Genomic DNA, 144,179 nt, shown 5'->3' with positions numbered 1-144,179 from the left:
AGTTACTTAAAACATTGTTTTAGACGAAAAATAACGGTTTATATTTTTTGAAACGATATTTTTGACTATCGTTTAGACCCCCGCGCCCTTTTTTCCCAGCACCCTTTTTTAACGTACGCCAGTGGGAGTGTCTGAAGACTCTGAGAGGAGTGGTGATGGGTCGTTCGCGAACGAGCCGGCTCTAAAGGTGGCCACACACGATACAATAAAATGATCCGATTTTACAGTAATTCGATAAAAACGATCGTATCTCTCGAAAAAATCGGAAGCTATTTTTTCATTCGACTGAAAAATCTGATCGGATTTCCCGTTTTTTTCAATTTAAATTGATCCGGAATGCCAGATATTTCTCTTCAATTTCTACTAAAGATTGTATGGTGTGTGTTGGATTGTTAATTTATTAATATACACACCCTAGCAATTTTCTCTGAGTTTCCAATCATTTTTATCATAATTTAGGAAAAAATTGAACATATGTGTGTGGTACATTGGTCATATTTTTGAAATGTTACAATCAGTCAGAAAAATTGATTGCAATTCTTAAATTGAACAGATATTTAAAAAATTGTATGGTGTGTGGCCACCTTAAGAGCCGGCTCTTTGCTGCGAACGACAAGAGCCGGTTCTCAGTTTTGAAAGAGCCGATGCCTCAGCCGCCCCACCAGTGGCGGCTCCAGCTTCAGATTTTTGGGGGGGCTGAAAGGGGGCACGAGGGCTGGTAGGCCGGGCTTGGGGGGGGGGGCAGCGCGCCGCGGCAAAAATTTGGGCATGGTCATGATGTCATGTGGGCGGGGCTAACTTTAATGTAGTTGTACCCGCTAACGTAGTTACATGAAAAAAAAAATGAAGTAAACGCACATAATGACAGGTAGCCTTTCACCAATAAATGTGCCAGGGCAGCTCAGGCCTGGTGGGAAGGCCTCAGGCCTGGCTGGTGGTGGTGGGATGGAGGGCCCAGGGCACCTCAGGCCTGGCTGGTGGTGGTGGGATGGGGGGCCCAGGGCAGCTCAGGCTTGGTGGGAAGGCCTCAGGCCTGCCTGGTGGTGGTGGGATGGGGGGCCCAGGTCACCTCAGGCCTGGCTGGTGGTGGTGGGATGGGGGTCCCAGGGCAGCTCAGGCCTGGTGGGAAGGCCTCAGGCCTGGCTAGTGGTGGTGGGATGGGGGGCCCAGGGCACCTCAGGCCTGGCTGGTGGTGGTGGGATGGGGGTCCCAGGGCAGCTCAGGCCTGGTGGGAAGGCCTCAGGCCTGGCTGGTGGGATGGGAGGCCCCAGCCCCCAGGGCAGCTCAGGCCTGGCTGGTGGTGGTGGGATGGGGGGCCCCAGGGCAGCTCAGGCCTGGCTGGTGATGGTGGGAGGGGGGGCCCAAGGGCAGCTCAGCCAGGCCTGGCTGGTGGACTGGGGCCCCAGAGTCAGGCCTGGGGCCTGGGGGTTGTTGTTGGTGGTGGTGCTGCTGGTGCTAGGCTCAGGACTCAGGAGGCCCTGGGGGGCTGCGGCAGAAAGAGACAATTTGGCAGTTGACTGGGACTCTGGGAGAGGACAGCCACCGCCCACCGCACCCACCTTGAGTTGTCGCGGAGTTCCGACTTGAACGACTTCAAGTCCTCCTGCTCCTGCTGCTGCCTGGCTGTGTCAGTGTGTCAGGTAAGGTCCAGAGAGTCCAGCCCCGCTGCCGCTGTCCGTGTGTCGGTGCCATGTCTGTGTCACACACAGGCAGCGTGACTAGCCCGGCCGCCCCGCAGAGAGAGTCTGACTGTGACGCAGTCACACTTATAACGCCGCTATATGCGGCGCCGGCGAGTCGCCACCCACCACTTATACTCTTATGCTCTTATACTGTACACAGTTAGCTAGTCAGTGAGTGATTGCTGTAGTTAGTTGTAGTCAGTGTAGTGTAGTGGGAGTGTGGGAGTCTAGTGATTATTTAACTGTGTGTAGTGCAGGCAGGTTCAGTGCTGCAGTGTAGTCAGTGTAGTGGGAGTGGGGATTATCTGTGTGTAGTGCAGGCAGGCAGGTTAGTGCAGCTGCAGTATTCACTTGTATATTCCAGTGACAGTTATACACTTGTACTATTTGCAGGCAGCCAGTCACACCGCCGGCGCCGCCACTCTCTGCCAGCGCTGTTCATTCATTCTGTCAGTGACCTTGTGCCGTGCCCAGTGCCCACTGTTCGCTCGCTGGCATATGAGCATCTCATTACACAGTGTGACATCCTTGTGTGCCCACTGCATCCTTCAGTGACCTAGTTGTATATCCAGTGCCCACTGCTGTGCCCACTGCATCCTTCAGTGACCTTGTACTGTGCCCACTGCATCCTTCAGTGACCTTGTACTGTGCCCACTGCATCCTTCAGTGACCTAGTTGTATATCCAGTGCCCACTGCTGTGCCCACTGCATCCTTCAGTGACCTTGGACTGTGCCCACTGCATCCTTCAGTGACCTAGTTGTATATCCAGTGCCCACTGCTGTGCCCACTGCATCCTTCAGTGACCTTGTGCTGTGCCCACTGCATCCTTCAGTGACCTAGTTGTATATCCAGTGCCCACTGCTGTGCCCACTGCATCCTTCAGTGACCTTGTACTGTGCCCACTGCATCCTTCAGTGACCTTGTACTGTGCCCACTGCATCCTTCAGTGACCTAGTTGTATATCCAGTACCCACTACTGTGCCCACTGCATCCTTCAGTGACCTTGTACTGTGCCCACTGCATCCTTCAGTGACCTAGGTGTATATCCAGTGCCCACTGCTGTGCCCACTGCATCCTTCAGCGACCTTGTACTGTGCCCACTGCATCCTTCAGCGACCTTGTACTGTGCCCACTGCATCCTTCAGTGACCTTGTACTGTGCCCACTGCATCCTTCAGTGACCTAGTTGTATATCCAGTGCCCACTGCTGTGCCCACTGCATCCTTCAGTGACCTTGTACTGTGCCCACTGCATCCTTCAGTGACCTAGTTGTATATCCAGTGCCCACTGCTGTGCCCACTGCATCCTTCAGTGACCTTGTACTGTGCCCACTGCATCCTTCAGTGACCTTGTACTGTGCCCACTGCATCCTTCAGTGACCTAGTTGTATATCCAGTGCCCACTGCTGTGCCCACTGCATCCTTCAGTGACCTTGTACTGTGCCCACTGCATCCTTCAGTGACCTAGTTGTATATCCAGTGCCCACTGCTGTGCCCACTGCATCCTTCAGTGACCTTGTGCTGTGCCCACTGCATCCTTCAGTGACCTAGTTGTATATCCAGTGCCCACTGCTGTGCCCACTGCATCCTTCAGTGACCTTGTACTGTGCCCACTGCATCCTTCAGTGACCTTGTACTGTGCCCACTGCATCCTTCAGTGACCTAGTTGTATATCCAGTACCCACTACTGTGCCCACTGCATCCTTCAGTGACCTTGTACTGTGCCCACTGCATCCTTCAGTGACCTAGGTGTATATCCAGTGCCCACTGCTGTGCCCACTGCATCCTTCAGCGACCTTGTACTGTGCCCACTGCATCCTTCAGCGACCTTGTACTGTGCCCACTGCATCCTTCAGTGACCTTGTACTGTGCCCACTGCATCCTTCAGTGACCTAGTTGTATATCCAGTGCCCACTGCTGTGCCCACTGCATCCTTCAGTGACCTTGTACTGTGCCCACTGCATCCTTCAGTGACCTAGTTGTATATCCAGTGCCCACTGCTGTGCCCACTGCATCCTTCAGTGACCTTGTACTGTGCCCACTGCATCCTTCAGTGACCTTGTACTGTGCCCACTGCATCCTTCAGTGACCTAGTTGTATATCCAGTGCCCACTGCTGTGCCCACTGCATCCTTCAGTGACCTTGTACTGTGCCCACTGCATCCTTCAGTGACCTAGGTGTATATCCAGTGCCCACTGCTGTGCCCACTGCATCCTTCAGTGACCTTGTACTGTGCCCACTGCATCCTTCAGTGACCTAGTTGTATATCCAGTGCCCACTGCTGTGCCCACTGCATCCTTCAGTGACCTTGTACTGTGCCCACTGCATCCTTCAGTGACCTAGTTGTATATCCAGTGCCCACTGCTGTGCCCACTGCATCCTTCAGTGACCTTGTACTGTGCCCACTGCATCCTTCAGTGACCTTGTACTGTGCCCACTGCATCCTTCAGTGACCTAGTTGTATATCCAGTGCCCACTGCTGTGCCCACTGCATCCTTCAGTGACCTTGTACTGTGCCCACTGCATCCTTCAGTGACCTAGGTGTATATCCAGTGCCCACTGCTGTGCCCACTGCATCCTTCAGCGACCTTGTACTGTGCCCACTGCATCCCTCAGTGACCTTGTACTGTGCCCACTGCATCCTTCAGTGACCTAGTTGTATATCCAGTGCCCACTGCTGTGCCCACTGCATCCTTCAGTGACCTTGTACTGTGCCCACTGCATCCTTCAGTGACCTAGTTGTATATCCAGTGCCCACTGCTGTGCCCACTGCATCCTTCAGTGACCTTGTACTGTGCCCACTGCATCCTTCAGTGACCTTGTACTGTGCCCACTGCATCCTTCAGTGACCTAGTTGTATATCCAGTGCCCACTGCTGTGCCCACTGCATCCTTCAGTGACCTTGTACTGTGCCCACTGCATCCTTCAGTGACCTAGGTGTATATCCAGTGCCCACTGCTGTGCCCACTGCATCCTTCAGTGACCTTGTACTGTGCCCACTGCATCCTTCAGTGACCTTGTACTGTGCCCACTGCATCCTTCAGTGACCTAGTTGTATATCCAGTGCCCACTGCTGTGCCCACTGCATCCTTCAGTGACCTTGTACTGTGCCCACTGCATCCTTCAGTGACCTAGTTGTATATCCAGTGCCCACTGCTGTGCCCACTGCATCCTTCAGTGACCTTGTACTGTGCCCACTGCATCCTTCAGTGACCTAGTTGTATATCCAGTGCCCACTGCTGTGCCCACTGCATCCTTCAGTGACCTTGTACTGTGCCCACTGCATCCTTCAGTGACCTTGTACTGTGCCCACTGCATCCTTCAGTGACCTAGTTTTATATCCAGTGCCCACTGCTGTGCCCACTGCATCCTTCAGTGACCTTGTACTGTGCCCACTGCATCCTTCAGTGACCTAGTTGTATATCCAGTGCCCACTGCTGTGCCCACTGCATCCTTCAGTGACCTTGTACTGTGCCCACTGCATCCTTCAGTGACCTAGTTGTATATCCAGTGCCCACTGCTGTGCCCACTGCATCCTTCAGTAACCTTGTACTGTGCCCACTGCATCCTTCAGTGACCTAGTTGTATATCCAGTGCCCACTGCTGTGCCCACTGCATCCTTCAGTGACCTTGTACTGTGCCCACTGCATCCTTCAGTGACCTAGTTGTATATCCAGTGCCCACTGCTGTGCCCACTGCATCCTTCAGTGACCTTGTACTGTGCCCACTGCATCCTTCAGTGGCCTTGTACTGTGCCCACTGCATCCTTCAGTGACCTAGGTGTATATCCAGTGCCCACTGCTGTGCCCACTGCATCCTTCAGTGACCTTGTACTGTGCCCACTGCATCCTTCAGTGCCGTTGTACTGTGCCTGGTGCATCCTTCAGTGACCTTGTACTGTGCCCACTGCATCCAGTGATTCATTACTATCAACATGTCTGGCAGGGTTTCGCGGGGTGAGAGGAAAGGGAGTTCAATTGCCTCAGCCACTTCTGGGACTGCTCCAGTCCAGGGAGAGGACGCCCAGCTGTACGTGGTCGTGATGCAGCAGAAAGGGGGGCAGCAAAGCCTGGGCCGAGTCAGCGGATGCCATTGTCCAAATATTTTACAGTTTCTGGTCCCCGTGTGGTGGTTGAGCAAATGGAACCTGACGTACTCATGGACATCATGACTTCCTCCCAGACCTCTACTGTGAGCACCACTCCAAGCAGCAGCAGCAGCAGCAGCAGCTAACGTCCCACGCTTGTTGTGACATCCACCCCAGCACCCACTGTTCAGCAGCCCTCCCAGGATGACAGCGTTCTGTCCCTCAGTCCGGCTTCTGGGAACCTGCTGATGCAAGAAGCTCAGGACTTACTGGGGACTGATGTGGCAGAGATTGAGATCGGGCCACAATCACAAGCGTTGTTGAGTTCTGGTGATGAAGAAGAGGGGTCTGTGTCTGGGGATGTAGGGACAGAAGAGGAGGTGGTGGAGTCAGAGGAAGAGCTGGATTATGAAGATGCTGCTGATGATGACGACGTTGTGGACCCTAACTATGTGCAGCCTGCTGAGTCCGTGGAAGAATGGTCAGAGGCAGAGCAGGATGACGAGTCACCTCGGCCTAGGCAAGGATATCGCCATATGTCAGGCAGGGGCAGGGGCATCGGCAGCAGTGGGCGTGGAGGAAGTAGACAGGACACTGCTTCAGCCGGCACCACCACCATGCAACCCCCAGCAACTACTACCACACATTGTTCCGCTGCACCCTCTGCTAGTGGGGGCCGCAGTAAATTAAAGTCACCAGTGTGGGATTGCTTTGAGGAATGTACTGATGACAAAAGGTATGCGGTGTGCAGGTTATGCAGCAAAAGATTGAGCCGTGGGAAAAGTCTGAGCAAGATGGGTACCTCATCCCTCCAGGGCCACCTGAGAAGCCGCCACTGCCGCGAGTATGCGGACTTTAAGAGGAAGCAGGCACTGCTGGCAGGGGTTCCTGAGAGCAGAAGGCCCACCAGCACAGCAGCATCATCCCTCCCTCAGGGTCGTGAATCCCCCACAGCAGCAGCAGTAGTAGCACGCAAGCGCTCTTCCACCTCGGCTACTCAGGACACAGACATTGAGGCTGGCAGCCAGTGTTCGTCTCTCTCCTCTGTCTCCCCTGCATCCCAGTGTCGTCAGACCCTGCTGAGCGACACCTTTCAGGGTCTGACCAAGCCTCTGCCTCCAAGCCACAGGCGGATCCGCAAACTAAATGGCTTGCTGGCCCGGGCCATGGCATCACAGCTGCTTCCCTACTCCCTGGTGCAGGAGGGGAGCGCCATGCGGACGCTGCTCCAATTTGGCATCCCTGAGTGGCAAGTCCCCAGTCGCCACTATTTCAGCAGGAGCGCGATCCCAGCACTCCACAAGTTTGCGGTGGAAAACGTGGCCCGTTCCCTGGACTACTCTGTGGGCAAGCGGGTCCACGTGACCATGGACTCGTGGAGTAGCAGATTTGGGACAGTTCGCTACCTGTGCTTTACGGCCCACTGGGTGACACTGATGGAAGGGAGGGAGGACAAGAGCGCATCAGCCCAGCTAGTGGTGCCACCACGCGGGATCAGGGGGGATGCAGAAGGGTCCTGTCACGACACTCCCTCTGCACCGCCTCGGCAGCAGCAGCGCCAAGCCTCGACACTGCCAAGCCCTTTTAAAATTGGTGACCCTGGGGAAGGAGAGGCTTACGGCCACCAACGTCCTGGCCGCCCTCAGGAAGCAGGAGCGGAGGTGGCTGACCCCCAGAGGCCTGGAAGTGGGGTATGTGGCAGCCGATAACGGGGCCAACCTGGTGGCAGCAGTGCAGCAGGGAAACCTCCAGCACATCCCCTGCTTGGCCCACGTGCTCAATCTTGTGGTGCAGCGCTTCTTGCGCACCTACCAGGGGATGAGCGAGCTGCTGCAGGATGCCCGGGCGGTGGTACGCTTTTTCCGCCTGTCAGCCACTGCCTCTGCACTCTTGTCCACCTTACAGCAGCAGTATGGAAGGCCACAACACCGGATGATCATCGACATGCCAGTTCGCTGGAATTCGACTCTGGCCATGTTGGAGCGGCTGTGTCAGCACAGGCTGGCTCTTAGGGCCTACATGCTAGACCCAAGTGTCCCCAGCAACCAACAAGTCCCCATGATTACTGCCACTCAGTGGACACTGATGCAGCAAGTATGCCTGGTGCTGAGTCCCTTCCTGGAGGCAACCAAGATGGTCAGTGAGGAGCGGGCCTCTGTGTGCCAGTGGGTGCCCTTGGTTTGTCTACTGGAGCAGGCAATGGACAATTTAATTGAGCGTGGGGATGAAGCCCTGAGGCAGTTGGAAGAACAGGAGCAGATGGCAGCACAGTCCAGCTCAGAGGAGGGCTCACAGCAGGTAGTGGAAGAGTTGGAGGTCCCTAACCTGAATGAGGAGGAGGAGGAGGAGCAGAGTGCAGCAGGCGTTGTACGTGGATGGCGGTTTGAGGAGGACAACGACATGGCACAGGAAGAGGACAGGCATGCGTTATGGGACAATGGCGAGGACGAGGAAGATCTTGCTGGCAGGGCCCACTTGTTTCCCATGGCTGTGCACATGTTGCGCTGCCTTCGCAGGGACCCCCGGGTGATCCAGATGCATTCAAGGGAGAACATCTGGATTACCTTGATGCTTGATCCCCGTCTGAAGGGGAAGCTGGGAGACTTAATGACGCCATCCACCACCGAGCAACGCACAAGGGAGTTGAAGGAGGCCCTTGTGCGCAGACTACTGGAAGCATTCCCCCAGCCTTCCACCCCCACTGTAACTGCTCTGCCAAGCCAGCAAGAGGTGCCTGCCATTGCCACTAGCAGCACAACAACAACCACCACCAGCAGCAGCAGCAGCAGCAACTGGCGCCCCGGAGACCTGAAGAGCCTAAGCAAGAGCCTGTATGCAGTGCAGCAGCCCAGAACAGAGGTGCCCGCCACAGCATCCACCACCAACCAGCACAAGCAACGACTGACCACCATGGTGTGTCTGACTATATGGGGTCATCCAGCGGGCTCAATGACACCGACAGCCCCGTGGACCCCTTGGAGTACTGGGTCAAGAGACTGGACATCTGGAGCGAGCTTTCCCAGTACGCCCTGGAACTCCTATCCTGCCCTCCTTTCAGTGTCCTCTCAGAGAGATGCTTTAGTGCGGCCGGTGGCGTGGTCACAGAGAAGCGCTCTCGGCTCTCCCATGCCTCTGTGGACAAACTCACCTTCCTGAAAATCAACCAGGCTTGGGTGGAAGGTGAGTTCCTGGCCCCTATTGTCGGACACAGGGGGACATGAAGTGGCTGCTGCATGTGCTGTTGTTAACTATGCCTGCCTTTATAAAGACAGTTACTACCTGCCTAGTGCCTACCTTGGTTAATTTTTTGGTGTTATGGTACTACTACCAGTAAGTTGCCATGGTCCTCCTTCTGAGCTGCTGAACTGACCACCCGCTTTGTCCTCCTGACTCAGTCACTACTACACTCTGCGTTCACACTGCCCGGGTCACCGGGTGCATTTAATTTTTTGGCCAGCACTATGACGCTGTGCTGCTACTACTAGCACCAGTATGTTGCCATGGTCCTCCTGTGCTGCTGCTGCTGAACTGAACGCCCGCTTTGTCCTCCTCCTCCTCCTCCTGACTCAGTCGCTACCACGGTACCACCAATGTACTCTGTCTGCGTTATCACTGCCCGGGTCACCGGGTGCATTTAATTTTTTGGCCAGCACTATGACGCTGTGCTGCTACTGCTAGCACCAGTATGTTGCCATGGTCCTTCTGTGCTGCTGCTGCTGCGGCTGAACTGAACGCCCGCTTTGTCCTCCTCCTCCTCCTGACTCAGTCGCTACCACGGTACCACCAATGTACTCTGTCTGCGTTATCACTGCCCGGGTCACCGGGTGCATTTAATTTTTTGGCCAGCACTATGACGCTGTGCTGCTACTGCTAGCACCAGTATGTTGCCATGGTCCTTCTGTGCTGCTGCTGCTGCTGCTGCTGCTGAACTGAACGCCCGCTTTGTCCTCCTCCTCCTCCTGACTCAGTCGCTACCACGGTACCACCAATGTACTCTGTCTGCGTTATCACTGCCCGGGTCACCGGGTGCATTTAATTTTTTGGCCAGCACTATGACGCTGTGCTGCTACTGCTACTACTACCACCAGTATGTTGGCATGGTCCTTCTGTGCTGCTGCTGCTGAACTGACCGCCCGCATTGTCCTCCTCCTCCTGACTCAGTCGCTTCCCGCTGCTGCACTCTGCGTTCACACTGCCCGGGTCACCGGGTGCATTTAATTTTTTGGCCAGCACTATGACGCTGTGCTGCTACTACTAGCACCAGTATGTTGCCATGGTCCTTCTGTGCTGCTGCTGCTGATCTGACCGCCCGCATTGTCCTCCTCCTCCTGACTCAGTCGCTTCCACCAATGTACTCTGTCTGCGTTCACACTGCCCGGGTCACCGGGTGCATTTAATTTTTTGGCCAGCACTATGACGCTGTGCTGCTACTACTAGCACCAGTATGTTGCCATGGTCCTTCTGTGCTGCTGAATTGACCGCCGGCATTGTCCTCCTCCTCCTGACTCACTCGCTTCCACCAATGTACTCTGTCTGCGTTCACACTGCCCGGGTCACCGGGTGCATTTAATTTTTTGGCCAGCACTATGACGCTGTGCTGCTACTACTACTACCAGTATGTTGCCGTGGTCCTTCTGTGCTGCTGAACTGACCGCCCGCATAGTCCTTCTCCTGACTCAGTCGCTACCACCACTGCACTCTGCGTTCACACTGCCCGTGTCCACTGACAACTCTGCTGCGATGTCATTGCTAATTGCTGCAAAAAAAAACAAAAACAAAAATTACAAAAACCTCTCTGGGGCCTTTTTGGCGTCAGCCACTCATCCTCCTCCAGCGGTACCTTCGCCGCCAAGTGCCATTGGAACTCGCCTTCACCTCTTTGACTGCTTAACGCGTATATCCCTTTTTAAAACCACTTATTACCAATTAATAGCCCCATTTAAAGTGTTGATTTCACTTTACAATCCATTTTCTCTAGAAAAAAAAAATTTGGGGGAATTTTTTATGTTAAAGTTATGTTGCCCCTTATCACCTCGATAATCCATGCAATTTGGGGGATTGTAGCATGTATGGGGGCTTTGTTATTAACGTTAAAAGAAAATCCGCCTCCGGGCGGGAATCCACGCGTGATTACGCCATTCACGGCAGAAAATCCGTGTGGTTGCGTGGACGCGAACGAAAATCTGCATGCGGCGGGGCCGAATGCGGATTTTTTTTTGCAACCACGCGGATTGCCGAATTCGTGGATGAGGCACATCCGAGCATCCCTGCTTGCCACAAAGCGGAGAGTCACACTGGAGCAGCTCTCCTGGCTGCTCTTAACAAACAGGTGGTGCAATGGCTGACCCCGCACAAGCTTGAGATCGGCAACGTGTTGTGTGACAACGGCAGCAATCTCATTTCCGCGTTGAATTTGGGAAAGCTGACACATGTACCCTGCATGGCACATGTGCTGAATCTGGTCGTGCAAAGATTTGTGTCCAAGTACCGGGGCTTAGAGGACGTCCTGAAGCAGGCCAGGAAGTTGTTTGGGCATTTCAGGCGCTCTTACACGGCCATGGCACGCTTTGCGGACATTCAGCGTAGAAACAACTTGCCGGTGAGACGCCTGATTTGCAATAGCCCGACTCCCTGGAATTCCACCCTGCTCATGTTCTCTCGCCTGCTAGACCAGGAGAAAGCCGTCACCCAGTACCTGTATAATTACAGTACAAGGACACAATCTGGGAAGATGGGGATGTTGTGGCCCAACAACTGGACACTGATGCGAAATGCATGTAGGGTCATGGAGCCCTTTGAGGAGGTGACCAAAGTGGTGAGTCGCGGTGAGGTCACCATCAGCGACTTGATCCCCTACGCTTACTTCCTGGAGCGTGCCATGCGTAGAGTGGTGGATACAGCTGTGGAAGAGCGTGAACGAGAACAGTTACCGCAGCTGGAGTCAAGGGAGCGATTTACATCCGAACCCGATGTTTCCACAACACCTGCAGCAGCACAGAGGGGGGGGGGGGGGGGAGGAGGAGGAAGAAGAGGAGTCGTGTGGGGAAGGAGAGGTATCAGACTCTGATGATGATGATGAGGAAGGTGTTTCTGTGGAGGAGGAAGAGGCGGCGGAAGAAGAACAACCGCGGCAGCCATCACAGGGGGCTTCTGCTTCTCCACGTTCCCGTGGTATTGTTCGTGGCTGGGGGGAGAAAGAGGAGTTGCGTCCCGTCACTGAGGAAGAGCAAGAGGAGATGGAGAGTACATCTGCATCCAGCTTTGTGCAGATGGCCTCTTTCATGTTGTCCAGCCTGTTGAGGGACCCCCGTATCAAAAAACTCAAGGCGAATGACCTGTACTGGGTGGCCACGCTACTAGACCCTCGGTACAGGCACAAAGTTGCGGACCTGTTACCAACTCAACAGAAGGCGGAAAGGATGCAGCACTTGCAGAACAAGCTGTCGATGATGATTTACAATACGTTTAAGGGTGATGTGTCTGCACAACGCAATCAAGGTACCACTCCTCCTCCCAAGTCCACGCAGGCAAGGACAGTACGCTCCAGCGATCTCAGGGTGATGTCGGACATGCAGACATTCTTTAGTCCAACTCCTCGCCATAGTCTTTCCGGATCCACCCTTCACCAACGCCTGGACCGGCAGGTAGCCGACTACCTGGCCTTGAGTGTGGATGTAGACACTGCGAGCAGCGACGATGAACCCTTGGACTACTGGTTGCGCAGGCTTGACCTGTGGCCAGAGCTGTCCCAATTTGCCATACAACTTCCCTCTTGCCCTGCCGCAAGCGTCCTGTCAGAAAGGATCTTCAGTGCAGCTGGAGGCATTGTCACTGAGAAGAGAAATCGCCTAAGTCACGGCAGTGTTCAGTACCTGACCTTTATCAAAATGAATGAGGAATAGATCACGGAGGGCTACTGCACGACCGAAGACTAAGTCAGTCCCCACACACAGCATCTCTGCCTGCAGGCCACTTGCCTTCTCCGCCACCACCAACAGGGTCCAGGACTCTAGGCGGATTCCTGAATTTTTAAGGCCGCTGCTAGCAGCAGCCGCTACACTAATTTTTCTGGTGCGTGTACATGCCTGCCTAATTTTTCTGGCTGCACTGCGGGCAGCTGCAACAAAAGAACAGAAGGCATGTACATGTGCCCATCCTCCTTCGTGATCATTACCTTGCCACGGTGAAGGGGCTTGCGTATCACAATGAAGCAATGACCGCCGGCTATTTGAGTGTCTCGGGTGGGGGTGGGACACAAAAGATAATAAGGTCGTTGCTTCATTGTGGTCAGACCAAATTTGATCAGCTAGACAATCACTGTTGTTCTATCATTGAGCTACCACACAGCCCAACGACCATATGGGCTTGAAAACTGCCACGGCCTACACTCACGCCACAGTGCGCACCAGTCCAGCATGGCCGTCACTACGCAAACAGCTGTTTGCGGTGCGTTACACAGTGAGTTTGGTGTGTCAGTGTGAAGCAGAACTCTAATTACACTCCCTGATTGATGTATACACATGCAAGATGTTTTAAAGTACTTTAGGCCTTAGCATTCAATGTGATTTCTGCCCTTTAAACGCTGCTTTGCGTCAGATTTTTCCCCGGGACTTTGGGCATGTATCCCACTCCGCCATGCCCCCCTCCAGGTGTTACCCCTTGAAACATCTTTTCCATCACTTTTGTGGCCAGCATAATTTTTTCTATTTTTCAAAGTTCGCATCCCCGTTAGAGTCTATTGCGGTTCGCAAACTTTTCCGCGAACCGAACCTTCCACGAAGGTTCGCGAACGGGGTTCGCTTACCGAAAATCGGAGGTTCGCGACATCACTATCTCTCACAACTGCTTGCTGCTGCCTGGTAACTGCTTGCTGCTGCCTGGTAACTGCTTGCTGCTGCCTGGTAACTGCTTGCTGCTGCCTGGCAACTGCTTGCCTAGCATACAGCTCAACAGTTAGTGGAAAAGAGGCCTAACACCTTGTCCACACATGCAGTCAAATCAAATCAAATATAGCTTTAATGTAGGGATGGGACGAATCCACAATTTCTTCGAATCCGAATCCGGATCCGAATCTAAAAAGGTTCTCGAATATCTCGAACCTTTCGAATCCCGAATCTAACGAATCCTGCACATAAGAATTGTGCGATCCATGGAACAGTTGCCCGCACTATAGGTAGCGAGGTAAAGGTGTCTTCAGTATAGCTAGGAAGGTATAGGGGCCTTCACTATAGGTTGCAAGGTATAGGGACCTTCAGTATAGGCAGCAGGTTATAGGGGCCTTCAGTATAGGTTGCAGGGTATAGTGGCCTTCAGTATAGGCAGCAGGGTATAGGGGGCCTTCATTATAGGCACTAGGCAGCAAGGTATAGGGGCCTTCAGTATAGACAGCAGGGTATAGGGGCCTTCAGTATAGGCAGCAGGGTATAGTGGCCTTCAGTATAGGCAGCTGGGTATAGTGGCCTTCAGTATAGGCAGCAGGGTATAGGGGCCTTCAGTATAGGTAGCAGGGTATAGGGGCCTTCAGTATAGGCAGCAGGGTATAGTGGCCTTCAGTATAGGCAGCAGGGTATAGGGGCCTTCAGTATAGGTAGCTAGGTAAAGGTGTCTTCAGTATAGGCAGCAGGGTATAGGGGCCTTCAGTGTAGGTAGCAGAGTATAGGGGGTTTCAGTATAGGTAGCAGGGTATAGGGGCCTTCAGTATAGGTAGCAGAGTATAGGGCCTTCAGTATAGGCAGCAGGGTATAGGGGCCTTCAGTATAGGTAGCTAGGTAAAGGTGTCTTCAGTATAGGCAGCAGGGTATAGGGGCCTTCAGTATAGGTAGCAGAGTATAGGGGGTTTCAGTATAGGTAGCAAGGTATAGGGGCCTTCAGTATAGGTAGCAGGGTATAGGGGCCTTCAGTATAGGTAGCAGGGTATAGGGGCCTTCAGTATAGGCAGCAGGGTATAGGGGCCTTCAGTATAGGTAGCTAGGTAAAGGTGTCTTCAGTATAGGCAGCAGGGTATAGTGGCCTTCAGTATAGGCAGCAGGGTATAGGGGTCTTCAGTATAGGCAGCAGGGTATAGTGGCCTTCAGTATAGGTAGCAGGGTATAGGGGCCTTCAGTATAGGTAGCAGGGTATAGGGGCCTTCAGTATAGGTAGCAGAGTATAGGGGGCTTCAGTATAGGTAGCAGAGTATAGGGGGCTTCAGTATAGGTAGCAGAGTATAGGGGGCTTCAGTATAGGTAGCAGAGTATAGGGGGCTTCAGTATAGGTAGCAGAGTATAGGGGGCTTCAGTATAGGTAGCAGGGTATAGGGGCCTTCAGTATAAGCAGCAGGGTATAGGGGTCTTCAGTATAGGTAGCAGGGTATAGGGGCCTTCAGTATAGGTAGCAGGGTATAGGGGCCTTCAGTATAGGTAGCAAGCTATGGGGGGGCTTCAGTATAGGTAACAGGCTATGGGGGGCTTCAGTATAGGTAGCAGGCTATGGGGGTTCTTCAGTATAGGTAACAGGCTATGGGGGGCTTCAGTATAGGTAGCAGGCTATGGGGGGCTTCAGTATAGTTAGCAGGCTATGGGGGCTTTAGTATAGGTAACAGGCTATGGGGGCTTTAGTTTAGGTAGCAGGCTATGGGGGGCTTCAGCATAGTTAGCAGGCTATGGGGGGCTTTAGTATAGGTAGCAGGCTATGGGGGGCTTCAGTATGGGGGGCTTCAGTATAGATAGCAGGCTATGGGGGTTCTTCAGTATAGGTAACAGGCTATGGGGGGCTTCAGTATAGGTAGCAGGCTATGGGGGGCTTCAGTATAGTTAGCAGGCTATGGGGGTGCTTCAGTATAGGTAGCAGGCTATGGGGGGCTTTAGTATAGGTAGCAGGCTATGGGGGGCTTCAGTATGGGGGGCTTCAGTATAGTTAGCAGGCTATGGGGGCTTTAGTATAGGTAACAGGCTATGGGGGCTTCAGTATAGGTAGCAGGCTATGGGGGGCTTCAGCATAGTTAGCAGGCTATGGGGGGCTTTAGTATAGGTAGCAGGCTATGGGGGGCTTCAGTATGGGGGGCTTCAGTATAGATAGCAGGCTATGGGGGCTTTAGTATAGGTAGCAGGCTATGGGGGGCTTCAGTATAGATAGCAGGCTATGGGGGGCTTTAGTATAGGTAGCAGGCTATGAGGGGCTTCAGTATAGATAGCAGGCTATGGGGGCTTTAGTATAGGTAGCAGGCTATGGGGGGCTTCAGTATGGGGGGCTTCAGTATAGTTAGCAGGCTATGGGGGCTTTAGTATAGGTAGCAGGCTATGGGGGGCTTCAGTATAGATAGCAGGCTATGGGGGGCTTCGTATGGGGGCTTCAGTATAGATAGCAGGCTATGGGGGCTTCTTATGGGTGGCACATATCCTCCTCCCTCCCCCCGCAGCCTCCTCCGCTCGTCCCCCTGCATACATAAGGAGAAGCAGCCTCTCACCTCCAGCATCAGCGTGGAGCCCGGAGCGGCAGCCTTCTCCTTTCACTTCCTAGTTCCCCCTAGTGGCCACTGGACCGGCTCTTACTGATGACGCGTAGTAAGAGCCGGTCACTAGGGGGAATGAGAAAGTCTGCAGGAGGTCTGCCGCTCCGGGCTCCACGCTGGAGGTGAGAGGCTGCTTCCTCTTATTTATGCGGGGGGCGAGCGGAGGAGGCTGCGGGGAGCGGGAGGAGGACAATTGCGAGCGGGGGAAGCGGCGGATGCGCGGTGATGCAGCGTCGGGATTCGGCGGATTCGGCGAACGAAAAATGGCGTCGGGATTCGAGTCCACGAATCTCGAATATTTCCTAATATTCGAGGGATTCGTGGATTCGCCGGATTCGTCGTCCCATCCCTACTTTAATGGCATGACCAAGCTTCAATACAGGCTTTGCCAAAGCAGGGGGAATGAGGGACGTGGGATGGGGGTGCAGTGAGTTAACAATTCGTGGACATTTGGGGGGGGCGGGGCGGGAGAGTTTACAGTTCATTTATGCTCCTCTCAGTCTGTGGCATGCTGTGACATAGTGTGCAGCGATTGTCACTGTGGATTTCTCTTCTCGTAGTAGAATGCAGTGTTTTCTCTCATCCTCTGTTTAAAAGTCTGGAAATAGTTCCATCAGTTTCTTATGGCCTCTTTTTCACGAACTGTTGAACTGTGTGCTCAGCAAGCAGTTACCAGGCAGCAACAAGCAGTTACCAAGCAGCAGTCAGCAGTTGTGAGAGTTTGAGAGGCATTTCACTGCCTGTCAACAGTTTGTGGAAAAGAGGTCTAAAGAAGGTTTTCTCTCATCATCCAGAAACCCCCAGAGCAAGGCGGAGCTGGGCGAGGAGGGGGCATGACCTAGCCTGGGGCCTGGTGACCTCACTGCAGGACAAGATAGGGCAGTGGGGGTCAAGGTGTGAGATTAGGGTGGGCAAGGGAGCTGGCCATACAACAAAAGACAGGGAGAAGAAATTGTACTTCCTCTTGGGATCCAGCAAGGAAGGAACAAGGAGACAAGGAAAGAACGACAGCAAACCTACTACGCAAGAAAAAGGGCTGGTAAGTGATTGCTAATTTTCTACTATAGCAGAATCCTTTTATTTTAAAGGATTTCCAAGGCCAAAACGAAGAAAATTACACTTTACCTTTTTCTTAGCAGAATCCACGGAGGACGCCCTGCGCGTCCTCCGCTCCGTTCTGCCGTCAGTGTAGGCCTTTTCGTTCCCCTAGGGCTTGACCCGACCCCACCGAACGGGTCGCATCGATGTCACCCCTAAGATGGCCGCCGCCTTGATCCGCGGCTGCGCAGTACGCTTTGCCGTGACTGCGCAGCCTTTAGCCCGCCTCCCGCCGCGTATGGGTCCCGGCATCCTCCTGAAGCGTGCGGCGGGAGGCGGGCTAAAGGCTGCGCAGTCGCAATCGCGGCAAAGCGTACTGCGCAGCCACGGATCAAGGCGGCGGCCATCTTAGGGGTGGCATCGATGCGACCCGTTCGGTGGGGTCGGGGCAAGCCCTGGGGGAACGAAAAGGCCTACACTGACGGCGGAACGGAGCGGAGGACGCGCAGGGCGTCCTCCGTGGATTCTGCTGAGAAAAAGGTAAAGTGTAATTTTCTTCGTTTTGGCCTCGGAAGTCCTTTAAACTTCTAGGGACCCGGCCACGCACTTTACTAAGCCAGATGCTTACTTCAGCTCTCCTGGTCATGAATTGCATATTTGCATGGCCACATGGCCAGGACCTGATGACTGGGTTCCTCCAGCCAGTGGTTTGCATCCCAGAGTTTATTATAACAAGATTCTACTGTATTTTCCCAGCATTTAACAGCTAAACCCCTGCACATTAAACAAAAAACACTTCCAGTACTGTGGAGAGAGTAGAGATTAGATGGATGTGTTAGGGGGAAGGGCAGCCTTTTGTCCTGTTTGGATATAACAAAGCCACACAGCAGGCAAAGAATCACTTGCTGTTACAAAGAGCAGGACCCAGGGCCAATTGTTTAAATTCCTAGAGTGATTATCAGCTATGTAAGGATAAGGTGAAAGGTTTTTAAAGAGGAACTGAACTCAGAAAATGTAAAAAGAGCATTGAAATCCATGTAAGAAATTTCAGGCAAAAACAGTATAATAAATGTACAAAAATATGTTAATAAACTGGGGTCCGTTAAAAATGGCGCCAGTTATCGTAGTTAAAAAACGGCGCCCCATAGAGAACCACTATCGCTAGTTATTTTTTGTTTTTGACAGCTAAAAAATGGCGCTGGCTTTAAAAACCCTTAACCCTTGCTTTGCTGCCGTTTGGAAATTATCTGCCCGCCGGCTTTAATGTTTAATAGCAAAGCCCCCTGAAAAGCTAAAAACACCAAATTTGCAGGGAATGTTAAGAAGAAAATTGTGAACAAGAGGAAAAAATGTTTTTCAAAAAGACCTTATAGTTTTTGAGAAAATCGATTTTGAATATTCTTCTTCTGACCGTGGGAAAATTAAACGCCCGCCGACTTTAGCGGTTAATAGCAAAGCCCCTTTAAATGCCAGAAACACCAAATGTGTAGGGAATGTTAAGAAGAATAGTGGGAACATGAAGAAAAAAAATTGTTCAAAAAGACCTTACAGTTTTTGAGAAAATCGATTTTAAATCTTCAAAGAGGAAATGTATCTATTTAAATCGCGTACTGACATTTCCGTGGAAACTTTTTCCGCCGACTTTAGCAGTTAATAGCAAAGTCCCCTTAAATCCTAGCAACACCAAATTTGCAGGATATGTTAAAAAGATACTGGGAATTGGGAAACAATATTTAAAAAAAAAATTGAAACATTTTTTTTTTTTTTTAACCACTTGAGGACTCAGCCTTTACCCCCCCTTAAGGACCAGCGCTGTTTTTTCCATTCAGACCACTGCAGCTTTAACGGTTTACTGCTCGGTCATACAACCTACCACCTAAATGAATTTTGGCTCCTTTTCTTCTCACTAATACAGCTTTCTTTTGATGCTATTTGATTGCTGCTGCGAGTTTTACTTTTTATTATATTCATCAAAAAAGACATGAATTTTGGCAAAAAAATGATTTTTTTAACTTTCTGTGCTGACATTTTTCAAATAAAGTAAAATTTCTGTATACATGCAGCGCGAAAAATGTGGACAAACATGTTTTTGATGAAAAAAAACCCATTCAGTGTATATTTATTGGTTTGGGTAAAAGTTATAGCGTTTACAAACTATGGTGCAAAAAGTGAATTTTCCCATTTTTAAGCATCTCTGACTTTCCTGACTACCTGTCATGTTCCATGAGGTGCTAAAATTCCAGGATAGTATAAATACCCCACAAATAACCCCATTTTGGAAAGAAGACATCCCAAAGTATTCACTGAGAGGCATAGTGAGTTCATAGAAGATTTTATTTTTTGTCACAAGTTAGCGGAAAATGACAGTTTGTCACAAAAAAAAAAAAAAAAAAAGGTTTCCATTTCTGCTAACTTGTAACAAAAAAAAATGAAATCTGCCATGGACTCAACATGCCCCTCAATGAATACCTTGAAGTGTCTATTTTTCAAAATGGGGTCATTTATGGGGTGTGTTTACTGTCCTGGCATTTTGGGGGATGCGGAATTGTAAGCACCCCTGTAAAGCCTAAAAGTAGTCATTGCACTGTGGGCCTCTTAGCGCAGTTTGGCTGCAAAAAAGTGTCACACATATGGTATCGCCATACTCGGGAGAAGTAGTACAATGTGTTTTGGGGTGTATTTTTACACATACCCATGCTGGGTGGGAGAAATATCTCTGCAAATGACAATTTTTTGATTTTTTTTACACACAATTGTCAATTTACAGAGTTATTTCTCCCACTCAGCATGGGTATGTATAAAAATACACCCCAAAACACATTGTACTACTTCTCCTGAGTACGGCGATACCACATGTGTGGCACTTTTTTGCACCCTAACTGCGCTAAGGGGCCCAAAGTCCAATGAGTACCTTTAGGATTTCACAGGTCATTTTGAGAAATTTGGTTTCAAGACTACTCCTCACGGTTTAGGGCCCCTAAAATGCCAGGGCAGTATAGGAAGCCCACAAATGACCCCATTTTAGAAAGAAGACACCCCAAGGTATTCCGTTAGGAGTATGGTGAGTTCATAGAAGTTTTTTTTTTGTCACAAGTTAGTGGAAAATGACACTTGGTAAAAAAAACCCAATAAAAATCATTTTCCGCTAACTTGTGACAAAAAGCTAAATCTTCTATGAACTCACCATACTCCTAATTGAGTACCTTGGGGTGTCTTCTTTCTAAAATGGGGTCATTTGTGGGGTTCCTATACTGCTCTGGCATTTTAGGGGCCCTAAACCGTGAGGAGTAGTCTTGAAACCAAATGTTTCAAAATGACCTGTGAAATGCTAAAGGTACTCATTGGACTCTGGGCCCCTTAGTGCAGTTAGGGTGCAAAAAAGGGCCACACATGTGGTATCGCCGTACTCGGGAGAAGTAGTACAATGTGTTTTGGGGTGTATTTTTACACATACCCATATTGGGTGGGAGAAATATCTCTGTAAATGACAATTTTTTGATTTCTTTACACACAATTGTCAATTTACAGAGATATTTCTCCCACCCAATATGGGTATGTGTAAAAATACACCCCAAAACACATTGTACTACTTCTCCTGAGTACGGCGATACCACATGTGTGGCACTTTTTTGCACCCTAACTGCGCTAAGGGGCCCAAAGTCCAATGAGTACCTTTAGGATTTCACAGGTCATTTTGAGAAATTTGGTTTCAAGACTACTCCTCACGGTTTAGGGCCCCTAAAATGCCAGGGCAGTATAGGAACCCCACAAATGACCCCATTTTACAAAGAAGACACCCCAAGGTACTCAATTAGGAGTATGGTGAGTTCATAGAAGATTTTACTTTTTGTTACAAGTTAGCGGAAAATGATTGTTATTGGGTTTTTTTACCAAGTGTCATTTTCCGCTAACTTGTGACAAAAAATAAAATCTTCTATGAACTCACCATACTCCTAACGGAATACCTTGGGATGTCCTCTTTGTAAAATGGGGTCATTTGTGGGGTTCCTATACTGCTCTGGCATTTTAGGGGCCCTAAACCGTGAGGAGTAGTCTTGAAACCAAATTTCTCAAAATGACCTGTGAAATGCTAACGGTACTCATTGGACTCTGGGCCCCTTAGCGCAGTTAGGGTGCAAAAAAGTGCCACACATGTGGTATCGCCGTACTCGGGAGAAGTAGTACAATGTGTTTTGGGGTGTATTTTTACACATACCCATATTGGGTGGGAGAAATATCTCTGTAAATGACAATTTTTTGATTTCTTTACACACAATTGTCAATTTACAGAGATATTTCTCCCACCCAATATGGGTATGTGTAAAAATACACCCCAAAACACATAATACTACTTCTCCTGAGTACGGCGGTACCACATGTGTGGCACTATTTTGCATCCTAACTGCGCTAAGGGGCCCAGAGTCCAATGAGTACCGTTAGCATTTCACAGGTCATTTTGAGAAATTTGGTTTCAAGACTACTCCTCACGGTTTAGGGCCCCTAAAATGCCAGGACAGTATAGGAACCCCACAAATGACCCCATTTTACAAAGAGGACATCCTAAGGTATTCCGTTAGGAGTATGGTGAGTTCATAGAAGTTTTTTTTTTGTCACAAGTTAGTGGAAAATGACACTTGGTAAAAAAAACCCAATAAAAATCATTTTCCGCTAACTTGTGACAAAAAGCTAAATCTTCTATGAACTCACCATACTCCTAATTGAGTACCTTGGGGTGTCTTCTTTCTAAAATGGGGTCATTTGTGGGGTTCCTATACTGCTCTGGCATTTTAGGGGCCCTAAACCGTGAGGAGTAGTCTTGAAACCAAATGTTTCAAAATGACCTGTGAAATGCTAAAGGTACTCATTGGACTCTGGGCCCCTTAGCGCAGTTAGGGTGCAAAAAAGGGCCACACATGTGGTATCGCCGTACTCGGGAGAAGTAGTACAATGTGTTTTGGGGTGTATTTTTACACATACCCATATTGGGTGGGAGAAATATCTCTGTAAATGACAATTTTTTGATTTCTTTACACACAATTGTCAATTTACAGAGATATTTCTCCCACCCAATATGGGTATGTGTAAAAATACACCCCAAAACACATAATACTACTTCTCCTGAGTACGGCGGTACCACATGTGTGGCACTTTTTTGCACCCTAACTGCGCTAAGGGGCCCAGAGTCCAATGAGTACCGTTAGCATTTCACAGGTCATTTTGAGAAATTTGGTTTCAAGACTACTCCTCACGGTTTAGGGCCCCTAAAATGCCAGGACAGTATAGGAACCCCACAAATGACCCCATTTTACAAAGAGGACATCCTAAGGTATTCCGTTAGGAGTATGGTGAGTTCATAGAAGATTTTTTTTTTGTCACAAGTTAGTGGAAAATGACACTTGGTAAAAAAAAACCAATAAAAATCATTTTCCGCTAACTTGTGACAAAAAGCTAAATCTTCTATGAACTCACCATACTCCTAATTGAGTACCTTGGGGTGTCTTCTTTCTAAAATGGGGTCATTTGTGGGGTTCCTATACTGCTCTGGCATTTTAGGGGCCCTAAACCGTGAGGAGTAGTCTTGAAACCAAATGTTTCAAAATGACCTGTGAAATGCTAAAGGTACTCATTGGACTCTGGGCCCCTTAGCGCAGTTAGGGTGCAAAAAAGGGCCACACATGTGGTATCGCCGTACTCGGGAGAAGTAGTACAATGTGTTTTGGGGTGTATTTTTACACATACCCATATTGGGTGGGAGAAATATCTCTGTAAATGACAATTTTTTGATTTCTTTACACACAATTGTCCATTTACAGAGATATTTCTCCCACCCAATATGGGTATGTGTAAAAATACACCCCAAAACACATTGTACTACTTCTCCCGAGTACAGCGATACCACATATGTGGCACTTTTTTGCACCCTAACTGCGCTAAGGGGCCCAGAGTCCAATGAGTACCGTTACCATTTCACAGGTCATTTTGAGAAATTTGGTTTCAAGACTACTCCTCACGGTTTAGGGCCCCTAAAATGCCAGAGCAGTATAGGAACCCTACAAATGACCCCATTTTACAAAGAGGACATCCCAAGGTATTCCGTTAGGAGTATGGTGAGTTCATAGAAGATTTTATTTTTTGTCACAAGTTAGCGGAAAATGACACTTGGTAAAAAAAATCAATAACAATCATTTTCCGCTAACTTGTGACAAAAAGTAAAATCTTCTATGAACTCACCATACTCCTAATTGAGTACCTTGGGGTGTCTTCTTTCTAAAATGGGGTCATTTGTGGGGTTCCTATACTGCTCTGGCATTTTAGGGGCCCTAAACCGTGAGGAGTAGTCTTGAAACCAAATTTCTCAAAATGACCTGTGAAATGCTAACGGTACTCATTGGACTCTGGGCCCCTTAGCGCAGTTAGGGTGCAAAAAAGTGCCACACATGTGGTATTGCCGTACTCGGGAGAAGTAGTACAATGTGTTTTGGGGTGTATTTTTACACATACCCATATTGGGTGGGAGAAATATCTCTGTAAATGGACAAATGTGTGTAAAAAAAATCAAAAAATTGTCATTTACAGAGTGATTTCTTCTACCCATCATGGGTATGTGTAAAAATACACCCTAAAACACATTGGTCTACTTCTCCCGGGTACGGCGATAGCACGTGTGGCACTTTTTTGCAGCCTAACTGCGCTAAGGGGCCCAACGTGCAATGACTACCTTTGGGCTTTACAGGGGTGCTCACAATTTAGCCCCCCCCCCCACATGACAGGACAGTTAACAAACCCCACAAATGACCCCATTTTAAAAATAAGACACCACAAAGTATTCCATGAGGGGCATGGTGAGTTTATAAAAAAAATTCTTTTTTGTCACAAGTTAGCAGAAAAGGATACTTTGTGAAAAAAAACAAAAAACAACAATTTATGCTAACTTGTGACAAAAAACTAAATCTTCTATGAACTCACCATGCACCTCACGGAATACTTTGGGGTGTCCTCTTTCCAAAATGGGGTCATTTGTGGGGTCTGTCCTGGCATTTTAGGGCCTCTGCAATCATTACATGTATGGCCAGTATTTCTGCTATACTCCTTATATTGGGCATACAGGTAGTGCATTCTGGGCTGAAAGGAAAAATGAACGGCAAACATCCCTTCATTCGCATCGATCAATGTGGATGAACAAATATCTGCCAAAAAATGTGAAACAAAAAGAAAAGAAAGAGGGACATAGGAGCTGCCACCCCAAAAATCCAAACCCACCAGCTCGTATGCCCAGGCAATCCTGATTTATTCATCCACATTGATCGATGTGAATGGAGAAATCATTGCTTGAGTTCTTTTTTGATACAAAGTGCTTGCCAAAGCATATGAATCCCCAACACCACACCTTGGCCCATATGCCTCGGCAAACGTATCTTTTTTACTGTGGAGGAGAAATCTCGTCCTACAGCGCTGCATGCACTGATTTTGTGTAACCTGACAGAAGCGCAATGCTTCTGTCAGGATGCACCATCAGTGCTGCAGCTGATTGGTCGGTCTGGATAGAAAAAAGAGAGAAGAAAAACGAAAAAAACAAAACAAAAAGGAGGGGAAGGCGTCCGCCTGGACATAGGAGCTGCCACCCCAAAAATCCAAACCCACCAGCTCGTATGCCCAGGCAATCCTGATTTATTCATCCACATTGATCGATGTGAATGGAGAAATCATTGCTTGAGTTCTTTTTTGATACAAAGTGCTTGCCAAAGCATATGAATCCCCAACACCACACCTTGGCCCATATGCCTCGGCAAACGTATCTTTTTTACTGTGGAGGAGAAATCTCGTCCTACAGCGCTGCATGCACTGATTTTGTGTAACCTGACAGAAGCGCAATGCTTCTGTCAGGATGCACCATCAGTGCTGCAGCTGATTGGTCGGTCGGTCGGTCTGGATAGAAAAAAGAGAGAAGAAAAACGAAAAAAACAAAAAGGAGGGGAAGGCGTCCGCCTGGACATAGGAGCTGCCACCCCAAAAATCCAAACCCACCAGCTCGTATGCCCAGGCAATCCTGATTTATTCATCCACATTGATCGATGTGAATGGAGAAATCATTGCTTGAGTTCTTTTTTGATACAAAGTGCTTGCCAAAGCATATGAATCCCCAACACCACACCTTGGCCCATATGCCTCGGCAAACGTATCTTTTTTACTGTGGAGGAGAAATCTCGTCCTACAGCGCTGCATGCACCGATTTTGTGTAACCTGACAGAAGCGCAATGCTTCTGTCAGGATGCATCATCAGTGCTGCAGCTGATTGGTCGGTTGGAAAAAAAGAGAGAAGAAGAAGAAAAAAAAAAAAAAAAAAAAAAAGCAAGCAAGCAGCAAAGCACTTCAATAACATTAACTTTTTAAACTTTATTAAATATGTTCAAACCAAACAATAACATTGGTAACCAAATATTAACTTTTTTGCTTACCTGTTTTTTTTGTTTTGTTTTTTTTTTACCTGCGAGCTGAGGATAAACTTCTCCTCCCCCATGGGTCAATGTGCAAAGTGCAAATCGCACAGATATGTGGCGAAGTACATTATGCATTCTGTCCCAAGTGAAAGGAGAGGTTTCTGGCAGGCCAGTGTATTTGGATCTCTCAAAACCTGATGTTTGGGTTCACACTGCATACTGGCCTATCCGGTCGGTCGAGCCCGCCGCACCGTCTCGCCCAAAATAGATCTTCAGGGAATACCACAAGAGTAGCATTCGGCCTAGTAATTAACTGCGTCGCCGTAGACTAACATGACTTCCGGGCCGACCCAAATTGCCGCAGAAGCCACGCAGTAACGTAGGCATGCACTAGCGTTAAGTCAAGCACTTCCGGCGTAGGGGGGGACCGCAAAGTGTGACTTTTGCTAGGCAATTTGCCCTAACGCATCGCGCCAGTGTGAAATAGCACTGAGAGACCCTTGTGTGCCTACTGCTGTGTCTGTAGTTCCCTAGGTTCTAAAAGTGTGCCTTCTCGTGGTACCTCTCATAACACTCCCCTAGGCATAGGCCAGGCTGGTCAGGACAGCGGGGACAGTAAACGGGGGTGTCACGCCTTATTCCAGCCTTGCTGCAGACACGACATCTTTTTCTGGGGTTGCGTTGAGTTGGGGTACTGGGAATCGGGTAGGCGTAATGCCTTCCATGCAGCCGGCTAGTTGCATTTGGGGGTTGGGCTCTGTCACCTTCTGGATAGAGGAGTGCCGAAACAATGTCTTCCTGGAATTGAAGGAAAGATCCAGTTCTCCCAGCCTTACTGTAGAGAACAAAGCTGTTGTACATCGCCAATTGAATTAAATACACAGACACTTTCTTATACCAGCGTCTGGTTTTCCGGGAAATTAAATAGGGCCCTAACATCTGGTCATTGAAGTCCACCCCTCCCATGTTGGCATTATAGCTGTGGACGGCGAGGGGCTTTTCAATGACCTCTGTTGCCCGTGTAATTTGTACTGTCGTGTCTGTGTGAATGGTAGACAGAAGGTAAACGTCCCTCTTGTCCTTCCATTTCACCGAGAGCAAGTCATCGGTACACAAGGCGGCCCTCTCCCCCCGTTGAAGTCTGGTGTTAACGAGCTGTTGGGGGAAGCCCCGGCGACTAGGCCGCACGGTGCCACAGCATCGGATTCCTTCTAACTTTAAGTGCTGAAAGAGGGCCACACTTGTGTAAAAGTTGTCCACATAAAGATGGTACCCCTTCTGGAACAAGGGTGACACCAAGTCCCACACAATCTTTCCACTGCTCCCCAGGTAGTCAGGACATCCGACCGGCTCCAATTTTGAGTCTTTTCCCTCATAGACCCTAAAACGAGATGTATAGCCTGTGGCCCTATCACAGAGCTTATACAGTTTCACCCCATACCGGGCGCGCTTGCTTGGGATGTACTGTTTGATGCCAAGGCGCCCGGTAAAATGTACGAGGGACTCATCTACACAGATGTTCTGTTCAGGGGTATAAGCATCTGCAAATGTGGATGACAGGTGGTCTATGAGGGGCCGAATTTTGTGGAGCCGGTCATAAGCTGGGTGGTCTCTTTCATGACAGGTGTCGTTGTCATTGAAATGCAGGAAGCGCAGGATGATCTCAAATCGCGTCCTGGACATGGCAGCAGAGAACACGGGCATGTTATGTATTTGGCGTGTAGACCAATAAGAGCGCAATACATTTTTTTTAGTAATACCCATGTTGAGGAGAAGGCCCAAAAAAATTTTAAGTTCGGAAACTTGGAGTGGTTTCCACCGAAAAGGCTGGGCGTGGCAGCTTTCCGGATGGGCGGTTATAAATTGTGTGGCATATAGGTTGGTCTCAGCCACAATTAAGTCAAGGAGATCCTGGGTGAGGAACAGTTCAAAAAAGTCTAGGGCCGATCCTAGTTCAACTGTCTCCACCTGGACTCCAGACTGGGCGGTGAAAGGGGGCAGTATGGGTGCGGCGGGATCAGGGGAATGCCAATCAGGGTTTGCCAGCACCTCTGGAAAACCAATGGGAGTACGGGCCCGTCTACTTGGTGGCTGCGGATCGGATCTTAATTCACGTACCACCGAACCAGTTTCTACTTCCAGGATGGTGTCCGCCACTTCATCAGGGTCTTCTGCGGAAGTACTGGTGTTGATAGGTCCAGGAGATGCTGCGCTGCTGGTGCATGCCTCACCAAGAAAAATCAGATCAACGCCACTCTGCTGCCCTTGAGACTGATCTTCCGCCACCTGCAGTCCAGTGACATGGGGTGTGGTACGCCTGGCTCTAGCCGGGACCTCAACCTCGTCATCGGAACTATCGGTCAGAGAGCCACTGCTGTCTACAGGATCGTACTCTGAACCCGAAGATTCGTCGAATAAGTCGACCCAATCATCCTCATCCGACTGGTCCATGTACCTGTAGATGTCTTCATTGGAAAACCTCTTTTTTGCCATGGTGGCCTGCTAAATTTAGGAGGTATTCCTCTGAGACTACCCAGGAAAAGAGCACCTACCTAGCGAAAGGGAGTACTTGAGAGGTAGAAAGCTGTGGTCACTGAGTTTAGATAAAAAAAATCAAAACTGATGTTTACAGTGCCACAGCTTGTGTACAGTGTTTTTTGCAGTGATCAGAAAAAAGAAATTTCTGTCACTGCGGTGGGGCGGGCTGAACGCAGTGCAGGCGAACGATCAGGTCTGATCGGGCAAACACTGCGCTTTTTTGTGGATCCTAGAGACCCTAATATAGATCTGACTGTGATCACTAATAATCACTTACAGATACTATATAGTACCAATGCTGATTAGCGACAGTGATGACGCTAATTAGTGACTGTGGTGCAGTGGGCTGAGCACTAACTGACACTAACAACCCTTTTGCTTAGCTAACTGCCCTAACTGTTTGTTACCACTAGTGATACTAAAAAGTTTTTAGATCACTAGGATAGTGATAGTGATGGTGAGGGGGGGGGGGGGGGGGTTGGGGATCAGAGAGCAATCACAAATAATCAAAAACAATCACGAGACAATTACAACACAATTACAGCAATCGGCGCAATCAAAGCCAATCACGGACCAATTGAATCCAATAACGTGACAATCAAAAACCAATTACGTGACAATTGAAGCCAATCACACGACAATCGATGCTAATCACAGGGCAAAACAGCCAATCAGTGGGCAATTGGCACAATCAAAACCAATTACGGGCAATTGAAGCCAATCACGCGACAATCGAAGCCCAATTACGTGACAATCGAAGCCAATCACACGACAATCGATGCCAATCACAGTGCAATTGAGACAATTGTAGCCAAACAAAGCACAATCAAGCCTTACAGACAGGAGATAAGATACACAATGGCAGGGGGGAGAATATACGCAATCAATGAACTAGGACGGTGTGGGGAGGATCGGAAGGGGTGGGGGGGTGATCAGATACCCCTAAGGGGTAGTTGGGGGTCTAATCTGATGGATAGGAGTGACAGGTGGTGACAGGGGGTGATAGATGGGTTATTTACAGGTGATAAGTGGGTGTTTACAGGGAAAAACAGATGTAAACAATGGACTGCTGATGTGATCAGGGGGGGTGTCTCGGAGGGATCTGAAAGGGTGGGTGGGTGATCAGAAGCCCCTAATGGGCAGTTGGGGGTCTGATCTGATGGGGGGCAGTGGCAGGTGGTGACAAGGGATGATTGACAGGTGACGGATAGGTGATTGACAGCTGATCAGCGGGCAATTACAGGGAAGATAGATAGATGCAGTATACGGGGGGGGGGGGGGGGAGATCTGAAGGGGTGGGGGGTGATCAGATACCCCTAAGGGGCAGTTGGGGGGTCTGATCTAATGGGGGGCAGTGACAGGTGGTGACAAGGGATGATTGACAGGTGACTGATAGGTGATTGGCAGCTGATCACTGGGGAGATAGACAGATGCAGGGGAGATAGATAGGTTCAGTATACAGGGGGGGGTCGGGGGGGAGATCTGAAGGGGTGGGGGGTGATCAGATAACCCTAAGGGGTAGTTAGGGGTCTGATCTGATCAATAGGAGTGACAGGTGGTGACAGGGATTGATTGATGGGTGATATGGGGGTTGGTTAGGTCTGATCTGCGTGCTGCAGGGGGGTACAGGGGGGTGTCTGATGGGTGCTGCGGGTGATCGGGGGGTCTGTGGGGCTCCTAATGTGTGTGTGTGTGTGCTGATACTATGCCTGCACTCCTCGCTGGTGGTCGATCGCTAAGTGTGACCACCAGCGGGAGGCAGGCAGTATAATACAGTTTGTTACCTAAACAAACTGTATTATACGCGTTCTATTGGTGGTTTTGAATTTTTACAGCCCGCCGGCGCTGCTGATTGGCCGGCGGGCTGAAGTCACATGGGGGCCGAATAGTATGACGTAGCGATCGCGCGGCTACAGCCGCGCGATCGCTCGTTAATTAGGCTGCAGCCGGCGACGCAAGTCTGCGTCGCTGGTCCTGCAGCTGCCACCTTGCCGACGCGCGTTATGAGTGCGCGGTCGGCAAGTGGTTAAAATTAAAATTTGTGGGTTGTGTTCAGAGTGTGGGAATTTTTTTGAAAAAAATGACGTGGGGTCCCCCCCTCCCGAGCCTCTGTAACCCCTTGTTTCCCATGCAGGCTGGGATAGCCAGAATGCGGAGCCCCGGCCGACTGGGGCTTCGCACCCTGAGCTATACTAGCCCGCATGGTCCATGGTATAGGGGGGCTTCGGGGGGGGAGGGTGGCCAAGCCTTCCCCTCCCCCCGGAGCCCTTGTCCAATCCATGGACAAGGGGCTCTTCCCCACCTCCGGTGCCAGAGGAGGAGGTGGGGGCGACGACTACCTGTGGGGGGGTTCATGGTGGCATCTGGGAGTCCCCTTTAAGAAGGGGACCCCCAGATGCCCACCCCCTCCCAGGAGAAATGAGTATAGGGGTACTTTGTACCCCTTACCCATTTCAACAAAGGGTTAAATGAAATAAAAACACAACAACGAGAAAAGTCCTTTAATGTTCTAAATTAACCAGAAATACTTACCTGTACCTTAAAGAAAAAAATCCCACCTCAATTAGGTCCCACGACAGTATCCTCTATCTTGCGACCTTCTGTTACATGTTGATTGAAGATCTCCGCCGCCCCGACGCCACACACGCCGCCTTCGCCGCACTGCTCTTAGCTATACTTAGTATAGCTAAGAGCAAAAAGCATCTTTAAATTTTAGCGCCAATGGTCCCCATTGGTTCCTTAACAGACCAATGGGGATCAGGAGGATCCCCATTGGTCGATAAGGAACCAATGGGGAGCCTTGGAGCCAAAATTTAAAGATGCTTTTTGTTCTCAGCTATACTCAGTATAGCTGAGAGTTGCGTCTATGCATCTATATAGACGCATTAGCGCTAGCTGCCGCTGCCCTCCCTGCCTCCCCCTACCTGTCACCCTCACCCATGCTGGCACCCATGGGTGCATTGGGTGCCAGCATGGGTGAGGGTGACAGGTGGGGGGAGGCAGGGAGGGCAGCGGCAGCTAGCGCTAATGCGTCTTTATAGACGCAACTCTCAGCTATACTTAGTATAGCTAAGAGCAGTGCGGCGGAGGTGGCGTGTGTGGCGTCGGGGCGGTGGAGATCTTCAATCAAGATGTATCAGAAGATCGCAAGATGGAGGATAAGGGGCTCTTCCCCGCCTCCCTTGCCCCAGGTGGAGGCAGGGGCGACGACTCCCTGGGGGGGTTCATGGTGGCATCTGGGAGTCCCCTTTAAGAAGGGGACCCCCAGATGCCCACCCCCCTCCCAGGAGAAATGAGTATAGGGGTACTTTTTACCCCTTACCCATTTCCACAAAGGGTTAAATGAAATAAAAACACAACCACGAGAAAAGTCCTTTAATGTTCTAAATTAACCACAAATACTTACCTGTACCTTTAAGAAAAAAATCCCACGCCAATCAGGTCCCACGACAGTATCCTCCATCTTGCGATCTTCTGATACATCTTGATTGGGTGCCAGCATGGGTGAGGGTGACAGGTAGGGGGAGGCAGGGAGGGCAGCGGCAGCTAGCGCTAATGCGTCTATATAGATGCCTAGACGCAACTCTCAGCTATACTAAGTATAGCTGAGAACAAAAAACATCTTTAAATTTTGGCTCCAAGGCTCCCCATTGGTTCCTTATCGACCAATGGGGATCCTCCTGATCCCCATTGGTCTGTTAAGGAACCAATGGGGACCATTGGAGCTAAAATTTAAAGATGATTTTTGCTCTTAGCTATATTAAGTATAGCTAAGAGCAGTGCGGCGGAGGCGGCGTGTGTGGCGTCGGGGCGGCGGAGATCTTCAATCAACATGTAACAGAAGGTCGCAAGATAGAGGATACTGTCATGGGACCTAATTGACGTGGGCTTTTTCTCTTAAAGGTACAGGTAAGTATTTCTGGTTAATTTAGAACATTAAAGGACTTTTCTCATTGTTGTGTTTTTATTTCATTTAACCCTTTGTGGAAATGGGTAAGGGGTACAAAGTACCCCTATACTCATTTCTCCTGGGAGGGGGGTGGGCATCTGGGGGTCCCCTTCTTAAAGGGGACTCCCAGATCCCACCATGAACCCCCCCCAAGGGAGTCGTCGCCCCCACCTCCTCCTGGGGCACCGGAGGTGGGGAAGAGCCCCTTGTCCATGGATTGGACAAGGGCTCCGGGGGGGAGAGGAAGGCTTGGCCGCCATACCATGGACCATGCGGGCTGGTATAGCTCAGGGTGCGAAGCCCCAGTCGGTCGGGGCTCCGCATTCTGGCTATCCCAGCCTGCATGGGAGACAAGGGGTTACAGAGGCTCGGGAGGGGGGACCCCACGTCATTTTTTTCAAAAAATTTCCCACACTCTGAACATAACCCACAAATTTTAATTTAAAAAAATAAATAAATAAAATTTTTCAATTTTTTTTTTAAATATTGTTTCCCAGTATCTTTTTAACATATCCTGCAAATTTGGTGTTGCTAGGATTTAAGGGGACTTTGCTATTAACTGCTAAAGTCGGCGGAAAAAGTTTCCACGGAAATGTCAGTACGCGATTTAAATAGATACATTTCCTCTTTGAAGATTTAAAATCGATTTTCTCAAAAACTATAAGGTCTTTTTGAACAATTTTTTTTCTTCGTGTTCCCACTATTCTTCTTAACATTCCCTACACATTTGGTGTTTCTGGCATTTAAAGGGGCTTTGCTATTAACCGCTAAAGTCGGCGGGCGTTTAATTTTCCCACGGTCAGAAGAAGAATATTCAAAATCGATTTTCTCAAAAACTATAAGGTCTTTTTGAAAAAAAAATGTTTCCACTTGTTCACAATTTTCTTCTTAACATTCCCTGCAAATTTGGTGTTTTTAGCTTTTAAGGGGGCTTTGCTATTAAACATTAAAGCCGGCGGGCAGATATTTTCCAAACGGCAGCAAAGCAAGGGTTAAAACGATAAATATCGTTCAGGCAGGACAAAAAAAAAAGTTTTAAAATGATAAATTTCGTTCAAAAGGTCTGCACTATTTTAACCTTTAAAACGATAAATATAGTTTTAAACATATATCGGGCGAAGGGGGCGCCATTTTTTTGCCAGCGCCATTTTTAACTAGACACAATAAACTATATAATATACAATTAATCCATAAACTCAACCCCCTGTGACGTTTGCTGCCGCGGCAGCCCTGCTAGCTCGCAAAGGTCACTGGGAGACCTTCTGCTTATGCAAATTCTGCCTTCCAAGTCAATACCTCATGAGAGGTCCTGCTGCTATTGTTGACAGTGCACATCATCAGCAGGCGTTTCCTGTGAAGATCGACATCACAGCTACAGCGTACACATGTCTGCCCCGTTCTGTGCTGCTGTCTGTCCCCACTGTCTCCCCATTGCAGATCAGCGCTGACCGCTGACTTCCTGTCAGAAGTCTTTGGCCAGTGCAGTAGTGATGGGTCGTTCGCGAACGAGCCGGCTCTAAGAGCCGGCTCTTTGCTGCGAACAACAACAGCTGGTTCTCGGTTTTGAAAGAGCCGATGCCTCAGCCGCCCCACACAGCTCTGATTTGCTGTGTACTATAGGGCGGTGAGGCATGCTGGGAGATGTAGTCCTCCTCTTGCAGCTTGTAGGAGTGTATGGAGAGGAGCAGAGCAGTAGGGATTGCCCCAGTCAGAGAAGCAGTCTGGAGTTGTCATGGAGACGGGGGCGGGGCTTTTACTCCGATTCTGAGTGGTGTCTAGTGATATTTAATGAAGAGCCGATTCAGAGCCGTAAGAGCAGGCTCTTTAATGGGAGCCGATTCAGAAGAGCCGATTCTCCGAGAAGAGACGGAATTCCCATCACTACAGTGCAGTGTGTGCAGGGACAAACCACTTTTACCAGAGGGGAAGGGGTTTGCAACAAGCTGCTAGCTGTAAAAATAAATAGACTTAGATCAGGCTGGAGCCTGATATACATTTCCCATTCCTTCCTGCTCCGGCATTTACAGCTTTGTGGACTAACAAGCTGATAACAGAACTGCAGAGTCCTGGAATGTAAGCAGGTCCAGCTCCCCCCTCCCCTCCCCCGGGAAAGTGAAGACTAGAAATAGAAGAGATACACAGACACACGTGCAGGGGAGACAGCGTGTCAGAGTGCTGTGAGCTGGAGGCAGGGCCGGCCCGCCCATGAGGCGGGGTGAGGCGGGTTCCTCAGGCGGCAGGAAGTGGAGGGGCAGCACCAGATGACGTGGCTGTGATAGCGGGGAGAGCCAGAGCCGCGGTGAGGGCAGCCCGACCTCTCCCTCCCTCTCCCCGTGCCGCCCTCCATGCTCCCCCCTCGGACTGCAGGCAGCAGAGTTAGCGCGCAGGGAAGCGCTGCTGTACACAGCTGTTACTCACCTCCCTGGATCCGATCGCCGCTCCCGCCCTGCTGGTCTCCTCTCTGCCTAGCCGGCTGATACACACGCGGCTGCTTCCTGTGTAAACAGGAAGCAGCCGCGTGTGTATCAGCAGCGGCTACATTGCCTAGCCGGCTGATACACACGCGGCTGCTTCCTGTGTAAACAGGAAGCAGCCGCGTGTGTATCAGCAGCGGCTACATTGCAGAGAGGAGACCAGCAGGGCGGGAGCGGCGATCGGATCCAGGGAGCTGAGTAACAGCTGTGTACAGCAGCGCTTCCCTGCGCGCTAACTCTGCTGCCTGCAGTCCGAGGGGGGAGCATGGAGGGCGGCCCGGGGAGAGGGAGGGAGAGGTCGGGCTGCCCTCACCGCGGCTCCGGCTCCCCCCTCGGCCATTATGAGGGGGCACCTACCTACTTAACCTATACTGGGGGCCACTACCTATCTATCCTATACTGGGGGGCACCTACCTAATCTAACCTGTTTTGGGGGCAGCTACCTATCTATCCTATACTGGGGGGCACCTACCTAATCTAACTTGTTTTGGGGGCAGCTACCTATCTATCCTATACTGGGGGGCAGCTACCTAATCTAACCTGTACTGGGGGCAGCTACCTATCTATCCAATACTGGAGGGCACCTACCTAATCTAACCTGTACTGGGGGCAGCTACCTATCTATCCTATACTGGGGGCACCTACCTAATCTAACCTATACTGGGGGCCAGCTACCTATCTATCCTATACTGGGGGCCAGCTACCTATCTATCCTATACTGGGGGGCAGCTACCTATCTAACCTATACTGGGGGGCAGCTACCTATCTAACCTATACTGGGGGGCAGCTACCTATCTAACCTATACTGGGGGGCAGCTACCTATCTAACCTATGCTGGGGGGCAGCTACCTATCTAACCTATGCTGGGGGGCAGCTACCTATCTATCCTATACTGGGGGGCAGCTACCTATCTAACCTATACTGGGGGGCAGCTACCTATCTAACCTACACTGGGGGGCAGCTACCTATCTAACCTATACTGGGGGCAGCTACCTATCTAACCTATACTGGGGGCAGCTACCTATCTATCCTATACTGGGGGGCACCTACCTAATCTAACCTGTACTGGGGGCAGCTACCTATCTATCCTATACTGGGGGGCACCTACCTAATCTAACCTGTACTGGGGGGCAGCTACCTATCTAACCTATACTGGGGGGCAGCTACCTATCTAACCTATACTGGGAGCAGCTACCTATCTATCCTATACTGGGGGGCACCTACCTAATCTAACCTGTACTGGGGGCAGCTACCTATCTATCCTATACTGGGGGGCACCTACCTAATCTAACCTGTACTGGGGGGCAGCTACCTATCTAACCTGTACTGGGGGGCAGCTACCTATCTAACCTATACTGGGGGGCAGCTACCTATCTAACCTATGCTGGAGGGCAGCTACCTGTCTAACCTATGCTGGGGGCAGCTACCTATCTAATCTATATTGGGGGCACCTACCTAATTTAACCTGTACTGGGGGCACCTACCTAATCTAACATATACTGAAGGGCAGCGACCTAATCTAACCTATACTGGGGGCACTTATCTAACTTGTATTGGGGGCACCTACCTACCTAGCTAGCCTATACAGGTGGCAACTATACTGGCTACGTATACTGGGGGCACCTACCTAACTAACCTATACTGGGGGTACCTACCTATCTAACCTATGCTGGGGGCAACTATACTGGCTACCTATATTGGAGGCACCTACCTAGCTAACCTGTACTGGGGGCACCTACTTATCTAACTTATACCGGGGGGGGGGGGCGCCTGCCTATCTAACATACTGGGGGCAACTATACTGGCTACCTATACTGGAGGCAACTACCTGGCTAACCTATACTGGGGGCAACTTTACTGGCTCACCCATGCCTGGCCACCTATACTCGGGGGGGACCTATAGCTGGCTACCTATACCGGGGGGGGGGGGCGCAATTTTTACACCCTCGCCCTGGGTTCATTTTAGCCTAGAAACTGCACTGTTGCTGCCGGCCTCCGAGTCCGACGACTCCGAGCTCTGCAGCCTCTCCTGTCTCCTCCAAGGCTGCACGCTGGTGACGCTGCCTAGTGCCTAAGCCTGCTGATTTGATGGCGGCGGCTGCCGCCCACTCTGCTGCCCTGGCTGCGGCTGATTGTCACGGTCAGTCACTGAGCAGCGAGCGCCGCCGACGTGACCGTGACGATGATGATGATGAGGCTGGCTGGCTGCCGCCGGCCGCCGCTCACTGGCCCAGCGCGAGATCCCTCAGATCCGAGATGGAGCATGCCCGCCGCAGACCGAAGCCGTCTGTCTCCTGCCAGTGCAGGATGCATGCTGGAAGCGGATGCCCGCCCTTCGCCGCCGCCAGACCCGGAGGGAGACCCAATCCCTGGTGAGTCAGTCACTCACTTTGCTGCGTCACTCAGGCTTTCCTTCACGGACACGGTCGGTTGTGTGGGGGATGTAATGTTATGTAGAAATATTGGGGGGGGGGGGGGGGCGCCTTTACGATCTTTGCCTCAGGCAGCAGAATGTCCAGGACCGGCCCTGGCTGGAGGTGCTGCTGTATGTATGCAATATGTATGTGTGCATGTGTATGGACCTGTGTATGAATGGCTGCTTGTGTGTATGCACTGTGTGCTGTGAGTGTTGTCTGGATCATGAATGATTCAGATCTCTTTTGTGAGTCAAATCATCAAAATGAGTGATTTGGATCACAAAGGGGGCAGGGCCAGAAGCGGCACGCCCCCCCTCTAAGCAGGCAGGGGGGTCCTGGAAGCAGAGCAGAGATGGATCGCTCTGTTGGAGTGGAGCCAGCCTTGCAGGAACAGGTAGATGGGAGAGGAGACATGGGTGCCACTGCCAGATATGTGTACAGCACACGTACTGGCTGGGATGTGCTGCTCATTTTAGGCTGTCTGTTCCGTAGTTTTAGTGAACAAATGGGAAAGTTTTGGCTCAGAAGCACAGCTCAGTAACTTTGTGCTGGGCTAGGACAGGGCAGGCACTGTGATTGCTGTGCAAAATGATCCTCCTGCACTGCTTTTTTATGTGTGCATATATCTGGATCCACGTATAAATCGCTGCTTGTATGTATGCATTGCGTGCTGTATGTGTGGCATATCTGTGCACAGTATAAATGTGTGTGTGTCGTACAGTATGTGTGTCTGTGTGTGAATGTATGTGTGCCTTTGTGATGTGCATGTACACATATATATAGTACTTATATAGAGAATGTTTCACCCTCCCTCCTCCCTTGTGTCCAATGTAGCACCGCTCTTTCAGCCCCATATAATAGAGCATGGCCAATAACCACCCCCCCCCCCCCCTTCCCCCCTTCCGATATTAAAGTGTGGTTGATATAATCACAGAAGTGGGTCCCCCCTTTATCCACTCCTCCATCCCCATCCCATAGTCGGTGACACCAAGAAACCGTTTATCTTGGCACCTGAAGCGTAGCTCATGAGTTGGGCACTGCTATAGTCCACGGCATGTACACAGGGTAATTCCTCGGCGGACCCCAAATTACTTTTCCCTCCAACAGGGCCGGCCCGCCCATGAGGCGGGGTGAGGCGGGTTCCTCAGGCGGCAGGAAGTGGAGGGGCAGCACCAGATGACGTGGCTGTGATAGCGGGGAGAGCCAGAGCCGCGGTGAGGGCAGCCCGACCTCTCCCTCCCTCTCCCCGTGCCGCCCTCCATGCTCCCCCCTCGGACTGCAGGCAGCAGAGTTAGCGCGCAGGGAAGCGCTGCTGTACACAGCTGTTACTCACCTCCCTGGATCCGATCGCCGCTCCCGCCCTGCTGGTCTCCTCTCTGCCTAGCCGGCTGATACACACGCGGCTGCTTCCTGTGTAAACAGGAAGCAGCCGCGTGTGTATCAGCAGCGGCTACATTGCCTAGCCGGCTGATACACACGCGGCTGCTTCCTGTGTAAACAGGAAGCAGCCGCGTGTGTATCAGCAGCGGCTACATTGCAGAGAGGAGACCAGCAGGGCGGGAGCGGCGATCGGATCCAGGGAGCTGAGTAACAGCTGTGTACAGCAGCGCTTCCCTGCGCGCTAACTCTGCTGCCTGCAGTCCGAGGGGGGAGCATGGAGGGCGGCCCGGGGAGAGGGAGGGAGAGGTCGGGCTGCCCTCACCGCGGCTCCGGCTCCCCCCTCGGCCATTATGAGGGGGCACCTACCTACTTAACCTATACTGGGGGCCACTACCTATCTATCCTATACTGGGGGGCACCTACCTAATCTAACCTGTTTTGGGGGCAGCTACCTATCTATCCTATACTGGGGGGCACCTACCTAATCTAACTTGTTTTGGGGGCAGCTACCTATCTATCCTATACTGGGGGGCAGCTACCTAATCTAACCTGTACTGGGGGCAGCTACCTATCTATCCAATACTGGAGGGCACCTACCTAATCTAACCTGTACTGGGGGCAGCTACCTATCTATCCTATACTGGGGGCACCTACCTAATCTAACCTATACTGGGGGCCAGCTACCTATCTATCCTATACTGGGGGCCAGCTACCTATCTATCCTATACTGGGGGGCAGCTACCTATCTAACCTATACTGGGGGGCAGCTACCTATCTAACCTATACTGGGGGGCAGCTACCTATCTAACCTATACTGGGGGGCAGCTACCTATCTAACCTATGCTGGGGGGCAGCTACCTATCTAACCTATGCTGGGGGGCAGCTACCTATCTATCCTATACTGGGGGGCAGCTACCTATCTAACCTATACTGGGGGGCAGCTACCTATCTAACCTACACTGGGGGGCAGCTACCTATCTAACCTATACTGGGGGCAGCTACCTATCTAACCTATACTGGGGGCAGCTACCTATCTATCCTATACTGGGGGGCACCTACCTAATCTAACCTGTACTGGGGGCAGCTACCTATCTATCCTATACTGGGGGGCACCTACCTAATCTAACCTGTACTGGGGGGCAGCTACCTATCTAACCTATACTGGGGGGCAGCTACCTATCTAACCTATACTGGGAGCAGCTACCTATCTATCCTATACTGGGGGGCACCTACCTAATCTAACCTGTACTGGGGGCAGCTACCTATCTATCCTATACTGGGGGGCACCTACCTAATCTAACCTGTACTGGGGGGCAGCTACCTATCTAACCTGTACTGGGGGGCAGCTACCTATCTAACCTATACTGGGGGGCAGCTACCTATCTAACCTATGCTGGAGGGCAGCTACCTGTCTAACCTATGCTGGGGGCAGCTACCTATCTAATCTATATTGGGGGCACCTACCTAATTTAACCTGTACTGGGGGCACCTACCTAATCTAACATATACTGAAGGGCAGCGACCTAATCTAACCTATACTGGGGGCACTTATCTAACTTGTATTGGGGGCACCTACCTACCTAGCTAGCCTATACAGGTGGCAACTATACTGGCTACGTATACTGGGGGCACCTACCTAACTAACCTATACTGGGGGTACCTACCTATCTAACCTATGCTGGGGGCAACTATACTGGCTACCTATATTGGAGGCACCTACCTAGCTAACCTGTACTGGGGGCACCTACTTATCTAACTTATACCGGGGGGGGGGGGCGCCTGCCTATCTAACATACTGGGGGCAACTATACTGGCTACCTATACTGGAGGCAACTACCTGGCTAACCTATACTGGGGGCAACTTTACTGGCTCACCCATGCCTGGCCACCTATACTCGGGGGGGACCTATAGCTGGCTACCTATACCGGGGGGGGGGGGGCGCAATTTTTACACCCTCGCCCTGGGTTCATTTTAGCCTAGAAACTGCACTGTTGCTGCCGGCCTCCGAGTCCGACGACTCCGAGCTCTGCAGCCTCTCCTGTCTCCTCCAAGGCTGCACGCTGGTGACGCTGCCTAGTGCCTAAGCCTGCTGATTTGATGGCGGCGGCTGCCGCCCACTCTGCTGCCCTGGCTGCGGCTGATTGTCACGGTCAGTCACTGAGCAGCGAGCGCCGCCGACGTGACCGTGACGATGATGATGATGAGGCTGGCTGGCTGCCGCCGGCCGCCGCTCACTGGCCCAGCGCGAGATCCCTCAGATCCGAGATGGAGCATGCCCGCCGCAGACCGAAGCCGTCTGTCTCCTGCCAGTGCAGGATGCATGCTGGAAGCGGATGCCCGCCCTTCGCCGCCGCCAGACCCGGAGGGAGACCCAATCCCTGGTGAGTCAGTCACTCACTTTGCTGCGTCACTCAGGCTTTCCTTCACGGACACGGTCGGTTGTGTGGGGGATGTAATGTTATGTAGAAATATTGGGGGGGGGGGGGGGGGCGCCTTTACGATCTTTGCCTCAGGCAGCAGAATGTCCAGGACCGGCCCTGCCCTCCAAGTTGCCATGACTTGGAGGTGAGATCATATTTAGTGGCTCACCCTGCGCCCAACTCACCGCCATAGATGGTGAACTAACCGCAATGTGTGCTGATCTGTTACCTCAATTATATACAGTATAAGCTGTTACTTGTGCCTGTACTGATAGTAATCTAGCTGCATTGTGTGCTGATCGCTAATACCTCTAATGTGTACAGTATAAGCTGTTACTCTGTGGCTGTACTGATGGTAAACTAGCTGCAGTGTGTGCTGATCTCTGCTACCCCCAGTATGTACAGTATAAGGTGTTACTCTGTGGTTGTACTGATGGTAAACTAGCTGCAGTGCGTGCTGATATCTGCTACCTCCAGTCGGATCTGCGGTCGATCTATTGGTGTGGGTGGGTGATCAGATTGCCCGCATGGGGCAGGTTAGGGGCTGATTAATGGGTGGCAGTGACAGGGGGTGATTGATGGGTGATTGACAGGTGATTGATAGGTGATTGACAGGTGATCAGGGGGATAGATGCATACAGTACACAGGGGGGGGTCTGGGGCGGGGGGTCTGGGGAGAATCTGAGGGGTGGGGGGGTGATCAGGAGGGAGCAGGGGGCAGTTTAGGGCTTAAAAAAAATAGCGTTGACAGATAGTGACAGGGAGTGATTGATGGGTGATTAGGGGGTCATTGGGTGCAAACAGTGGTCTGGGGGTTGGGCAGGGGGGGGGGTCTGAGGGGTGCTGTGGGCGATCAGGGGACAGGGGGGGGGGGGAAATCAGTGTGCTTGGGTGCAGACTAGGGTGGCTGCAGCCTGCCCTGGTGGTCCCTCGGACACTGGGACCACCAGGGCAGGAGGCAGCCTGTATAATACACTTTGTATACATTACAAAGTGTATTATACACTTTGTATGCGGCGACCTGGGTGCTAGTAACCTGCCGCCGCTTCCGAACGGCCGGCGGGTTACAGCGTGAGGGGGCGGAGCCAGGCGCCGGCGGCCGATCGCGTCACGGATGACGCGATCGCGCCGCCCATGCCCCTACAAGGACCGCCGCCATTTGTCTATACGGCGGTCCTTGCGGGGTCCACTTCCCGGCTGCCAATTGTATATACGGCGGTCGGGAAGTGGTTAATAAACTATATAATATACAATTAATCCATAAACTCCACCCCCTGCAGGGACGGATCTAGGGGGGGGGGGGCAGACCGATCTCTTGCCCCAGGCGCAGTTTGTTGAATTCTTAAAAAGGTGGCAAAATTTGGATGGGGAATGGCAGTTTAGGTGCCAAAACCTGATCTTTAGGCACCAAAACTGGATGGGGAATGGCAGTTTAGGCGCCAAAACCTGACCTTGCCCCAGGCGCAGCTTGGTTTAGATCCGTCCCTGACCCCCTGTGGCATTTGCTGCCGCGGCAACCCTGCTAGCTCGCAAAGGTCACTGGGAGACCTTCTGCTTATGCAAATTCTGCCTTCCAAGTCAATACCTTGTGAGAGGTCCTGCTGCTATTGTTGACAGTGCACATCATCAGCAGGCGCTTCCTGTGAAGTTCGACATCACAGCTACAGGGTACACATGTCTGCCCCGTTTTGTGCTGCTCTCTGTCCCCGCTGCCTCCCCATCAGGGCCGGCCCGCCCATGAGGCGTGGTGAAACGTTTGCCTCAGGCGGAATTTCTGGGGGGGCGGCACCCGCCTGTCCGTGGGTGTGGAGGGCCGCCCGAGCTGGAGGGGATAGCGGGCAGGAAGGGGGTATTGGGCCTAGCGGCGGGGAGGGGGGTCGGACCCCCCCTCCCTCGACCTGGGTCCCCCGTCCTCCGCTCCCCTCCAGCTTGTTAGGTCGCTGGCTGGCTGCAGCTATAAGAGGCAACAGGCGGGGATCACTCACCTGCGGCGTAGCAGGAAGTGACGTCAGTGGAGCGCAGGCTGGAACGAGGAAGAGGTGAGTGATCCCTGCCTGTTGCCTCTTATAGCTGCAGCCAGCCAGCGACCTAACAAGCTGGAGGGGAGCGGAGGACGGGGGACCCAGGCGAGGGAGGGGGGGTCCGACCTACCTCCCCGCCGCTAGGCCCAATACCCCCTTCCTGCCCGCTATCCCCTCCAGCTCGGGCGGCCCCCCCCACACCCACGGCTTGGGGGGGGGGGCCGCGGCGGCAATTTCTTTAAAGTTTGCCTCAGGCAGCAAATGGTCTAGGGCCGGGCCTGCTCCCCATTGCAGATCAGCGCTGCCCGCTGACTTCCTGTTAGAAGTCTTTGGCCAGTGCAGTAGTGATGGGTCGTTCGCGAACGAGCCGGCTCTTTGCTGCGAACAACAACAGCCGGTTCTCGGTTTTCAAAGAGCCGATGCCTCAGCCGCCCCACACAGCTCTGATTTGCTGTGTAATAAAGGGCGCTAAGGCATGCTGGGAGATGTAGTCCTCCTCTTGCAGCAAAAATAAATAGACTTAGATCAGGCTGGAGCCTGATATACATTTCCCATTCCTTCCTGCTCCGGCATTTACAGCTTTGTGGACTAACAAGCTGATAACAGAACTGCAGAGTCCTGGAATGTAAGCAGGTCCAGCTCCCCCCTCCCCTCCCCCGGGAAAGTGAAGACTAGAAAGAGAAGAGATACACAGACACACGTGCAGGGGAGACAGCGTGTCAGAGTGCTGTGAGCTGGAGGTGCTGCTGTATGTATGCAATATGTATGTGTGCATGTGTATGGACCTGTGTATGAATGGCTGCTTGTGTGTATGCACTGTGTGCTGTGAGTGTTGTCTGGATCATGAACGATTCAGATCTCTTTTGTGAGTCGAATCATCCAAATCATCAAAATGAGTGATTTGGATCACAAAGGGGGCGGGGCCAGAAGCGGCACGCCCCCCCTCTAAGCAGGCAGGGGGGGGGGGGGGGGGGTCCTGGAAGCAGAGCAGAGATGGATCGCTCTGTTGGAGTGGAGCCAGCCTTGCAGGAACAGGTAGATGGGAGAGGGGACATGGGTGCCACTGCCAGATATGTGTAGAGCACACATACTGGCTGGGATGTGCTGCTCATTTTAGGCTGTCTGTTCAGTAGTTTTAGTGAACAAATGGGAAAGTTTTGGCTCAGAAGCACAGCTCAGTAACTTTGTGCTGGGCTAGGACAGGGCAGGCACTGTGATTGCTGTGCAAAATGATCCTCCTGCACTGCTTTTTTATGTGTGCATATATCTGGATCCACGTATAAATCGCTGCTTGTATGTATGCATTGCGTGCTTTATGTGTGGCATATCTGTGCACAGTATAAATGTGTGTGTGTCGTACAGTATGTGTGTCTGTGTGTGAATGTATGTGTGCCTTTGCGATGTGCACGTACACATATATATAGTACTTATATAGAGAATGTTTCACCCTCCCTCCTCCTTTGTGTCCAATGTAGCACCGCTCTTTCAGCCCCATATAGAGCATGGACAATAACCCCCCCCCCCCCCCTTCCAATATTAAAGTGTGGTTGATATAATCACAGAAGTGGGTCCCCCCTTTATCTACTCCTCCATCCCCATCCCATAGTCGGTGACACGAGGAAACAGTTTATCTTGGCACCTGAAGCGTAGCTCATGAGTTGGGCACTGCTATAGTCCACGGCATGTACACAGGGTAATTCCTTGGCGGACCCCAAATTACTTTTCCCTCCAAGTTGCCATGACTTGGAGGTTAAATCATATTTAGCGGCTCACCCTGCGCCCAACTCACCGCCATAGATGGTGAACTAACCGCAATGTGTGCTGATCTGTTACCTCAATTATATACAGTATAAGCTGTTACTCTGTGCCTGTACTGATAGTAATCTAGCTGCATTGTGTGCTGATCGCTAATACCTCTAATGTGTACAGTATAAGCTGTTACTCTATGGCTGTACTGATGGTAAACTAGCTGCAGTGTGTGCTGATCTCTGCTACCCCCAGTATGTACAGTATAAGGTGTTACTCTGTGGCTGTACTGATGGTAAACTAGCTGCAGTGCGTGCTGATATCTGCTACCTCCAGTATGTACAGTATAGGGTGTTACTCTGTGGCTGTACTGATAGTAAACTAGCTGCAGTGCCAGTGTGTGCTGATCTCTGCTACCTCCAGAATGTACCGTATAAGCTGGTACTCTGGCCCTTTACTGATAGTAATCTAGCTGCAGCATGTGCTGATCTCAGATAACTCCACTATGTACAGTGTAAGCCGTTACTCCTGTTACTCTGTGCCTGTACTAATAGTAATCTAGCTGCACTGTGTGCTGATCTCTAATACCTCTAATGTGTACAGTATCATCTGTGACTATGTGCCTGTACTGATAGTAAACTAGCTACAGTGTGTGCTGATCTTTGCTACCTCCAGAATTTACAGTATAAGCTGGTACTCTGGGCCTGTACTAATAGTAAACTAGCTGCAGTGTGTGATGATTCCTGCCACCCCCGGTATGTACATTATGAGACAAGACACATTTGTATCATGCTTTTTTTCCTGGCAGACTCAAAAGCACCAGAATTTCAGCCACTAGGACGCGCACTATAGGCACTAGCAGTGTTAGGGAGTGTTTGCCCAAGGTCTGCTACTGAGTAAAACAAGCTTACTGAACTTGAAGAGCCAAGATTCTAACACAGGTCTTCTGTGTCAGAGGCAGAGCCCTTGACAAGTACACTATCCAGCCACTACAAGCTGCTACCCTGTGCCTGTACTAATAGTAAACTAGCTGAAGTGTGTGTTGGGGGGAGGGGAGGGGGCGCAATTTCAGTGTTTGCCATAGGTGCTATATTGCCCAGATACGCCTCTGGAAGCGAGCACCCGCAGTGGAGAGAGGCTAGATAAGCCAGGAGACTGTAGGGTGGACATGGGGGTGTGAGTGGTGGGAAGGAGGAGGAACATCAAGAGGTAACGCTGGGCATACACTATTCGTTTTTTCCTTATCAATCGAGCCGCTGATGGCTCGATTGATAATATCCGACAGGTCCGATGACCCGCCGGATCGATTCCCCGCGGGCAGACAATACCGGGAATCGAGTGGAAGATAAGGAAGCGCCCGCGGGGACACGGCGGGAGTCGATCCGGCGGCTAATCGAGCCGCCAGGTCGACTTGTGTATGCCCAGGGAGGATAGATAAGCAAGGAGACCAGTGGAGTGGACAGGAGGGAGAGGGGCATGGTGGATCAAGGAGGGACATCAGATTAGACAGTGGAGGGAAGAGAGAGCAGAGCAGATTTTTGCAGAGAGACAGGACAGGTAAGAAGAGTAAACAGAAAGCCCAGCAGATGCTCCTGACAGATATGCCTGGGTGCACAGAGGAGAGATTTCCCTCCCCCTGCACAGTACAGAGACCAGCAGAGATAGGAAAGGGGAGAAGGTGCCTGGAGAACCCAGCAAAATGCATCCATCTGAAAATGGCGCCTGCGAATAATGGCGCACGGTGTTGCCGCTAATCCGTTTGCCGCTTATCGCTATTTAACGTTAAAGCCTTATTGTTATTTACCGTTAACACACAGAACCCTCTCTGTACCTATCCCTAACCCCTAAACCCCCTGGTGGTGCCTAACCCTAACCACCCCCTGGTGGTGCCTAACCCTAACCACCCCCTGGTGGTGCCTTACCCTAACCACCTCCTGGTGGTGCCTAACCCTAACCACCCCCTGGTGGTGCCTAACCCTAACCACCCCCCTGGTGGTGCCTAACCCTAACCACCCCCTGGTGGTGCCTAACCCTAAGACCCCCCTGGTGGTGCCTAACCCTAAGACCCCCCTGGTGGTGCCTAACCCTAAGACCCCCCTGGTGGTGCCTAACCCTAAGACCCCCCTGGTGGTGCCTAACCCTAAGACCCCCCTGGTGTTGCCTAACCCTAAGACCCCCCTGGTGGTGCCTAACCTTAAGACCCCCCAGTGGTGCCTAACCCTAACCTTGACAGTGTTACATTAAATCCATTCACCGTTTTGCAGTTACATAACGTCTGCAGTTTGGCTTATGTAGGGCGCTATTGATAAATAACGTTTGTGTGTGCCACTATTGATAAATAACGTTAGTGTGTGCCACTATTGATAAATAATGTTAGTGTGTGCCACTATTGATAAATAACGTTAGTGTGTGCCATTTTTCTTCTTTTTTCCCTGTGCGCCATTATTATGCAGTACTAACGATAAATAGCGATAAGCGTATCTTTTTAATGCAGCGCCATTTTAATGCATAGGCGCTGTGCGCCATTATTCACTGATCCCCAGCAAAATAGCCGTGCTGACAGCACTACAGGGAGCCTAACAGATATGAGACCCAAGGAGAGAGAACAGGAGTCCGATATAGGCAACCGATATTGGAACGAGTGTCACACGCGATAAAAACCCCTGGAGCTGTTCCCACAATGTGTATGTATGTAATGAGCATTACCTGTCCTGTGCCGCATTGGTTCGTCTGTCTTGCAATGCTCTTCTATGAGCCACAGACATGCTGCCAGCAGGGGGCGTGTGTGACATCAAGCACCAGTGGGCTATGCGTTGGCAGCGTGTATGCAGGTAATAGAAGAGAGACGGAAGATGGACAGGCACCGCAACACAGGACAGGTTATGTATAAACGCACATAACAGCACATGTACACATTACAAACACACACAGATATGGCAGCCTCGGCCAATACCTGAGAAGATTTTAGGCTAAACTCAATCGGGAATCGCCCTGCAGTGTATGGGCAACATACCGAAATCTCTGTAATCCGATTTCATTAGCGAGAGATTTGTCTGTTGGTTCAATCTGCCTGTTATCACTCAGTGTATGTCTACCTTTTGGGTGTCTCATAGTATATAAGTATGGACCCCCTCCACCAATCCAGCAGGGGAGGGGAGCCTGTGGTAATGGGTGCAGCGGGTGGGCAGACCTGGGAACTCCGGAACACAGAGATCTCGCCACCAGATCCCCTGAGAGATAGGAGAATCCAGCAGGGGAGGAGCCTCTGGTAATGGGTGGAGCAGGTGTGCAGAGCTGGGAACTCAGGTGCACAGAGATCTCACCACCAGAGCCCCTGAGGGCCCGTTTCCACTATCGCGAATCCGTATGCGTTGTCTGCATGTGGATTCGCATAGCCAATACAAGTGGATGGGCTTGTTTCCACTTGTCCGAAGTGCTGAGCGTTTTTTCTGTGCAGGAAAAATCTGCACGGCAGAGCCGTCAGAATTCGCTCCCCGCACACCACTTTGCGAATCGCAGGCAATGCATTGAATAGGGAAATCGCATGCGTATTTTCCTGCGATTTCACGTATGATTTGGCATAGAAACTAATGTAAATGAGGCAGTAACATGGTTAACATCGCATATATCCTAACCTATGCAAAATCGTGGCAAAATACGCATGCGGAATCGCATCCGCATGCGATTTTGTCAGCGGTCAATTACTGGCGATTCCGCACTGCAATAGTGGAAATGGGCCCTGAGTGATAGAAGAATCCAGGAGGAGGAGGAGGGGGGGTGCCTCTGGTAATGGGTACAGCAGGTGGGCAGGGCTGGGATGATCCTCATACACACTCAGGCCTGGTGCACACCAAAACACGCTAGCAGATCCGCAAAATGCTAGCAGATTTTGAAACGCTTTTTCTTATTTTTCTGTAGCGGTTCACCTAGCATTTTGCGGTTTTGGGAAGCGTTTTTGGTGTAGTAGATTTCAGATATTGTTACATTAAAGCTGTTACTGAACAGCTTCTGTAACAAAAATGCCTGCAAAACCGCTCTGAACTGCCGTTTTTCAGGGCGGTTTGCGTTTTTCCTATACTTAACATTGAGGCAGAAACGCATCCGCAATCCAAAAAATGCCTCACCCCGGGAGTATGCGTTTCTGCAAAACGCCTCCCGCTCTGGTGTGACCCACCCCATTGAGATACATTGACCAAGCGTATCTGTAGCCGCAAGCACCTGAAACGCTGAAAAAGCCGCTCGGTGCCCTAAGGCCTGGTGCACACCAGAGAAGTTTTTCTGAGCGTTTTGAGTTTTTAAATCTGCTGCTAATGTTATCCTATGTGTCTGTGCACACTGGAGCAATGAGGTTTTGTAAAAAAAAAAAAACATAGCATTACATTGGGAAGAGCTTTTGAAACCTCTAAAAGCTCTTCCCAATGTAATGCTATGGTTTTTTTTTTTACAAACACCTTGTATATTCTGATGCAAAAAAAGTCTGTATTGAAAATACTGACAAGACATACAAAAGACATGTAAAGTGAGCTGTGCAGGCTGTATTAACATTAGTGCACAGCCAAATGCATAATATACATCCAAGTACAATGATTCAACATGTATGCTATAACACCAGGGGTCGAGTCCTGCGTGAACGCGGGGGGACGGCGTCCACTTACTTTTTTTGGACAGTGAACGCCGTCCCCCCTAGCACCCTGGAGGGGAGCAGCGCAGCAGAGAGGAGCATTGTGCGCAGCGTGGGGAAGGGCGGACGTTTCCCCCCCCCATCCCTCACCTTGGGGCTCCTCTCCCTGGCTCTCCCCTCCATAAAGATGTGGCGGCGGCATCGGTGGGCGGGACTTGCCTCCTCCAGTGTTCCGGGTGGACGCTGTGCGTGCCGCTGCTCTGGTCTAGTGAAGACCAGAGCAGCGGCACGCACAGCGTCCACCCGGAACACTGGAGGAGGCAAGTCCCGCCCACCGATGCCGCTGCCAGTCACCGCCGCCGCCGCATCTTTATGGAGGGGAGAGCCAGGGAGAGGAGCCCCAAGGTGAGGGGGGGACGTCCGCCCTTCCCCACGCTGCGCACAATGCTCCTCTCTGCTGCGCTGCTCCCCTCCAGCAGGGGGGGGGGGGGGGGAACAACTGGCTACATATACTGGGGGCCACTATATACCTGGCTACATATACTGGGGGCCACTATATACCTGGCTACATATACTGGGGGCCACTATATACCTGGCTACATATACTGGGGGCCACTATATACCTGGCTACATATACTGGGGGCCACTATATACCTGGCTACATATACTGGGGGCCACTATACACCTGGCTACATATACTGGGGGCCACTAAACACCTGGCTACATATACTGGGGGCCACTAAACACCTGGCTACATATACTGGGGGCCACTATACACCTGGCTACATATACTGGGGGCCACTAAACACCTGGCTACATATACTGGGGGCCACTAAACACCTGGCTACATATACTGGGGGCCACTAAACACCTGGCTACATATACTGGGGGCCACTAAACACCTGGCTACATATCCTGCGGGCCACTATACACCTGGCTACATATACTGGGGGCCGCTAAACACCTGGCTACATATACTGGGGGCCACTAAACACCTGGCTACATACACTGGGGGCCACTAAACACCTGGCTACATATACTGGGGGCCACTAAACACCTGGCTACATATACTGGGGGCCACTAAACACCTGGCTACATATACTGGGGGCCACTAAACACCTGGCTACATATACTGGGGGCCACTAAACACCTGACTACATATACTGGGGGCCACTAAACACCTGGCTACATATATTGGGGGCCACTATACACCTGACTACATATACTGGGGGCCACTATACACCTGGCTACATGTACTGGGGGCCACTATACGCCTGGCTACATATACTAGTGGCCACTAAACACCTGGCTACATATACTGGGGGCCACTAAACACCTGGCTACATATATTGGGGGCCACTATACACCTGACTACATATACTGGGGGCCACTATACGCCTGGCTACATATACTGGGGGCCACTATACGCCTGGCTACATATACTAGTGGCCACTAAACACCTGGCTACATATACTGGGGGCCACTATACACCTGGCTACATATAGTGGGCACATATACCCCTGGCTACATATACTGGGCACATATACACCTGGCTACATATACTGGGGACACCTATACACCTGGCTACATACACTGCGGACACCTACACACCTGGCTATACTAGGGACACCTACACACCTGGCTATACTGGGGACACCTATACACCTGGCTATACTGGGGGCACCTATACACCTGGCTATACTGGGGACACCTGAACACCTGGTTAGATATACTGGGGACACCTGGCTATACTGGGGACACCTATAGACCTGGCTACCTATTCTGGGGACATCTATACACTTGGCCACCTATTCTGGGAATATCTTTACACCTGACCACCTATTCTAAGGACATCTATACACCTGGCTACCTATTCTGGTGACATCTCTACATCTGGCCACCTATTCTGGGGACAACTATACACATGGCTACTTATACTGGAAACACTTATAGACCTGGCTAGCTATACTGGGGGTACCTATTTTGGCAGAACTGCTGTCAGATCTGTATTTTTGGGGAACCGCTGATGCCAGATTACGTGTATTTTGGGGAACCGCTGCCAGATTGTGTATGTTGGGGACCACTACTGCCAGATTACATGTATTTTGGGTGTTACATGTATTTTGGGTGATCCACTACTAGGTTTCACGTATTTGGGGGAACTGCTTCCAGATTATGTGTATGTTGGGGGAACTGCTGCTGCCAGATTGTCTATTTTGGGGGAACCACTGCCATATTATCTGTATTTTGGAGGAACCTCTGCCAGATTGTGTATTTTTGGTGAAATGCTGTCAGATTACATCTACTTTTGGGGATACTCTACGACAGAGCTCAAACTTCCCCTGGCAGACCTTTTATACCACTGCTAAGGCCATGTATATTTGGCCCCACCCATGACTACGCCCACGCGCGCGGCGCAGAGGTTTTTGGGGTGAGTCCACTCACTTCTTTTTCCAGGACTAGACCCCTGTATAACACTATACTGCTAGCTGGTGCATCAGAGGAATGAAAACAGTACCATGCACTGGCTGAACAACACTGAAGAAATAAACAGCAACATATGACAAAACAAGAGTCCATGTAAATCACAGTGATGAGAACGAACACCGCTGTATTACCCAGACGGCGTGGCGTTTCGGAAATAGATTCCTTTCGTAATGGGATTTGGCGGACACCGCCGCTCTGCACAACTTTGCTGTTGCCTCCAGCTACCTACAGCCAAATCCCATTGAGAAAGGAATCTATTTCCGAAACGCCGCGCCATCTGGGTAATACAGCGGTGTTCGTTCTCATCACTGTGATTTACATGGACTCTTGTTTTGTCATATGTTGCTGTTTATTTCTTCAGTGTTGTTCAGCCCCTGCAGGGCGTACTTTAAAAAGGGGCGCTGGGAAAAAAGGGCGCGGGGTTTTAAACGATAAGCATGGATAACGTTTAAAAATGTATTGTACTGTATTTCGTTTAAAATTAATGTTTTATAAAGTTATAAATCATTAAATAATGTGCATTAAATCGGCAATTGTAAAAACGTTAATCTTTCGTTTAAATAGTGAAACGTATAATAACGTTTAAAAAAAAAATTAAGTGACCCTCCCTGTACCTACCCCTAACCCCTAGACCCCCCTGTTAGTGCCTAAACCTAAGACCCCCCTGTTGGTGCCTAAACCTAGGACCCACTTGTTGGTGCCTAAACCTAAGACCCCCCTGTTGGTGCCTAAACCTAAGACCCCCCTGTTGGTGCCTAAACCTAAGACCCCCCTGTTAGTGCCTAAACCTAAGACCCCCTGTTGGTGCCTAAACCTAAGACCCCCCTGGTGGTGCCTAAACCTAAGACCCCCCTGTTGGTGCCTAAACCTAAGACCCCCCTGTTGGTGCCTAAACCTAAGACCCCCCTGTTGGTGCCTAAACCTAAGACCCCCCTGTTGGTGCCTAAACCTAAGACCCCCCTGTTGGTGCTTAAACCTAAGACCCCCCTGTGATAAGCATTAATAAAGTTTCAAAAACATATTACCGTATATACTCGCATATAAGCCGAATTTTTGACCCCAAAAAATGTGCTCAAAAGTCCCCCCTTCGGCTTATATGCGAGTCATGTACTTGGTCCACACATCCCAGCTGTTTCCGCGCCCCTCAGATGGTGTCTGCGGTAATAACTGTCCCGCGGGCATGCTGTTGTTACACTAGAGCAGAGTGGAGAGAGAAGCATGTTGTGCTCACTGGGGATCCCCGCTGTGCCCTGTGTCTGTGCCTGCCCCCCCTCGCAACATGGTGTTGAGTGTGCAGCTATAGGATAACTGACCTGTGTCCCCGTTGCGGCAGAAGCAGGGATTGAAGCAAACCGTGCGCACTACGGAACCCCGCTGTGTTGGGTGTCTGTGCTTGCCCCCTCGTGATATGATGTGGAGCATGTAGCAATAGGACGGCTGACCAGTGTCCCCCCATTGTCGCAGGAGCGGAGCGGAGAGCAACAACATCACGTGTTTCGCCAGGGATTCCCGTACCTCTCTCTGATGGGCTGGCCGTGTCTCTTATCTATGACGCCATCTAGTGGCGCCTTGAGGCACAATAACACAGACGCATGGAGAAACTAAAGAGGGATTCTCGGCACTCCATTGCTCTCTCCACTGCAACCATCACAACGGGGACACAGGTCAGTCATCTTATTGCCCCACACGCCGAACACAGTGGGGATCCCCAGTACACACGGTATGCTTCTATCTCAGCTTCTGTCACAATGGGGACACGGGTCAGTTATCCTATTGTCACATGCCACACATCATGTTGCAAGGGCAGACACAGGGCACGGGATCCACAGCACCGCATGGCATGCTTCTCTTCCCACTCTGCTCCACTGTAGCCACACGGGACACAGGTCAGTTGTCTGACGCGCTCCACACCCCACACCATGTTGCAAGGGGGGATGGGGGGCTGCCTGGCATAGACACTGACACAGAACACAGCAGGGGTACCAGTGCTGCAAGGCATGCTTCTCTCACTAGTTACACTGTCCTGATGAATTAAGGTGAAGAGCTGCAGAAAGATTAGCTATGAGTTCAAAATAAATACTTCCCCAAACAGACAATGACTGATTAAAAGCTGCTGCCCTCTCTATGTATCAGGAGGATCTTTACTACCTGAGCCTGCATCATAACTTTGCCTTATGACATCTGTTCCCCTGCTATTTACATCATCTGGCTATTTATGCTGTGCCCCCTGACTATTTACCCTATACTGGTGAGGGGGCTATACTGGGGAGGAGGCTTATATGCGAGTCAATGCCTTATTCCTGATTTCTGAGGTAAAAGTTGGGGGGTCGGCTTATATGCGGGTCGGCTTATATGCGAGTATATACGGTATGCGGTTTTTTCGTTTAAAAATAATGTTAAAAAAAAATTGTACTGTTTTTCGTTTAAAAATAATGTTTGAAAAAATATTGTACTGTTTTTCGTTTAAAAATAATATTAAAAAATGTATAAATCATTAAATAATGTGTAATCATGAGAAGCAGTAATAAAACATTAAGTCTCCGGGCGCCGCTTTTAAAACGTTATTTTTCTCCGGCGTCCTTTTTTCCTATCGGGCGCCCATTAAACGATATTTATTATGGGAGTGAATGGCGGCGCCCGATTTGTCCACTAGCCTCCTGCGCCCTTTTTTACTGTTACCAGTGCATGGTACTGTTTTCATTCCTCTGATGCACCAGCTAGCAGTATGGTGTTATAGCATACATGTTGAATCATTGTACTTGGATGTATATCATGCATTTGGCTGTGCACTAATGTTAATACAGCCTGCACAGCTCACTTTACATGTCTTTTGTATGTCTTGTCAGTATTTTCAATACAGACTTTTTTTTGCATCAGAATATACAAGGTGTGCGTGTCCTTTCACTTTATACTAGTACTGTCTTTTAGACATAGCACCCAAATGCATTGTAACTCAAGTTGAATTCTGTTTACTCCCAGGTGTGCATCCTCAAGTTGTATTTTTTTTTATTTTTACAAAACCTCATTGCTCCAGTGTGCACAGACACATAGGATAACATTAGCAGCAGATTTAAAAACTCAAAACGCTCAGAAAAACTCCTCTGGTGTGCACCAGGCCTAAGGCCCAAAATCTGCAGCAGCCCGGGAGTATGCGTTTCTGCAAAACGCCTCCCGCTCTGGTGTGCACTAGCCCATTGAAATACATTACCCTAGTGGATCCGCACCCGCAAGCGGATCGCAAACCGCAGCAGAACCGCTCTGGTGTGCACTAGGCCTCTGAGAGGTTTGGCGTTTCACAGTGTAAAAAAGACTGAACATGTTTTTCCCCCCAAAAAATCATAAATATATATGCTTCACTGTTAATAAATTATAAAACTGACCAAATGTCCCCAAAAAAAAAAAGACAGGCACGCATATATACACTGATATTACTTCACTCTTGCTAATTTCAGGAAAAATGTTTTTTGACAGAAATCAACCCTTTTAGATACACAATCCCCCCTCTCGTTATCAGTTCACCTATACATTTAGGCCCCATTCATACTAGAGCGGTTTGCCGCGATGTCGGCTAAACGCTGAAGCGCTAGTGCTTTTTAAAAGTGCTAGCATAATGAAACCCTATGGGAACGTTCTAACTTGGGCAATTTGCGCTAATCGCCGCAAATCGCCCACAAACGCCAAATGCAAAAGCGTAACCTGCACCATTTTCAGGCGATTTCCAGGCGATCACGTTTCAGTGCTATAGAAGTGCAAAACGCGATCGCGCCAAAATCGCAGCACTGTTCAGTGATTTTTTTCCCACGTGAAATCGCGGAAAAATCACTCCTGCAAAATGCAGAGCCTAAGAGAGGTTTGGCGCTTCACAGTGTAAAAAGGACTGAACAAGTTTTTCCCTGAAAAAAACATGAATACATATATATGCTTCACTGTTAATGCTTCACTCTATATAAAACTAAACAAATGTCCACTCAGGCCTGGTGCACACCAAAAACCGCTAGCAGATCCGCAAAATGCTAGCAGATTTTGAAACGCTTTTTCTGTAGCGTTTCAGCTAGCATTTTGCGGTTTTGTGAAGCGTTTTTGGTGTAGTAGATTTTTTACGTATTGTTACAGTAAAGCTGTTACTGAACAGCTACTGTAACAAAAAACACCTGGCAAACCGCTCTAAAGTGCCGTTTTTCAGAGCGGTTTGCATTTTTCCTATACTTAACATTGAGGCAAAAACGCATCCGCAATCCAAAATCTGCAGCAGCCCGGGAGTATGCGTTTCTGCAAAACGCCTCCCGCTCTGGTGTGCACCAGCCCATTGAAATACATTACCCTAGCGGATCCGCACCCGCAAGCGGATCGCAAACCGCAGCAGAACCGCTCTGGTGTGCACTAGGCCTAAGTGTGTATGAACTGATAATGAGAGGGGGAGAGTGTGTATCTAAAAGGGTTGCTTTTTGGCATAAAACGTTTTTCCTGAAATTAGCAAGAGTGAAGTAATATCAGTGAAGCATATGCATGCCTGTCATTTTTTTTAGTGGACATTTGGTCAGTTTTATAAAGAGTGAAGCATTAACAGTGAAGTATATATATATATATATATATATATATATATATATATATATATATATGATTTTTTGGGAAAAACCTGTTCAGTCTTTTTTACACTGTGAAGCGCCAAACCTCTCTGAGGCCTGGTGCACACCAAAAACCGCTAGCAGATCCACAAAATGCCAGCAGATTTTGAAACGCTTTTTCTTATTTTTCTGTAGCGTTTCAGCTAGCATTTTGCGGTTTTGTGAAGCGTTTTTGGTGTAGTAGATTTCATGTATTGTTACAGTAAAGCTGTTACTGAACAGCTTCTGTAACAAAAACGCCTGCAAAACCGCTCTGAACTGCCGTTTTTCAGAGCGGTTTGCGTTTTTCCAATACTTACCATTGAGGCAGAAACGCATCCGCAATCCAAAACATGCCTCACCCCGGGAGTATGCGTTTCTGCAAAACGCCTCCCGCTCTGGTGTGCACCAGCCCATTGAAATACATTACCCAAGCGTATCCGCAGCCGCAAGCGGATCGCAAAACGCAGCCGAACCGCTCTGGTGTGCACTAGGCCTTAGTGTGTATGTGAATTGATAACGAGAGGGGGCCATCGTGTATCTAAAAGGGTTGTTTTTTGGCATAAAACTTTTTTCCTGAAATTAGCAAGAGTGAAGTAATATCAGTGAAGCATATGCATGCCTGTCATATTTTTTTTAGTGGACATTTGGTCAGTTTTATAAAGAGTGAAGCATATATATTAATAATTTTTTGGGGGAAAAAAACCTGTTCAGTCTTTTACACTGTGATGTGCCAAACCTCTCAGTGTGTATGAGAGCTGGGATGATCACCGACCTGAATCATGAGTGATTCAAATGAGTCTTAATTAGCCAATGCGCTATGCACTGGTAGGAGAAGGGGGACAGCTGTCACTTTCCTGTAACAGGGCGACTGATGATGACCTCATGACACTGGGCTGCAAATCTCATTCTGTGGGCGTGAATGGGCATGTCTAAAGGTGCGTACACACATGCGACTATAGTCGTTTGTAACGATCGTTCCCCGATCTTTACCAACGACGATCGTTACAAAAAACGAACCACCGACTATTAAGGCAAACGACGAACGAGCCAAATCGCTACAAAAGAAAGTTCTGTCTCGGCGGATTTTAACCAACGACGATCGTTTGCAAAAGTAGTACATCGTTGGAAACGGTCGTTCGTACTAGGCTTGACATGCGCATTTCACTATTTCTCTGTGAAACTTCTAATTTTTATGCGCAGGCGCAATAGTTGCTTTACGTGATGTAACGTTCGTTCTAACGATCAGATCGTTACACACCTTTTAAAACTATCTTTACTTAGGTCGTTCTTTTATCAATTAAAAGTTTGTTCGTCGTTCTCAACGAACGATCGTTGTCACACGTGTGTACGTAGCATAACTCCAAAAGACCTGAACAACTCAGACTGTGTGCGCAGCCTGGGAGTACTGATTGATGGGAAATTAAGCTTCAGGAATCAAATCTCAGCTGTTGTGAAACATTCCTTCTTTCACCTAAGGAATATTGCAAGGATTAAACACCTAATTCCTTCAGAGGATCTTCCAACCCTAGTTCATGCCTTCGTCACATCAAGGTTAGACTACTGCAACGTCCTCTACACAGGCCTGCATAAGAAAGACTTACGCCGCCTGCAATTAGTACAGAATGCCGCCGCAAGGCTGTTAACGAGCCAACCCCGCCATTGCCACATAACACCAACCCTGAGCTCACTCCACTGGCTACCGATAAAATGGAAAATTCTGTTTAAGATTGGCTTACTGACATTCAAATCCTTGCACAATCTGGGCCCTGGATACCTGAAGGACTTGTTGCAACTACATCACACCCCCCACAATCTTAGATCAAAAGGACGTAACACCTTGGTCACCACCAGAGTCCACCTCAAAACCTTTGGAGACAGAGCCTTTTGTCATGCTGCCCCTACACTTTGGAACTCCCTGCCACACCCAATCAGGACAGCCCCATCCCTGGAAACATTTAAAGAGTAACTGTCAGGCTGCAGAAGCTAATTTAAACCTCTATTCTCCTGTGTTAAACAGTTTAGAAGGAAGCCCAAAAGCCATTAGTGAAGATAAAAATCTCAGTTACCTTTGATGTGTGCTTATTAGCAAGGCTGTTAAAACCCAAGAGGACGCAAGCCGCATACTATACTGCAAAGCATTCTGGGGCCCTCCCCTCGCCTGCTAATGAGACGTTACAGCAGCTTGTAATCAGTCCAGCGCGTAGCACTGATAAATCTCCGGGCAGAGTACACTGCAGGAGTCAGCTATTGTTCCTAGCCACATGGCTCATTAATATTCATTGCACACTGTGTTGTTCAAGTACGAGCTTTTCTGTGATCAGGAAGCAGGCAGGACATGACGACACATTTGACAGAAAAACATGGAGCCTGCCATGAGCTGTCAGGAGCATCTATCTCTGCATATACTATATACAAATTCTGTGAAATCCAAACGTGGACAGTGAAATGCATATGTAATGTAAGTACAGCCAATCTTTAGCTACTGATATATGTGTTTATTTTCTCTGAGACCTTATACCTAACATCTCCTCTTTAAGTCTAAACTGAAAACCTACCTTTTCAGTCTGGCATTCATGAACATCTGACTATCTCCTCTGTAACACAACCCAGCCTGAAACCCTGTATTAATCTGAGACACAGCTATGCGCTTTGAGTCCTATGGGAGAAAAGCGCTTTACAAATGTTATTGTATTGTATTATTGTAACTGTAACACCGCCCACAGAATCAGACTCTGAACCTCCCATGGAGTGAGAGCTGCAAAATGGAGGGATAGAGCTGCAAGATGGAGCCTGCCATTCTCTTTTATTCATAGTTGTATTGCACAAATATATCTACTTTTATATTGCCTTTCTCAAGTGCTTTGTGTCTAATCATGAATTTCAAAGGGATAAGGAAGCTCAATTTAGTGACTTTTTTTGGTACAGTTCCTCTTTAAGCAGAACAATGTTATTTATTGGCTAATGAATTACTTTTACTGTTTTATAATCAGCATAAGGCCTCCTGCACACAACATGTGATCACGTGTCCGACTTGCGATTTTGATGCAATTTTACATGCGATTACGATTTGCAACTCGGAGTTGGTCCTGCATGCCGCATTTTTTCCGTGTTTTTTTTTTCTTTTGTTACTGTATTCTGGGAAAATCAGATTTGCGATTTGCAGTAAGCAAGAGGCCTTAAAGAGACTCCGTAACAAAAATTGCATCCTGTTTTTTATCATCCTACATGTTCCAAAAGCTATTCTAATGTGTTCTGGCTAACTGCAGCACTTTCTACTATGACAGTCTCTGTAATAAATCAATGTATCTTTCCCCTGTCAGACTTGTCAGCCTGTGTCTGGAAGGCTGCCAAGTTCTTCAGTGTTGTGGTTCTGCTATGAACTCACCCTTTCTGGCCCCTCTATGCACACTGCCTGTGTGTTATTTAGATAAGAGAGAAGAGAGAAGCTGCTCTAATCAGCTGGATAAATCGTCCTCTGAGCTGGCTGGGCTTTCACATACTGAGGAATTACAAACAAGGGCAAAGCTGTTTGCAGGAAGAAAAGAGCAGCCTGAAACTTCAGTGCATGGGGAAAAGAAACACACAAATGATCTCTTGAGATTCAAAAGGAATGCTGTATACAGCCTGCTTATGTATGGATGTATTTTCTATGTGTGGACATACTGTACATCAACCTACTTCCTGTTTTGGTGGCCATTTTGTTTGTTTACAAACAAACTTTTTAAAACTGTTTTTAAACACTTTTAATGCGGCGAGGAGCGGCGAAATTGTGACAGAGGGTAATAGGAGATGTCCCCTAACGCACTGGTATGTTTACTTTTGAGCGATTTTAACAATACAGATTCTCTTTAAATCATTTATTAGTCATTATCAGGATTTGTGCCAAGGTTCTAGATATAGGCTGAGGTGTGGGGTAAATTTAAGCCACACAATAAGTTGATGGCTGCAGGATGGCTTCCTCCTGAGAGGAGACTGACCCACCCCTGAAAGGAAACAGGCAATAATTAAATAATTGAATCAATCAGGCCCCAGCCCACATACGCATCAAAACAGTCCGCATCAAACAAAGCTTCAGGCAGCAGAAACCAATGGCAATCTTCACATGACACAGCAGGACTTACCTAATCAGATTCTTACCGCCCTCTTTAGGGCTGGTTCAGACGGACGCTTGCAGAGCGTTTACTGCCAGCGTTCGGGGCTTGGCGTTAAACGCTCCCATTCAAGTGAATGGGAGCGTTTGTACCAAGCTTTTACGCGCGTTTGCACGAACGCGGCGTTCGGGTCCTGATTTTCACTGGCGTTCAAGGAGCCCCTGGAAGCTACATGTTGCTTCCAGGGGCGGTTAACCGCGACGGGTAATGTCCCCCTAGGGGAAGAAAAAACGCGACCGCATCCGAACGCAATGCGAACGCTGCTGAAAGCCTGAACGCATTGCCGCCGCGACGCCAACGAACGCGACGCCTCCAAACGTCCGTCTGAACCAGCCCTTAGTGAAGTATCTTTCCGCTGGTATGTTACACTGAACTCCCTTGTCCCATCCTAGTATTCCAGGTCCAGGGATTGTTTTCCAGAGTCCTAGGTGGTCCCCCAGCATGCATGCTTTGCAAGGTACCTCTCGGTTTGCCAGGACGCCAGAGCGCTCCACACTGCTGCGCGGGTGTCAGGCCCCACCCACCTACGCGTTGCGCCCGCCTCTCACGAGCTTCAACTGGATGTCAATCATCCACTGTTTCACATATGGTTTCTGCTGCCTGAAGCTTTGTTTGATGCGGACTCAGTGGCGGCTCCAGGAATTTTTTTTAGGGGGTACTATGCAGGTGTTGGACCAATTTCCGGGGGAGCCGACGACCTGCGCGCCGCGGGCAAAAATGGCGCGCCGCTGCAAAAAATGGGCATGGTCATGACCGGATGAGGGTGGGGTTAACTGTAATTTAAAGTGAACCCATGGTGAGAGTGATATGGTGGCTGCCATATTTATTTCCTTTTAAACAATTCTAGTTGCCTGGCAGCCCTGCTGATCTATTTGGCTGCAGTAGTGAACTGAATTACACCAGAAACAAGCATGCAGCTAATCTTGCATGCAGCTAAGCTGCAGTAGTGAACTGAATTACACCAGAAACAAGCATGCAGCTAATCTTGTCAGTTCTGACAATATTGTCAGAAACCCCTGAACCATAGTTCAGGGTCTATGGTTGAAAGAATTAGAGGCAGAGGACCAACACGGCAGCCAGGCAGCTGGTATTGCTTAAAAGGAGATAAATATGGCAGCCTCAATATTATTCTCACCTCGGGTTCCCTTTAAAAGTGCAACGCAAAGACAGAGGGCCCAAGTTTTGGTGACCCTTTCCCCAGAAAATTCACATAATTGTGCAGGTTTTCTCAAGAAAATACACGTAATGTGAGCAGATTTTAACAAAAAACACGTTCAATAACCCCAATATGCACAACCGTTATCAGATATGACCCCAATATGCACAATCGTTATCAGATATGACCCCAATATGCACAATCGTTATCAGATATGACCCCAATATGCACAATCGTTATCAGATATGACCCCAATATGCACAATCGTTATCAGATATGACCCCAATATGCACAATCGTTATCAGATATGACCCCAATATGTACAATCCTCAGCAGATCTGACCCCAATATGCACAATGCTCAGCAGTTCTGACCCCAATATGCACAATGCTCAGCAGTTCTGACCCCAATATGCACAATGCTCAGCAGTTCTGACCCCAATATGCACAATGTTTAGCAGATCTGACCACAATCAGCAGCACCACCTGAAAAAGAAAAGAAAAACCCATTTACTCACCTACAGCCAGAAGACCTCCTGTTCCGACCTCCTCCTCTCCCGACCTCCTTGTGGCGCGCAGCTCCCACGATCCTCTTCCTCCACGTGACTTCCTGCCTGCAGCCTGCATTACCCGGAGAGCAGGGCTTCGGGCGACCATCTTACTGTAGCCCTTCTCTGCTGCTTCGGCTGCCGCTGTGAACTGACTCTGCGTCTCTTAGACGCCTGAAGTCCGTTCACGCCAGGGGGTGCTTTGGGGGTGCTTGGACAAATTTAGGGGGTGCTTGAGCACCCCCAAGCACCCCCCTGGTGCCGCCACTGGAGAGGGGACATGGGTGCCACTGCCAGATATGTGTAGAGCACACATACTGGCTATAATGTGCTGCTCATTATAGGCTGTCTGTTCCGTAGTTGTGCACAGTGAACACATGGGAAACTTGGCTCAGAAGCACAGCTCAGTAACTTTGTAGACAGCGTGCTGGGCTAGAAGGGCAGGCACTGTGATTGCAGTGCAATATGATCCTCCTGCACTGCTCTAAACAGCTGCACTTCACTTCTGGGAATGCTTCGGGGAATGCTTTCTTTCACTGTGCGACGTTTGCATTCAAAGTATACTGATGAATATATAGGTGAAATATATGTAAAGCATATGATTGCAGCATGTGGGTATTGTGTGCAAACAAACATTTCTGCTCTACAGGGTTGCTCAGCAGGACCCCGAATGCGAAGTTTCCCCGAAAAATTCGGGTGTTTTTTGGGTTTGCCGCATGCGAACCCGAATGCTGCAATCCGAGCCGAACCCGAATACGAAGCCTGCCGAATGTGCGCACTCAAATTCGGCCGGATGGAGCTGTGGGTTCGGTTTCGGCTTCGGGATTTGGGGATGACTTGATTGGGCCAATCAGAAGTCCTCCTGCCGAGGAGCTGGCAACCCTAGCAACCAATCAGAGGAGGGGAGCCTGGCCCTCCCCTCCTCTATATAAGGCGTTGGCCATGTTGCGGAGCCACGCACTTGTGTGACTGCTGCTGGTACTGAGAGATTCTCCAGTGCTGTGCTGTGTCTGAGCAAGTGCTTTTCACTGCTAAACCTAGCGTTTTGCTTCCTAAACACCTCCTGAACACATTTATCGTTGTCTTATATAGTTAGCTAGTATATTGATTGTTTTTAGTCAGCTAGTGTATAGTGTATACTGTGCTAGGCTAGTGTTACTCTGTGTGCAGGCTAGGCCTGCTAGCCTAGGTAGCCTTAGCCTACTACTAGCTTAGGTAGATTAGGGATTCTAGTTAGTTGTGTACTTAGTAGTACTAGTTTAGTTAATTATTACTGCTGTAGTCTGTTACTTTATTAGTTTCAGTACTGTGTTAGTTAGTTACTGACTGTGACAGGCCACCACCAGCATCCGTTGTGAGTGACCTGTGACTGTCTGTCACCTGCCCAAGCCTATTGATTGATTGCATCTGACCGTGTGTGACCGTTTGTAATTGTCACCGACTGTCTGCCGCACGACTTACTTGTAGCGTAGTACACTAGGTGTTTCTTAGTTACCTGCGTGCGTCCGTACTACTACTAGTGTCTACTACTATACTACTAGTCTACTAGTACCCGTTCACTTATTTTTTTTTCACTTTTACTGTGTGGTTTTATTATCATCTGTAGTGTGTGTAATAAATAAGAGTTACAACACATACAGGCCACCACCAGCATCCGTTGTGAGTGACCTGTGACTGTCTTTCACCTGCCCGAGCCTATTGATTGATTGAGTCTGACCGTGTGTGACCGATTGTAATTGTCACCGACAGGGGCGTAACTAGGCCCCACCGGGCCCCCCCTGCAGATTTTCAGAGCGGGCCCCCCCCCCCCCCCTGGGGCCCGCTCGCGGCCGTTTTGTGGGTGCTGGAGGGGTGGCAGCATGAGGGGAAAGCCTTGCCCACAGTCGGCGGGGAGAGGGGTAGTTCCCCCCTCTCCCTCACCTCGGGGCTCTCCCCTCTGCGCTCCCCTCCAGCTCGTAAGTGTGTGGGGCTGTGGTGGGAAGCGGGCAGCGGCGGGCAGATACATACCTGCTTCCGTGCGTTCCATCGGAGAGTTCTCCCTCTAGCGGCTGACGTCACTTCCGGAAGTGACGTCAGCCGCTAGAGGGAGAAGTCTCCGATGGAACGCACGGAAGCAGGTATGTATCTGCCCGCCGCTGCCCGCTGCCCACCACAGCCCCACACACTTACGAGCTGGAGGGGAGCGCAGAGGGGAGAGCCCCGAGGTGAGGGAGAGGGGGGAACTACCCCTCTCCCCGCCGACTGTGGGCAAGGCTTTCCCCTCATGCTGCCACCCCTCCAGCACCCACAAAACGGCCCCGAGCGGGCCCCAGGGGGGGGCCGGGCCCCCCCACGGGCGCAGGGGCTGCAGGGCCTATTCCTACGCCCCTGGTCACCGGCTGTCTGCCGCACGACTTACTTGTAGCGTAGTACTTAGGTGTTTCTTAGCTACCTGCGTGCGTACTACTACTACTACTGCCTACTACTACTACTAGTCACCACCAACACAGACTTTATTAAAGTTTACACCCTTTCCCGCCCTCTTCTACTTATTTTTTTTTACTGTATTTCTATAGTGCACAATGACTGGCAGAGGTAGAGGTAGAGGGCGAGGCACCACCAGGAGAGGCAGCGCCATTGCAGGAGCCACTGCCAGCAGCAGCAGGTCTGGGACTGGTCCGCCGCCAGCCATTGACCGCAGGGAGGAGGGAGCAGAGGCGCAACAGCAGCGTGTTGCGCCCATCTTTGAGATGGGTCGTCGCCCACGGCCCATTGGGGAGAGTCAGGTGCAGGCTGTGGTGGAAATAATGGCGAGGCAGGAAGCCACCTTTTCCAGCCAGGCCTCCAGCACCAGCGAGACCAGTACCAGCACTCCTGTCCGCAGCAGGCCTCCACCAGCGCTTGAGGCCATGGCCACGGTGACCCCATCGACCAGCTTGCCCTCAATGAGCACGCTCTTCTCCCCTGAGACTGTGACCATGTACAGGGATGTTTTTGAGAAGTATGAGTTGGAGATCATGGGGCCATCCAAGGAGGAGGAGGAGGAGGAGTTTGAGGTGCAGAAGTTTGTTGTTGGCGCTGAGGAGGAGGGGCGTGATGCAGGGGATGTTGGGGTAGAGGAGTTGTTTGAGACGGGCTCACAGGATATGTTTGGGGTTGATGATGATGACTTGATAGATCCTCCCTATGTGCCACCAGTACGACCAGCACAGTTGGTTGAAGGCAGCTCGTCATCGGAGGAGGAGGCGTCTCTGGCGCAGAGGCGCGGCACAGCACAGGGCGTGGAAGGCAGGAGCCACAGCCTGCTGCTTCAGTCGCTACCACCACCCGCAGCAAACCTCTAACTACAACCAAAAAAGGCACAATGCTCCAAGGGCACCCACAAACCCCAGCCCTCAAGCTCAAAGAGCAGGTTGAAGTCCCCAGTCTGGCGGTACTTCACCAAGTGCCCAGTGGACCCGACCCGTGCAATTTGCAACAGTTGCAATCTCAGTCTCAGCAGAGGAAGGGATATCCACAAATTGAGTACCTCGTGCCTACAGACCCACTTACAGAGCAGACATTTTGAGGACTTTAATGAGTTGGAGAAGCTTATGCAAAGTGGTGCAGGCAGTGGTCAGAGCCAGACAGCCACTGCACAGATTTCAGCAGCAGCCGACCCTCCTGCCCATCCAACAGCAGCAGCAGCAGCCCTTCCTGCCCATTCAGTATCAGGAGCACAGCAGCAACTCACTTCCACACCCCCCCCCCCACCCCGGGCAGCCAGTCCTCAGTGGCCTCATCAGCTCCTTCCACAGTGGCCTCCTCATCCTCCCGTGCAGGGAAAACGCCACCAGACCCTGCTCAGCGAAGCATTGCCCGGTGTGACTAAGGTGCTGCCTCCCGCCCACAGGCGCATCCGGTTGCTGAACGGGTTGCTTGCCCGGGCCATGTGCTCCCAGCTCCTGCCATATACCTTTGTGCAGGCGGGGAGTGACATCAGAGCGCTGCTGCAGGTTGGGATCCCGGAGTGGCAAGTCCCCAGCCGCCACTATTTCTCCCGCAGGGCGATCCCAGCACTGCACCGCTCTGCCATGGAGAATGTGGACCGCGCGCTGGATCACGTTGTCAGTGCGCGGATCCACATAACCATGGATTCCTGGAGCAGCCAGTTTGGGACAGAGCGCTATCTGTCCTTTACGGCCCACTGGGTCAGCCTGGTGGAAAGCCCGAGCGAGGAAGCAGCAGGTCCATCCTCTGGTGCAGCAGCACCAGTCGCCCACAACGTGGTGCCACTGTGCGGGGTCAGGGGAGAAGCAGCAGCTCCCACCGCCAAGCGATCCCGTCTCTCCAGCAGCGTGAAGGCCCGCCACTACCAAGCGCTGCTGGAGATGAAAAGTCTGAGGAAAAACTCCTTGACGGCATCCAACGTGCTCCGGTACCTCAGGGAGCAGGAGAGGACGTGGCTGACCCCCAGCGGCCTCACTGTGGGATTGGTGGTGTCCGACAATGCCGCCAACCTGCTGTCTGCCATCAGCAGTGGAGACTTGTTCCATGTCCCTTGCTTGGCCCACATCCTGAACCTGGTGGTGCAAAAGTTCATGCGCACCTACCTGGGGATGGAGGAGCTGTTAGAAGCGGCGCGGAAAATTGTGCGCACTTTCCGCCGCTCAGCAGCTGCCGCAGCAAAACTGGCAGACATCCAGCAGCAGGAGGGCCTGCCACGACACCGCCTCATCATAGATTTGCCAACTCGCTGGAACTCCACCCTGGCGATGTTGGAGCGGCTGGTTGAGCAGAGGAGGGCTGTCAACCGGTACATCTATGATGCCACTGTCGCCGGCAGCAGAAGCAGCACCACACTCCAGCTCCTCACCAACACGCAATGGGGGCAGATGCAGCAAGTCTGCTTGGTGTTGGCTCCCTTCCTGCAGGGAACCAACCTGGTGAGTTAACAGGCATCCCTCTGCCAGTGGGTGCCCTTTGTCTGCTGGACAGGGCACTTGGCGATTTGGTGGATTTGGGAGAGGAGGCCCTGAAGCAGCTGGAACAGCAGCCGCCTGCGCAGTCCACTGCTCCGCAGGTATTTGAGTCCCTGGAGGAGGAGGAGGAGTTGGAGGTGCTGGACATTGCTGCTGTGGGGTAACATCGGAGCGCAGCAGCAGTGGTGCGAGGGTGGAGAGAGGAGGAAGAGTCTCAGGGGCAAGAGGAGGAGGAGGACGCTGACCCTGATGTCTCTGTTAGACGGTCCACCCTGTTCCCCATGGCAGCGCACATGCTGCGCTGCCTGCGCACAGACCCCAGGGTTAAGCGGATGCAGGCGAGGTAGGACGCCTGCATCAGCATGATCCTGGACCCACGGCTGAGGGGGAGGTGGGATCAGTTTCTGCCTGCCAGAGACCGTGAGCAGCGAGCAAGGGAGTTGCAGGAGATCCTTGTTCGGCGACTGGAGGAAGCTTTCTCCCCGCCTTCCTCTCCCTCTGTCCCTGTCCAGCAGCCAGCAGCACAGCAGCAGGTGCCTGCAGCCAGCAGCAGCGTCAGGCGCCCAGGAGACCTGCTGTCGTTGACGCAGGCGTTCTACATGAAGGTACAGCAGCCGAGAGAGGCGGTGCGGGCAGCAGCCACCTTCGGTGAGAGTCACAGCCAGCGCATGATCCGGATGGTGGCCGACTACATGGGGTCCTTCAGTGAGCTTGACACCGGCAGCGAGGAGCCTGTGGACCCCATGGAGTACTGGGTGGAGCGCTTGCACATCTGGAGGGAGCTTGCGCAGTACGCCATGGAGGTATTGTCTTGCCCCCCTTCCAGCGTGCTGTCTGAGAAGTGCTTCAGTGCGGCCGGTGGCGTGGTCACCGAGAAGCGCTCTCGTCTGTCCACAGAGGGCGTGGACAGACTGACATTTTTGAAGATTAACCAGGCCTGGATAGTAGGCACGTTCCTGGCACCTGTTGTCGGGCGAAAGGAGGACATGAGGTGCCTGCCTGGGAATTAAAATACATTGCCTGCTGCCTGCCATACATGACGACTACTCCTCCTCCTGCTTGCCTGCTGCATTGATTTACCTATGAATTTATTTATGTATTTAATGTATTTCTACCTGACTCCTGCTGCTGCTGGCCTGCTGCATTGATTTACCTATGAATTTATTTATGTATTTATTGTATTTCTTCCTGACTCCTCCTGCTGCTGCTGGCCTGCTGCATTGATTTACCTATGAATTTATTTATGTATTTATTGTATTTCTACCTGACTCCTCCTGCTGCTGGCCTGCTGCATTGATTTATTTATGAATTTATGAATTGATTTATGTATTTATTGTATTTATAAAGCGGCAACATATTATAACGCGCTCATTTTCATCCTGCTGCTGTCATTGGTCCCACTGCCAGGGTCTACACTATGCATTACCTGCTGCCAGTGCCACACATCACTCCTCCTCCTACTGCTGCTGTTGTATTTATCCTGCTGCTGTCAGTGGTCCCACCGCCAGGGTCCACACTATGCATTGCCTGCTGTCAGTGCCACACGTCACTCCTCCTCCTACTGCTTTATTTATCCTGCTGCTGTCAGTGGTCCCACCGCCAGGGTCCATACTATGCGTTGCCTGCTGCCAGTGCCACACGTCACTCCTCCTCCTGCTGCTGCTGTTGTATTTATCCTCCTGCTGTCAGTGGTCCCACCGCCAGGGTCCACACTATGCATTGCCTGCTGTCAGTGCCACACGTCACTCCACCTCCTCCTCCTGCTGCTCTTGTATTTATCCTGCTGCTGTCAGTGGTCCCACCGCCAGGGTCCACACTATGCATTGCCTGCTGCCAGTGCCACACGTCGCTCCTCCTCCTGCTGCTGTTGTATTTATCCTGCTGCTGTCAGTGGTCCCACCGCCAGGGTCCACACTATGCATTGCCTGCTGTCAGTGCCACACGTCACTCCACCTCCTCCTCCTGCTGCTGTTGTATTTATCCTGCTGCTGTCAGTGGTCCCACCGCCAGGGTCCACACTATACATTGCCTGCTGCCAGTACCACACGTCACTCCTCCTCCTCCTGCTGTTGTATTTATCCTGCTGCTGTCAGTGGTCCCACCGCCAGGGTCCACACTATGCATTGCCTGCTGTCAGTGTCACACGTCACTCCACCTCCTCCTCCTGCTGCTGTTGTATTTATCCTGCTGCTGTCAGTGGTCCCACCGCCAGGGTCCACACTATGCATTGCCTGCTGTCAGTGCCACACGTCACTCCTCCTCCTGCTGCTGCTGTTGTATTTATCCTCCTGCTGTCAGTGGTCCCACCGCCAGGGTCCACACTATACATTGCCTGCTGCCAGTGCCACACGTCACTCCTCCTCCTCCTCCTGCTGCTGCTGTTGTATTTATCCTGCTGCTGTCAGTGGTCCCACCACCAGGGTCCACCCTATGCATTGCCTGCTGCCAGTGCCACACGTCACTCCTCCTCCTCCTACTGCTGTATTTATCCTCCTACTGTCAGTGGTCCCACCGCCAGGGTCAACACAATACATTGCCTGCTGCCAGTGCTACACGTCACTCCTCCTCCTGCTGCTGCTGTATTTATCCTCCTGCTGCTTTATTTATCCTCCTGCTGTCAGTGGTCCCACCGCCAGGGTCCATACTATGCATTGCCTGCTGCCAGTGCCACACGTCACTCCTCCTCTTGCTGCTGCTGTTGTATTTATCCTCCTGCTGTCAGTGGTCCCACCGCCAGGGTCCACACAATACATTGCCTGCTGCCAGTGCCACACGTCACTCCTCCTCCTCCTGCTGCTGTATTTATCCTCCTGCTGTCAGTGGTCCCACCGCCAGGGTCAACACAATACATTGCCTGCTGCCAGTGCCACACGTCACTCCTTCTCCTGCTGCTGCTGCTGTTGCTGTATTTATCCTCCTGCTGCTGTATTTATCCTCCTGCTGTCAGTGGTCCCACCGCCAGGGTCCACACAATGCATTGCCTGCTGCCAGTGCCACACGTCACTCCACCTCCTCCTCCTGCTGCTGTTGTATTTATCCTGCTGCTGTCAGTGGTCCCACCGCCAGGGTCCACACTATGCATTGCCTGCTGCCAGTGCCACACGTCGCTCCTCCTCCTGCTGCTGTTGTATTTATCCTGCTGCTGTCAGTGGTCCCACCGCCAGGGTCCACACTATGCATTGCCTGCTGCCAGTACCACACGTCACTCCACCTCCTCCTCCTGCTGCTGTTGTATTTATCCTGCTGCTGTCAGTGGTCCCACCGCCAGGGTCCACACTATGCATTGCCTGCTGTCAGTGTCACACGTCACTCCACCTCCTCCTCCTGCTGCTGTTGTATTTATCCTGCTGCTGTCAGTGGTCCCACCGCCAGGGTCCACACTATGCATTGCCTGCTGCCAGTGCCACACGTCACTCCTCCTTCTGTTGCTGCTGTTGTATTTATCCTCCTGCTGTCAGTGGTCCCACCGCCAGGGTCCACACTATACATTGCCTGCTGCCAGTGCCACACGTCACTCCTCCTCCTCCTCCTGCTGCTGCTGTTGTATTTATCCTGCTGCTGTCAGTGGTCCCACCGCCAGGGTCCACCCTATGCATTGCCTGCTGCCAGTGCCACACGTCACTCCTCCTCCTCCTACTGCTGTATTTATCCTCCTGCTGTCAGTGGTCCCACCGCCAGGGTCAACACAATACATTGCCTGCTGCCAGTGCTACACGTCACTCCTCCTCCTGCTGCTGCTTTATTTATCCTCCTGCTGCTGTATTTATCCTCCTGCTGTCAGTGGTCCCACCGCCAGGGTCCATACTATGCATTGCCTACTGCCAGTGCCACACGTCACTCCTCCTCTTGCTGCTGCTGTTGTATTTATCCTCCTGCTGTCAGTGGTCCCACCGCCAGGGTCCACACAATACATTGCCTGCTGCCAGTGCCACACGTCACTCCTCCTCCTCCTGCTGCTGTATTTATCCTCCTGCTGTCAGTGGTCCCACCGCCAGGGTCAACACAATACATTGCCTGCTGCCAGTGCCACACGTCACTCCTTCTCCTGCTGCTGCTGCTGTTGCTGTATTTATCCTCCTGCTGCTGTATTTATCCTCCTGCTGTCAGTGGTCCCACCGCCAGGGTCCACACAATGCATTGAATGCTGCCAGTGCCACACGTCACGTTTTTAGTTTTGTTTTTTTTAAGTACACCTATTTCAATGTGAATTCCCTTTAAAGAAAACACAAAAAAAAACCTGAATTCGCGAAGACGAATTTTTACCGAATTTTGAGGCGTAACCCCGAACCGAATATGAATTCGAACCGAATTTCGTGGTCGAAGGCGAATTCGAATGTCATGCGGACCCGAATTCGAATGTACCCGAACCGAATTTTGGTACATCTGAGCATGCCTGCTGCTCTCTGCTCGTCCCTCCTCCCTTCTCTGTCCACTCCCTGCCCTTGTCTGCCCATCTTCTCCCCTTTTCTGTGTGTCCACCCCCCTCCCCTTCTCTGTCCACTGCAGGGAAAGTCCTGTCCTGCTAGTCATTTCACCCCCGAATGCTTCCCTAGTAAAATGATCCGAGATTCATCCGAATCATTGAAAAGATCCAAACTTCCCATCTCTAGTGCTTATTACAGGCAGGCAGCATGACCAATCCAGCAAAAGGAGGGCGTTAGAAGGAGGGGAAATGAGGAAGAGAGGAGGAATACATTATAGATAAAGAGCCCCCAGCGTACAACTTTCTGGCAACGGCGATTTAAAGAGGCAGTACCAAAAATGTATGTGATAACTCCAAACCATAACTGCAGACATTTTTTTTTTTTAAGTTTAAAATGCAGGATTGGCATCTTTATTAATCAAAAGACTCAGACCAGTTTCTGTTGAAATTTGATTTTTATGGTGACAATACCGCTTTAACACACACTCTACAAGATCTCTATCTACATTCGTGGGCAGAGAAGTTGGGTGCTTCACTCGAGCAGATATGTAAAGCCGCGACTTGGTCTGGTCATACAGCCTTTGTCAGACACTACTGGGTGGAACTCCTGTCAAGCCAGGATCAAACATTCGGTCGCAAGCTGCTCCAAGCTGTGATCCTTCCCTAAGGTAAGATTTTTTGTTGATCTCTCAGGAGGAAACCATCCTGAAGGACGATGAGAAGGACCCAGCTACTTACCGGTAGTAGGGTTTCGACGAGTCCTTCAGGATAGCTTCCACAAACCACCCTTTACTAATATTACTATATGTTAATGTATGTTAGGTATATGGGTGTAGGGTTTCTCTTGTATGAAACTGAGTTGGTTAGGAGGAGGGGGAGCTTATATGGGCTGGGGCCTGATTGATTCAATTATTTCATTATTGCCTGATTCCTTTCAGGGGTGGGGTCAGTCTCCTCTCAGGAGGAAGCCATTCTGAAGGACTCGTCGAAACCCTACTACCGCTAAGTAGCTGGGTCCTTTACCAGCTAGGCTAGTGTTTCACATTGCCTTACAACAAACCTGAATATACCAGGCTGGCCCTAAATCACTGAATGAAAGGCAGCCTGGGGGGAGATTCCCCCCTTCCCCCCTGGCCAGTATGGGCCTGCCTGCCACTGCAGCTGAGCTGAACATGCAGGCATATGGGAACAGTCAGAAAGACCACCTGGGGAGCCCAGCAGAGGTCGGAGGCCCTGGGGCAATTGCCCCCTTTGCCTCTATGGTAGTGCCGGCCCTGTTGGACAGAATCATTTGGGGGGGGGGGCGGTTGGTGACAGCAGGCCTAGGGCACTGGAAAGTACAAATCTGGCCCTGGTGAATGCAGAGGATTTCAGATGCGGAAGTGGCATCATTCCTGCATTTGAAGTGTTATTGTGCGCCGCTATCCTCTCTCTGGTCGGCGATGCTCTGAGGTCTGTGAGTGATAGGGAGGCAACAGTGGGCCACTGATACCAATGCATCTTTGGCTACCTATACTGGGGGGAGCTACCTGTAATGGGGGGGGGGACTACCTATAATGGGGCAGGCCAGTAGCTACCAACTTGGACTGGAGGGTTACCTATACTGGAGGAAGTATCTATACTGGGGGCGGACCTGTGGCTACCTACTTGTACTGTGGGGCTACCTATGCTTGCTCCGAGGGGTTGCTTATACTGGGGGAACACCACTCACTACCCATTTTTGGCGGGTACTTACTGGGGGGGGGGGACACCTTTACCTATTTTTACTGAGGTGCTACCTATGCTGGGGGGCTACCTCTGACTACCTATGCTGGGGGGCTAACTCTGATTACAATACTGGGGGCAAACTCTGGCTATCTATACTGGGGCGCTTCCACTGGCTACCTACACTGGGGGGAGCTACTTCTGCCTACCTATACTGGGGGGCAATTATACTGGGGCAGAGGAGACTACCTATACTGGGTGGAGCTATCTATACTGGGATGAACCTGTTGCTACATACCTATACTGGAGGGTGGGCTATACTGGGGACAGCTTTGGCTGCCTATCCTAGGGGAGGGACTACCTGTACTTGGAGGACACATCTCACAACTTATACTGGGAGGCATCCTGGGCACAACTTTGGAAAGAGGTGTCTTGGGGAATGAAGACAGAGAGCATGCAGATTGCAGACTGGAGGAGCATGCAGGCTGTTGCTCCACTGCTGATGTAAAGGGGCCCCAGGGGCAGGGCCGGCGCTACCATAGAGGCAAAGGAGGCAGCTGCCCCAGGCCCCCAGAGCTTGTAGGGGCCCCCAGTGGCTACAAGAGGAAAAAAAATGTTTAAATCGGCCTTATAGTTTTTGAGAAAATCGATTTTAAAGTTTCAAAGGAAAAAAAATACACATTTAAAAACCTGCCGACTTTAATGGTTGATAGCAAATCCACCTTAAATGCTAGAAACCCTACATTTGCAGGATATGTTAAGGAGATCATTAGGAATAAGAGGAAAAAACAATTTTTCAAAAAGACCTTATAGTTTTTGAGAAAATCGATTTTAAAGTTTCGAAGGAAAAAAGTATACTTTTAAATGCGGTAAATGTCACTTTTAGTAGCAAACCTAACGGTAGTGTAATTTTACATGCATCAAACGAAAGCGCAATACATTTCCTGACTGGGTTTCCAGGGGGTCTATACGCAGCCGCATCGCTTTGGCCAGGGATCGCTATACAGCCGCAATATGGCTGTATGAAGATCCCTGGCATTTTTTCCTATTTTCCCAATTTTTTTTATGTTTAGAGTGTGGGAATTTAAAAAAAAAAATTATGTAGGGTCCCCCCTCCTGAAACTTTTTAACCCCTTGTCCCCCATGCAGGCTGGGATAGCCAGAATGTGGAGCTCCGACCGATTGGGAATTCACACCCTGACTATACCAGCTGCAAAAAAGGTCCCCTAATGCCGATTTTTGTTCTGTTTGTTTTGCCCTGGGGCCCCATTGTTGCTTAAACCGGCCCTGCCCAGGGGGCTGCTATAAACCTGGTTGGGGAGTCAGGGACGGATCTAGGGGGGGGCAGACGGGTCTCTTGCCCCAGGCGCAGTTTGTTGAATTCTTAAAAAGGCGGCAAAATTTGGATGGGGAATGGCAGTTTAGGCGCCTAAACCTGATCTTTAGGCGCCAAAACCTGACCTTTAGGTGCCAAAACTGGATGGGGAATGGCAGCTTAGGCGCCAAAACCTGATCTTTAGGCACCAAAACCTGACCTTGCCCCAGGCGCAACTTGGTCTAGATCCGTCCCTGTGGGGAGTCAATGGGGTTCTGCTAGCTGACTCTGGGGCATGGAGGGGGCTGAAACAAAGGGGCCTAATGTTGTGGGAGTTAGGGGCCTCATGTCATGTTGCCCAGGGCCCCATTGAGCTCAACCAGCAGCTGACCTGGACTTACAACCATGGAGCAGACACAGAGATTGCTATGAGGTTTAGGCGCTGACCTATTCTCAATTGAACAACATTAAGCAAATGTTCATCAGGAGCTGATCAGATCATTAAACATGTTACCTCTGGCAAACATCCAACAATTAATGGTGAAAGATTAGGCTTTGATGCAGGCAGCCTCGGGCTGACCCATGAAGCCAGGTGAAGCCACTTCCTCAGGTGGCGTCAGGGTGGCATCACATCCCCCCCCCCCTTTCCTAGGGCCCCCCTCCGGTGCTTCACTCCATGCAGAACAGCAGCGACAAGGCACTTACAGTGGGTTGCAAAAGTATTCGCCCCCTTGAAGTCTCCACATTTTGTCACATTACTGCCTCAAACATGAATCAATTTTATTGGAATTCCCCGTGAAAGACCAATACAAAGTGGTGTACACGTGAGAAGTGGAACAAAACTCCTACATGATTCCAAACATTTTTTACAAATCAATAACTGCAAAGTGGAGTGTGCGTAATTATTCAGCCCCCCTGGGTCAATACTTTGTAGAACCACCTTTTGCTGCAATTACAGCTGCCAGTCTTTTAGGGAATGTCTCTACCAGCTTTGCACATCTACAGACTGAAATCCTTGCCCATTTTTCTTTGCAAAACAGCTCCAGCTCAGTCAGATTAGATGGACAGCGTTTGTGAACAGCCGGTTTCAGATCTTGCCATAGATTCTCAATTAGATTTAGATCTGGACTTGACTGGGCCATTCTAACACATAGATATGTTTTGTTGTAAACCATTCCATTGTTGCCCTGGCTTTATTTTTAGGGTCATTATCCTGCTGGAAGGTGAACCTCCGCCCCAGTCTCAAGTCTTTTGCAGACTCCAGGAAGTATAAGAGCAGCTACGGAGGGTACATTACAGCTCTTGGCGGCTGAAGGCACATCAAAGGGGAGACCCATTGGCGGCTCCAGGCACATCAAAGGGGAGACCCACTGGCGGCTCCAGGCACATCAAAGGGGAGACCCACCGCCGGCTCTAGGCACATCAAAGAGGAGACCCACCGGTGGCTCCAGGCACATCAAAGGGGAGACCCACCGCCGGCTCTAGGCACATCAAAGGGGAGACCCACCGGTGGCTCCAGGCACATCAAATGGGAGACCCACCGGTGGCTCCAGGCACATCAAATGGGAGACCCACCGGTGGCTCCAGGCACATCAAATGGGAGACCCACCAGTGGCTCCAGGCACATCAAAGGGGAGACCCGCCGGTGGCTCCAGGCACATCAAAGGGGAGACCCACCGGTGGCTCCAGGCACATCAAAGGGGAGACCCGCCGGTGGCTCCAGGCACATCAAAGGGGAGACCCACCGGTGGCTCCAGGCACATCAAAGGGGAGACCCGCCGGCGGCTGGATGTCACGTAGGTGCTTTGGCGCCGCTGTTCTGCATGGATGGGGATGAGAGCATCAGAGAGTGACCCTAGGGGATGGAGGAGAGAAATCAACCCCCCCCCCCCTCATCCCCACAGCGAACAGCTGCCCACCCCCTTTCCTCTGCTATGCGAGGAATCATTCAGGTGGGGGAGGGATCACATCCTCAAGTTTGCCTCAGGTGGAAAAAAGTCTAGAGCTTGCCCTGGATGCAGGTTGAATTGCGTAGAGCTGAAAGCATGTATAAAAGTCACACTTGCAATATATCAGGCTTGCGTGGGAGCTGACCCATGATAGTCCAGTTTAGGGGAACCAGCAGGAAACCTCATTGGGAAATTCCATTAACATGATTGGGTGGACATTACCCTGCTAGGTTTCAGATAGGTTGTAGTAAACTATGTCCCCTATATTTGGCCATTCACAACACTTTAAGCTGTAGAGAGTGCTGTGATGGACAGGGAAGTTCCTAGCGCTATTCAATCGTGGCCCGTGCCATGAACCTGGCCTAGGGTGCCCCTAATCTGTGGTTATGGGGTGCCCAACACAGGTGCCCCGAATGTATGGTCTTGATCCCCCCCCCCCACCCCCGCTGCCCCCTGCTCCAATCAGAAGCGGAGGAGCACCTGGCAGGGGGCATGGAGTTCTATTAAAAGGCAGGGGTCTAGAGCCGTGGAGCGTGACTAGCTCCACCCCCTGTACGGTGGCTGACCCAGGCAATGGCTCCAGGCACATGGCGTCATGTTGGCGGCGCCGGCCTCCACACCCGCCAAAGCGTCTGCCCGCCGCCAGACCATCAGACTGCTCCACGCCTCCACCACAGACCACACCACCATCGGGCCTCGCCGCCTCAGTCTGCCTCACCACCACTGCCTGACCGGTGCCCCCCACAGTGCCTGTCAAGTCTGGACTGGTGTGTCACTGCCTGCCAGAGTGACTGGCCAGTACACCCCTAGTCCCCCTCTCTCCCTGGCCTGCCGCCGCCAGGTTTGCAGACCACCTCAGCAGACAATGGAAAGGACTGGACAGGACAAGGAAGCAAGGTGCCTGCAGCCAGATGCCAGAGACCACCCACCAGGCAGCCTGCAGCCAGCAGAACACCACAGCCAGTCATCATTCACACAATAAGTGGCACCCACCAGCAAATGCAAGTGGTGGGGGAGGTGGGAGATGAGAGAGTGCAGCACTGTCTGCAGCAAGAGCCAGCTAGCCACACACAGCCAGCCCAATAGTAGCCACTAGCCAGGTGGGGGGTTTGGGGTGGAGGAGGGGAGAGTGGAGTCAGCTAGCCATACACAGCCAGCCTGCAGCTAGCCCAGTAGTAGCCACTTGCCAGTTGGGGGTTTGGGGTGGAGGCGGGGAGAGAGTGCAGCCAGCCAGAGCCAGCTAGCCACACACAGCCAGCCTGCAGCCAGCCCAAGTCACTTCATCACCACCAGCCAACCCAGCCACAGCATTGGCCACAGCATCACTGCCAGGCCTTTCAGCCCACACATCATCCCCAATCCAGCCAAAAACAGTATTGCCAGGCACAGCAGCCAGTAGATGAGAATTCAGAAGCCATGTGAGAGGTGTCTACCATATTAAGGGGGCATTCTGCCTATTTATGTGAAATGCTGTCTATTTATGTGCCTCATGATTGGTGAATTTGTCTTGTTGGGGGCCTCAAGATTGCTGAATTTGTCATGTTGGGGGCCTCACGTTTGCTGAATTTGTCTTGATAGGGGCCTCACGATTGTTGAATTTGTCTTGTTGGGCGTCACATGATTGCTATTGGTGAGACTATGGGAAAAGCTGAATCATTATTATATGAGACAATAGCATTAAACCTACTTTTTAGCTTTTTAAAACAGAAAATAAAACTGTGAGGTTCTAAAAAAATGAATACATTTTTCAGAAGGATGGATGAAATTGTTTATTTTCAGTTTATATTCAACTTGGATTTTCCATAATGTTCATGTATGAGTTAAAAAGTTTGTACAGCATTTAGCTTAAATTGCTGTTTGCCACTCGGCCTCCAAAAGGTTCGCCACCACTGTCCTAATCTAATGTCTCACCATCGCTAAGTTCATGTAAATTTGTCTCCACCCGTTACCACACCCCCATTCTGATCCATGGCCCACCCATTTTGCGGCAACGTGACCCTCATATTTTTCGACGCGCTAGCTGCAGTGTGCTGAATTCTGTAAAGCCTGGTACACACATACAATTTTGATTAGCCAATTTTAGCTCTGTACATCAAATTAATTGTCTGTTGACCCACTTACTGCATGGGGGTGCTAAAATTGGTCAGTGATTGACCAATCAAAATTGTATGTGCGTATACATCTTTGATCTATGCCTAAACTGATTATAAATTATCTAAATAAAGGACAGCAGGGGGCTCCATCCAGTATTTCGATGGACAGGCCCATTATCTGTAGCTTACACCGCTGCTAAGTTCATGTACATTTGGCCCCACCCATGGCCACGCCCACTCACTGCATGACCACGCTCTCTTTTTTTTGCCTATAGTCCCCACCTAGTGCCCACAGGTGCCCCGATCTCCAAGGACCCTAGGAACGTCCCTGGTGATGGAGAACTATTCCTTTGATGTTTCCTGCTGGGTCCCCTGAACTAGACCCACAATATGGTATAGACAGTAGAATTGCAAGTAAACATAAATCCTTGCATGCTCAGCACGCTGGTGGGGCCAGATGGGCATTACAACAAGAGGACAGTTTGACATGTTTCACTGGATCATACCATGTCATAAGGGACAATAATAGAAGTGGAGGGCAGATGAGGTTGGTGTCTGATGCTACAGGAAGTTTGCTATGCCCATAAGAGCGCAGGGGCTAATGCTTAATGGCCTTGAGCCCCATCCACCAACCACACTAAGCAGAGCACACATGATGAAGAGTCAGGGGCAGGGTAAGATCTGTAAAACAGAAACTGTAATTAACCAATGCAGATGGCACATCTAGTTAAACATCTATTTTCATGTGACATACCGTATTTTTTTAGATGATAAGATGTTCCAGGCCATAAGACCCACTTAGGTTTAGAGAACAAAAAACAGGATAAAAAATATAATAAACTTGGTGCGTTCATGATGCAGGGGCGTCTTGTGGATGTTCTTCCCCTATTATGTTCCCTTTGTACCTCTTGTGTCCCCCTTATGTCCTCCATGTGTCCTCCTTCGTGTCCCACTGTGTCCCCTATTGACCCCTTATGTCCTCTTCCATGCCTCTTTTTGTTTTGTTGTTGTTGTTTTTTTTGACCCATGTCCTGCTTTTTGTCCCCTGTAACCTGATTTTTGTCCCCTGTGTCCTCCTTCATGTCCTCCTTGTGTCCTCAAGTGTACCCATGCCCCCTTTTTGTCTCCCTGTCCTCCTATTTGTCCCCATGTCCTCCTTCCCCCCAACCCCCTCCCACCATGAAATTCATTTTGTCCCCCTGTGAACTCAGTTTTGTCGCCCTGATGTACTCGTTTTTGTCCTCTCGTGTCCTCCCTTTTGTCCTCCCCGCATCCTAAATTGTCCCCATGTCCCCCTTTTTGTCTCCTGTGTCCTCCTTTATGCATCCCGTGTCCTCCTTTTGGCCTTGGCGGGCCTTCGTAAGTCAGGGTCTCCCTTTATTTGGAATATAAGACACAGTGGGATTGATTCACAAAACCGTGCTAACTCATAGAACGGTCACGCTAGCGTTTTGCTATGAGTTAGCATGGTTTAGTGAACCAACCCCAGTGACTTTTTCGCCCTTCTTTTGGGAGAAAAAGTATGTTTTACCGACTGAAAAATACGGTACATGTATTATTTTTCTAGAGATGAAATAAGTAATGAAATCCAAAGATTGGGTGGCAATCCTTGAACATACACATTGCATTATTTTATATTCTCTGCCCAGTTACGGTTTTTCCTTCCAGAATTTAAATAAAAAAATATTTTTGCCTACAGGGTGACAGAATGAGCGGCACACAGGTCTCCGCAGAGCATCAGGAGTTCTACAGCTTCTTTGAGACGATAGTTCAGGATCTGACAGCAGAGTATTGGGGTCACCCTGAGATGGGGGATGTCATGAAACGGCTAAAAGAGGTAATGGTACCCCCTGTAGTGTCCTGTGTTAATTATGTCCTGATCCCCCTTCCCTGCCTGTAGGTTCTAGTTTATAAAACCTTTTTTTATTGTCCTTTGATTGCTCTACCCCCTGCAGTTGTTGTGTTTCCCTCTGATTACACTTTTGTCCATAGTAGGGCCAGCACTACCTGTCAGTCAAAGAAGGGCAATTGCTCCAGTGCCCCCGAGCACTGCCGGGTCCCCCATGTTGCCTGACACCTAGCCCCCTCCCCCCAGGTTTCCCCTGACTGATCCCTGGAAACCCTGCACGATTTGTGTAAGGATTACAACTCCCCTGTCCCAGCAAGCTGCTCCATTCCTGCTTCCCGTCTTCATCCCTGCTGCATGCATCTTCTTCAGAATCCTTGCATGTTGTTCTGTAATAACATGATGCGCCGGGTCACTGAGATGAGTCAGGCAGCGGGATGTGCCGGGTCACTGAGATGAGGCAGGCAACGGGATGTGCCGGGTCACTGAGATGAGGCAGGCAGCGGGATTTGTAAGGTCACTGAGATGAGGCAGGCAGCAGGATGTGCCGGGTCACTGAGATGAGGCAGGCAGCAGGATGTGCCGGGTCACTGAGATGAGGCAGGCAGCGGGATGTGCCAAGTCACTGAGATGAGGCAGGCAGCAGGATGTGCCGGGTCACTGACACTGAGATGAGGCAGGCAGCGGGATGTGCCGGGTCACTGAGATCAGGCAGGCAGCAGGATGTGCCGGGTCACTGACACTGAGATGAGGCAGGCAGCGGGATGTGCCGGGTCACTGAGATGAGGCAGGCAGCAGGATGTGCAGGGTCACTGAGATGAGGCAGGCAGCGGGATGTGCCGGGTCACTGAGATGAGGCAGGCAGCGGGATGTGCCGGGTCACTGAGATGAGGCAGGCAGTGGGATGTGCCGGGTCACTGAGATGAGGCAGGCAGCGGGATGCGCCGGGTCACTGAGATGAGTCAGGCAGCGGGATGTGACGGGTCACTGAGATGAGGCAGGCAACGGGATGTGCCGGGTCACTGAGATGAGGCAGGCAGCGGGATTTGTAAGGTCACTGAGATGAGGCAGGCAGCAGGATGTGCCGGGTCACTGAGATGAGGCAGGCAGCGGGATGTGCCGGGTCACTGACACTGAGATGAGGCAGGCAGCGGGATGTGCCGGGTCACTGAGATCAGGCAGGCAGCAGGATGTGCCGGGTCACTGACACTGAGATGAGGCAGGCAGCGGGATGTGCCGGGTCACTGAGATGAGGCAGGCAGCGGGATGTGCCGGGTCACTGAGATGAGGCAGGCAGCGGGATTTGTAAGGTCACTGAGATGAGGCAGGCAGCGGGATGTGCCAAGTCACTGAGATGAGGCAGGCAGCAGGATGTGCCGGGTCACTGACACTGAGATGAGGCAGGCAGCGGGATGTGCCGGGTCACTGAGATCAGGCAGGCAGCAGGATGTGCCGGGTCACTGACACTGAGATGAGGCAGGCAGCGGGATGTGCCGGGTCACTGAGATGAGGCAGGCAGCAGGATGTGCAGGGTCACTGAGATGAGGCAGGCAGCGGGATGTGCCGGGTCACTGAGATCAGGCAGGCAGCAGGATGTGCCGGGTCACTGACACTGAGATGAGGCAGGCAGCAGAATGTGCCGGGTCACTGAGATGAGGCAGGCAGCAGGATGTGCCGGGTCACTGAGATGAGGCAGGCAGCAGGATGTGCCGGGTCACTGAGATGAGGCAGGCAGCAGGATGTGCAGGGTCACTGAGATGAGGCAGGCAGCAGGATGTGCAGGGTCACTGAGATCAGGCAGGCAGCAGGATGTGCCGGGTCACTGACACTGAGATGAGGCAGGCAGCGGGATGTGCCGGGTCACTGAGATGAGGCAGGCAGCAGGATGTGCAGGGTCACTGAGATGAGGCAGGCAGCGGGATGTGCCGGGTCACTGAGATCAGGCAGGCAGCAGGATGTGCCGGGTCACTGACACTGAGATGAGGCAGGCAGCAGAATGTGCCGGGTCACTGAGATGAGGCAGGCAGCAGGATGTGCCGGGTCACTGAGATGAGGCAGGCAGCAGGATGTGCCGGGTCACTGAGATGAGGCAGGCAGCAGGATGTGCAGGGTCACTGAGATGAGGCAGGCAGCAGCGGGATGAAGACAGAGCACAGGTGAAGCAGCGCTGAGACAAGTGAAGTGTAATCCTATTCCTTACACAAATCACGCATGGGCCCTAAGGAGAAGTCAGGAAAGACCTGGAGGGGGGTAGGGCAGCATGGGGGGAAGAGTGGCCCTGCAGCACTACGGGGATTCATTTGTTGGGGGGGGGGAGGGTGGGTGAGTGGAAGAGGGCCCCAAGTCACCTTTGCCCCTATTGGGGCTTTACCCTCTGATCATCCTTCTACTCTTCTCTCTGCAGGTTTTGGAGCATAGCGTCTACCAACAGCAGTTCAAACGGGGAATGACTGTTCTGGCATCATTCCGGGAGCTGGCAGGACCAGAGTTACAGAAGGATGACAATATCCAAAGGGTTCTAGCAGTGAGCTGGTGTATAGAGCTGGTGAGTCTCATGGTGGATTTTCACTTATGACTTGTAGCGACTGCATGTAATAGACCCTTTCAATCCTCCTCCACAGCTTCAGGCCTCCATCTTAATGGCTGATGACATCATGGACCAATCTGAGACCCGATTCGGCCAGCTTTGCTGGTACAAAAAGGTGACCCCCTATTCTTAGTAACTATATTATAGACAGGGAGAAGATATGCTTGGAATGGGATCGGTTGAAAAGGGCGCCCGAGCTGCCTGTATGAAAAGGGCGCCGCCATAGACAATGTTATTTCTGGAAATATGGGCTACAAGGTGTAGAAAAGGGCGCCCGAGTTTTGATATAGGCTACAAGTGGGCTCCCCTTTGTAGCCCATATTTTTTCGGCTACAAGGTTTTCGGATACAAGCGGGCTCCCCTTTGTAGCCCATATTTTTTTCGGCTACAGTAAGGTGCCCCTCTGTAGCCCATATTATTGACCTTTTTTTTGTAGCCGAAGTTTTTATATGGGCTACAAGTGCTGGAAGCCGAATTATTTCATTCCCCCACTATCCATGGCGGCCTGGAGGGGGAATAGTAATTAACACATCCCGGAGTTTTTTTCTAGCCGAAGTTTGTATATGGGCTACAAGCGCTGGAAGCCGAATTATTTCATTCCCCCACTATCCATGGCGGCCTGGAGGGGGAATAGTAATGAACACATCCCAGAGTTTTTTTGTAGCCGAAGTTTTTATATGGGCTACACCAGGCACCTTGTTTTTTTTGTAGCCGAAGTTTTTATATGGGCTACACCAAGCGTCTTTTTTGTAGCCGAAGTTTATATGGGCTACACCAGGCGCCTTTTTTGTAGCCGAAGTTGGTATATATATGGGCTCCACCAGGCGCCCTTTTTTACCGGCACCCTTTTCATGTAGACCCCTTGGAATAACCATGAATGGAAGGGGTTCTGGTGATTCTGACTACCATGCTCTGTCACAGGATGGCGTTGGACTGGGTGCTGTCAATGACGTCTCTCTGCTTGAAGCCTGTGCATACCAGATTCTGAAGAAGTACTGCCGGGGGCAGTCATACTACCTGAACCTGTTGGAGCTCTTCCTAGAGGTGTGTCTTCCTTCTTGACTGTGTCTTTTCTTATGTAGCATTGTTTTTCTTTTTGTGGAGAGATTTAGCGTTGCATGAAGGGGAACACCAGGAAATGATGTTGGGTCAGCCATTGAATAAAAAGCATTTAAATCGTTATGTATATTTCTTCCTTCAGACTGTCTTGCATAAAGAAGCTTTTTTTGTCATTGGTTTTAAAGGGGAACTAAACCCTGCAGTATGAATAAAGGTGGCCATAAATTACTTAAAGTGAACCAGAGACGACGCACCCTCATGTATTTTGGCATATATATCAGTGGGAACATTAGAGAAAACACCTACCCTGCTCTCTGTTTCATTCTTCACTGTTCAGCCTGCTTCTTATCAGTCCTGATAAAATTCCAGACTGAGCATTCAGTCTAGCTTTGCTATAATGACTTGGCTATAATGATTATTGCGCAGAGCCAGAAGGGGGCAGACTTGGGCTTGAAAAGACATCAGAACACAGACTGAGCTATAATGATTCCTGAACAAAGCCAGAATGAATGCTCAGTCAGGGATGTTATCAGGGCTGATAACAAGCAGGCTGAGCAGTGAAGAATGAAACAGAGAGCAGGGTAGGTGTTTTCTCTAATGTTCCCACTGATATATATAGTAAAATACATGAGGGTGCTTCATCTCTGGTTCACTTTAATAAGCCACCACATCAACCATCTGATAGATTAGATCTCTCTGATTGAATCTGATCAGAGAGGCCGGGACATAACTACAAATCATGGTGCAAAATTGTGATGGGGCCCCCAATCTTCACATCCTTTCCCTTGCCTACCTCTGGTGACGAACACAGCCTGGGGGCCCATCTCGCAAGGGTCATAAGACAAGTGTGGACATCATCATCTTCACACCCCTAACGTGTAGCCACAAAACACCTGATCTGAAGGATGGACCCATTATCAGAGGTAGTGAAGTAGTTGTTGGGGCCTCCCAGGGGCGTAGCAATAGGGGTTGCAGTGGTTGCGACCACATCGGGGCCCTTGGGCCAGAGGGGCCCCCGAAGGGCCCTCCCTCAACTGTAGTATTAGCTCTCTATTGGTCCTGTGCACATAATTATCACTTCTATAGATGCTTTGAATAGTGATAATCATTAACAAACTGCTCCCCATCCCCTTCTTGTACCTCAGATACTGCAGTTGCCATTGGCAGGTTGTGGTGCGCCGTATCAATTGTTATGCATAGAGTGCTTGGGCATTGTAAAACTTGCATCAGGGCCCACAGCTCCTTAGCTACGCCACTGGGGCCTCCTTACAGCTCTGAGCCCTTCTGAGGTTGGAGGGACTGCTCCCTTGGAGTTTCGCCCTTGCAGAGAGGAGTCTTTATACTACTCGCCAATTTCCAATACATTTCAACGTATTGGAAACTTACCTGGTGCCACAACCAAGGCAGGTTCGGCCTCAACTGCTGATGGCTCGCACTGCTGCAAAGAGAGTACAAGTTCAACCCTCAGCATTTTAGAAGACTTGGGGCCTATTGCACAAAGCAGCAATTATATTGCTGTGTGCAGGTGGTAGCGCATTGCAATTTCACTAGTACTAGCGTCAGTGTTATCCATATTATGGTAGCACTATGTAATAAGGTAACACTAATAGGGTCAGGGGCAAATCCAGGATTTTCAAAGGGGGGGATTCCTGAAAGGTCTCCCTCAGCCATGCACAATACAGTATAATAATATGGTAGGATACCATGCTGGGTACACATAATGCAATTTCCTATCCGATAAACCAACAATGGGATTGTTTGCATACCGATAATAATGACAGCCAACATTGGTAATGAAGGGGGAAGCAGAGGCACGGGGCTGTGTTCATACCTGACTCTGTTAAGTTCCTTAGAGCTGCTCCATACTCTGTACACACACTGCTGCTCCATGCTCTGTACAAGCACAGCTGCTCCATGCTCTGTACAAGCACAGCTGCTCCATGCTCTGTATACACACTGCTGCTCCATGCTCTGTACACACACAGCTGCTCCATGCTGTGTACACACGCTGCTGCTCCATGCTCTGTACACACACAGCTGCTCCATGCTGTGTACACACGCTGCTGCTCCATGCTCTGTACACACACAGCTGCTCCATGCTGTGTACACACGCTGCTGCTCCATGCTCTGTATACACACTGCTGCTCCATGCTCTGTACACACACAGCTGCTCCATGCTGTGTACACACACTGCTGCTCCATGCTCTGTACACACATTGCTTCTACATCCAATGTCAACTGTAGCAGGGAAAGAAAGGGGGCAGTGCTGTGAGCTGCAGGATGCCTGCAGATATTCTCCTGTCTCAACTTGTGCCTGTCCCCAGACTCTACACCGGCCCTGGTCTGAGGGGGGATTCTGGGCAGCTGTAATCCCCCCCTGCATTTGCCTATGAGGGTAATGCACACTGCTCCCCTGCTGTTAGTGCTAGTAAAATTGCCATGCACTGCCTGTACACAGCAACATTGCCGTAGCGTCCTGCATCAAGCCCCTTGCGTCTTGCTACAGCGCTACTCTGACAACTGACTAGGGAGGCACTTTGAGGAAACTTAAAGATGAAAGATTTAATGCAGAAGAGAAGAGGACAAGTTGGGTCATTCTTATGAAAGGCTCATTGAAACTCAATCAATCTTTCTTTGTCTCCTGTTTGATATCTGCAGTACTCATACAAGGCAGAGTTGGGTCAGTCTCTGGACTTCATCACTGCTCAGTTCGGTAAGGTGAATTTGGAGGAATTCACAGAGACAAGGTAAGAGACATTCTTGTGAATGGCTTTACCTGTTGTAGAACTTCTGCTGTATCCTTAGGAGCATGAATACTTTGGACTGTGTTGTCTTGGGCTGGCCCCCACCTCCATCACAGAGCTGACAGGGAGAAACCCTGAACGTGCGGAGCGGCAGTGGAGCATTGCACACTACCTCATCCAGGTGCTGATACAGGAGTCTCCTCACTTCCTGTTCAGTTTGCAAGTGCTGTGACAGTCATGTGACTGGTACGGAAGCTGCATGGGGATTGACTGGTTGCGCGGCACCAGTAAACTGAACAGGAAGTGAAGTGGACCTGTATTGCTGCCGGGAGCAGGTAATATTTAAGGCTCTGCTGCCACTCTGAAACCCCCCAACCCCCACTGGCAGGGGTGGTGGGGGCTATTGTGTTTGGAAGTATCAACAGGTTTATTACCTAAACTGCAGGATAGTAAAACGACCACAAGATGTCACTGTCTGTAAAATGTGGTGATGGCATCTATGGCATTGTTAATTCCTGTATTCATTCTGTGCTCCTCTCTGTTCTATGTACGCTGCATTTCCTGATGGTTATGTATATTATATCTCTGCATGTTTTTTTTTTTAAGTAAGGAGCTCTAACTTGTAATACTGGGTGCCTATCTGCGTGTACAGACCACTCTGCTCCATCATATTTTTGCTCCCCTGTGTATCCTCTAGAGCAGTGTTTCTAGACATTTTATTGGTATGCACCTTTAAAAACCCTATACTCGCCACATACCCCCTAGCATAGTTAACATTATCACAAGTACCCCTTGACAAATATATATTTCCTCCGTAGTACATGATATTTTTTTCTAAACCATTCCCAAGCATCTACTATTGCTTTGGTGTTGCTTAAATAAGAGTTCTCCTTTTCTAAAACTCAAATTGTTATTCTTGGTTAAGTACATTGAGCCCGAGTACCCTGCGGAACCATCAGAAGTACCCCCTGGGGTATGTGTATCACACTTTGAGAACCTAGGCTCTAGAGCAGTGGTTCCCAACCTTTTCCAGGTTGTGACACATCACGCCAAACATTCAGATATCCGGGACAGGTTACAGCACACCAAAAATTTGTATAACTGTGACACGTCACGTATGATAGAAAAATATGCATAATAAACATTAAATCACTGGAAAATGAGGCTTAGAGCTTTGCAGGGCTGCAGCAACTATGTGACCGCTGCTGCCACAATGAGGGGGGGGAGGGGGTCCGCTGCAGGGACAATATGTTATGCTGCTGGCACAATGGGGGGCTCAGAGAAAATCTGTTTTTGCCAGCACAATGGAGAAGGGGGGTGGGAGGACACAATGCTGCTGCTGCTGCTGCACAATGAGTGGGAGGGGGGGGGGGGGGGGGGGCTGCAGGGATAATCTGGTACAGTAAGGTTGCTGCAAAGGCAATATGTAAAAGGTTGTGGTCTTGTGTATCTTTTAGAGCAGAGAGGATATTCTGAGTTCAGGTCTACGTTATTACCTACCTCACGCATCACGCCAATGAGCTCTGCCCCGCCTTCGGTTTCAGAGCAGTGATCGAAGCTTGGGAGACTGTTAGTACAGCGCTGTGATCTGCAGCAGCGCTGCACTGGGGACAGCCGTGTGACATGATGAAGCCTATGAGAGCCGATCGCCATGATTGGCTGACTGCGGGGAGGGACGGAAAACAAAATAAAACAGAAATAGTTATATTTATTGAAAAATAAAGATAAATATTGATTAAAAAAAACACGGTGGGATCAGACCCCACCAACAGAGAGCTCTGTTGGTAGGGAGAAAAAGGGGGGGGGGGGGAATCACTGGTGTGCTGTGTTGTGCGGCCCTGCAGCTTGGCCTTAAAGCTGCAGTGGCCTATTTTGAAAGAAATAGCCTGGTCTTTGGGGTTGTTTAGCACTGTGATCCAGAAGTTAGGGCTGGTGCACACCGAGCGGCTTTTTGGGCGTTTTCAGATCCGCTTGCGGCTGCGGATCTGCTTGGTCAATGTATCTCAATGGGGTGGTGCACACCAGAGCGGCAGGCGTTTTGCAGAAACGAAAAATGCCTGGGTGAGGCATTTTTTGGATTTCGGATGCGTTTCTGCCTCAATGTTAAGTATAGGAAAAACGCAAACCGCTCTGAAAAACGGCACTTCAGAGCGGTTTTGCAGGCGTTTTTGTTACAGAAGCTGTTCAGTAACAGCTTTACTGTAACAATATATGAAATCTACTATACTGAAAACCGCAGCAGCAATCCGCAAAACGCTAGCAAAACGCCTCATAAAAATAAAAAAAAGCGTTTAAAAATCTGCTAGCATTTTGCGGATCTGCTAGCGGGTTTTGGTGTGCACCAGCCCTTAAAGGGCAATTATGCTGTTGTGCATCTTTTAGAGCAGAGAGGACATTCTGAGTTCAGGCCTGTTTTCTTAAAGGTTATTGTGTTGTTGTGTACATTTTAGAGCAGAGAGGAAGTTCTGAGTTCAGGTCCACTTACCGCTCCATAGCCGCGATTGCTCCCCTCCTACTTCTCCGCTCCGAGTCCTCTCTGGCTCCCTCCTCGCTGATTTCCCTCCACACATAGAAGTTAGTGCAGGGCTACAAAAAAAGGCAGACGATGTCCGCACATGCAGACGTCGGCGTCCATTTTCTTGTAGCACTGCTCTAAGACAATGAGCGGAGGACAGACACGTGGGGAGGAGGCAGAGCAGGGAACGCCGCGACACATAGCCGGTGTTGCGTCACACTGGTTGGGTGGCAGTGCTCTAGAGATAACCAACCATGACTGAATACCATTGTTATGGGGATACTGTGACCTGGAATGTGTTTCATGTTGTTATTTCCATGTTTCCTGCAGGTATAAGGCTATTGTAAAAAACAAGACTGGCTTCTATTTATATTATATGCCTATTGCTGCAGCCATGTATATGGTAAGTTGGGAGATGGTGGCCATACTCTTCACATGTGATGTTCCCAGAAGGGTGGAGGTATCTGTCCTGTGGTGTATGCTCCTGTTATGTGTTGGGAGGCCTCAAAATGCTTTTGTACTTTTAATTGATCCCATAAATTTTACTTCTAGGCTGGGATAGAGGATGAGAAAGCACATCGGAAAGCTGAGAGAATCCTTGTGGAAATGGCCGTGTTCATCCAGATTCAGGTGACTCTCAGGAGGGTTCATGGAGTGTCTGGGAAAGGAGGTATTAGGAGATGCTGTAGTAAATCACAGGAAGGAAGTGGCAGTGGCTGGGGATTGTCACCTGTTAAAGGATACCCGAACTGAAATGTGACATGATGAGATAGACATGTGTATGTACAGTGCCTAGCACACAAATAACTATGCTGTGTTCCTTTTTTTCTTTCTCTGCCTGAAAGAGTTAAATATCAGGTATGTAAGTGGCTGACTCAGTCCTGACTCAGACAGGAAGTGACTACAGTGTGACCCTCACTGATAAGAAATTTCAACTATAAAACACTTTCCTAGCAGAAAATGGCTTCTGAGAGCAAGAAAGAGATAAAAGGGGGAATTTCTTATCAGTGAGGGTCACACTGTAGTCACTTCCTGTCTGAGTCAGGACTGAGTCAGCCACTTACATACCTGATATTTAACTCTTTCAGGCAGAGAAAGAAAAAAAGGAACACAGCATAGTTATTTGTGTGCTAGGCACTGTACATACACATGTCTATCTCATCATGTCACATTTCAGTTTGGGTATCTTTTAAAAGTCGTCAGCAGGGCCGGATTTCTGGATAGGCCACAAAGGTCGGGGCCTTGGGTGGGTGGCTGCAGCACAGTGGGGCACCTGAACATGAAAGAGGGGTTGCTAGCTACATATGAAAGAGGAGGCTGAAAGAGAACCTGAGCTGAAAATAAAAAGTCAAAATAACCAAACACAGGTCATACTTCCCTCCTGTGTAGTGTACTCTACAATCTTTCTCTCCTGCGTCCCATTTGTCCTCTGTGATCAATGTATTTCTCCGTCCTCCATTTTAAAAATAGCCATTACCCCCTAACAGCTTCCTGGTCAGCATACTGTTAAACTGTAATATCGCCCACTTGAGCCATAGGGAAACATGGACATTGCCTTGCACATTTAGTTGTAACTGACAGCTGCTGATCTATAACTGACAGCAAATGGTATATTTCAGTTCCGACAAAATATTGTCAGAACTGGAAGGGATCACTGTAAGAAGAAAATGGTGAGCTTCTGGGAGGAACTCACGGTGAGGTTAGTATGTAATATTCATTTGCAGCTACGTCAGGTGGTTATTTTAAATTTTCCTCACTTCAGGTTGCCTTTAAAATTGGGAAGCACACATAAAAAAATGGAAACTAATGCCCAAGGGAGCTTATGATAGAAAGGGGCTACTGTACATGGATGATGCACATGGAAGAGGGGGCTGCACATGGAATGGGAGGGGCGCTGCTCCACATAAAAGAAAAGCCAACATACTATACTATAGTATGAATCCATCCATAGTTGCCAGGGATTCTGGGAACAGAGGATGATAGGACTTGGACTATAGTGTGATGGGGCCCCCTCTGGGGCCTGCTCAGGGCCATTTTGGGGGGCAGGAGGGGTCGCAGCATGAGGGGAAAGCATTGCACATTGGTGGAGAGTGGGGACAGATCCCTGCCCCCTCACCTTGTGCTCTTCCCTCTGCGCTCCCCTCCTGCATCTATCACTGGCAGGGGCGGCAGGCAGGCCACATACCTCCATCCACTCAAGAGGTCTCCGATCTCTAAGTGCTTCACAACACTTCCTGTTTAAACAGGAAGTAGTGTGAAGCACTTAGAGATCAGAACTTCCGGCGGTGGATAGACGTATGTGTCCTGCCTGCCGCCCCTGCCAGTGATAGATGCAGGAGGGGAGCGCAGAGGGGAGAGCCTGAGGTGAGGGAGGGGAGGACTGTCCCCCCTCCTCGCCGATGTGTGGCCACGCTTTCCCCGTATGCTGCGACCCCTGCTGCCCCCCCCAAAGGCCCTGTGCGGGCACCTGGGTACGCCTATCAAAATTCTTGTAGGGGGGCCCAGTGACTTCTAGTTACACCCCTGATAGTGTGTATCAGAGTTTATCAGCTCAGTTAACTGCTAACAATATGCTGGTGCATTGTGGTCTTGTAGGCAAAAGAAGAGCCACTGTAGTGACATAAACAGTAATATAATATCATATTCAATATACCCACTTTTACATTAAGGTTTCAGCATCAGGAACACTTCCTGTATCTATACATTGCTGTATATTGGTATGAAATCCCATTATCCCAATAGCATTCTGGGCGACCAGGTATTATTTCTACTGGCTTTGAAACATAAAGTAAATAAACATTCTGCAGTGATGCACCTGCAAGCAGTAAAGATGTCCCCAACTCCCCACCTTTGATAAATTCAGAGTCTGAAACAATTTCAGAATGTAAGTTAGGATACGGGAAAGGATGAGAAAAGCTTTTACAATGGGCATACACTGACTAAATGTAATTTATAAATGAATATTGTAAAAAATATAACAGTACAGTTCCTGGAAACTCTACGCGTCACCCGGAAGTAATCAGGTTCTGCCACCCTACAGGAGCAGTAATGGCAGTAATCAACGAAATGCTAAAATTGCATTCAATTGGTTCATTCTCAATTTGCGTAAAGACTGCAGTGTGGGGGTGGGGGGATTAATTTGAGATTCACCACTGAGGGGTTTTTCCCCTTTATGGACCAGAGAAATGTTAACCATTCAGCGCTGCTTCCATTCGCCAATAACGTGATCACTATTTATCAGAACTAAATGATCTATAGCTAGTTTTTGTAGCCATAAATTAGGCTTTCTTTGAGTAGTACGTTTTGCTAAGAATTATTTTATTCTAAATGCATTTTAACAGGAATAATACGGAAAAAATGGGAAAAAATAATTCATTCTCAATTTTTGGCCATTAAAGTAAATAAAACATGCTACTGTGAATAAAACCTACACATTGTATTTGCTCATTTGTCCCAGTAATTACAACATTTAAAATATGTCCCTAGTACAATGAATGGCAACAATATTTTATCAGCAAATAAAGGTGTATTTTTTCAGTTTTGCGTCCATTACAAATTACAAGCCCTCTTTTGTAGGGATGATCATTGTGATGCAAATACTTCTGAAATTATGCAATTTTTTATGCAAATATATGCAGCTCAAAAAGGACTAATCAATTGAAACCTGAGTTTAAAATGATTGGTCCATTTTCAAACTGCATACATTTGCATAAAAATTTGCATAAATCTGCATAAACTCAGAAGAATTTGCACACCTGTGATCATCCCCACTCATTTGCAAAAATAACAGTAATATACCCTCATGACATATACATATTGAAAAAAGTTGAGTCCCTAAGGTAACTATTTATGGTTGTTTTTTGTTTTGTTTTTAAATGTAATTTTTTTAAATATATATATGTTTTTTGTTTTATGGTTTTTTTTTGGGGGGGGGGTAACTATGGGAGAGTGGGGCAAGTAAAGAATTTTATTATAATGAGGAATTAATGTTTTTTTTTTATATAATGTATGTAGTGGGAAATGTTACTATTTGACCACTAGGGGCTTGATTCACTAACCGGCGCTAAGTATTAGTGCCGGAGTGAAAAGCCACTTAGTGCCTGAAAAGTAGCTTTGCGGGCTGTAATAGCCGCGCAAAGCTACATCGTGCACTACCCAGTGCAGTGCGCACGCAGCTGTTAATAGTGCGCTGTGCGACGGTAACGTTGCACCCGCTGCCCTGTAAACAAAAGCGGCGCATCGGGTGCCCCCAAAACGGCACATGGGGGCACCTGATGCGCCGTTATCGTCGCACTGCGCACTATTTACAGGGCTGTGCACGATGTGTGGGCGCAAACCACTTAACTCAGTGGTTTGCGCCCACTAGGTCTTAAGGCACACTAACCAGCTTAGCGCTGGTTAGTTAATCAAGGTCTAGATGTCCCCACCCCCAGTTTAATTCTGTGTGCTGTGTGAACAGCCACACAGTACACAGGAAATAGCGTGTGGTTTTACTTTCGTTTTATCAATGACCACAGCATCTCATTGATGTCGGTGGTCGATAATCACAGGCACTTTAATCAGTGAATGGCTCTTTATTCCCATTCACCGAACAGTGTACTACTTCACTGCATCCGCTCGCACCGCACATTAGAAACTGAAGACTAATACCTACCTTCCTGGAATGGGAACAGTCTTCACACAGGGCATAGATATATCGGCACAAATGCAGCTAATGGTTAATGAGTCTCTTTAATTGATGGCAGATTTGTACCTAAAGGGTGAATGATGTAGTTAAATCAAAAAGTGCTTCAGCAAGGTTCCCACTAATGATACAGTATTGATTGTAAAATATTGCCAAACCTATGTATTTCAAGGGTAAACTGAGTGAATATGCTTTGCATAGATTGTATCACTAGTGGTCACCTTGTACAAAGTTGGAAACCTACTCCAATTCGATAATGCGCTCAATCAAGAATGAACCAGTCAATTCCTGTATGCTTATAAGCAGCTCCGTTGTTTGGGGAGTGTAATAAATGTAAGTAAAAAAGGAGAGCTCCATGGTGCATGAATCCAAGTAAAGTAGTATACTTACAAGATGAAGGTGGGAATCACTCATTAATAGATTTTTGGAACGGACTCCGTCTCCCAACACTGTGCAGTGCCCAGCGTCATTATGATCTGACGACAAAACACGTAATGATGCTGGAGGCATGTAGGCGCTAGGACCTGCCCACCTTGCGGTAAACCAGAAATCCCGTCCATCCAGACACTGTCACTGCTGACTAATAAGTGTGATTTCAGCCTTCATCTACGGAGTGCACTACTTTTTTCATTCATTTTTCATTTAGAAAGATGCAAAACTATCAAACCAGCTAATATTTTTATTAGTGTATAGAGATGGAAAAGTTTTCAAATGATTTATTGTGGTCTCATTTTTACACGGGTGCATACACTTTTTTACATCCATTTTACTTTTCTGAATAATGTGCTGCTTTTTCATCCCTACAGAATGATTACCAGGATTGTTTTGGAGACCCCAGTGTGACGGGCAAGATCGGGACTGATATTCAGGAGAACAAGTGTTCCTGGCTGGTGGTAGAAGCACTAAAGAGGGCCACGCCTGAGCAGAGGAGGCTTCTGGAGGTATAATACAGAAGACTCAAGGATTGATTCACTATAACAAAAAGCGAGTGTTACCTCCTGTAATGCTTGCCATCTCCTTTTGCTCCCCTTACTGCATGTTCAGCGTGCCTTATCAGAGTTAACGTGCCTTATCGGAGTTAGCATGCCTTATCAGAGTCGCTGTGCCTTATCAGAGTAGCATAGCGAGCGCCACGAATGTATGACTGCTAATTGGCAATGATGAGAGCTCCACTCGCCTGCCCTGAGCTCCTGCGGGTCCAATCACTTTAAGGGACATTATCCCCGCACTTTGATCAGCCCAATAGGCTGCCTTGCAAGTTTCCTGTCAAGTGACAGGCAGCCTATTGGGCCAATCAAAGTGCGGGGATAATGTCCCTTAAAGTGATTGGACCCGCAAGGGCTCAGGGGAAGGACGAGTGGAGCTCTTGTCATTGCCAATTAGCAATGTAGCAGCATGTGTCCAGGAGCACCAATAAAGGCGCAGTAACGGTGTGCCAAGGTCTTCACCCCCGTACCAAGGGGTCACCACTGCAGAAATTCTTATTTTCTTCAGTGTTATCTGATAACACTTGAGCAACTTGACAAAGGCCAGTTGGCCGAAACAGCGGCTGTCGTTGCTGTTATTTTGATGCTGCAATACATTTATAGAGCTCTAAATAGTCAGCATGGTGCCTGAAGAGTTTCTATTGCCAATTAGCAGGCATAAGTTTGTAGCACTCGCTATGCTACTCTGATAAGGCACGCCAACTCTGATAATGCGCGTTAACTCTGATAAGGCATGCTAAGCATGCAGTAAAGGGGAGCAAAAGGAGATGGCGAGCGTTACAGGAGGTAACGCTCACTATTTGCTATAGTGGATCAACCCCTCAGTCTGGAGATGAGGGTCACTCCAGAGGAGGGGGGAATCCTAGAGGTAAACAGAAGGCACAGGTGGGGGAGAAGTCATGCTGGACCAGAGGAGGTTTCTGGAGGTATACTAAAACAGGGAAATTGCATCAAACTCACTGAAATTTCCCTTTCCTTGACCATCTCCTTCCTCATAATAGAGGGTAACGGCTCCACTCTCCTAATGTGATTAGACTCTGTAAATATAAACAAAAAAGAATGAGCTAATCACAGCATTTATGTAGCAGTGAAATCTATGGGTGGGTCACAAGCCACCATAGAATGATCAGGACTGCAGGAGGTTTTTGCAGTTCCTGCACTAAGCCAAACTCCACTTCATTCAATCAGACAAGGTAATTTGTTGTATCATAGACCCCCTGATTCCACTGTCTGGGAAAATATAAAAAGTCAAAGCCTCCAACTTCTATCCAATTACCATGGAAGCTCCTCCCCAATATAACCATCATTATAATCATTTTTAAAAACTAGGACAGAACAGGATCACAAAGTCTTCATTAAAATATCGCTTTTACTGCATCATATAAAAATATTTCTTGTGAAGTAAACTTCTTTGTGTTTTCATACCACAAAGCAGACCTGTTTCAAGACCAAAAGCTGCTTCTTCAGAGGCAATATTGCGTGCGTACAACAAATCAAATACCGGTGAACCTGAGCCCCAAGAATCTGTGCCACTCATCTCCTAGTGATACACGAAAGTGATCTCCGTCTACCTCTGTCAACCTTGGTCCAACTATTCTTCAGGACTTTTCAAACCAGACTGCTCATTCTCCATTGACTTCTTACATCATTAAGATTTTTTCATGGTTGTGTGTGAAAATCTCAGACCTGGCCTTCTGGCATCAACAACCATGCCACGTTCAAAGTTACTTAAATTAATTTTCTTCACCATTCTAACTTCAACAACTTGCCTGTACTATGTGTAGATCGCAATGTATTGAGTTGCTGCCATATGCGCTTAGGACATGTGTCTAGATGATGGTGATCTTCAAATCTAAAACTAGCTTCTGCTTTCCTGTCTTCTTCTGAACTAGAAATACCGGTGAAGTTTCAAGGTACTGTAGAGGTACAAGGTACTGAATTCATATCTTACCTGTATGATTATGATTGTAGCTCATTACCCATTTGTCTTTCATAGTCACCACCCAGATTTTGACACACTTGGTGAGCCTGGCACTCACTGCCAAAACATGGGGGGCTGTACCCTCGAGAGAATATCTGGTTATCCTGAACCACTAAACAGACTGTAGTTCTGGCAGACTTAAAAAGATAGCCCGAGTTCCTTTTCTGAAGTATCTTCCAAGCTACTTTTTCTGAACAGTAAATAAGATCAAAATTGCAACCTGTCATCAAATAGTTTTGTCTACACCGTTACTAAAATTAGAACAGTCTTCAAAGGGATTCTCCCCCCAGTTCTGCTCCAACAGTGGACCTGTTGCATAAGGCTTGAGACACCTTGCTCTTTTAGCTTCCCCATAAAAAAAAAAAAAATAAACAAAATAAATCACCATTTAGGCTAGGCAACAAACCATGTCAATCAATGCTCCCAAAAATTGGCAGAGAGCGTGATTTCAACAACAGCAGTCACAATGCTATTGACATCCAATTCTTATGTTATTGCTGTTTCTGTTACATGTCCAAGTCATCAAAGTTGTGGCATCTGTGGACAGTTCAACTGCCAGATGATATACTCCTCCAGCTGTATCATTAATTTCCATTCAGTCTAATTCTACCTTCCTTTACAGACAATCTAAAGGAACCCACTTCTTCCTCATAACTCGTGTCTTATACCTCAACTATTTCATTATTGAAGCATCCACTAAAAGAGATTTATTTATTTATTTAAGTATTTATATAGCGCCAACATATTACGCAGCGCTGTACAGAGTATATTGTCTTGTCACTTACTGTCTGTCAGAGGGGCTCACAATCTAGTCCCTACCATAGTCATATGTATGTATCATGTAGTGCATGAATGGTCTAGGGCCAATTTTTTGGGGGAAGCCAATTAACTTATCTGTATGTTTTTGGGGATGTGGGAGGAAACCGGAGTGCCTGGAGGAAACCCATGCAGACACGGGGAGAACATACAAACTCCTTGCAGATGTTGACCTGGCTGGGATTCGAACCGGGGACCCAGCTCTGCAAGGCAAGAGCGCTTACCACTATGCCACCGTGAGAGGTTTTCAAATCCTTTAAAGGATATACACCATCCAATCGGACCCAACATAGAGCTGACATAATGGCAGCTCTAAATTGGGTCAGATTGGATGGTGGTGTTTCCAAGCTTTGAAGTGATCTTTCAAATGAGACTGAGCTGGACATGGAACTTTGATGTTCCTCAAACAAATTTGAGACCAATCAAGCATGGTAGCAAGGGCCCACAACAGGCATAGTTTCCTATTTTTCTGTAATACCAAAGGCACTCCTGATAGTCTCCTGCTGCTAAGCCCATCCTTTGCAAAGTCCATCTTGTTGTGCATTAGGATATGGTTTATGGTGCACCTGCATTGAATTCAGCTGTAATTTGTCGTGTTGTTACCCTTCTGTTGCTGGGGACTACGTGTGCTACTCGCCTTTCACCTCTCTCATTCACCAGCCTTTTTTGACCAGAATTGGCCTTATTGGTTGGAGTTTTTTTCCTCCACGGCCACTCTGATATACTGTTGGGCAAGAAAATCCTAAAAGAGCCATCGTTTCAGAGTTGCTAGCACCAGCTCTTCTTGCACCAAAGATCATTCCTCGTTCAGTCACTTACATTTTTTGTCTTACATTTTGACATTAATTTCTGTGACAACCATATTGGCTGAAGTAGAGCGTTTCTTATATAAGCAACTCTGCGTTGTTACATTGCTCTACGTCACTGTTGGACAGTTTTACTTTTAAGGGGTGTCTCTAATTTTTGGGCCACTCAGTGTAGTTAACAAAGGCACTTATTTAAAGGAAAACTGTACTGGGAGGGATATGGAAGCAGCCATATGTATTTTCTTTTAAGCAATACCAGTTGCCTAGCTATCCTGCTGATCATCTGCCTCTAATACTTTTAGCGATAAAACAAGCATGCAGCAGCTGAGAAGATTATCCGCGTGCTTATTTCTGGTGTTATTCAAACCCTACTGCAGCCAAATAGATCAGCAGGGCTGCCAGGCAACTGGTATTGTTTAAAAGGAAATAAATATGGCAGCCTCCATATTCTTCTCACTTCAGTTGCAGTGTTGTCAACCTTTTACGTTATTTTTTACTGACAAATACCTAAAAATTTACTGACAAAATCCCCTGCGTGACGAAAAACGGGCGTGGTCATGCAACAGAATGTGGGCGTGGTCATGGGTGGGGCCAAATATATATAATTTTAGTAGTGCTGTAAAAGGTCTGCCGGGGAAGTTTCAGCTCTACCATAGTGTTCCCCCCCCCTTCCCCAAAATACATGTAATCTTACAGCATTTCACCAAAAATCCACGTAAAAATCCAGATATGGCAGTTGTTCCCTAAAAATAGATGTAATCTGGCAGCAGTTCCCTAAAATACACTTAATCTGACAGCAGTGGTTCCCCAAAAATAGGTAGCCCCAGGTCTATAGGTGTCCCCAGAATAGGTGGCTAGCGGTATAGATGTCCTCAGAACAGGTAGCCAGGGGTAGAGATGTCCCCAGAACAGGTAGCCAGGGGTATATGTGCGCAGTGTATGTAGCCAGGAATATATGTGCCCAGTATATGTAGTCAGGGGTATATGTGCCCGGTATATGTAGTCAGGGGTATATGTGCCCAGTATATGTAGCCACAGGTGTATGTCCTCAGTATATGTAGGCAGGGATATATGTGCCCAGTATATGTAGACAGGGGTATATGTCCACAGTATATGTAGACAGGTGTATATGTCCCCAATATATGTAGACAGGGGTTTATTTTCCCAGAATAGGAAGCCAGGTGTCCACCCAGCAGGAGGGGAGCAGCGCAGAGAAGAGGGAGAGCTGTGGGGACAGCGGGGAAGGGGGACCATCTCTCCATCCCCCCCCCCCCTTTCCTCACCTTAGGGCTCTCCCTCCCTCGCTCTCCCCTCCAGAACGAAGTGTTGTACGGTGGCTGGCAGCAGGTGGAAACTTACCTCCGTCTCATTGCAGGCGTGGGATGGATTTGCCACTGGTCTGGTCCAGACCAGAGCAGCGGCACCAGAACTTCCGGCGCTTGGAGCGAGACGGAGGTAAGTTCCGCCCACTGCCAAATGTCGCACATCACCTAGTTCTTGAGGGGAGAGCGAGGGAGGGAGAGCCCCAAGGTGAGGGAAGGGGGGGGAGATGGCCCCCCTTCCCCACTGATCCCACAGCTCTCCCTCTTCTCTGCGCTGCTCCCCTCCCATAACCCATGACCCTTATATTCTTCCATGAAAATAATAAATTCTGGCTGCTTTTGTAACTTCACCTAGTATTTTTCTCACTTTTACTGGTGCCTCTACAGAATCTTTTCACTCAATAGCTATCTTGAATATGAATCATTATACAGCTCTGATGGAGAAGGAGATGATGAAGGTCTTGAAGGACCACCTGCTGTTTCAAAATATATAGTTGATTTACTACAGTAGGCCATCTCATATCAGGCCTCTTGACTAATCATGTTAGTCAGGTCTGTGGAGTCCGACTGCCCCTGTCCCTATTTAAAGAACCCAGTTTGACATATTCATTTAGTAATGAGCCCAACATATCTTTGTGAGTGGTTAATTCATTCAAGACCTCACATGCAAGACAACACAAGACCTCACATGCAAGACAACACAAGACCTCACATGCAAGACAACACAAGACCTCACATGCAAGACAACACAAGACCTCACATGCAAGACAACACAAGACCTCACATGCAAGACAACACAAGACCTCACATGCAAGACAACACAAGACCTCACATGCAAGACAACACAAGACCTCACATGCAAGACAGCACAAGACCTCACATGCAAGACAGCACAAGACCTCACATGCAAGACAACACAAGACCTCACATGCAACACAACACAAGACCTCACATGCAAGACAGCACAAGACCTCACATGCAAGACAACACAAGACCTCACATGCAAGACAACACAAGACCTCACATGCAAGACAACACAAGACCTCACATGCAAGACAACACAAGACCTCACATGCAAGACAACACAAGACCTCACATGCAAGACAACACAAGACCTCACATACTTCCAACTTTCATTTAAAACGAGTTTCATTTAAAATGAGCTTCACACACACCTCACATACTTTCAACCTAGGCTGACAATCCTCTTTCTGCTACTATGTTGAAGCAAGTGAAGTGTGGTACGGTGATACCTTTCATGACTGACTGTACATGGTTTACTGCAAGCTTTATTGTACTTCTTATTGTACGGTTCTGTATAAGGTCGGACGATGAACCTTAACGTTTAAAAAGCTTGCAATAAACCATTGTACAGTTAGTCATTGAAGGTATCACCGGAATCAATGTTAGTTGGTTTGATGTCTGCATTTCTACTATCTTGGAGAGATGAATCTCTTCTCAAACACCTTGGAGATTTTGTGGCTAGGAGATGACTTCTGGAGGTAAACAGAACACAAGGGGCGGTAGGGTTTACTCTTCGGCAAGGAAAACTTTTGTGTACACAGTATAAGTTATTAGGGGGAAGGGAGGGTTGGAGTTTATAGGGTGAGGATGATCAGCAAAATGCAATTTTTTTACACTTGCATACTGGGTAGATGTAAGTTGCAATCAGCTCATAACTTGATCAGTGCAAATCAGCAGTAAGTATATCTAATTGACCTAATTCTAAGCTGCATCATGCAATAGAGGAGGCTACTGGAAGTAATAGGAACACCATTCAGGGGGTATCATTCTAAATTAAACATAACTCCTGGAGCGCAGGATTTGGTGACTCTGTTTGAATAGGAGGGGGGGGGGAGGAGGACCACTTTAGAGAGTAGAGGAGACTTTAGGAAGTAAAAAGAAGGGTTAGGGTAAGCTGTTTTTAGCTTTTGGAGAAATACTTGTACTTGGAGTCATGGTCGTTGCATTTTTATGCCTGAGTAATGCAGTAAATGGGTGAAGCTAAGTGCAGAACTAACCCTTATCGTTTTGGGACTCACAGGAGAACTATGGGCAGAATGAGGTGGAGAAGGTGCAGATGGTGAAGCAGTTGTACGAGGAGCAGGATCTTCCATCCGTCTTCAGACAATATGAAGAAGAGAATTACCAGAGGGTGAAGTTGATGATCTCCCAGCATGACGATGGGCTGCCCACAGAGGTTTTCCTAGGTGTGGCTCGTGTTGTTAACAATTGGAGGCAGAAATAAGTGTCACAGACTGTGTGACTGTCAGATACTGAAGAGCAGCTGCTGGATCCTCAGATGTTACAATGGCTGCTGTCCTCCTGCAGGGAAGCCAGTTTGTAAAATACAATGTAAAGCATGCGTTCTCAACATGTGACCCTGGAGGAACTTGGACTGGGTTCAGGGGTACTTGTCATAATTAATTCATTTCACCGAGTTCTAAAATAAAAAAATAAAAATAAATGATAAAATCACATATAAATAAGCCTGAATGTGTACCTTTATTTTTAGATAATTAAAAGGGCTCATTCACACTACTTAACAGTCACTCATGAATGCAAGTTGGTGCACAATGTTCCCAAAGCATAGCAACACATCATGTATCTCTCCTTATCAAACGTAACACATGATTTATCTCTCTGCAACTGATGTTATAAATCACATTTTTGCTTCGACACCAGCAACTTCTTAGAGTTGCACCTCGCAGACTGTGAGATAACTTGACTCTCAACACAGCAAGCATTATTGGAGATAGACTGTTCTCAGGCGTCTTCAAAGTACAAGGAGTTTATTCAGTAAACAGATACACAGATACAGTTCGTCATATCTTAGCCGAGCAGATTCTTGCATTGCGTTACAGCTCCGTGATTACCTTCCTGCTGAAGGTAATCAGGTCCTCTTATGTCTATACTATGTTACATCATCTAGACTACCTATGTACAGCATACATCATATCAGAACAGAAATGGATTATATAAAGGGTTAAGCTAGCAGGGACCGGTAGCAAGACAGAAAGTGCTACTCCATACTCCGGCTGTGGGTTTTATATGAACCAGAAAGAGTTAAATGTGACCTCATCTGAGCCATCTATGATTGGTTCAGATCCCTTGTGATGTCAGGACACACACCTACTCGATTAATATTCTATAAGATATTTTGCCCTAGATACCAAGAATTTCCATGTTGAATAAACATGGCTTTGTTTACTGTTCTTGTGGTCTCCATGTTGAGGTCAGTGAGACCTGTGGCCTTGCCCACAGAACAGCTTCTTGGTATGTCCTAGTTCTGCTGACAGAACTGTAGATTTTCTCTCTAAGAGAAAATCCCCTTAAAGGGCAGGTCTGCACCCCAAGCCTTTTTGACTAACTCAGTCCAAATAACTGAGGCCTACTTAAATTATAACAAAGGGAGTCTGAAGCGATATTAAAAACAAAGAAAAAGATACTTACCTGAGAAGAGGCAAGGCTCTGGGTCCTATAGAGCCTTCCCGCTTTCTTTATCCCCGCGCTCCCCCGCAGGCTCCCCGTTAGCAGTCTATGACTGATCGATTAAACCCTCTCTCTTTCACTTTGGCTGGGCTTCTGTAGTCTTCAGAAGCACCTCCTGAAGATGGGCTCTTCCGCACTGCCCATGCGTAAGCCAAGCCTCCCCCCCCCCCAGAGCCCTTGGCCAATCCATGGACAAGGGGCTCTTCCCCACCTCTGGTGCCCCAGAAGGAGGTAGGGGCAACAACTCCCTAGGAGGTTAATGGTGGCATCTGGGAGTCCCCTTTAAAAAGGTTACCCCCAGATACCACCTTCTCCCCCCCCCCCCCCAGGAGAAATTAGTATAGGGGTACAAAGTACCCCTTACCCATTTCCACAAAGGGTTAAATGAAATAAAAAACACAATGAGGAAAATAGTGTTGTATTAATCTTAATTAATCAGAAATACTTACCTGTATCTTTAAGAAAACGTTCCCACTCCAATATCATCGGAAATGTCCGACACCAATATCCTCTCATCTTGTGAGCTTGTTACACTGATTGAAGATCTCCGTGCACCCAACGTTACACAGAGATGCTCACCGCGCAGCTGATGCAGCTCTCAGCTAACTAAATTAGCTAAGAGCAAAAGCATCTTTGAATTTTGGCTCCAAGTCTCCCTATTGGTCTATTAACAGACCAGTCCAATGGGAATCCTCCTTACCCCAATTGGTCTGTTAATAGACCAATTAACAGACTTGGAGCCAAAATTCAAAGATTTAACATAAATTTTCTGAAAACCGTTTTCCTCTTGTTCCCACTGTTCTTCTAAGCATTCCCTGCAAATTTGGTGTTTCTAGTACCTAATGGGGCTTTGCTATTAACTGCTAAAGTCGGCGGGCGTTTAAACATTTACCACACTCAGAAGGAGAACTTTAAAATCGATTTTCTCAAAAACTGTAAGATCTTTTTGAAAAAAAATGTCCTCTTATACCCACTGTCCCCTTCCACATACCCTGCAAATTTGGTGTTTCTAGCGTGTAAGGGTGCTTTGCTATTAATAATTAAAGTCAGTAGCTATTAACTTCAATGTAAAAAATGCGCTAGTTAGGAACTATTTGCTGGCGAACTGTTCTGGCCATCTCTACCATTAACCACTTAAGCCCAACTGGACGAGATTTCTCGTCCAGTTGGGCTGCGCGCACTCCCGCGGGTCGCGCGCGCTCCCGCGGGCCCCCCCGTGCGCGCCCCCGCTGCTGGCCGCTAGATTACCGATCAGTGAAAGGGATTATAAATCCCTTTCGCTGATCGGACCCCCCCCGGAGAAAAGCCGACAGCGTCTCTTCAGATGCTGCGGCTTTTCTGAGCTCTGGGCTCCTTTCTTCTGCCTGGGAGCGAGATCGATCGCTCCCAGGACTTTTTGATCCTGGCCATCTTGTGACCAAATAGCAAATTACACCTGTAAAAAAAAAAAATTCAAATTAAACATATAAATATATTAAAAAAAAAACCTGTTTACCTCCCACACCAAAAAATACCCACATACAAGTTTAAATTAAAAAAAAAAAAAAAAAAATTACAATAATAAAAAAAAAACAAAAAACATAAATAGTTACCTAAGGGTCTGAACTTTTTAAATATGCATGTCAAAGGAGTATATCAATATGATTTAATAAATTATGGGCTTCTAAACAGTGATGGACGCAAAACGGAAAAAATGCACCTTTATTTCCAAATAAAATATTGTCGCCATACATTGTGATAGGGACATAATTTTAACGGTGAAATACCCGGGGCATATGGGCAAATACAATACGTGAGTTTTAATTATGGAGGCATGTATTATTTTAAAACTATAATGGCTGAAAACTGAGAAATAATGAATTTTTTCCATTTTTTTCTTATTCTTCCTGTTAAAATGCATTTACAGTAAAGTGGCTCTTAGCAAAATATACCACCCACAGAAAGCCTAATTGGTGGCGGAAAAAACAAGATATAGATCAATTAATTGTGATGAGTAGTGATAAAGTTATTGGCAAATGAATGGGGGGTGAAAGTTGCTCGGATGTAAAAAAATGTCAACCCTTCGGGCTTAAAGAGACTCTGTAACATTCAAAAGATCCCCTGGGGGGTACTCACCTCGGGTGGGGGAAGCCTCCGGATCCTAATGAGGCTTCCCACGCCGTCCTCTGTCCCACGGGGGTCTCTCCGCAGCCCTCCGAACAGCCGGCGACTGTGCCGACTGTCATTTCAATATTTACCTTTGCTGGCTCCAGCGGGGGCGCTGTGGCGGCTTTCCATTCCGAACTACACGGAAATACCCGATCTCATTCGGGTCCGCTCTACTGCGCAGGCGCAGGAAACTTGCGCCTGCGCAGTAGAGCGGACCCGACGGCGATCGGGTATTTCCGTGTAGTTCGGAGCCGACAGCCGTCAGAGCGCCTGCGCAGGAGCCAGGAAGGTAAATATTGACGTCACCGCTGCCCGGACTCCACGGAGGGCTGCAGCGAGACCCCTGACGGATGGAGGACGGCGTGGGAAGCCTCATTAGGATCCGGAGGCTTCCCCCACCCGAGGTGAGTACCCCCAAGGGGATCTTTTTATGTTACAGTTCCTCTTTAAGTGGTTAAAGTGAACCTCCAGACTAAAAATCTACTCAGCACCACTGAAAAGGCTTAGTGTTTCTTTAACAGTTTCAGCACTTTGTTTTTCTTACCCAAGCCTCCGTTTTAGCTGCACAGAAGCTAAGCTGATGGGGCATTAAAGAAATCTGGCATTTTTCCCCTGATGCTGTGCAAAGCATGATTGGATTTTTGATGTTGCTGTTCTTGTTCTTCTATTTTGGAGCAAATTTGTTTTTTTTTATTTTGAATTTGAGATTTCTAGCCTAGCAGGCACAGCTGGGAGGGATGATCAGGACAGTTGGAACTGTCTCATGCTCCTTGTCACCTCCTTTCAACCAAAAAGATGGCTGCCCCCCTGAAATCACAAACATTTGCCTGTTCTTTTAAAGCAGGGTGGGTAAGAGATTATATTGCCTATCTATTTTAACCACTTCACCTCCAAGGGGTTTTCCCCTTAAAAAACCAGAGCAACTTACACATGTCAGTGCTCCTTCCAGTCATTCGCCTATAACTTTATTACTACTTATCATAATGAAACAATCTATATCTTCATTTTTTCGTCACCAATTAGGCTTTCTTTTGGGCTATGTTTTGCTAAGAATTATTTTATCCTAAAACTGGTTTAACAGGAGAAAAAAAAAGAAAAAAAAATGTATTTCTCATTTTTCGGCCTTTATAGTTTTAAAATAATACATGCTAATGTAATTAAAACCCACAAATTTTATTTGCCCATTTGTCCCGGTTATTGCAAAGTTTAAAATGTTTCCCTAGTACAATTTATCGCACCAATATTTTATTTGGAAATCACGGTGCATTTTTTTCAGTTGTGTCTATTCCTAATTACAAGCCCATAATTTACAGTATAAACTAAGCAATATACCCTCTTGACATACATATTTAAAAAAAAGTTCTGTACTATTCATGTATTTTTTTTCATTTGTAATTTTTTTTTTAAATGTTTGGGGGTAACTATTGGGGAGTGTGGGAGGTCAGGGGTTAATTTAAAATGTAAAAATAAGCTCCAAATAGGTCCTTTATTGGAAAAAAAATTATATAGATGTTCTTTTACTTTTTGGCCACAAGATGTCCTTGCCACTCCCTTTCTTATGCATAATATTACTACGCATAGAGGAAGTTATGCGTGGACGGTCTTTGTGAATGGCGGCGCCGTCTCATAAACGGCTGCAGTCATTCACACGGGGACTTAGTTCAATGTATGGAAACTGTGTTTCCATCCATTGATCTTGCGGCTACCGATTGGCGGCGGTAATGAGCACGGGAGGCACGGGGGCGAGCGCGAACGTGCATCGGGGAGGGACGTAGCAGCTACACCCCTGCAAACAGTTATGGCATTTTGCAGCAGGGATGTTGTTACTCGTCCCAGGGGAGGGGAAGTGGTCAATTAACTTAACCAATGTAACTTAATGACAGCATGTTTGTTTAGGCTGAAGTTCCTCTTTAAGCAGCCAAATAAAGTAAATCTAGCGATGAGGTAACGTACACGTGTATACACAAACAGTAGTATGTAAAGCGTAGTCTGGATCAGGCCGTAGTCGTACACAATGTCAGAGGTATCGAGGTACAGTGTAGCAAGGCAATATCGATTGTAGTCAATAAACAGGCAGGGTTATACACATAAGTCAGATGTCAGTCGTATTGTAAGGGTCAGGCAATAACAAAGTCAGGGACAGTCCCAGTCGAACACGTGTATCAGATGGCAGTGGTACAGAAGGACAAGACAAGAGCGAGGTCAAGAGGCAGGCAAAAAGTCGGTACACAGATAAATATACAATCAGATGTTACTACAATATATTACCAAAATAATATAACTACAAATACAAGACTGACTAACTAAAGTACATATATATATTGTGCGTCTACACAATATATAAATGTAGCTCATATAGTAGCTAGCTAGGCCAAGAACCAGTGTACTGATTACTATCAAGGCCAGCGAGTAAATGACTCGCTTGGCCTATTATACCCAGGAGAGGGAATCAATCCGGCCCACAGGAGGACGGTCTTCCTTTCAGACACGCCTCCTCAGCCTGTAAAGGCCCCTCTGTCTCGTGTGCGTGCATCTAGGCATACTGCGCAGGGTGCGCGTTTTGATTCACGGCTGCAGCGGTGTCGGAGACGCCATCCGAGGATGATGGTGCGGAAGACCCCATACATGAGCAAGTTCCGCCAGAGACCCAGTGGGAGACGTCGCGGAACCCGCTATGAGGAGGTAAGATTGTTACAAAATGTTTATTTGGCTGCAGGGCCATTTTTTCTGCCACTGGGGAAGTGTGCCTTCTCTAGCCTGGCAGGGTATGTGACAGCAGGGTAGTGTGGCGCAGGGAGCTTTTATAGTTACTTGTCCAGACGGCTGCATCAGTTTCTTCTTCCTCCACTGCGGTGGCGACGTACTCTCGTCATGCCTTTTCGGTCCCAATCATATGATATGACATGTGATTGGGATCCAGGAGACTATGTCAGCACTACAGCACCAACCAATGGTGGAAGAGGGGTGATGGAAGAGTCTCTTCCCATGGCCGGATTTAAAGAGGAACTGAACCAAAAAAAAGTCACTAAATTGAGCCTCCTCATCCCTTTGAAATGAATGATTAGACACAAAACACTTGTGAAGGGCAATATAAAAGTAGATATTTCCCTGGTGCTTCCATGGCAGCATACTATGGGTTTGGCTCCGCCCCCCAAACCCCATTGGACAACATAACTATAAGTGTTTGCTGTGCTAGCTAGCCCACCATTCTTTTTTCTCTTGTCCTCCCCTCTCTATGGACACTATTTTACTCTATTTTCCTTTTGTGTTTGCAGTTCCCCCAGGGTTTATCCCTTTCCCTGGGGAAGGCTCCTATGTGTGCTAAATGCACTCTTGAGGGCAGGGGGGTTGCCTGTCCCCAATATTGTACAATGTCTGCTAAATGCAGATTAGTTGCATGGCTGCAGATTCTGGAAGCTTTTTTTTTTTTTCGTTTCTCTTACCTGCTCTGGCTCTGCTTTGGGCGGTGCAGGCGCATCGCTGGGTGTCAGGGGCGAGCGGAGATGTCTGTCCGCTCTGCCCTACGGGCAGGCTCTGGTTGCTCCGGTGGACGCCGGCTGAGGAGGACGCTAGACGCTGTGCAGCCAAACTCTCGCGCGCGCGCGCGAGACTAGGGAGGAATTTGTACTTCCTCTCTAGATCCCTCCTCTTTGCCCTTTCTCTCCGTAGCGGCGGCCATCTTTGTTTTGGGCATCTCTCTCTAAGCATGCTCAGGAGATGCCTAACTATTTAAGCTGCCGTTTTCAGCCTGACAGGTGCTTTTTTCTGAAGCTCCTGTCAGAGCTGTGAGGAGAGAAGCTGACTACCCTCTGGGGAATACCTGTGCAGTATTTTTACACAGATACACATTTGTTTAGGTATGCAAATGTTTATTTAAAGCAGAATCCCCATTCTTCTTTCTAATCTTTCTTTTATAATTAACCTTATTCTTTTCTCTCTTCCTTTATCTGCAGATTGAGCTTTCCTAATATGGGTCGAACAAGGGATCGGCAGGAAGCTTACAGGTATGGCTGGATATCTTGAAAAAAAAAAAAAAAAAAAAAAAAAAAAAAAGGAGGGTCTTGGCTCTAGAATACTAATTAGTATTCCTTTCAGCCCCTCTAGACCTAAAAAAGACAAACATCGATCTCAAACCTCGTCGAAACATCATAAATCTTCACGGAAGGATGAGACCAGAAGATCTAGAACTGATTCTCGTCGAGACAAATCTGCTTCACGGTACAGATCAAGATCGAGGTCAAGGTCGAGAAGACGCTCACCGACGCCTCCGCGTCTTTCCTCGCCAACTAGGCCGCAAAGATCTGATTGTTGGATGTGCGGAAAGAAGGCAATTCCGGGAAAAATTGTTTGTGAAAAATGCTTTGAAGAACAGTCAGTAAATACCGCTGAAGATTCTTCAACAGTATTACAGCTTATTAAACAGGCGGTAAGGGAAGAGTTAGCAACACAAGCACCAGTTCCGGGCCCGTCACAGGAGGCCCCTACTCATCGGGAAGTTACGCAAGTTCCAATAGCCGCGGCTACTCAACCCAATGTCTCTTTAAACATGGATCAATCACAGGACTCGAACTCGGAGCCAGAAGAGCAGATCAATTTCCAATTTTCGCTGGTACAACCGCTGGTTGCGGCTATAAAAGAGGCCCTTCAATGGGAAGACCTAGACGACTCCACCCCAGAGGTACCAAAATACTATCCTCATCTATCAAAATCAAGTACTTCTTTTCCCCTTATGAAGGAAATTAAAGGGGTGATAGAAGAGGAATGGTCAAAGGTGGAAAATAAATCATCCTTTACAAACAGATGGGCAAAGCTGTATCCATTGAAGGAAGAGGAATTAAGATCTCTCCAGAATGCTCCTACGGTAGATGCATCGGTGGCAAGTCTAGCGAAGCACGTCACCTTGCCGTCAGAGGACTCCGTGTCGTTCATAGATACTCTGGATCGCAAGATGGAAGGTGACTTAAGGAAGAATTATGTGGCAGCGGGAGCTGCTTGCAGAACATCTATAGCGCTTACTTCTTTATCAAGAGCCATGAAGGTTTGGATTAATAATATCGAAGATGCAGTTAAAGCGGGAGCAGATATGGAGCAGATCGTCTCGGGGCTAGAAGACTTAAAGATTGCTTCAGATTTCGTGGGCGAGGCAGCCATAGATGGAGTACGAGCTTCTTCAAGAGCGATGTTAACATCGGTGACGGCCAGGAGAGCTCTCTGGCTGAAGCCTTGGAGTGCCGACTCTACCTCCAAACAGACATGGGTCAAGATACCGTTTAATGGTTCAGCCCTGTTCGGTGAAAAGCTTGATGCGGCTATAGCAAGAAAAACTGGTGGAAAATCCGGAGACATTCCTCAAGATAGGAAAGTGAGAAAACAGCGTTTTGGCCAGAAACCTCCTTTCCAAAAGTTCAATACCGTTAAATCGTATAGACCTGGTAAAGAGTATCAGCGAAGATGGCAAGGAGCCCAAACTGCCTTATCAAAGAAAATTAAATCCACCACCTCTACTCGACAGTCCCAGGGGAAGTCCTTTTGAGGCCTTGTCCGCCCACACTCCGCCGGTTGGAGCGAGACTCAGTTTCTACGCTCGAGTGTGGGCGGACAGGGTTTCAGATCCTTGGGTCTTGTCGACCATTTCGAAAGGTCACAAATGGGAGTTCAGAACACCTCCAGAGAACATATACATTCCGACAAGACTCCCGGCTTTGAAGGAGAAGAGACTATGCCTCATACGCTACGTCAAGCAGTTAGTCTTACAAAATGCTGTACGGGAAGTTCCCATCTCACAAAGAGGCAAGGGCGTCTACTCGCCTCTATTTTTAGTAGCAAAGAAGTCAGGGGATTGGCGCCCTGTGATAGATTTGAAGAAACTGAACAAGCACATTCATCTGCCTCATTTCAAGATGGAATCCCTTCAATCCATCATTCTCTGCGTTCAGCCCAACGATTATATGGCATCTATAGACCTAAAGGACGCATACTTCCATATCCCGATTCATCCAACTTTTCAGCTCTACTTGAGATTCGTCCTGCAGGACATACATCTACAATTCACAGCACTACCGTTCGGCCTTTCCACCTCGCCCAGAACTTTCTCGAAGGTCCTGCAAACCGCAATAGCTCTATTAAGGCAAGAGGGAATTCGTATCTTCCACTACTTGGACGATATACTAATCCTGTCAGGCTCCCAGATTCACCTTCAAGAACAAGTAAGAAGAAGCTTGAATCTATTACAAGATCTGGGTTGGGTGGTCAACCACCAGAAGAGCCAGTTAGATCCTTCCAGAGCAATGACCTACCTGGGTGCACGGTTCGATACCATCAACAATACAGTGTCCCTTCCAAAGGAAAAAATTCCGGTGATTTTCCAATGTATACTAAAAGCTTTCAAATTCCCTCACTTGTCAGCAAGGGAATGTCTTCAGCTGCTAGGAACATTATCAGCAACCATACCCATGGTCAGATGGGCTCACTGGCGCATGAGGGGCTTCCAACTCCCTTTTTTGCGCCAATGGGACAAGACAGATCACCAGCAGAGGATATCTATGCTTCCAGCCATGAGGGACTCCCTTCTCTGGTGGTGCGAGGAACTTCATCTTCAGAGGGGTTTCTCTCTCCTGCCAGTATCTTGGATATATGTCACGACGGATGCCAGCCTATTCGGTTGGGGAGCATGGTGTCAAGACCAAGTAGTCCAGGCTCAGTGGCCATGTCATCCTTTTATGAGCAGTTCAAATCTATTAGAGTTGCGAGCAGCACGGTTGGCTCTAGAAGCAATGGCTCCTCTTCTCCGCAATCAGGCGGTTTGCTTAAGGTCGGACAATTCCACCACAGTGGCCTACATCCAGAATCAGGGAGGAACTCACAGTCAAGTGTTGTCTCAGGAAGCTGCTCTCCTGTTCAGCTGGGCGGAGGAGAATCTTCTTCTTCTGAAAGCGGTTCATATTCCAGGCAAACTCAACAAGAAAGCGGACTCGTTGTCAAGAACAACCTTGGACAACAACGAGTGGTCTTTAAATCAGGAAACCTTCCGGGAACTTACGCGGAAATGGGGTATGCCGAACATAGACCTCTTTGCTTCAAATCGCAATCACAAGCTGCCTCTTTTTTACTCGAGAACGCCCTCTCCAAAAGCACTAGCTGTGGATGCCTTAGCCCAGAGCTGGCCACCAATCCTGCTTTACGCATTTCCACCAGTTCCGCTGATATTCAGATTCCTCCGGAAGTTAATGATGGAACCATCAACTGTTATTGCAATTCTGCCATACTGGCCCAAGAGGGTCTGGTTCCCACTCCTGTTGCAGTTGGCACAGTCCAGACCTCAGTTCCTACAGACCTCTCCAAAACTTCTGTGCCAGGGAGAGATTTTCCATCCAGCTCCGCACAAGCTACATCTAGCGGCTTGGATATTGAGAGGCAAAGGTTTACAGACGTAGGGTGTTCCGAGTCAGTGGTAAATACACTTCTAAAGGCAAGAAAAACTACCACTTATACAGTATATAACAAGGTTTGGTCTAAATTTGTGGACTTTGCATCCAGAAACGATTTTGACCCTCAATCAGCTGTAGTTTCTAATGTCCTAGACTTTCTTCAAGCCGGATTAGACCTAGGCCTTAGTTATAACACTCTCAAGGTTCATGTTACAGCATTATCCTCACTTTCAGGGGAAAGGTGGTCTCTGAATCCGCTAGTACAGCAGTTTTTGAAGGCTACCCTAAAAATGAGACCGCCCAGAAGGAATATTTATCCTAAGTGGGATTTGCCTATTGTCCTGGATTTCCTAAGTTCTACTCCTTTCTATCCATTGGAACAATGTTCATTGATAAACTTGACGAACAAGCTGGCCTTTTTATTGGCTATCACCTCTACAAAAAGAGTATCGGAATTACATGCTTTAGGTTGCAAGGAGCCATACCTGGTACTATATGAGGATCGGGTCATTCTAAGACCAATAATGGAGTTTCTTCCAAAAGTGGTGTCAGTATTCCATCTGGACAGTGAATTATCTCTTCCAGCCTTGTTTGATGACGAAGATTCGTTAAAGCCTCATCCTCTGGATATGGTCTCTTTACTTAGGAAGTATCTAACCTTGACGCAACCCTTTAGAAAAACAGACCGCTTACTTGTGGCTCCGAGAGGATATAGAAAGGGGTTTGAAGTTTCTGCAAGAACTATTGCTTCCTGGATAAGGAAAATTATATCGGATGCTTATAGGTCTAAGGGGCTTCTTCCTCCTGATAATACTTCGGCCCACTCTACTCGAGGAATCGCTTCTTCTTGGGCGTCCTTCGCTGGAGTCTCCTTATCGGCAATATGCAAGGCTGCGGGATGGTCTTCCAGTAACACCTTTGTGGATCATTATAAAATTGATCCGTGCTCTCTTACTACGGCGGATGTCGGTCGTTCAATAATTTCTGCCGCTCATACTGTTAAATAAATAGTGTTGGCATTCCCTCCCTGTTTGATTCCATTTATTGGCTAGTTAAATCCCATAGTATGCTGCCATGGAAGCACCAGGGAAACAGGAAAATTAATACTTACCTATCGGAAATTTTCCTTTCCTGGTGCAATTCCATGGCAGCATACGGTCCCACCCAAGATCGGGGAGGTGGATAGTTACAAGAATGGTGGGCTAGCTAGCACAGCAAACACTTATAGTTATGTTGTCCAATGGGGTTTGGGGGGCGGAGCCAAACCCATAGTATGCTGCCATGGAATTGCACCAGGAAAGGAAAATTTCCGATAGGTAAGTATTAATTTTCCTGTATTTGTGCAATACAACTATGAATAAAAGAGAATGGCAGGCTCCATCTTGCAACTCCCTCCCTCCATTTTGCAGCTCTCACTCCATGGGAGGTTCAGAGTCTGATTCTGTGGGCGGTGTTACAGTTGGAGTTAGACATGCCCATTCACGCCCACAGAATGAGATTTGCAGCCCAGTGTCATGAGGTCATCATCAGTCACCCTGGTACAGGAAAGTGACAGCTGTGGCTTCTGCTGCTGCCCTGCACTGTACTGGCACATGCCTTGATAAAGTATTATTTTTTTCTCTAACTATGCCTCCTGCAGTGTGAGATCGTCTGCTTGTCATCCTGTAGCTCTCCCCATTCGTTTTGTGCCAGATCCCATATCATGTCCTGTAGTCATGCAGCTCTCCCCTTTATTACTTCACTCTTGTTAATTTCAGGAAAAACTTTTTTTTTTGCCAAAAAGCAACCCACACTCTCCCCCTCTCGCTACCAGTTCACATACACACTGAGGCCCAGTGCACACCAAAACCGCTAGCAGATCCGCAATACGCTAGCGGTTTTGGGAGCTGATTTCAGAGCGATTCTAGGTATGTTTAGAGAGGTTTTCTAAACATACCTAGCGGTTTTGCGTGCGTTTTTGTGTAGCAGATTACACATATTGTTACAGTAAAAGCTGTTACAGAACAGCTACTGTAACAAAAATGCCTGGCAAACCGCTCTGAACTAGCGTTTTTCAGAGCGGTTTGCGGTTTTCCTATACTTTACATTGAGGACGAAACGCTTCCGAAAACCGCAAACGCGCAGCAGGAGGCGGGTTTGCGGCTTGGCAAAAAACGCAAACCGCCGGTGTGCACCATCCAATTGCAATACATTAGACAAGCGTTTTTAGAGGCGGATGCGGCCGGCGGATCGCTCCAAAAAACGCTCGGTGTGCAATGGGCCTAATAGAGGTTTAACGCTTCACAGTGTAAAAAGGAATGTTATATTTTTTTATTGGATATTTGTTTAGTTTTATATAGAGTGAAGCATTAACAGTGAAGCATATATATTCATTCATGTTTTTTCTGGGAAAAACGTGTTTAGTCCTTTTTACACTGTGAAGCGCTTCACTGATATTACTTCACTCTTGCTAATTTCAGAAAAATACTTTTTTTTTGCCTAAAAGCAACCCTTTTAGATACACAGTAGGCTTGATTCACAAAGCCGTGCTAACTGTTTAGCACGGGCGTGCTAAACAGTTAGCACGTGAAGTGCCGCTCGCGGACTTTTGCGCGTACAAAGTGCCGCGATCGTGCGACCGTAGACATTTGCGCGCGATAACGTGGACTTTTGCGTGTGCAAAAGTCAGTGTTATCGCGCGCAAATGTCCACGATCGCAGCACTTCACGTGCTAAACAGTTAGCACGGCTTTGCAAATCAAGCCCAATGTCCCCCTCTCGTTATCAGTTCACATACACACTAAGAGAGGTTTGGTGCTTCACAGTGTAAGAAGGACTGTTATATGTTTTTAGTGGACATTTGTTTAGTTTTATATAGAGTGAAGCATTAACAGTGAAGCATATGTGTGTATTCATGTTTTTTCAGGGAAAAACTTGTTTAGTCCTTTTTACACTGTGAAGCACTATAAGCGCTTTTATGAGCACTTTTTAGCCATCAGGGCTCCCATTGACTTACATTAAAATAGCGATCGTGGTAAAATCGCTCAGAAAAGCGCTTATAGTGTGTCTGAGCCCTTATGCAGAGAAGGGGAGAAATGGTGAGGAGAGAAAAGCTGAAAGAGAGGGAAAAGATAGTGTCGAGATTTCCATATGGCGGAATATCGTTTTTCCGATAAACTGAACTGTACATGATCAAATAGGAATAAAATCTAATATTTCCTTCCCCTAAGGTACAGAAGACAAAGACTTTCTGATGTATGGTGATTCTGATTAATATAGGTGCATTGAATATTTAGGAATATATATATGGCTTATTTTAATATTGCCAAGTAATACCGAATTGCACAGTCTGTGCCCTCTAGAAAGATTAGTTGGGAATAACAGGCAGTCAGCTGCTGTAATATTTGCAATAGGTAATCCTATGCAACTTGCAGGAATAATGATATCAGGTTGTACCTTGCTAGGACAAACAATGGCCAAACAAGAAGTTAAGTAACAATGAAAAACAGACGAACCTTCACTAACTTTTGTTTATAAATGAACCAGTTTTTGTGTGCAATTGCTCAAACCCCTTTGTGTTGAGTGTCTACATCTTAATCCAAGTAAATCCAGATGTCCTCATTGTGAAGGGTAGACAATGTCAGCTGAGAAACACAGGTTCCTTAGTTAATGGATAAAACGAAGCTTGGGAAATATATTGACTGTGCTGTCAGCAATAGTTCATATTAAAAAGCATAAAGTTATATTACAATTCCCCATCTAGGTTAAGAAAACAGACAGCACATGTATGCATTATTGCATAACAATTAAGAATGAATATAAAAAAGGTTATGGCATTGTATATGTATTAATATAAAGATTATTTGAATGAATATATCCAGAATGATATAGAAATGCTATATGTTTACCAGTGTTGTATGTTAAACAATGATGTTAGAGATATAAAACTCTGCAGACAGCACAATGTGTTATAATGAGAGATCCATGGTGGTTTTAAGTAGTGTTGGGCGAACATCTAGATGTTCGGGTTCGGGCCGAACAGGCCGAACATGGCCGCGATGTTCGGGTGTTCGACCCGAACTCCGAACATAATGGAAGTCAATGGGGACCCGAACTTTTGTGGTTTGTAAAGCCTCCTTACATGCTACATACCCCAAATTTGCAGGGTATGTGCACCTTGGGAGTGGGTACAAGAGGAAAAAAAAATTAGCAAAAAGAGCTTATAGTTTTTGAGAAAATCGATTTTAAAGTTTCAAAGGGAAAACTGTCTTTTAAATGCGGGAAATGTCTGTTTTCTTTGCACAGGTAACATGTTTTTTGTCGGCATGCAGTCATAAATGTAATACATATAAGAGGTTCCAGGAAAAGGGACCGGTAACGCTAACCCAGCAGCAGCACACGTGATGGAACAGGAGGAGGGTGGCGCAGGAGGAGAAGAAGGCCACGCTTTGTGAGACACAACAACCCCGGCCTTGCATGAGGGCAAGAAGCGTGCGGATAGCAGGCTTTGTACCGCCATGCAGTCATAAATGTAATAAAGATAAGTGGTTCAATAAACAGGGACCACGCGGCAACGCTAACCCAGCAGCAGCAGACGTGATGGAACAGGAGCAGGCGCAGGAGGAGAAGGCCACGCTTTGTGAGACACAACAACCCAGGCCTTGCATGAGGGCAAGAAGCGTGCGGATAGCAGGCTTTGTACGGCCATGCAGTCATAAATGTAATAAAGATAAGTGGTTCAATAAACAGGGACCACGCGGCAACGCTAACCCAGCAGCAGCAGACGTGATGGAACAGGAGGAGGCGCAGGAGGAGAAGGCCACGCTTTGTGAGACACAACAACCCAGGCCTTGCATGAGGGCAAGAAGCGTGCGGATAGCATGCTTTGTACCGCCATGCAGTCATAAATGTAATAAAGATAAGTGGTTCAATAAACAGGGACCACGCGGCAACGCTAACCCAGCAGCAGCAGACGTGATGGAACAGGAGCAGGCGCAGGAGGAGAAGGCCACGCTTTGTGAGACACAACAACCCAGGCCTTGCATGTGGACAAAAAGCGTGCGGATATAGCAGCAATGCTTTTTGCCGCCATGCAGTCATAAATGTAATACAGATGAGAGGTTCAATAAACAGGGCCCGGAAACGCAACACCATCCCAGATGTTCATTGGTCATGTTACTTGGTTGGGGTCCTGGAGTGTTGCGTAGTCATTTCCAATCCAGGATTGATTCATTTTAATTTGAGTCAGACGGTCTGCATTGTCTGTAGAGAGGCGGATACGCCGATCTGTGACGATGCCTCCGGCAGCACTGAAACAGCGTTCCGACATAACGCTGGCTGCCGGGCAAGCCAGCACCTCTATTGCGTACATTGCCAGTTCGTGCCAGGTGTCTAGCTTCGATACCCAATAGTTGAAGGGTGCAGATGGATGGTTCGACACAGCTACGCCATCTGACATGTAGTCCTTGACCATCTTCTCCAGGCGATCGGTGTTGGAGGTGGATCTGCACGCTTGCTGTTCAGTGGGCTGCGGCTGCATGGGTGTCAGAAAATTTTCCCACTCCAAGGACACTGCCGATACCATTCCCTTTTGGGTACTAGCTGCGGCTTGCGTTGTTTGCTGCCCTCCTGGTCGTCCTGGGTTTGCGGAAGTCAGTCTGTCTGCGTACAACTGGCTAGAGGAGGGGGAGGATGTCAATCTCCTCTCTAAAGTCTCCACAAGGGCCTGCTGGTATTCTTCCATTTTGACCTGTCTGACTCTTTCTTCAAGCAGTTTTGGAACATTGTGTTTGTACCGTGGATCCAGAAGGGTATAAACCCAGTAATTGGTGTTGTCCAGAATGCGCACAATGCGTGGGTCACGTTCAATGCAGTCTAGCATGAATTGAGCCATGTGTGCCAGAGTCCTACCAGAATCCTCATCATCCTCTTGTGAGCGTTGTGATAGTTGTTGTGATGCATCATAGTCGTCACCTTCCTCCTGGTCTGCTTCTGCTGACCATTCGCGTTGAATTGTGGAAGTCCAACGTGCACCGCTCTGGCCCTCGTCAGTGGTGGCATGAAATTCCTGCTCCAACTCCAGCTGTTCCTCCTCCTCTTCTTCGTCATAGCTGCTGGGGCCAGCGTTCCCTGAGGCGGATGGCCTGATGTTGGTACCATCACGCTGATCGTTTTCTCCTTCAGATTCCCCCAGTTGCATCATGACAGCTGTTTCCTTGATTTTTAACATCGACCTCTTCAGTAAACACAGCAGTGGTATGGTAATGCTGACTGAAGAGTTGTCACTGCTCACAAGCAACGTGGATTGCTCAAAATTTTGGAGGACTTGGCAGAGGTCCAACATGTTGGCCCAATCGGATCCACAGAAGCTTGGCAGCTGGCCGGATGCGCCTCGGTACTGCGCCGTCATGTACTGGACCACTGCACTCTTCTGCTCGCAAAAGCGGGCTAGCATGTGCAGCGTAGAATTCCAGCGCGTAGGGACATCACACAGCAAGCGATGGTGGGGGAGATTGAAGCGCTCCTGCATCTTGGCGAGTGCCCCCGAAGCAGTACTGGAATTTCTACAATGTTTGGACACTCGACGCACCTTCAACAGCAGATCGGGCACGCCTGGGTATGTCCTCAGGAACCGCTGAACTACTAGGTTCATCACGTGCGCCAGGCAAGGGATGTGTGTCAGCTTAGCCAACCTTAAAGCGCGAATGAGATTACTCCCATTATCACACACAACCATGCCCGGTTTCAGGTCCAGCGGTGCCAGCCACAAATCCGTCTGTTCCTTTATTCCCCTCCAAATTTCCTCCCCTGTGTGCTGCTTATCCCCAAGGCAGATTAGCTTCAGCAACGCTTGCTGACGCATGCCAACAGCTGTGCTGCACTGCTTCCACGATCCTACTGCTGCTGGGTTAGCGTTTCCGGATGAGGTACAGCTTTGAGATGCGTTGGAGGAGAAGGAGTCAGAGAGGTAGGTGCTGCTGTTATCCAGTGGGAGGGACGGCGGTGCAGCTGTTTGTGGCGTGGGCAACACCCGTGCCGTAGCAGGTGAGGAATCGCTGCCAGGCTCCACAAGGTTCACCCAGTGCGCGGTAAGGGAGATGTATCTACCCTGGCCGAACGCACTCGTCCAGGTGTCAGTGGTGAGGTGAACCTTGCAGGCAACGGCATTCTTCAAGCTTCGGGTTATTTTGCTGACCACGTGCTCATGCAACTCAGGCACTGCAGAGCGTGCAAAGTGGTAGCGGCTGGGAACCACGTAACGTGGGATGGCCACTGACATCATGCCCTTGAAGCTGTTTGTCTCCACCAATCGATATGGCAGCATTTCGCAGGCCAGAAGCTTGGCTATGCTGGCTGTTACTGCCACGGCCCGGGGGTCATTTGCTGGCAATTTCCTCTTGCGCTCAAACATCTCCGACACAGACAACTGAACCGTAGCGCTGCACACGGAAGGGCTGTTGGTTGTTGTGTTTGATGAACACTGGGAGACCTCAAGAGCACTACTCCGGAAAGTGACAGTGTCAGCGTCGTCTGATGTTTGTGAATGTTGTGAACCACGCAATGGCTGGGCTACTGCTGCTGCTGAGGCGGGTCTGGTGAACCCAAGGGAGGCAGTGTTGTTTCTGGTACCCTGTCCTGACGCGTTTGCCCAAAGAGTGGGATGTTTGGATAGCATGTGACGGCTCATGCTGGTGGTGGAGAGGTTGTTAATATTTTTCCCCCTGCTCAGGCGGGTCTTGCACACCTTGCAAATCGCCATGGTAACATCCTCAGTGCAGTCTTCAAAGAAAGCCCAGACTTTGGAGCACCTGCCTCCTTGCTGGCGATTTCTGTTTGCTCCTCTTTTGCCTCTCACTTGAACTTCCACGCTTGTGGTGCCTGAAATTGCGCGCCGCCTACCTTGTGGCACAAGGCGAACTCGTGCAGCAGTGTGTTCTTCAACAGACTCATCTGTGCTGCTGCTACGACGGCGATGTTCTCGTTCACAAACAAAATCTGGGTCTCTGTCCACATTGTCCATACCCTCCTCTTCCATCTCCTCAAACTCGTCATATGTCATTGTGGGCCACCGCCGTGGAGTAGAGCTCCCCACAACAACCTCTGCGCAGCACACTCCAACGTCGTCTTCCAGATCTTGTCGGCCGACCTCCTGCAATTGCAACCCCTCCTGCCCAAATTGCTCTGGGATTTGGGTTTCCGAGTCCTCTTCGGACTCGCCTCGTATTTCAGTGCGCGGTACATTTCCCACAGTTAACGGTTGTGAATCCAGGCACAACATTTCTGGCTGTTCCTCCATTGACCTTTGAAAGGTGGAAGTTTGTTGGGCTGGGAATAGCTCCTGCGAATACCCCATTGTGTCCTGAGGTAATTCATCGGACTGGTTATCTGGCAGTTGTGTGCGTGGTGTCGCTGCCGGTTGTGTCAGCTTTGTGCCCACTGGCTCCTTGTAACTGGCTGAGGACTCGGACCTCGTGCGTGATGTGCTGGTGCTGCTTAACCCACTGCTGGACGCTTGAGAGGTCATCCAAGTAATTATCTGGTCCTGTTCTTTTGGATTTGTGAGGGTTGTTGTCCTGGACAACATGGGTGGTATTGAGTGGGTTTTCTTGGGTGCTCCCCTGTGGCCTGTACGTGAACCGTCAGGGGAAACACCTCTTCCCTTGCCCCTCCCTCTTTCACCGGATTTCTTCCTCATTTCACTTATCCTTACAGTACACGCTGACTGGCAGCAGTACAGTGGCAGTACAGAAATGCTATACAGTACCACTATTCCCAGCAGCGACACAGAGCACAATGCTATACAGTGACGGGTGAGCGGTGTACCACTATTCCCAGCAGACACAGAACAGTGAACAGAATGCTATATAGTGTGGCTGAGCGAGCGGTGTACCACTATTCCCAGCAGACACAGAACAGTGAACAGAATGCTATATAGTGTGGCTGAACGAGCGGTGTACTACTGTTCCCAGCAGACACAGAACAGTACACAGAATGCTATATAGTGTGGCTGAGCGAGCGGTGTACCACTATTCCCAGCAGACACAGAACAGTGAACAGAATGCTATATAGTGTGGCTGAACGAGCGGTGTACTACTGTTCCCAGCAGACACAGAACAGTACACAGAATGCTATATAGTGTGGCTGAACGAGCGGTGTACTACTGTTCCCAGCAGACACAGAACAGTGAACAGAATGCTATATAGTGTGGCTGAGCGAGCGGTGTACCACTATTCCCAGCAGACACAGAACAGTGAACAGAATGCTATATAGTGTGGCTGAACGAGCGGTGTACTACTGTTCCCAGCAGACACAGAACAGTACACAGAATGCTATATAGTGTGGCTGAACGAGCGGTGTACTACTGTTCCCAGCAGACACAGAACAGTACACAGAATGCTATATAGTGTGGCTGAACGAGCGGTGTACTACTGTTCCCAGCAGACACAGAACAGTGAACAGAATGCTATATAGTGTGGCTGAGCGAGCGGTGTACCACTATTCCCAGCAGACACAGAACAGTGAACAGAATGCTATATAGTGTGGCTGAGCGAGCGGTGTACCACTATTCCCAGCAGACACAGAACAGTGAACAGAATGCTATATAGTGTGGATGAGCGAGCGGTGTACCACTATTCCCAGCAGACACAGAACAGTAAACAGAATGCTATATAGTGTGGCTGAGCGAGCGGTGTACCACTATTCCCAGCAGACACAGAACAGTGAACAGAATGCTATATAGTGTGGCTGAGCGAGCGGTGTACCACTATTCCCAGCAGACACAGAACAGTGAACAGAATGCTATATAGTGTGGCTGAGCGAGCGGTGTACCACTATTCCCAGCAGACACAGAACAGTGAACAGAATGCTATATAGTGTGGCTGAGCGAGCGGTGTACCACTATTCCCAGCAGACACAGAACAGTGAACAGAATGCTATATAGTGTGGCTGAGCGAGCGGTGTACCACTATTCCCAGCAGACACAGAACAGTGAACAGAATGCTATATAGTGTGGATGAGCGAGCGGTGTACCACTATTCCCAGCAGACACAGAACAGTAAACAGAATGCTATATAGTGTGGCTGAGCGAGCGGTGTACCACTATTCCCAGCAGACACAGAACAGTGAACAGAATGCTATATAGTGTGGCTGAGCGAGCGGTGTACCACTATTCCCAGCAGACACAGAACAGTAAACAGAATGCTATATAGTGTGGCTGAGCGAGCGGTGTACCACTATTCCCAGCAGACACAGAACAGTGAACAGAATGCTATATAGTGTGGCTGAGCGAGCGGTGTACCACTATTCCCAGCAGACACAGAACAGTGAACAGAATGCTATATAGTGTGGCTGAGCGAGCGGTGTACCACTATTCCCAGCAGACACAGAACAGTGAACAGAATGCTATATAGTGTGGCTGAGCGAGCGGTGTACCACTATTCCCAGCAGACACAGAACAGTGAACAGAATGCTATATAGTGTGGCTGAGCGAGCGGTGTACCACTATTCCCAGCAGACACAGAACAGTGAACAGAATGCTATATAGTGTGGATGAGCGAGCGGTGTACCACTATTCCCAGCAGACACAGAACAGTAAACAGAATGCTATATAGTGTGGCTGAGCGAGCGGTGTACCACTATTCCCAGCAGACACAGAACAGTGAACAGAATGCTATATAGTGTGGCTGAGCGAGCGGTGTACCACTATTCCCAGCAGACACAGAACAGTGAACAGAATGCTATATAGTGTGGCTGAGCGAGCGGTGTACTACTGTTCCCAGCAGACACAGAACAGTACACAGAATGCTATATAGTGTGGCTGAACGAGCGGTGTACTACTGTTCCCAGCAGACACAGAACAGTACACAGAATGCTATATAGTGTGGCTGAACGAGCGGTGTACCACTATTCCAAGCAGACACAGAACAGTGAACAGAATGCTATATAGTGTGGCTGAGCGAGCGGTGTACCACTATTCCCAGCAGACACAGAGTGGCAGTAAACAGAATGCTATATAGTGTGGCTGAGCGAGGTACACAGAGTGGCAGTAAACAGAATGCTATATAGTGTGGCTGTGCAAGCGGTGTACTACTATTCCCAGCAGACACAGAGTGGCAGTAAACAGAATGCTATATAGTGTGGCTGAGCGAGGTACACAGAGTGGCAGTAAACAGAATGCTGAGCGAGCGGTGTACTACTATTCCCAGCAGCGACACACAATGACTGGGGGGGACCCTGGCTAGCGTGGCTGGAGCGCGAACTACCCTGCCTGCCTACCCAAAGCTAAACCCACAGACAAATGGCGGAGATATGACGTGGTTCGGGTATTTATTTACCCGAACCACGTGACAGTTCGGCCAATCAGAGCGCGTTCGGGTCCGAACCACGTGACCCGTTCGGCCAATCACAGCGCTAGCCGAACGTTCGGGGAACGTTCGGCCATGCGCTCTTAGTTCGGCCATATGGCCGAACGGTTTGGCCGAGCACCGTCAGGTGTTCGGCCGAACTCGAACATCACCCGAACAGGGTGATGTTCTGCAGAACCCGAACAGTGGCGAACACTGTTCGCCCAACACTAGTTTTAAGCATGCCAATGATTTTTGGATCAAATCCAATCTATCTTAAATATGGTAGAAAAGGTCACTGTATCCTGAATAATAACCAGTGATCCCATCCAGATCAGCTATCCATAAGATATGAAATGTTTATAACATTGATTTATTCACTGTTGGGGTATAATAAAACATGATTTTTGTTTTTAGTTTGCCAAATATCCCAGTAAGTCTGTGATTAGTTAGCCAACAGCACCTACAAAGGGTGAAAGCCAGTATTACACTTGGGTTAAAGATTAGTCACAGAAAGCTCCCATTGATCACTCCCACTGCCCAGTGATAGGCTAGAAGATTTAATCTCCTGGGCAGGACCATAGGTAGTGAGGGGAATAAGATGAGAGGGGTCATTCAATGAGAGAGAGAATCAGACCATCAGGAGAGCTGAGCAGACCAGGACATAGAGGATTCATGCCATCTGAACACAGCCACGCCTAAAAGGAACACGCCCAGAGGCCATCTTGGTGACTATATTTGAAACCAGTTCTGATTTTTCTTTTTAAGCATATGGCTTATCACAGCACAAATATCTGAACGTTTGATTTATTGACCATTGTCTTTCTTAAGTTTATAGTCATTTATAGCCAAAGGGAGTGCGTTCTTCCAGTGCACAGGAATTACTCATTCCGCATATTTGATAAAACCCATTCAGTGGGTATATTTTTCTTTAGATTGACACAATCAATCGTTCAAGAATCGCTGACTGTGAAATCCATAACTTATTTTTCTTTTTTGGATAAAAGCTAGACCTTTCAAGCTACCTCCTCTAGATATTTTGATACTTTGCCGCAGCATGTGCAAGCCACACCTAACCAAGTTTAGGACGACTCAATAGATATTTTATTCCAAAATTATATGTATTTTACCCGCCTGCTCTGTGTAGTATCACGGGCCAGCGGAGGTTAAAGTATAGACAGTGGGAAAATTCCTGTCACTTATAGTTGATTGCATAGCGATTGTGGGGCAACGCCCAGTCGTCAGATCCACTGAGTCATCCTAAATTTGTTATATTGAATGGTATAGCTGACATCAGCCAGTTTATTTTGGGATAGCGCATTTTTGATTTTGGACTGCGCAATTTTGATTTTGATAGCCACCATTTTGTTTTTGATAGCCACCATTTTGTTTTTGATAGCCACCATTTTGTTTTTGATAGCAGCCATTTTGATTTTGATAACAGCCATTTTGTTGTCGTTCAATTCATCCATTTTGTCTCCAGAGACCCTGTGGTAAATTGAGTAACAGGGCCGACGGCCATATTTGATGAGTCATAACTCTGCACTGTATTTGAGTTGACTGCTAATTGGTTTAAGCCTTTTGTATTGGTGAATAAGTATAATAACATTTTGATGTTTTACTGAAATTATTATCCAGCTCATTGCTTATTATAAGAATGACCTTATGAGTTTTGTTTTTATATCAAAAGTGCAATATTATATTGTTTTGATATTGTAATATTTATTCGATATTAAATTGATATTTTTATAAATTGGTCCACATTTATTTGCATGTTTAAACCAGTACTGTAAAACCTCGGAAAACAAGCTCACACAGTTAGGCGTATGTTTGTATTTTAGCTCCTCCTATTTTCCCAGGAGCATTACATTTACATTTTTGATTTTATATTTATTTTTAAACAAGTTATACAAACATTGACAAAACGCCCGACATAAGAATTGGAGGCCCTAGTGAGATCCGTTTACTTTCCATTACTGGTTTAAACAGTGTAAAAACGTTTTATTGAGCTGGTTTTATTGCATTGGCTATTGAATCATGAGTGCTACAGGTAGTGATTCAGAACTGCATTTGGAACAGACGTTCCGAAAAATTGTGGAATTTATATTTATACAACTGAAATATAATGAGGAAGTAGATGAATGGATAAGCGGAATGAGGAAAAGTATAAAACAGGAAGCTGATCATATATTTCAATCTAAGGGTCTGGTGGATCATTATCTTTCATGTATGACCACAATAACCTCGGATTCCGAACTGAAGAAGAGGTTGTTAGGCGCCCTACCCTCTGTTCTATATGGGTTATTAGAGGTAGATATCCTTGCACAGTCTAGAAAAAAAGAGATTGTACAGTTGAGATCCCAATTGCAAGGAACAGAGGGAGACGTCCAATCATTGAACTCCCAGTTACGGGATGTGGAATCAGATCTTCAAATTATAAGGGCTGATAGAGACCAATTAATGATTAATATTTCAGACAGGGAGGTAGCGATCAAAAGTCTGGAAAGAGACGCCGAACGGAATCGTGAAGCGCATCGCAGACTTAAACAGGATTTTGAAGAACTACAACAGCAGTACTTCAAAATCCAACAGGCAGGTAGACTCGATAGATCATCCAGCCCTTGCCCGCCAATACTCACTCCATATGACCTAAAATGGCAAGGCATGTTGGATCGTATGGAGACGGTATGTAAGACTATGAATACCATAATCGATGACAGTACAAGGGTCCCTAAAGATCAACATTTGGATTCCTCTCCAGAGAGAGATATGCAAATGAGGGCCCCTAGGTATGATGATTCCCATAAAGGTCACGACTCCCTTGCTGATATTGATTCAGATGAATTGGAGGCTGAGGAGAGAAAGCGAGAATCCAGCCCTATCCCAAGAAGGGGGAAAGGTACGTATAGGGGGGAGTCAAATAGGGGAAATAATCAATACCCCCAAGAAAAACAGAGCTCGGCCAGCATCATAAAATTCTTAAACACCGCTGTGCCAAAGTTCACTAAAAAGGGTTCAGCGCAAATAGCATCCCACATGGAGTTGTATGAATCCACTATGAACTCTTTAAATCTGTCTGAAGCAGACAAAATCAGATTTCTCCCATGGGTTTTTGATGACAGATACCGCCACCATTTCACCTCATTTAAGGAGCGAGGTATCATTAGATGGCAAGCAGTTTCACACGAAGTGAAGCTGGAGTTTGGGCCGTATCGCACTATCTCAGAAGCAAAACGAGATGTGTATCGACTTACTTGTCGACCCGATCAGAGCCCCCGAGAATTCCTTTCTGTGCTAAAAAACTCTTACAGTTTGGCATATCGGAATCCTAACTGGGAGTCTCTTGATTTTAAACAGGCATATTACGATGCATTGCCTACCCAAATAAAGTTAAGCATGGCCAATGAGTTAGACTTCGGAAACTCCCTAGAGAAAATGGTTACCTCAGCGACACTGCTGTTCAATATCAGTGGGAGTTCCAACGTAAGTGGGAGGAACACCAGAAAGTACCCAGAGCACAGAGTAGAAGAAACCAAAGTGAAAGCGGACCTAAACCTTGAATCCCAACAGAAGAAAATACCTCCTGCAAAAGTACCTATCCAGCAGGGCCAAAGACAGCAACAAAACCCTAATCAAAACAGACCACAAAATCCTAAAGGGTCAGATAGGGATAGCTCAGGCTCTGGAAACCAGGTCTACCGTCCTCGGTTCAATCGCAGGTATCAAGGATACCAGGGTTACCAAGGAAACCAGGGTAGTCAAAGGTATAGAGGTTACCAGGGATATAGAGAACCCCAGGGGTACAGACGTCCCCAAAGATATAGACAATGGGATAACCGACCCAGGCAGCAGTGGGAAAGGAGACAGCACCCACCTAATTCACCTAGGGGTAGATCACCACCTAACTCACCTAGGAGTGGATCACCCGCAGGGAACAGATATGATCCCAGGAACCAGAACCCTCGCCGACCTAATAGGTTTGATCAGCTTGTTGATCAAGTGAACAAATTGAGTGACATGATGGGTAAGTTGGCTCAGGGATCTGCAGGAAGACAGCATGAGGATTTTTTTAGCTGGGGAGGCAGGGCCCAGCTCTGCCAATTAAAGGAAACCGAGACAAATCACTGCACGGAGATGGATATGGCAGTACTCAATACGGTTAATGAAAATGATGTACAATGTACCGACCTACCCCAGGTCGAGGAAGGGAAGTCTAATGTTCTCGATATTTCAACACAAATATGTGATATTGTGTCATTTTTGCCAGAGACCAGGTAAAGGAAAGGAAGTTCCTCCCTTCATGGAAGGGCCCATATCCAATCACTGATAAGTTGTCTCCTGTGGTTTATAAGGTTAAGATCCCTAAGGGGGATGACTTTGTTGAAAAATGGGTGCATATTAATCAGTTGCGTATATGTCACCCTAGCTCACAGTTGCGGAGAATTGAGCAATCTGGAAATGTGTGCTAACAAATTATTTTTCTCCTGACAGGTATACCTAATGATGTGTTAATCTCTACTAGAATCCATATGGACACAAAGATTCCAAGCCGGCGCAAAGATGCCCCACCTGATGATTGCCATCCTTTACGCAGTCCTAATCTTGGGGAAGAGTGCCGAGCCACGAATGATGCCAGATCCAGCATCCGTGATGTTACCGGATACCGCGGAGTTCATCATGACCAGATAGATGTTCCTATCCCAGAGGGTCCAGATGAGCCTAAACCCGCGATGTGTCGTTGAATGACGAGCTGATGTATCCGAGGTCCATTTGATGGAGATGCAAGTTGGATATCTGTTGCACACCAGATACTCACAGGAGTGAGTTGTTCAAATCTTGAAGCAGATCCGGAAAATCCTTTTGTTTGAACCAAAGGCCAAAGCAGTTCATCGCTGTTACAGTCGCTGTTTGCTACCTTTGCAGCAAGAAGAAACCTGTTTGTTTGCAGCCGGAGTATCATTTGCCAAGTCTATTTGTCTTGAAGCGTGAAACATGAACTTCAATGTGATGAAGACAATGTTTTAAAGTCCATTTTTCCCTTTCATACTTGGATTACCAATACAAAACATAAAGTTTATTCACAACGCGTTCCCACGGGAATGAAGCAACGAAAAACGTTTAATAATCCTTGTTGTTCTTTCCAGAAAGTTCACACGTTGTGAAACGTTCTGGAAAAAAGGGGGATGTGTCGAGATTTCCATATGGCGGAATATCGTTTTTCCGATAAACTGAACTGTACATGATCAAATAGGAATAAAATCTAATATTTCCTTCCCCTAAGGTACAGAAGACAAAGACTTTCTGATGTATGGTGATTCTGATTAATATAGGTGCATTGAATATTTAGGAATATATATATGGCTTATTTTAATATTGCCAAGTAATACCGAATTGCACAGTCTGTGCCCTCTAGAAAGATTAGTTGGGAATAACAGGCAGTCAGCTGCTGTAATATTTGCAATAGGTAATCCTATGCAACTTGCAGGAATAATGATATCAGGTTGTACCTTGCTAGGACAAACAATGGCCAAACAAGAAGTTAAGTAACAATGAAAAACAGACGAACCTTCACTAACTTTTGTTTATAAATGAACCAGTTTTTGTGTGCAATTGCTCAAACCCCTTTGTGTTGAGTGTCTACATCTTAATCCAAGTAAATCCAGATGTCCTCATTGTGAAGGGTAGACAATGTCAGCTGAGAAACACAGGTTCCTTAGTTAATGGATAAAACGAAGCTTGGGAAATATATTGACTGTGCTGTCAGCAATAGTTCATATTAAAAAGCATAAAGTTATATTACAATTCCCCATCTAGGTTAAGAAAACAGACAGCACATGTATGCATTATTGCATAACAATTAAGAATGAATATAAAAAAGGTTATGGCATTGTATATGTATTAATATAAAGATTATTTGAATGAATATATCCAGAATGATATAGAAATGCTATATGTTTACCAGTGTTGTATGTTAAACAATGATGTTAGAGATATAAAACTCTGCAGACAGCACAATGTGTTATAATGAGAGATCCATGGTGGTTTTAAGCATGCCAATGATTTTTGGATCAAATCCAATCTATCTTAAATATGGTAGAAAAGGTCACTGTATCCTGAATAATAACCAGTGATCCCATCCAGATCAGCTATCCATAAGATATGAAATGTTTATAACATTGATTTATTCACTGTTGGGGTATAATAAAACATGATTTTTGTTTTTAGTTTGCCAAATATCCCAGTAAGTCTGTGATTAGTTAGCCAACAGCACCTACAAAGGGTGAAAGCCAGTATTACACTTGGGTTAAAGATTAGTCACAGAAAGCTCCCATTGATCACTCCCACTGCCCAGTGATAGGCTAGAAGATTTAATCTCCTGGGCAGGACCATAGGTAGTGAGGGGAATAAGATGAGAGGGGTCATTCAATGAGAGAGAGAATCAGACCATCAGGAGAGCTGAGCAGACCAGGACATAGAGGATTCATGCCATCTGAACACAGCCACGCCTAAAAGGAACACGCCCAGAGGCCATCTTGGTGACTATATTTGAAACCAGTTCTGATTTTTCTTTTTAAGCATATGGCTTATCACAGCACAAATATCTGAACGTTTGATTTATTGACCATTGTCTTTCTTAAGTTTATAGTCATTTATAGCCAAAGGGAGTGCGTTCTTCCAGTGCACAGGAATTACTCATTCCGCATATTTGATAAAACCCATTCAGTGGGTATATTTTTCTTTAGATTGACACAATCAATCGTTCAAGAATCGCTGACTGTGAAATCCATAACTTATTTTTCTTTTTTGGATAAAAGCTAGACCTTTCAAGCTACCTCCTCTAGATATTTTGATACTTTGCCGCAGCATGTGCAAGCCACACCTAACCAAGTTTAGGACGACTCAATAGATATTTTATTCCAAAATTATATGTATTTTACCCGCCTGCTCTGTGTAGTATCACGGGCCAGCGGAGGTTAAAGTATAGACAGTGGGAAAATTCCTGTCACTTATAGTTGATTGCATAGCGATTGTGGGGCAACGCCCAGTCGTCAGATCCACTGAGTCATCCTAAATTTGTTATATTGAATGGTATAGCTGACATCAGCCAGTTTATTTTGGGATAGCGCATTTTTGATTTTGGACTGCGCAATTTTGATTTTGATAGCCACCATTTTGTTTTTGATAGCCACCATTTTGTTTTTGATAGCCACCATTTTGTTTTTGATAGCAGCCATTTTGATTTTGATAACAGCCATTTTGTTGTCGTTCAATTCATCCATTTTGTCTCCAGAGACCCTGTGGTAAATTGAGTAACAGGGCCGACGGCCATATTTGATGAGTCATAACTCTGCACTGTATTTGAGTTGACTGCTAATTGGTTTAAGCCTTTTGTATTGGTGAATAAGTATAATAACATTTTGATGTTTTACTGAAATTATTATCCAGCTCATTGCTTATTATAAGAATGACCTTATGAGTTTTGTTTTTATATCAAAAGTGCAATATTATATTGTTTTGATATTGTAATATTTATTCGATATTAAATTGATATTTTTATAAATTGGTCCACATTTATTTGCATGTTTAAACCAGTACTGTAAAACCTCGGAAAACAAGCTCACACAGTTAGGCGTATGTTTGTATTTTAGCTCCTCCTATTTTCCCAGGAGCATTACATTTACATTTTTGATTTTATATTTATTTTTAAACAAGTTATACAAACATTGACAAAACGCCCGACAATAGTTAAGTGACAAGACAATATGCTCTGTACAGCACTACGAAAGATGGCGCTATATAAATCCTATATAATAATAGGCAACTGTCTAGCTGGGTCCGTGCTTTTTGCCACTGCGCATGTGCACAGCATGGACCCAGCCTCACAGAGACAGGAGGATGGAGCCAGGGAGCCCGGCGGACGACCGGGTATGCGGCGGGTGAGCGGGCAGCCGTGTGAGCAGGCGACAGACGCGCGTGGCCAGGTAAGCGGGCGGCGGACACGCGCAGCGAAAAACAGACCTAGAGCCCGATGTTAAACCAAGAGTACTTCTGAGCGTTTTTCAAATCGACAGTGATTTGAAAAGCGCTTGGCTAATGTTACCCTATGACAGTGTTCTCACAGCAGCGTAGTGATTTTTTCAAAAACGCAAACACACTGCATGTAGCATTTTTTGGAGCGATTCATTCAAAATCGCTTCACAAAATCGCACTTACAAATTGCTAGCGATTGCTATTGTGATTTTGGCGTGCTCTAGTCCAGAAAGAAGAGGTATAGGGAGAAATTGAGAATAGCCTGAGATGGAGCAGAGATCTTATCTGTATTGCAGACCCACATCACACAGAGGCTACTTGCCTGTAATAGGATTCCTGTCACTGCCATGACCTGGATAGGGGGACAATCTGTGACCTTCCCTTGCTTCGGTAAATAAAAGACTGCGACAACCCTTTGGATTTTAAAATTGGCCACAGCTTTTATTACCCTCACATATATCATCTGAGGCAACAAGTTTTTTAATTTGCAATATAAATCAAACTTCTATTTCTTCTACATAATAATTTCACACACATTAATAATAAGGAAAACATCAGAGTCCCCTGACAAAAGGCCGCCCAATAAAACGAGCCGCAGCGCACCCGTAACAGCTACCAGCCACAGTTATAAGAGCTCGATGGGTACACACTACTGCCGGCTCAACTTAAAAACATCCACATGGGCCTTGTCAGGGGCCCCGCCACAGCACTTCGGGGGTTGCCTCAACCCCGAATGCCCCGCCACCTGGCCAAAGCCGCCTCCAGGGCTTCCCTTAGGCCAAACAGGAAGTCGTTATTGCCCACCTCATTGAGGTGCACTCCGTCTTCCCGGAAAAAGGATGCGTCCTTCTCTAGCAGTTTATGCCGGACGGAAATACCGCCTCCTCCGCATACCACTTTTGCAACCGCTTTATTCACCTTCCATCTTGCCCTGTTGATTTTTGTGTAAGGGATTGGGGGCGCCAGCGCAGCCTCGGGATTATCTCAGACCAAATGACCACTAGGCCTGGGAACAAACTGCCCGCTCTTAATATAAAGGCTTTTATATCAATGATCAGTACATCCATAGGTTCCCAGCCCAGGTCGTTTCCCCCTATGTGCAGGATCAGTATGTCTGGGGGGCCCCATAAACGGGCGAGTCTGTAAAATTTTTTGATGCATCTGTCTAAGGTGAGACCCGGGGCCCCATACCAGTGTGTCTCCACTCTATCGCTGCTCTGGCCCAGGCTCCTCCCCCTTTGGCTCTCGGTTGCTCTCCTCTCGGCCCATACCACATAGGAATGACCCATAACCCAAACTTTCAGCCTTCTCCCGATCTCTCCTGCGGGATAGAGAATAAAGCATTATAATTCTGGGAAGATACATGTTCTTTGGTTGCTATCTACGCGCTTTTTGTGTTTCCCTCCCCTCCCCCCCCCCCCCATTTATGTTTTAGTATTCCGTGAGGTGTGGGCGGATATAAGTTTTGAACCTCCTCGACTTCCATCTCCCTATCCTCATAATTGTTTCCTTACTGAGGCCCCCTTTATCCGCTTCCGTTGCTGCCCCTATGCGAAAGGAATGCGATCCATACTCGCTGGCTTTGCAGCCTATCCTTGTTAAGCACTGTTTCAGCACCGCCACGAACTGGAACCGTGACAGCGCTGATCCATCCTCATGCACCAACAATCCCCTTGATTTGCTCGCCTTTGTTTGCCTGAATCTCGTATAGCACCCTATCAGACATGAAGGGCAACATGGTATCTCCTGGAGCTGTATTAGAGCTCCCTTCCCTAATTGGTCGGTTTTTGACTTCGGTATGATTATATGTAACACATTCCTCACGAGATACACGTCGGAGGCCTGTATACCCCATGGCGTGCTCGTTCGATCACTGACCAATTCCCCTATCCGCAAAGCCCCGTAGAATGCCAGCGAGAAAGCCAGTTTGAACAGGAGTGTTTCATGGTTGCTTCTGCAAATCTCACTGGTGCTGTGCATTAACCTCAACAGGAGGGGGATGGTTATGGGGCGTCTTGGGTCTGGCCGTTTGGGTCTCCTCCGGAACCCTTTTAATGCTTGAACTATAAATCCCTTTGTGAAGTCGGGCCACCCCTTTAGTTTGAATAGAAAGGCCAGGGCCGAGATAGCCTTGTTGACCTTTCCAGGTGAGTGTCCCTCACTGAGCATTTTTCCCAAGAATGCCAGGAAGACGTCCTGGTTTGACTGCCTGGGCCTGAGTGTCCGTTCCCTACCTTCAAAGGCCGACCACCTGGCCCACTCTGCCTTGTACGCATTCCAAGTGCCTCTCGCCAGCGAATGCTCAATCCAGTCTGCCATCACGGTAACACTAGAGTCCATACGTGCGGCGGTATCTGCATTGGCTCCGTGTTCGCACGTGGCGCCAGCTCCCGGAAACGTTCCAGCTGGAAACGAGACAAAGCATCCGCTATACCATTAGCTGTTCCTGGTATGTGGCATGCTCTAAACTTAATATTGTGGCGCAAGCATTGTAATACGAAATACCTGACCAGATTAACTATTGGGGGCGAGCTGGTGGTCAGGCTGTTGACAATATTGACGACAGCCATGTTATCCGAGTTGAACACTACAGATCTGTTGGCCAATTCGCTCCCCCACAATTCGGCTGCCACTACCAGCGGGAAGAATTCCAGTAGCGCCAGGTTCCTGATGAGCGGCAGAGCCGTCCAAGATTCCGGCCAGGTGTGGTGACACCACTGGCCCTGGAAAAAGGCTCCAAAACCTGCACTGCCAGCTGCATCCGTAAACAGCTGCAGTTCATCGCTGGTCTGTGGCTCCTCTAACCACAGTGTCCTCCCATTGTACTCTTCAAGGAAGGATAACCACATCTGTATATCCGCTCTTGTCTCGGCGGTTATACGTATGAAGTGGTGTGGCCGCGCAACCCCTGCCATCAGGAACGCAAGTCTGCGGCAAAAGATCCTGCCCATGGGCATCACCCTACATGCAAAGTTCAACTTACCTAACAGTGATTGGGTCGCCCTCAACGTCAATTTGCTTGTCCCTAATGCCGCCGTTAACTCATGTTCCAGGCCGTCCAGTTTATCCCGCGGTAGTCGAAATTCCATTTTTGTTGTGTCAATCTCGATCCCCAGAAATCGAATTATTTCCTGTGGTCCCTCGGTTTTTGCCATGGCTAATGGTACTCTGAAATGCCTGAAGACGCTGATCAGCGTGTCCATGACTGTGTGGCACACATCCATCCCTGCTGGCCCTGCGCACAGGAAGTCGTCGAAATAGTGGACCACCCCTTGCTGCCTGGCTTCCTTTTTGACCACCCATTCCAGGAACGTACTGAACGTTTCAAAGTAAGCGCAGGATATTGCGCAACCCATCGGGAGGCAACGATCTACATAATAGTTGCCCTCCCACTTGCAGCCCAGTAAGTGCAAGCTATCCTGGTGTACCGGGAGGAGTCTAAAGGCTGACTCTATGTCCACCTTTCCCAGGAGTGCTCCCTTGCCCATTCTTCTCACCATTTTGGCCGCTTCGTCAAATGACATGTATGCCACTGACGTGAGATCAGGGTTGATACCGTCGTTCACTGAAGTCCCTTTGGGGTGGGATAGATGATGTATCATGCGATACTTACCAGGCTCCTTTTTGGGGACCACGCCCAATGGTGAAACCGAAAGGAAGGGGAGAGGTGGTGTTCTGAAGGGACCCGCCATCCTGCCTAGCCTTACCTCGTCGTCCAGTTTTTTGCTGACTATGTGAGAAAATTCGATTGCAGTTTTGAGATTCCGGCACTGATTGTGTATCACGCTGGATTTTGAAGGTATGCGAAAGCCTTCCGCAAACCCGTGCCTCAGTAAATCCGTGTGTTCCCTGTTTGGGTACTTATCTAGCCAGGGTAGCATCTTGTCGATGCTCACCGGCGTTTCCCCCTTTTGTACCGGGCTCGGTTGCCCGATGTGCCGCCATCCTTCCTCGCTTATAGCATTTTGCCCAAGAGTGGTTAGTTCCGCCACAGGCTGCACATTCGTGTTTGAATCTGCAGCTGGCTCCCCACTTGCAGGCCCCATTGCTAAATGTCCAACACACTCCTTTCTTATGCGGGGCCAGCGGTCCATCGGATGTCCCGCTGGCCGGCTGCTGAAAAGAATTATGGTTATGGACCGAGGCGGTTACCGCCGCCGAGGCGCCCCCCCCCCCCCCCCCCCCCCGGATTTTGGGGCGGTCATGAGCCGCATCCATAAGGTGAGGTCCTTATGGTCCCAACCTATTTCAGGTCTCACTGCCATGCGCTGCCGATATTCTTCATCGTAGCGCAGCCAGGCCGTCCCTCCATAAGTGCGATAAGCCTCAAAAATTGTTTCCTGGTAACAAAACAGGGGGGTGCATAATTCAGGCGATTTCTCTCCTATTATGCTCCCTAATATGGTGAATGCCTGCAACCAATTATGGAATGACCGAGGGATAAGTCTGTACAACCTCCTCTCGTTTACCTCCTCCTTGCGATGCTCCTTTCCTTTTTCCCATTTCTCTAAGTTAAAACGGTCTAGTGGTAAGAGGGTAAAGATGTCGATATACTCTTTATTCCATACCCTCTATTTTAACTCCAGTTTTAAGTGGGTTCCCAAGGGGCCCTCGTAAGTCAAATAGGCATTGCCTTTTGCTGAGTGTGCTATGGGCGTTTTTCGCTTGGAACCTTTAGATTCCACCGATCAATTGCTAACTGTTGTGCTTGCGCTGCTGGATATTGATGTGCTGCGCGATCTAGCTTGGCGCTCTGCCTGGGGCGTGTCCTGTGTACTCAGCCATGCCTGCAGCTGCGCTGGCCCACTAAGCTCCTGCGCCTTGCTCTGCATTAAGTTCAGCATATCCCTCAACGCTCCCATTAACTCACCCTGCTCTGTATTGGTTGAATGTGTTCGCGCTGGTGCTGCGCCTGCGCCACTCAGAGTTCCTGAGGTCTCACCTGATTCTGCCGCCAAAGGCGCCACTTGTCCCGAATCTGCCGTCCCTGGTGAACTGTCCGGATTGCCGCTGTCCGTTGATGCAGGGGGTAGAAGTAACGATGCCACCCCCTCAGCTCGCCCTGAAGTGTGAGCAGCCACTGTTAGAGGGGGTGATTGTTGCTGGGTCCCCGGCCATGGTGCACAGGACCCGTGCCCTGCCGATTGACCTCGATTGGGGACCCAGGTAGCACGAGCTTCGATTTGCCCTGCCCTCCCCTGCTGTCTGTCCTGGGCCCAGGCACCCTGTGGCCCCACACCTCTCTGCAGCTGATCCTCATCCCTTGTTCCCCAGGTGCCTGGCCCGTATTGTTGTGGCGGCCTCCAGGCCGCGGGGGCACCTTGTGGTCCTGACCCCTCACCCCATTCCCATCCCGGTTCCTGACTGGCCCTGGGGGCGCCTTGTGGTCCTGCCCCCTCCCCCCATTCCCACCCCGGTTCCTGCCTGCCCCTGCTACTACCTGGTCTCCCTCCCCAGCTGCCCGCGTCCTGGCCCCCCCCCGTGTGCCACCTGCCCACGGGTGTCCCCCAGTACCTGAGGTTACTGTCCCTGGGGCTGTGCGCCGGCCCTGCCTCCTGCGCGGCTGTGCCTGGTGGTATCCACCCGTCTCCCCTTAAGGCCGTGCCGTCGCGCCGTGCTGTCTCCGAGGTAGGGGCTCCCGCACCGTTCCCCCCCGCGAGGTGTCCCCCAGCCCTCCGTTCAGACTCCGCCGCTGTCGGAGCGGCTTGTGTGGCCCAGCTCTCTCCCTCATCCTGGCGGCCGCCATCTTCCCAGTGGCCAGCACCCGGGGGTAGTGCTATCACTTCCGCTTCCGGGTCGCCGCCATCTTGCTGGAGCCCAGGAGAAACGTGAGCGCCGTGCGGTGGGCGGAGCTTGCGACCTCTGCGCTTATGCGCAAACTTGGCCTTGCCGCTCCGGCCCCTGGGTTTCCCGGCGGCCGGAGTCTTTGCTGCAGAGGGCGGGCAATTACTGTGCGCCTCGCCGCGAGGTGCGCCGGCTGATGGGGAAGGAGAGGCCTCTGAGGCCGGGAGGCTGGCCGGGACCATGTGGCTGTCAGGGTCCCAGGATCCTCAGGAGAGAACCTTGCGGGAGCTTTGCGCCGGCGGTGGCTGGTCTGTGGCTGCACCCCGATAGGACTACTGCCCAGGTGAGCCATTTGAGCCTGTACGTACCCACTCTAAGCCCCCTGATTCTGCCCCCACCCTGACCTTCTCCATGAGGGCACACAGTGCCTCCTGGAGCATAGCTGATCCCTATATTAAAAAACCCCCGTGTGCCTACCGTAAAGATGCGTGCGTGCGTGCGTGCGTGCAGTCAGCCTGACTATTTGGCCTGAAGGTGAGCAGCTCCCTGGGCGATGTGTTGTTCTTCTGTTGCTGGATCACAAGAGGAAGTACAGCTTCCTCTCCTCTTCTTTTGTTGTTCCCCTGCCCTCCCTAATTTGTCACCTTGACCCCCCTGCCCTACCCTGTCCAGCAGTGATGTCACCACCAGCCCCCAACCAGGTCATGCCCTCTTTGTCGCCCAGCTCCGCCTGCTCTCGAGGGGGTTTCTGTCTTTTAGTGATGGGAATTCCGGCTCTTCTCAGAGAATCGGCCCTTCTGAATCGGCTCCCATTAAAGAGTCGGCTCTTACGGCTCTCAATTGGCTCTTCATTAAATATCACTGGACACCACTCAGAATCGGAGTAAAAGCCCCGCCCCCTGTCTCCATGACAACTCCAGACTGCTTCTCTGACTCGGGCAATCCCTCCTGCTACTGCTCTGCTCTGCCCCATACACTCCTACAAGCTGCAACTACAGGACTACATCTCCCAGCATGCCTCAGCACCCTTTATCACAGAGCAAAGCAGAGCTGTGAGGGGCGGCTGAGGCATCGGCTCTTTTAAAACTGAGAGCCGGCTCTTGTCGTTCACAGCAAAGAGCCGGCTCTTAGAGCCAGCTCGTTCGCGAACGACCCATCACTACAGTCTTTCATACAAGTCAGAAAGCAGCCCTCCTGGAGTCTAGGGACTGTCAAAAACTTTTCAATTTGTTTAACACCTTATCCAAACATGCAGTCATTATAACAATGGGGAGAGACCAGACAGATTTTTGCCCATGGACCCTCCATGCACAACTCTGCATCATGCTGCCCTCTAATTGCACTTTTATCAGCTAGCCATTGCCTTACAACAAAGTTAAGTTTCTACAGTCCCTGTTCAGAGGCTTGGGGGATGGAGGAAGGACAAGCAGACTGTTATTAGTAGCCCCAGTAAAATGGCCGCCAGGTGCCAGACCTATTGCACATGTTTGCACAAGGCATGCTGGTGTGTTTACACTTCATACTCCACGACTCCACCACCTCGCATACAGTACTGAATAGCAGGCGGGAAGATCAAAAAACCTCTTCCTCTTCTCCTTTTGGAAATGCTGCCCGGCATAGCTCTCTCCTTGCTTATTGCTGCTAACTAAGCAATAACAAGAAGATTGATGATACAGTGACCAGATTTTTGTAGGCTCAACCTGGGACAGGGTGGCGGGGGGGGGAGGGGGTGCGGCGCGCGCAGCGCGCCGCGCCGGAAAATGGGGGAATGCCGCGGCTACAAACGAAAAATGGGCGTTGCCATGACATTCTATGGGCGGAGCTGACATAATGATGTAACAGCGAGGCATAAGAAAGCAGTGTTTACGCCATGATGTGGTCAAACGAGGATTCGCATCATGGGTGTGCAGAAACTGTGTGATGCTATTTAATAGCATACTGTAACCCCAAAGCAGCAAATATAGCCAACTATGACCATTAAATAATAAATGCAGCAACAGTTACCCCAGACACCACAAAATAAACGCAATGGGCAGCATGTCAGCACAAAATAAACGTATTGCGGGGCAACATGTCAGCACAAAATAAATGCAATGGGCAACATGTCAGCACAAAATAAACGTATTGCGGGGCAACATGTCAGCACAAAATAAACGCAATGGGGGCAAACATGTCAGTACAAAATAAACGCATTGTGGGCAACATTTAATTCAGCACAAAATAAATGCATTGCAGGCAACATATCAGCACAAAATAAACGCATTGCGGGCAACATATCAGCACAAAATAAACGCAATGGGGGCAAACATGTCATGTATTTTGTGCAGACATGTTTGCCCCCATTGCGTTTATTTTGTGCTGATATGTTGCCCGCAATGCGTTTATTGCCCGCAATGGGGGCAAACATGTCAGCACAAAATAAACGCATTGCGGGCAACATGTCAGTACAAAATAAACGCATTACGGGCAGCATTTCAGCACAAATTAAACGCAATGGGGGCAAACACGTCAGCACAAATTAAACGTAATGGGGGCAAACATGTCAGCACAAAAACGCAATGGGGGCAAACATGTCAGTACAAAAACGCAATGGGGGCAAACATGTCAGCACAAAAACGCAAAGGGGGCAAACAGGTCAGCACAAAAACGCAACGGGGGCAAACAGGTCAGCACAAAAACGCAACGGGGGCAAACAGGTCAGCACAAAAACGCAACGGGGGCAAACATGTCAGCACAGAAACGCAACGGGGGCAAACATGTCAGCACAGAAATGCAATGGAGGCAAACATGTCAGCACAGAAATGCAATGGAGGCAAACATGTCAGCACAGAAATGCAATGGGGGCAAACATGTCAGCACAGAAACGCAATGGGGGCAAACATGTCAGCACAGAAACGCAATGGGGGCAAACATGTCAGCACAGAAACGCAATGGGGGCAAACATGTCAGTACAGAAACGCAATGGGGGCAAACATGTCAGTACAGAAACGCAATGGGGGCAAACATGTCAGTACAGAAACGCAATGGGGGCAAACATGTCAGTACAGAAACGCAATGGGGGCAAACATGTCAGTACAGAAACGCAATGAGGGCAAACATGTCAGTACAGAAACGCAATGGGGGCAAACATGTCAGCACAGAAACGCAATGGGGGCAAACATGTAAGCACAGAAACGCAATGGGGGCAAACATGTCAGTACAGAAACGCAATGGGGGCAAACATGTCAGTACAGAAATGCAATGGGGGCAAACATGTCAGCACAGAAACGCAATGGGGGCAAACATGTCAGTACAGAAACGCAATGGGGGCAAACATGTCAGTACAGAAACGCAATGGGGGCAAACATGTCAGTACAGAAACGCAATGGGGGCAAACATGTCAGTACAGAAACGCAATGGGGGCAAACATGTCAGTACAGAAACGCAATGGGGGCAAACATGTCAGTACAGAAACGCAATGGGGGTAAACATGTCAGTACAAAATAAATGCAATGGAGGCAGACATGTCAGTACAAAAATGCAATGGGGGCACATTTCACCTGGAAAAAAAAGCATGTACTCACCTGACAGAAGTTCCCTCAGGCAGCCGGCCTCTGGTGTGTGTGCAGCTCCCCGGGCTCACAGGCAGAGCAGGGCTACGGCAAGATGGCGTCCGGAGGCGGAGCCCTGTACTGGAGACAGTACAGGGCTCCGCCTCCGGACACCATCTTCCCGTAGCCCTGCTCTGCCTGTGCCTGCCGCCCGGAACACAATGCAGTGCTGGAGGAGCGGGGCTGCGGGGAATGAACTAGCGCAGCGTCTATGAGACGCTGCGGCTAGTTCATGTACGGTGACCAGAGTCCGAGGCTGGGACGTCCCGCTGCTGAAAGCGGGACGTTTCCCGGGACCTCATGCAGCCTGGGACAGCGCCCCCCGAAGGCGGGACGCGTCCCGGGTAAAGCGGGACGTATGGTCACCGTATTGATGAGGACGTGGTGATCAGTATCTCTAGGGAGCTATGGGGACTGAGCTGATCGGAGGTTTTACACAGAAGTTTTACACGGAGCTGAATGGAGGTTTCATGCCTCAGTCAGAGATGACCAGACTTAAATGAGTAAGAAAACAAACCGCTGCAAATACAGGACCTTAGTGCAAGAAAGGGCATACAAAGACACAGATTAACACAAGTTACAAAAAACAACAACAACAACAACAAAAAACCTAAAGAGGAGGAACAGGGGGTAAAGGGCTAGAGGTGTGTAAACAGAGTTTAGGAAGTTGACGACACAGGGAAAAAAACTGTTCTTATATCTCAAGGTTCTGGTGGAGATGGTCCAGAACCTCCAGCCTGATGGGAGCTGACTGATAAAGTGGTGAAATGGGTGTGAGGGATCATATGCAATCCTCTGTGCTCTGGTGTGCATTCTAGAGTTGTGGAGGAGGTCCAGAGGGGGGAGAGGTTTCCAGATGAACCTCTCTGCTGATCTAATGACCCTCTGCAATTTGTGTCTGTCACTGGCAGAGGGACCATGTACCAAACCAGGATGGAGGAACAGAGGACGGATTTGATTGTGAAGGAGTAGAAGCTCATCAGAAGTTCTTTTTTGTCTGGGAATAATGTAGTCTTTTTACACCCCTTACACTCTTTTCACACAAAGCTGGGCACCGTCATAGCAGCAATGCTTAATGGTAATTTGGTGATCCAGCAATCGCTATTGCCAGATCCCGAATGAGATCTCCCTCCAAGTTGCTACAACTTGGAGGGGGAATAGTACTTAGCGACAGAGGCGGGACAAGGTCCTCCAGCACCCAAGGCTGAGACACCAAAGTGCGCCCCTCCATCCCTCCACCCCAGCCGTCACACACTGATTGCTATTAGACTAAGAGGCACCCCAGGGCCCCCAACACCTTAATATCCAGTTATCTGGCTTGTAGTCACTTCCATGTATCTCCTTTTCTTATTTCTTTCTGCTTCAAACACAATTAGGAATGATAGCTGAATAAATTGTGCGCCCCCTCCTACACTGCGCCCTGAGGCTGGAGCCTCTCCAGCCTATGCCTCGGCCCGGCCCTGCTTAGCGACACCGGGGAGTTTAGCGACAGCAGGGATAGCTAGTATTAGGCTTGCCCTGCGCTGAATTGCCCAGTGCCTGGATACTATGTACCTCTTTCACAGCTGTCTTGACCGGATCCATCAGTGCTGTCCAACTTCGCGGGCATGGAGGGCCGGTTTTTTTTCCAGGCCATATGGTGGAGGGCCGGCAGACCAGGTGTCCCCACAAAATGCACCCAGATTGGCTGCAGATGTCCCCACAAAATGCACCCAAATTGGCTGCAGATGTCCCCACAAAATGCACCCAGATTGGCTGCAGATGTCCCCACAAAATGCACCCAGATTGGCTGCAGATGTCCCCACAAAATGCACCCAGATTGGCTGCAAATGTCGCCACGAAATGCACTCAGATCGGCTGAAGATTTACCCACAAAACGCCGTCAGATTGGCTGCTATATTGTAATATTTCCAGCCCCCCTCCCCTCATTCCCCCGTGCTGCCGCCGCCTCACCTCTCAGATCGGACCGGGCAGGAGATAGCAACCAGCCACACCAGTGCACGGCAGCCGCGCGGTGAATTTAAATACAGGAAGTGACATCATCGGTCACGTCCAGCATTTAAAGTCCCCTGTGCGGCTGCCGTGCGCCGGTGTGGCTGGTTCCTTCCTATCTCCTGCCCACCGCCTTCTGAGAGGTGAGGCAGCGGCAGCACGGGGGAACGAGCGGAGGGGGGCTAGAAATATTACAATATAGCCGAAGAATGGGGGAAACGGTTTAAAAAAAAGTCCCCTCAGCTCTGGGGACTCGGGGGCTAACACTGCCACAGCAGGGGGGCCGCAGCAGAAGGCCTGGCGGGCCAGATGCGGCCCGCGGGCCGCCAGTTAGACAGGACTGCTCTACAGGGTCCATGGGTGCCCCAGTACAGATT

At 48.9% G+C, this 144,179-nt stretch overlaps 1 protein-coding gene across 1 annotated transcript; it reads left to right on the top strand.

The window, feature by feature from the left end:
- Window positions 1-43,922: 43,922 nt before the first annotated feature.
- On the top strand, window positions 43,923-102,489 carry LOC137531569 (farnesyl pyrophosphate synthase-like). The gene is made up of 10 exons (XM_068251491.1): window positions 43,923-43,968; window positions 80,372-80,509; window positions 82,923-83,063; window positions 83,140-83,220; window positions 84,027-84,149; window positions 86,823-86,911; window positions 89,754-89,826; window positions 89,976-90,053; window positions 94,914-95,048; window positions 102,063-102,489. The coding sequence occupies exons 1-10, from the start codon at window positions 43,927-43,929 to the stop codon at window positions 102,264-102,266; spliced, it is 1,104 nt and encodes a 367-aa protein (XP_068107592.1). The 5' UTR covers window positions 43,923-43,926; the 3' UTR covers window positions 102,267-102,489.
- Window positions 102,490-144,179: the final 41,690 nt, after the last annotated feature.

This window comes from Hyperolius riggenbachi, chromosome 9, assembly GCF_040937935.1.
Source record: "Hyperolius riggenbachi isolate aHypRig1 chromosome 9, aHypRig1.pri, whole genome shotgun sequence".
Classification (NCBI taxonomy): Eukaryota; Metazoa; Chordata; class Amphibia; order Anura; family Hyperoliidae; genus Hyperolius; species Hyperolius riggenbachi.
Note: the sequence above shows the minus strand (reverse complement) of the source record. Positions and strands in the feature narration are given on the sequence as shown.

What these genes read in the sequence shown, in the direction of transcription:
- LOC137531569 (XM_068251491.1), top strand. Translation starts at nt 43,927, where the DNA reads ATGGATCGCTCTGTTGGAGTGGAGCCAGCCTTGCAGGAACAG. An exon ending in AGCCAGCCTTGCAGGAACAG is followed by an intron (nt 43,969 to 80,371) that starts GTAGATGGGAGA and finishes TTTTGCCTACAG; the next exon opens with GGTGACAGAATGAGCGGCAC. An exon ending in CCGTGTTCATCCAGATTCAG is followed by an intron (nt 90,054 to 94,913) that starts GTGACTCTCAGG and finishes TCATCCCTACAG; the next exon opens with AATGATTACCAGGATTGTTT.